Source organism: Bubalus bubalis, chromosome 8, assembly GCF_019923935.1.
Source record: "Bubalus bubalis isolate 160015118507 breed Murrah chromosome 8, NDDB_SH_1, whole genome shotgun sequence".
Taxonomy (NCBI): Eukaryota; Metazoa; Chordata; class Mammalia; order Artiodactyla; family Bovidae; genus Bubalus; species Bubalus bubalis.
The window spans coordinates 21,737,363-21,881,541 of record NC_059164.1 but is presented as its reverse complement, the minus strand read 5'-3'; the positions used below and the strand labels follow the sequence as shown (position 1 = coordinate 21,881,541).

Genomic DNA, 144,179 nt, shown 5'->3' with positions numbered 1-144,179 from the left:
AGAGTATTTCTCTTCTGATCATTCTAAATATTGCAGCCACCATAGCATGCGTTTTTTTTTTTTTTTTTTTGGAGTATAATTGCTTTACAATATCATGTTAATCTCTGGATTTTGATGAAGTGGATCAGCTATAAATACACATTTATTCCCTCCATCTTGGACCTTCCTCCCAATCCCCTCCATCCCACCTCTCTAGGGAATCACTGAGCACTGAGCTAAGCTCCCTATGCTTTGTAGCAGGTTCCCACTAGCTATCTATCTTAATTAATAAACTAGCTCTGGATAACAGATTCATTTCCTACCTACTGATAAAATCAAAACTGCTCAGGAAAATCGTACAGGTCACAAGACCAGCTTCGTATGATTTCTGAGATACTTTCCATCATGCACAATGCTGTGAATTCATGGTAATAGCTTACATTGCCTACTCTTAGCAGCAAGATTTTAAACACACTCCTGATTTAAGGACAACAGTGATGAGATTGCTACCATCCTTGTTGTTCCCAAAAACTTCTTAGGATTTGGATGCAATGCTTTGAAAATCGAACATTTCTTCAATGTGTCTAGATCAAATGGCCTGAGAGGGTATAGCTCACACAGGATATCCAAGGAGCCAATGGGATTGAAGCAGAGTGACCCAGAGGAAAATGGCAAGAGAAAAAGTCAAGTGTGTAATGGAAGAGGAGCAGTCATTTGTGGTGAGCAGCTTTCAGTCGGCTGCCAAGGGTGCTCACCTCCTGGTATTCACACTCATATTTCATTCCCAATGATGTAGTGCACGTTGGACCTAGTGGCTTGTTTCTGGTGAAGAAAATAAAACAGAAATCCTGGGATATCACTTCCAAGATTAAGTTTAAAAACACTTGGATTCCAAATTTACTTGACTTCTCTTACTTTCTTGCTGCCTTGATCTGCTGGAAGTCATGTACCATGTTATGAACCGACCTGAAGGAAAGGCCCATGGCAAGAACCAGGGGAGACCTCCAGCCAATAGTTAGCAAGGAATTGAAACCTGCCAAACAACCACATGAGTGAGACCAAAAGTGGGTTTTCCACAGTGATCCTTTCAGGAGACAACAGCCCCAGATGTCACCTTGATTGTGGCATCTAAGAGACCCTGAGCCAGAGGAACAAACTAATTTGCACTCAATTCCTAACCTACACAAACTGATTTACAAGTGTTTCTTCTGTTAAGCCTCTACATTTTGGGGTAAGTTGTTATACAGTCATAGATGATTAATGTATTGACAGCGAAGATGCTTGTTCCTTAGAAGAAAAGCTATGACAAACCTAGATAGCATATTACAAAGCACATACCTCACTTTGACAACCAAGGTCCATCTAGTCAAAGCTATGGTTTTTCCAGTAGTCACGTATGGATGTGACAGTTGGACCATTAAGAAGGCTGAGAGCCAAAGAATTGTTGCTTTTGAACTGTGGTACTGGAGAAGATTCTTGAGAGTCCCTTGGACAGCAAGGAGATCAAACCAGTCAATCCTAAAGGAAATCAGCACTGAATATTCACTGGAAGGACTGATGCTAAAACTGGAGTTCGAATCCTTTGGCCACCTGATGAAGAGCCAACTCACTGGAAAAGCCCCTGATTCTGGGAAAGATTGAGGGTAGTAGGAAAAGGGCATGACAGAGAATGAGATGGTTTGATGGCATCACTGATCCGATGGACATGAGTTTGAGCAGATCCAGAGAGATGGTGAAGGACAGGGAAGCCTGGCATGCTGCAGTCCATGGGTTGCAAAGTGTTGGACATGATTTAGCGACTGAATAACAACAAGAGAGACCCTATAGGCCATTGTGGTAACTTTTTATCACTCTGGCTGAAATGAAAAGCCCTTGAAAAGTTGTAAGCAGAACAGTGATGACTTACATTTTGAAAGGATTACTCTTGCCTCTCCATTGGGAATAATTTTAGGAGAATAAGGACATAAGCAAGAAGAAGAGTATCTTAGTGCTTTCAGCTGCATGACAAAATATCATAAATTTGATGGCCTATAAACAGCACCAATATATTGCTCACAATTCTAGAGGCTGTAAGTCTATGATAAGGGTTCCAGCATATTCAGATTCTGGTGAGAACCTCTTTTTCCAGGTTGTAGACTGTTGACTTCCTGCTGTACCTTCCCATGAGAGAAGGGTTTATGGAGTTCTGCAGGGTCTCTTTCATAAGAGCACTCATACCTTTCATAAGGGCTCCAGTCCCATATCTTAAGCAACTTTCAAAGATCCCACCTCCTAATCTCATTATATTGGGCACTAGATTTTTTCATATGATTTGAGGAGACTAAAATATGCAGTCCATAGCAAAGTGTTAAGAGGCTTTTGCTCTAGTTCAAGTGAGAAGATGGAGGCTTAATCTTGGGAGGCAGCAGTAGAGGTGTTAAGAAGTTGTTAGAATCAGATACATTTGAAGAAAGAGCCAAAAGTCTTTGCTGATGGAATAGATGAAAAGTGTGAAAAAGAAAGGAAAACGTCCAGAATGTCTTGAACATATCTGGCAAAATGGATCTGCCATCTACAAAGATGGGGGAAAGCTCTACAAAAAGGAGGTTTGGAGGTGTTGGGTAAAGTAGCTGAGTTTGAAGCCTGTCCTGTGAATACATGTGATGCATGCCCAAGTGAAGCTTTGTGTCATCAACTGAATGTCTGGGTTAGTTAATCGAGAGAAAGGGCCCATTTGCAAACATGAACTTGGGAATTTCAGAATATTTATAGGTAGTATTTAAACTCTTAAGTTTGGATAATGCCGCCCAGAACTAATGTGTCAACAGGAAAGAGAAAAGATCTAAGGACTAAAATGGGAGTCACCCCAAAATTTTGAGATTGCAGAGTTGAGGAGGGTTCATAAGAAGGTGCCTGAGAGGAAGAAAAGGAAGCCCAGGATGGTGTGGTGTCCTGGGGTCCAAGGAAAAAACATACTTCCACTCGCTGTGTCAAGTATGCTTGTCAAAGGCTGCTGACAGATCAAATACAATAAGCTTTCTTATTGTATGAAAGGGAAATGGAAAATTAGTTTTAGCAATATGGATGCCATGTTGCTTGGTGACTTTGATAAAAGTGTTCTGGCAGAGAGTTAGGGTGAATTGAAGAAAGAATACATAGAGGAAACTTTTTAAAAATATAGACAAAGCTTTGGAGTATTATTGCTGTAAAGAGAACAAGAAGAAATAAATGGTAGCTTGAAGAATAAGTGAGATTGACAGAGATTTTTCTAAACTGAAAAAAATAATAGAAACATTGCTGCTGCTGCTAAGTCGCTTCGGTCATGTCCAACTCTGTGTGACCCCATAGATGGCAGCCCACAAGGCTCCCCTGTCCCTGGGATTCTCCAAGCAAGAACACTAGAGTGGGTTAATAGAAGTATTGCCTCCTGATAATTCATTTAAGGGCTTCCCTGGTGGCTCACCAGTAAAGAATCACCTGCCATTACAGGAAACTCAGGTTTGATCTCTGGGTTGGAAAGATCCCCTGGAGGAGGAAATGGCAACCCACTCCAGTATTTTAGCCTGGGAAATCCCATGGACAGAGGAGCCTGGTGGGCTACAGTCCATGGGGTTACAAAGAGCTGGACAAGACTTAGTGACGAAACAGCAATTCATTTAAAGAATATAAATTGTTGCCAGAAAATGAGGCAAACATTGGAAATAGAAAACCATTTCATGAACAAGGAAATGCACTTTTTATTTTTGTAGGAAAAATCTAATTCAGATATTGAGTGGAATTGTGCTAAATCCTAAATTTCTACGATTCACTTGAAATGGATCAACATCTTTGGAGGAGGTGGTGGTATAGTTGCTAAGTCATGTCCGACTCTTGCGAACTCATGGACTGTAGCCTTCCAGGCTACCCTGTCCATAGGATTTTTCAAGCAAGAATACTAGTGTGGGTTGCTATTTCCTTCTTAGGGGATCATTCCGACCCAGGAATCAAACCTAGTTCTCCTGCTTTGCAGGCAGATTCTTTACCAACTGAGCTATAAGGGAGGCTTGTATCAACATCTTTTCAGTAGTGAATATTCACATCTACTGTCTTTTCATTTCTACAAATGCTATATAAAAAGGTATTAATTTTCTAGTGACTTTTCTGCCTGTTTTTCAGGTTTACTAATTGGTATTTTAGGATTTATGCTTGCTAACTGGTATTTTATCTTTTGGTAGAAGTGGGGTATACTTTTTATTCTCAATGTACGTTTTAAGTAAGAATATTTTTGATTTGGATGTATTTATTTTGTAATGCTTTTTGTATTGATACATTTACATTGGCTTTAAATAGTTTCAGTTGATTAGCTTTGGTTTTCTAATAAATAAACATATCCTAATTGCCAACATCCACTGGATCATGGAAAAAGCAAGAGAGTTCCAGAAAAACATCTATTTCTGTTTTATTGACTATGCCAAAGCCTTTGACTGTGTGGATGACAATAAACTGTGAAAAATTCTGAAAGAGATGGGAATACCAGACCACCTGACCAGCCTCTTGAGAAACCTATATGTAGGTGAGGAAGCAACAGTTAGAAGTGGACATGGAACAACAGATCATATCAGATCAGTCGCTCAGTTGTGTCCAACTCTTTGCGACCCCATGAATCGCAGCACGCCAGGCCTTCCTGTCCATCACCAACTCCCGAAGTTCACTCAGACTCACATCCATCAAGTCAGTGATGCCATCCAGCCATCTCATCCTCTGTCATCCCCTTCTCCTCCTGCCCCCAATCCCTCCCAGCATCAGAGTCTTTTCCAATGAGTCTACTCTTTGCATGTGGTGGCCAAAGTACTGGAGTTTCAGCTTTAGCATCATTCCTTCCAAAGAAATCCCAGGGCTGATCTTCTTCAGAATGGACTGGTTGGATCTCCTTGCAGTCCAAGGGACTCTCAAGAGTCTTCTCCAACACCACAGTTCAAAAGCATCAATTCTTTGGTGCTCAGACTTCTTCACAGTCCAACTCTCACATCCATACATGACCACTGGAAAAACCATACCTTTGACTAGACAGACCTTTGTTGGCAAAGTAATGTCTCTGCTTTTGAATATGCTATCTAGGTTGGTCATAACTTTCCTTCCAAGAAGTAAGCGTCTTTTAATTTCATGGCTGCAGTCATCATCTGCAGTGATTTTGGAGCCCAGAAAAATAAAGTCTGACACTGTTTCCATTATTTCCCCATCTATTTCCCATGAAGTGGTGGGACCGGATGCCATGATCTCCGTTTTCTGAATGTTGAGCTTTAAGCCAACTTTTCCCTCTCCACTTTCACTTTCATCAAGAGGCTTTTGAGTTCCTCTTCACTTTCTGCCATAAGGGTGGTGTCATCTGCATATCTTAGGTTATTGATATTTCTCCCGGCAATCTTGATTCCAGTTTGTGTTTCTTCCAGTGTTTCTCATGATGTACTCTGCATATAAGTTAAATAAACAGGGTGACAATATACAGCCTTGACGTACTCCTTTTTCTATTTGGAACCAGTCTGTTGGTCCATGTCCAGTTTTAACTGTTCCTTCCTCACCTGCATATGGTCATGGTGGAGAGATTTGACAGAATGTGGTCCACTGGAGAAGGGAATGGCCAACCACTTCAGTATTCTTGCCTAGAGAACCCCATGAACAGTATGAAAAGGCAAAATGATAGGATACTGAAAGAGGAACTCCCCAGGTCAGTAGGTGCCCATTATGCTACTGGAGATCAGTGGAGAAATAACTCCAGAAAGAATGAAGTGATGGAGCCAAAGCAAAAATAATACCCAGCTGTGGATGTGACTGGTGATAGAAGCAAGGTCTGAAGCTGTAAAGAGCAATATTGCATAGGAACCTGGAATGTCAGGTCCATGAATCAAGGCAAATTGGAAGTGGTCAAACAAGAGATGGCAAGAGTGAATGTTGACATTCTAGGAATCAGCGAACTGAAATGGACTGGAATGGGTGAATTTAACTCAGATGACCATTATATCTACTACTGTGGGCAGGAATCCCTCAGAAGAAATGGAGTGGCCATCATGGTCAACAAAAGAGTCTGAAATGCAGTACTTGGATGCAATCTCAAAAACAACAGAATGATCTCTGTTCGTTTCCAAGGCAAACCATTCACTATCACAGTAATCCAAGTCTATGCCCCAACCAGTAATGCTGAAGTAGCTGAAGTTGAACGGTTCTATGAAGATCTACAAGACCTTTTAGAACTAACACCCAAAAAAGATGTCCTTTTCATTATAGGGGACTGGAATGCAAAAGTAGGAAGTCAAGAAACACCTGGAGTAACAGGCAAATTTGGCCTTGGAATACGGAATGAAGCAGGGCAAAGACTAATAGAGTTTTGCCAAGAAAATGCACTGGTCATAACAAACACCCTCTTCCAACAACACAAGAGAAGACTCTATACATGGACATCACCAGATGGTCAACACCGAAATCAGATTGATTATATTCTTTGCAGCCAAAGATGGAGAAGCTCTATACAGTCAGCAAAAACAAGACCAGGAGCTGACTGTGGCTCAGACCATGAACTCCTTATTGCCAAATTCAGACTTAAATTGAAGAAAGTAGGGAAAACCACTAGACCATTCAGGTATGACCTAAATCAAATCCCTTATGATTATACAGTGAAAGTGAGAAATAGATTTAAGGGCCTAGATCTGATAGATAGAGTGCCTGATGAACTATGGATGGAGGTTCGTGACATTGTACAGGAGACAGGGATCAAGACCATTTCCATAGAAAAGAAATGCAAAAAAGCAAAATGGCTGTCTGGGGAGGCCTTACAAATAGCTGTGAAAAGAAGAGAAGCAAAAAGCAAAGGAGAAAAGGAAAGATATAAACATCTGAATGCAGAGTTCCAAAGAATAGCAAGAAGAGATAAGAAAGCCTTCTTCAGTGATCAGTGCAAAGAAATAGAGGAAAACAACAGAATGGGAAAGACTAGGGATCTCTTCAAGAAAATCAGAGATACCAAAGGAACATTTCATGCAAAGATGAGCTTGATAAAGGACAGAAATGGTATGGACCTAACAGAAGCAGAAGATATTAAAGAAGAGATGGCAAGAATACACAGAAGAACTGTACAAAAAAGATCTTCACAACCCAGATAATCACGATGGTGTGATCACTGACCTAGAACCAGACATCCTGGAATGTGAAGTCAAGTGGGTCTTAGAAAGCATCACTACGAACAAAGCTAGTGGAGGTGATGGAATTCCAGTTGAGCTATTCCAAATCCTGAAAGATGATGCTGTGAAAGTGCTGCACTCAATATGCCAGCAAATTTGGAACAACAGACTGGTTCCAAATAGGAAAAGGAGTACGTCAAGGCTGTATATCATCACCCTGCTTATTTAACACATATGCAGAGTACATCATGAGAAACGCTGGGCTGGAAGAAGCACAAGCTGGAATCAAGATTGCCAGAAGAAATATCAGTAACCTCAGATATGCAGATGACACCACCTTTATGGCAGAAAGTGAAGAGGAACTAAAAAGCCTCTTGATGAAAGTGAAAGAGGAGAGTGAAAAGTTTGGCTTAAAGCTCAACATTCAAACGAAGATCATGGCATCTGGTCCCATCACTTCATGGGAAATAGATGGGGAAATAGTGGAAACAGTGTCAGACTTTATTTTTTTGGGCTCCAAACTCACTACAGATGGTGTTGCAGCCATGAAATTAAAAGACGCTTACTTCTTGGAAGGAAATGACCAACCTAGATAGCATTTTCAAAAGCAGAGACATTACTTTGCCAACAAAGGTCCGTCTAGTCAAGGCTATGGTTTTTCCAGTGCTCATGTATGGATGTGAGAGTTGGACTGTGAAGAAAGCTGAGCGCCAAAGAATTGATGCTTTTGAACTGTGGTGTTGGAGAAGACTCTTGAGAGTCCCTTGGACTGCAGGAGATCCAACCAGTCCATTCTGAAGGAGATTAGCCCTGGGATTACTTTGGAAGGAATGATGCTAAAGCTGAAACTCCAGTACTTTGGCCACCTCATGTAAAAAGTTGACTCATTGGAAAAGACTCTGATGCTGGGAGGGATTGGGGTCAGGAGGAGAAGGGGACAACAGAGGATGAGATGGCTGGATGGCATCACTGACTCAATGGACATGAGTCTGAGTGGGAGTTGGTGATGGACAGGGAGGCCTGGCGTGCTGCAATTCATGGGGTCGCAAAGAGTTGGACACGACTGAGCAACTGAACTAAACTGAAGTAAATAATTTGGCATCCTGCTGTCAGTCTTCCATTTCTCAGGCTCTCTCTGCATCATCAAGCAACCCAAAAGTTTATACTGAAGTATATAGACTAGAGGACATATGCAAAATGGGATCTTGAAAGGCTATCTGATACATCTTCTGTCAGGACCAAATGTCTGGCACCTCTAATGAATGACTGCTTTAAAGATTAAAGAAATTTTGCCAGTCTCATTTGATGGATTTTTCAAATATACATACTTATTCTTATGTCAAAATTTCTGTCCATAGTACTGAGTAGACTTTTAATTTTCCCCTTATGCTTTAAGGAGTAATGAGTTCATGGAGGATAAAAGAAGATACACAGCAAGCTGGATACAAAGAGAAAAGAAAGCCAAGAAAAGAAAGCCCCCATGGTGTCCTGTGAATAATTTAGCATAGTGTCTGGAATACAGTTGGTTCTGAATGAACTTTAAATAAAAGTTACCTCTGAAAGGCCTGGAGGAGAGTCTGAGGGAGAATCAATCATGTGTATGTATGACTGAGCCACTTTGCTGTGCCCCTAGACTATACCAACATTGTTAATCAGCCATCAGTTCAGTTCAGTTGCTCAGTTGTGTCCTACTCTTTGCAACCCCATGGACTGCAGCATGCCAGGCCTCCCTGTCCATCAGCAACTCCCAGAGCCTGCTCAAACTCATGGCCATGGAGTTGGTGATGCCATCCAACCATCTCATCCTGTTTTCCCCTTCTCCTCCTGCCTTCAACCTTTCCCAGAATCAGGGTCTTTTCAAATGAGTCCATTCTTTGCATCAGGTGGCCAAAGTATTGGAGTTTCAGCTTCACCATCAATCCTTCCAAAGAATATTCAGGACTGGTATCCTTTAGGATTGACTGGTTTGATCTCCTTGCAGTCGAAGGTACTCTCAAGAGTCTTCTCCAACACCACAGTTCAAAAGCATCAATTCTTTGGCATTCAGCTTTCTTTATACTCCAACTCTCACATCCATATATGACTACTGGAAAAACCATAGCTTTGACTAGACGGACCTTTGTTGGAAAAGTTAATGTTTCTGCTTTCGAATATGCTGTCTTGGTTGATCATAGCTTTTCTTCCAAGGAGCAAGCATCTTTTAATTCATGGCTGCAGTCACCATCTGCAGTGATTCTGGGGCCCAAGAAAGTAAAGTCTGTCACTGCCTCCATTGTTTCCCCATCTATTTGACATGAAGTGATAGGACTGAATGCCATGATCTTAGTTATTTGAATCAACTATAGTCCTATATTGGAGAAGGCAATGGCACCCCACTCCAGTACTCTTGCCTGGAAAATCCCATGGATAGAGGGGCCTGGTAGACTGCAGTCCATGGGGTCACTAAGAGTCGGACACAACTGAGCGACTTCACTTTGACTTTTCACTTTCATGCACTGGAGAAGGAAATGGCAACCCACTCCAGAATTCTTGCCTAGAGAATCCCAGGGATGGGGGAGCCTGGTGGGCTGCCATCTATGGGGTCGCACAGAGTCAGACATGACTGAAGCGACTTAGCAGCAGCAGCAGCACACTCCTATATAAAATAATAAGTTTAAAGACAAGGCCCAGAAAAAAATGATGAAAACTTTATAAATGAGCCTTGATTACTTAATCTGAAATTAAAAGGAACTTTTTTTAACACTGTGCTCTACCCTTCCAGAGCAAAGGAATCACCAGAAAGAATATCACTGATAAGAACAGCAAATAAAAATTCTGTTATCAGTTTAAAGTGACAACATATTACCGCTACCTTTTCTCAGTCACCATCTTCACAAACAAATAACAATGAGCAGTTTTGGGGTTTAAAACTGGAAAATTACAACTGATGATAGATACCAGTTGCTTCTCCAACTCTGGAAATTTTTTGCATTCGTTTCTCCTTAATCTTTCAGTTCAGTTCAGTTCAGTTCAGTCGCTCAGTCGTGTCCGACTCTTTGCGACCCCATGAATCGCAGCACGCCAGGCCTCCCTGTCCATCACCAACTCCTGGAGTTCACTCAGACTCACATCCATTGAGTCAGTGATGCCATCCAGCCATCTCATCCTCTGTCATCCCCTTCTCCTCCTGCCCCCAATCCCTCCCAGCATCAGAGTCTTTTCCAATGAGTCAACTCTTCGCATGAGGTGGCCAAAGTACTGGAGTTTCAGCTTTAGTATCATTCCTTCCAAAGAACACCCAGGACCAATCTCGTTTAGAATTGACTGGTTGGATCTCCTTGCAATCCAGGGGACTCTCAAGAGTCTTCTCCAACACCACAGTTCAAAAGCATCAATTCTTCGGCGCTCAGCTTTCTTCACAGTCCAACTCTCACATCCATACATGACCACTGGAAAAACCATACCCTTAGCAAAATTATGTCTCTGCTTTTGAATATGCTATCTAGGTTGGTCATAACTTTCCTTCCAAGAGTAAGCATCTTTTAAGTTCATGGCTGCAATCACCATCTGCAGTGATTTTGGAGCCCCCAAAAATAAAGTCTGACACTTTAGGCCTGTTTCTCAGAGTGGGTTTGCAATATCTGTTCTGGTTTGGTTAGATTTTGAATAGTGGCACATAGCATATTTAACTTATTTCCTTTTCTTTATGCATTGTAAGTTACTACTGCTTTCATAATCATAAGAAATGTGGATAAATGACTGGTGCTTTAGTCTTAATAGAGGTTTGAGCCTACAGTGAAGAAGAATAAAGCTAAATCTGACATTCAGCATGTTTTATAGAGTACCATTCCTTTCAACAGTCAATGCTTCAACTTCTAGATGATGAATTTATTTTGAGCTGTCAGTTTTCAGATAGTGAGAGAAAAATGTTCAAGGCAATGATAACGTCCCACTTTAAAGTTCTCGTGTGTCTGCTTAAATAGTTACAATAACACATGCTGTAGAAATTTCCTATATTTATTTTAGAATTACTGCTATGTGCATATGTATTATTCTTGGTAGGATGGGCATCTTCATATCTAGGGCATCCCACTATGATGACTGATTATGTTCCAGCTGGTCTTTCTCTACTTGGGAGTGAAAATTTTTACTGGAGTAAATTTAATCAGACAACCTTGTTAAATGTGGCACTCGTCCCAATCAGTTGAACGTGTCGAAAAGAGAAGATACAAGAAGAAAGACAAAAGCTACAGTCTTTAATAACAGGAACTTACCCAATGTGAGTTCTAAATTTGGACAGTCTTTGACTCACATTCTGAATTCCCGGATAGCTCCGTTGGTAAAGAATCCACCTGCAATGCAGGAGACCCTGGTTCGATTCCTGGGCAGGGAAGATCCCCTGGAGAAGGGATAGGCTACCCACTCCAGTCTTCTTGGGCTTCCCTTGTGGCTCAGCTGGTAAAGAATCGCCTGCCATGTGGGAGACGTGGGTTCAATCCCTGGGTTGGGAAGATTCACTGGAGAAGGGAAAGGCTACCCACTCCAATACTCTGGTATGGAGAATTCCATGGAGTGTGTAGTCCATGGGGTTGCAAAGAGTTGGACATGACTGAGCAACTTTCACTTTGCTTCACTTCTTCTGAACTTATGAGTTAGCTATATGACTTTCAAAATGCTGTAAAATCCCTCTTATTTTCCATTTTCAGTAACTTGGAGAAATACTATTAATAGCTACATTTTAGGCTTACAAAACAGTAAAATGAGATACTGTGTGCCTGTATTTAGCCAAGTCAGCAATAAGTGTTTCCTTTTATTGTTACTATCATATTCTGAGGAGTCTCAAAAAATGATTTGCAATCACCTGCATTTTTATCAATTGAGATACTTATTAAACTGCAAATGTTGGGTTTGTCTCAGTATCAACTGTTTCAAGATCTCTAGGGCTGATGCCCAGAAATCTGTGTTTTCCATAAGAACCCCAGGTTATTTTTATGTATATTAAAACTTTTTTTCCCATTCTTAATCATTTTTTTAATTGAAATATAGTTGATTTACAATGTCATGTTAGTTTCAGGTGTAGACACTAGTGACTCAATTATACATGCATACATACATTTATGGGCTTCCCGAGTGGCTTAGAGGTAAAGAATCTGCCTGGAATTCAAGAGGTGTGAGTTCTATCCCTGAGCTGGGATGATCCCCTGGAGAAGGAAATGGCAACTCACTGCAGTATTCTTGCCTGGGAAATTCCATGGACAGAGGAGCTTGGCAGGCTACAGTCCAAGGGGTGGCAAAAGAGTCAGACACAACTTAGTGACTAAACAACAACATGCACAGACACAGATATACATATATATATATATATATATATATATATATATATATATATATTTATTTATGCATCCCCACCCTTTTCCCTTTAGGTAATTATAATTATTTTTTCTATGTTGGTTAGTCTATTTCTATTTTGTAAATAAGTTGATTTGTATCTTTTTTTTTTTTTTCCAGTTTCCACATACAAGCGGTATCATATTTGTCTTTCTCTGTCTGACTTACTTCACTTAGTATGATAATCTCTAGGTCCACTCATGTTGCTTCAAATGGCATTATTTCATTCTTTTTACGGATGATTAATATTCCATTCAGAGAAGGCAATGGCACCCCACTCCAGTACTCTTGCCTGGAAAATCCCATGGATGGAGGAGCCTGGTAGGCTGCAGTCCATGGGGTCGCTAAGAGTCGGATACGACTGAGAGACTTCACTTTCACTTTTCACTTTCATGCACTGGAGAAGGAAATGGCAACCCACTCCAGTGTTCTTGCCTGGAGAATCCCAGGGACGGGGGAGCCTGGTGGGCTGCCGTCTATGGGGTCACACAGAGTCGGACACGACCGAAGTGACTTAGTAGTAGTAGTAGTAATATTCCATTGTGTATATATACCATATCTTCTTTGTTCATTTCTCTGTCAGTGAAGATTTAGATTACTCCAGATCACTCCATATCTTTGTTGTTGTTGATCGTCTGTTGCTAAGTTGTATCCACTTCTTTGTGACCCCATGAACTGCAGCACACCAGGCTTCCCTGTCCTTTACCATCTACTGGAGTTTGCTCAAACTCACGTCCATTGAATCAGTGATGTCATCCAACCATCTCATCCTCTGTTTTCCCCTTCTCCTCTTGCCCTCAGACTTTCCCAGATGAAGGTCTTTTCCAATGAGTCAGCTGTTCATATCTGATGACCAAAGTATTGGAGCTTCAGTTTCAACATCAGTCATTCCAATGAATATTCAGAGCTGATTTCCCTTAGGATTGACTGATTTGATCTCCTTGCTATCCAAGGGACTCTCAAGAGTCTTCTCCAGTACCACAATTTGAAAATCAGTTCTTTGGCACTCAGCCTTCTTTATGATCCAACTCTCACATTTGTACATGACTACTGGAAAAACCATAGCTTTTACTATCTAGAACTTTGTCAGCAAAGAGGTGTCTCTATTTTTTAATATGCTTTCTAGGTTTGTCATAGGTTTTCTTCCAAAGAGCAAGTGTCTTTTAATTTCATGGCTTGAACTCATGTCTCTTAGGTCTCCTGAATTGGTAGGCAGGTTCTTTACCACTGTTGCCACCTGGGAAGCCCTCTCCATATCTTGGCTTTTGTAAATGGTGCTGTTTTTCTGCTATGAACATTGAAGCACATGTATCTTTTCTTATTTTTTTAGTTTTATTGGAGTGTAGTTGATTTACAAAGTTGTGTTAGATTTAGGTACACAGCAAAGTGATTCAGTTATACATATATTCATTCTTTTTCAGATTCTTTTCCTTTATAGGTTATTATAGAGTAGAGTAGAGTTCCCCGTGCTATACAGTAGGTCCTTTTTTTTACATGTTATATATAAGAAAAAGGATATATATATATATATATATATATATATATAGAGAGAGAGAGAGAGAGAGAGAGAGAGAGCAGTGTGCATATATTAATCTCAAACCCTTTTGGGAATCATACGTTTGTTTTCAAAACCTATGAGTCTGTTTCTGTTTGTAAATAAGTTCAGTTCAGTTCAGTTGCTCAGTTGTGTCCGACTCTTTGCAACCCCATGAACCGCAGCACGCCAGGCCTCCCTGTCCATCACCAACTCCCAGAGTTTACTCAAACTCATGTTCATTGAGTTGGTGATGTCATCTAACCATCTCATCCTCTGTTGTCCCCTTCTCCTCCTGCCCTCAATCTTTCCCAGCATCAGGGTCTTTTTAAATGAGTCAGCTCTTTGCATCAGGTGACCAAAGTATTGGAGTTTCAGCTTCAACATCAGTCCTTCCAGGACTGATCTCCTTAGAATGAACTGGTTGGATCTCCTTGCAGTCCAAGGGACTCTCAAGAGTCTTCTCCAACACCACAGTTCAAAGGCATCAATCCTTCGGCACTCAGCTTTCTTCACTGTCCAACTCTCACATCCATACATGACTACTGGATAAACCATAGCCTTGACTAGATGGACCATTGTTGACAAAGTAATGTCTCTGCTTTTTAATACAGAGAACAAATAGGTGGTTGCCAGGGGTGAGGGAGGCTGGGGGAGGAGGCACACATGTGAGCAAAATTAACAGGTACAAACTTTCAGTTATAAAACAAATGAGTGACAGGTATGAAATGTACAGTGTTGGAAATATAGTCATTAATTTTGTAATATCATTGTATCGTGACATATGATTACTACATTTATCATGGAGATCATTTTGCAAGTATAGAAACATCAAATCAATATAGTGTTTACCAGGAACTAACAGTGTTGTAGGTCAATTGCACTTCAAAAACAAGCACATAGAAAAAGGGATCAGATTTGTATTTACCAAAGGCTAGGGTTGTGCAAAAGGGGAATTGGAGGAAGGATGGTACCAACTCCCAGTTATAAGATAAATAAGTACTGGGGATGTAATGTACAACATAACAAAGATAATTAACACTGCTGTATGTTATATATGAAAGTTTTCAAGAGAGTAAATCCTTAGAGTTCTTATGACAAGGAAATTTTTTTATATTTATTTAATATTTTATCCACATAAAATGATGGATGTTCACTAAATTTACTGTGGTAACCATTTTGTTATAGTTAAAATGGTTTATTTATATAGTATAAATATATATATACCCCTTATATATATATAAGGGGTACACTATGCTGTATCCCTTAAACTTACACAGAGCTGTAGTCAATTATATCTCAATAAAACTGTAGGAATAAAATGAAAATGAAATGTCTGCTCTCTCCCCAACTCACCTTAGTTCAAGGGCATTGAAAACTGCTTCCAGCTCCCCCTTGAGCCTTCCTCAGCTCTTTTCTTCCTACATATAACCAGCTGGAACTTTCTAGCACTCACCATGCATCTTCAAAACTTTTGGTTGTTAGCCATCTTCTATATTATAAAGTCTAAGCTTCTGAACATAGAAATCAAAATCCTTAAAATATGGCCCCTACCTCTTTTCAGCCATGTATCTACCCTATCCCTGACCTAGTATATTCTCCTGAAGGAAAAAAAAAAAAAAAATTCACATAAATAGTTTTGCCCCATTTCAATGCCCTTCCATCAATCAACAATTGAATTTAAATTTCTTCCCATTGAAATCATCTCCTTCAAGATCCAGTTTGAATGCCACTTCCTCCCAAGAGCTTTTCCTAATCTCTTCAGCTGCAAGAGATTGCTGTCTTAAAGTCAGTAACACTCTTAAAACACTTAGATTTTTTTCTTATTTTCTATTATGTCCCCTTATTAGATTTTTCATTTCTTACAGACAAAAGAAACACATCATCTTCTCTTTCTATTCATCTCGTGTTGTACTTGGCAGAAGTTTTTGGACTCAGGATGATTGTTTCAAAGGAACTACTGAATGAATTAATGACAGCAACCTGTAAATCTAAATAATAGTTTTCTAGAGACACTCAAATTATGAAATATTTATCTTTGGCATTTTAAATTGTTCTTCGAATACAAAGGTGTTCTCGCTTTATTGACCATATATGAACTTTAAAAACTAACCCATCCAACACTAGAACTACAGTGGGGAATGCAAATAACACAATGACTTGCCCAAGTCATACTATTAAGGATGATACTGTGTCCAAAGGTGTGTTGGACTAATTCTCTCTTCAAACGTATTATATATTAATTTCATTTGAATGTAAGTACACTTATATTTTTTGCCTTTTCATACTGTTCATGAGGTTCTTAAGGCAAGAATACTGAAGTGGTTTGCCATTCCTTTCTTCAGTGGACCACGTTTTGACCACTGGAGAAAGAAAGCTTTCCTCAGTGATCAATGCAAAGAAATAGATGAAAACATTAGAATGAGAAAGACTAGAGATCTCTTAAGATAATCAGAGGTACCAAGGGAACATTTCATGCAAAGATGGGCACAATAAAGAACAGAAATGGTATGGACCTAACAGAAGCAGAATATAGTAAGAAGAGATGGCAAGCATACACAGAAGAACTGTACAAAAAAGATTTTCACAACCCAGATAACCACAATGGTGTGATCACTCACCTAGAGCCAGACATCCTGGAATGCAGTCAAGTGGGCTTTAGGAAGCATCACTATGAACAAAGCTAGTGGAGGTGATGGAATTCTAGTTGAGCTATTTGAAATCCTAAAATGTGATGCTGTGAAAGTGCTGCACTCAATACGCCAGCAAATTTGGAAAACTCAGCAGTGGCCACAGGACTGGAAAAGGTCAGTTTTTATTCCAATCCCAAAGAAGAGCAATGCCAAAGACTATTCAAACTACTGCACAATTGCACTCATCTCACACACTACCAAAGTAATGCTCAAAATTCTCCAAGCCAGGCTTCAACAGTACATGAACCATGAACTTCCAGATGTTCAATCTGGATTTAGAAAAAGTAGAGGAACCAGAGGTCAAATTGCAAACATCCACTGGATCATAGAAAAAGCAAGAGAATTCCAAAAAAAAAAAAAAGCCCATCTATTTCTCCTTTATTGATTACACCAAAACCTTTAACTGTGCAGATCACAACAAACTGTGGAAAATTCTTCAAGAGATGGGAATACCAGACCATCTTACCTGCCTCCTGAGAAATCTATATGCAGGTCAAGAAGCAACAGTTAGAACTGAACAAGGAACAGCAGATTGGTTCCAAATCGGGAAAGGAGTACGTCAAGGCTGTATAATGTCACCCTGCCAATTTAACTTATATGCAGAGTACATCATGCAAAATGCCAGGCTGGATGAAGCACAAGCTGGAATCAAGGTTGTGGGAGAAATATCAAATAACCTCAGATATGCAGATGATTCCATGCTTATGGCAGAAAGTGAAGAGGAACTAAACAGCCTCTTGATGAAAGTGAAAGAGGAGAGTGAAAAAGCTGGCTTAAAACTCAACATTCAAAAAACAAAGATCATGGCATCCGGTCCCATCATTTCATGGGAAAAAGATTGGACAACAATGGAAACAGTGACAGACTTTATTATCTTGGGCTACAGAATCACTGCAGTTGATGCATGCAGCCAGAAAATTAAAAGAATGATGTTCCTTGGAAGTAAAGCTATGACTAACCTAGAAAACATATTAAAATGCAGAGACATTACTTTGCCAACAAAGTTCCGTCTAGTCAAAGCTATGGTTTTTCCAGTAGTCATGTATGGATGTGAGAGTTGGACTATAAAGAAGCTGAGCACCGAAGAATTGATGCTTTTGAAATGTGGTGTTGGAGAAGACTCTTGAGAGTCCCTTGGACTGCAAGGAGATCAAAACAATCAATCCTAAAGGAAATCAGTCCTAAATATTCATTGGAAGGATTGATGCTGAAGCTGAAACTCCAGTACTTTGACCACTTGATGCAATGAACTGACTCTTTTGAAAAGACCCTGATGTTGGGAAAGACTGAAGGCAGGAGAAAAAGGGGATGACAGAGGATGAGATGGTTAGATGGTATCACTGACTCAATGGGCATGAGTTTGAGCAAGCTCTGGGAGTTGGTGATGGACAGGGAAACCTGGCATGCTGCAGACCATAGGGTCACAAAGAATTGGACACGACTGAGCGACTGAACTGAACTGAACACTTATATATTAGCATATTTATATTTCACATTTGTAGAAGTTTCCTGTATAAACTTATTCTCTTGCTTCAACAATCCTGTATAATCATCAGAGTTCCACTGACAAGCAAGAAGCATCGATCCTCAGGTTAAGGAGACTGACAACCAGTTTTTCAGCTGAAGTATGCTGATTTCTGGAATAAGCTACAGTTTAGCTGGGCTTAGCTACAGACTGATGACTGGGTTCAGGTTTTATTCATGTGTTTTTTTTCCTGATGTCCAAGCTAAAGGAGCAGCAGCTATCCAGGGCATACTGTTTTTTGCTTTTTTCTAAATTGTCACACTAACATTTCTGCCTACATTCCATTGGCCAAAGGGAGTAATTTTTATTATATTTACATTTATATTTAATATCTGAAATGTGAATGTATGTCAAAAAGGTTTATTTCTAAAGATACTATTATGCTCCTTGTAACAAGTTCAACTTTTAAGAAAATAAATGAAAATTAACCAATATGAAAGTTTAATTTCTCTGTCTCCATTATTAAACTGAAAATATATATATATGTATTAGGTTTTGTCTCTATACTTGACAAAATATTTAATGACTAGTCCATACTTATTATTCTTTATTTGGTAATATTTGTACTATATGAAAAACTATAGTGATTTCATTTAGATGTTAGCAATTTAAATGAGTAAAGCTATGTTTTAAAATATTACACCATTATATCTAAAATGGATAACCACCAAGGACCTACTGTATAGCACAGGGAACTCTGCTCAATGTTATGTGCAGCCTGGATGGGAGAGGAGTTTGGGGCAGAACGGATACATGTATACATATGGTTGTGTCCCTTTGCTGTCTACCTGCAATTATCAAAATATTATTAATCAGCCATACTCCAATACAAAATAAAGAGCTTAATAAGAAAACAAAATTACTCAAAAATATTGAGGGATTTGTGTTTTCTGTTTGCACCAAATAGAAAAATTAAAAGGTACAATTTTTAGTGGACAAAAATGAAATTCATGAGAAAATTGGTTAAGATCTGAATTTCCAGGATTTACTCTGGTTGATTCTGATACATGTTACCCAAAATCAGTTTCAGTCAACACTTCCTTAAAAGGGAAACATCATGGATTATGTTGATATAGATACACTGCAGAATCTTTTACACATTGAAATGGACTTACTTGTGAAAATGATATCATTAAACAAAATATTCAGCATTTATTACTTTTACTAAATCTTTGCTACCTTGAGTGATTACTAGTGATCCCCTATTGTCTAAATAATATATTATATATTATGCAATTTTATTTTAAAACTCTCACTACTTTGCCATGATACTTACTATTATCTATCACTATGCATTTAATTAAATTTTGTATTAATAATACTGAGATGGTCAGTAATACTGAAATTCTTTCAATTCCTTTATATGCTGAATGAGACAGTTTTAGACAGCTCAAAGTAATGATAATTTAGGGATTCAGTTCAGCTCAGTTCAGTCGCTCAGTCGTGTCAGACTCTTTGTGACCCCATGAACTGCAGCATGCCAGGTCTCCCTGTCCATCACCAACTCCCGGAGTTCACTCAAAGTCATGTCCATCGAGTAGGTGATGCCATCCAACCATCTCATCCTCTGTCATCCCCTTCTCTTTCTGCCCCTAATCCCTCCCAGCATCAGGGTCTTTTCCAATGAGTCAACTCTTATGAGGTGGCCAAAGTACTGGAGTTTCAGCTTTAGCATCAGTCCTTCCAAGGTAATCCCAGGGCTGATCTCCTTTAGAATGGACTGGTTGGATCTCCTTGCAGTCCAAGGGACTCTCAAGAGTCTTCTCCAACACCACAGTTAAAAAGCTTCAATTCTTCGGCACTCAGCTTTCTTCACAGTCCAACTCTCACATCCATACATGACCACTGGAAAAACCATAGCCTTGACTAGACGGACCTTTGTTGGCAAAGTAATGTCTCTGCTTTTGAATATGCTATCTAGGTTGGTTATAACTTTCCTTCCAAGGAGTAAGCATCTTATACTTTCATGGCTGCAGTCACCATCTGCAGTAATTTTGGAGCCCCCCAAAAATAAAGTCTGCCACTGTTTCCACTGTTTCCCCATCTATTTGCCATGAAGTGATGGACCAGATGCCATGATCTTCGTTTTCTGAATGTTGAGCTTTAAGCCAACCTTTTCACTCTCCTCTGTCGCTTTCATCAAGAGGCTTTTGCGTTCCTCTTCACTTTCTGCCATAAGGGTGGTGTCATCTGCATATCTGAGGTGATTGATATTTCTCCCGGCAATCTTGATTCCAGCTTGTGCTTCTTTGAGCCCAGCGTTTCTCATGATGTACTCTGCATATAAGTTAAATAAGCAAGGTGACGATATACAGCCTTGACGTACTCCTTTTCCTATTTGGAGCCAGTCTGTAGTTCCATGTCCAGTTCTAACTGTTGCTTCCTGACCTGCATACGGGTTTCTCAAGAGGCAGGTCAGGTGGTCTGGTATTCCCATCCCTTTCAGAATTTTCCACAGTTTATTGTGATCCACACAGTCAAAGGCTTTGGCACAGTCAATAAAGCAGAAGTAGATGTTTTTCTGGAACTCTCTTGCTTTTTCAATGATCCAGCGGATGTTGGCAATTTGATCTCTGGTTCCTCTGCCTTTTCCTTAGTTAACTGTTTTTTCCCCTTGGAAATTAATATGCAACTAGGAACTATTTTGTAGAAGGCAATGGCACCCTACTCCAGTACTCTTGCCTGGAAAATTCCATGAATGGAGAAGCCTGGTAGGCTGCAGTCCATGGGGTCGCTAAGAGTCGGACACGACTGAGCGACTTCACTTTCACTTTTCACTTTCATGCATTGGAGAAGGAAATGGCAACCCACTCCAGTATTCTTGCCTGGAGAATCCCAGGGACTGGGGAGCCTGGTGGGCTGCCGTCTATGGGGTCGCACAGAGTTGGACACGACTAAAGCGACTTAGCAGCAGCAGCAGCAGGAACTATTGTACAACACTCATACTGAAGACCTTGGATGTGAAAATTGAAGGTAAAAAGTTGTATAAATAATGTTACTGTAGCAAATTTAAAGATGCAATACTGAAATCTCTCTAACTCTGTTATTCTATATTTGTTTGGGTTGACTATCTAAGCCAAAACCCACTGGCCCAGTTTTATTAGAATTTCTATGTCAAAATAGGCCTGACAATTCTGAATTTTTCTCCCACAAACTGTTAAAATAATTGCTATTCTCGTTCTCATTAGGAATTCTGAAGAGGGCAACCCCTCAGGTATATTATTTGCCTCCAGTTGCCAGTTAGAGATCAGCTAAGACAGATTTCATAAGCAAGTGGGTCCCCAAACTATCATTACATCATAAATAAAAAATCATTTATTCCTGCCTAAACATTTTGATTTTCTGCTGTCTTATAAGGTGGAGTGGAGAGGCAGGAAGAATGCTTTAATCTGAAACAATTTGTAATGAAAATGAATTTTCCATTTCTATGCATTTACTGTTTTATTGATTGATTTCAACTAGGGTTTGTATCAGCCAAGACATATGTGCAAATTGCTCTGAAACTATAGTCATGTTTGACAATGTTGGTGTTTTAAGAAATTCTTTGGTTTTCATTGGAATCATTTATCCCTATTCATAAGGTAAAGTGTTTGAATTTCTCTAACACAAAGTTCCTGGATTGGGAGTTAATACTGACTTTACCAAAGTACATGATGGTAAGAATGAGGATGTCTCACTCTGGATCTTAGTTTCATTTCCTGTAAAATAAGGAATTGGTACTGTCATGAGCTTCCGGGTCCCTTCTGGTGATAGGATACTGGAGTAATAGACAGCTGTACTTAGCCATTATTTTTATTTATCAGTATTTGTAATGATCAAAATACAAAGTACATTGATGGCAGAATGTGTGATAGGATAACTTATTGAAATATCAATTTGTGTGTTTTGTTTTCATTGCTATGGATAACAAATGTTGGCAAGGATGTGAGAAAGAGAGAACCATTGTGTCTTTTTGGTGGAAATGTAAATTGGCACAGCCACTATGGAAAAACAGTGTGGAGGCTTCTAAAAAAATTAGAAATAGAACTGCTGTATGATTCAGCAGTTCCACTGCTGGCATTTATTTAAAGAAAAAAAAAACCCTACTTCAGAAGGATATATAGAGGTTCATATTCATTGAAGTATTATTTACAACAGCTCAGATATGGAAGCAACTTACATGTCTATCAATGAATGAATGAATAAAGAAGACACACACACAATGGAATATTACTAATCCATAAAATAAAATGACATCATGCTATTTGCAACAATATGGATGGAATTCAAAGGCTTTATGCTAACTGAAATAAGTCAGAGAAAGACAAATACTGTATAGGTAGATGTGTGTGTGTGTGTATATATACATTAAAAATATATCTATAAAACTAAGTTTATAGGTACAAAGAAGAGAAGTGATTACCAGGGATAAATGGAAGAACCATTTTGTTTTAGTTTAAATAAATTGAGTAAAAAATTAAATTAAAATATGATTTTTTTTTGAAAAATGTGAGCCTGGATATTAGCATATCATTAAAATCATGCTTGACTAAAGAACTGAGGCCTTCTCCCATTATCCAGTTTTTCTGTAGAACTTGTGGGTTTCTGTGTGGTCCTAGAAAGGCAGATGGATGTTGCCAAAATCATTGAATTTGGATCACTTATCAACCAAACAAGAAGAGGCTTGGAGTCAGATTCAATTAGATTTAATGACAAGAAAGATAATGTGACATTTCTTGCTTGTGAGTTTTAGAAACTCAAAATTATGACAGCAAGTATTGAGAAATAAAAATTCCTTTGAAAATTAACTATAACATAACTCCAAATAATTAAATTAGAATTACTTTCCTCTGTTACAAACATTGAAAGGCAAAGTTCAAACTATATATATCAAACAGACATATATATTCCAAGACAGTAAAAGTAGTGTTATGGTTGTTTGAATGTATTATCATAGGTAAAATGTTCTAAGACCTTTTTTTATGAAATAAAAGTGTATAATTTCAGCAATTCTACCTATGACTTACGGAGAAGGCAGTGCTTTAATATTTGTACAGCTCAACTCCAGAAAAATAAATGACCCAATCAAAAAATGGGCCAAAGAACTAAATAGACATTTCTCCAAAGAAGACATACAGATGGCTCACAAACACATGAAAAGATGCTCAACATCACTCATTATCAGAGAAATGCAAATCAAAACCACTATGAGGTACCATTTCACACCAGTCAGAATGGCTGTGATCCAAAAGTCTACAAGCAATAAATGCTGGAGAGGGTGTGGAGAAAAGGGAACCCTCTTCCACTGTTGGTGGGAATGCAAACTAGTACAGCCACTATGGAGAACAGTGTGGAGATTCCTTAAAAAACTGGAAATAGACCTGCCTTATGATCCAGCAATCCCACTGCTGGGCATACACACTGAGGAAACCAGAAGGGAAAGAGACACGAGTATCCCAATGTTCATCGCAGCACTGTTTATAATAGCCAGGACATGGAAGCAACCTAGATGTCCATCATCAGATGAATGGATAAGAAAGCTGTGGTACATATACACAATGGAGTATTATTCAGCCATTAAAAAGAATACATTTGAAGCAGTTCTAATGAGGTGGATGAAACTGGAGCCTATTATACAGAGTGAAGTAAGCCAGAAAGAAAAACACCAATACAGTATACTAACGCATATATATGGAATTTAGAAAGATGGTAACAATAACCCTGTGTACGAGACAGCAAAAGACACTGATGTATAGAATAGTCTTATGGACTCTGTGGGAGAGGGAGAGGGTGGGAAGATTTGGGAAAATGGCATTGAAACATGTAAAATATCATGTATGAAATGAGTTGCCAGTCCAGGTTCGATGCACGATACTGGATGCTTGGGGCTGGTGCACTGGGACGACCCAGAGGGATGGTATGGGGAGGGAGGAGGGAGGAGGGTTCAGGATGGGGAACACATGTATACCTGTGATGGATTCATTTCGATATATGGCAGAATCAATACAATATTGTAAAGTTTAAAAATAAAATAAAATTAAAAAAAAATTTTTTTTAAATGTTAATTTTTGTTTACTTAGAACAGCATTCTATAGTATATGTACATATAAATACCATGGCAAATTGAGACAATAGATGAAATTTAAAAACTTTATATTTTAGTACCTTTAGTACTTTTTCCTGCTTTTTACATTAAGCTTTTTATTTTGTACTGGAATATAGCCTATTAACAATATTGTGATAGTTTCAGGTGGAGAACAAAGGGTCTCAGCCATACATAAACACGTATCCATTCTTCCCCAAACTTCCCTCCTAGCCAGGCTACCACACAACATTGAGCAGAGTTCCCTGTGCTATACCATAGGTCCTTGTTGGCTATCCGTTTTAAATATGGCAGTGTGTACTTATCCACCCCAAACTCCCTAATTATCCCCTACTCACATCCTTCACCCCCGACAACCATAACTTCATTCTGTGCTCTGTGAGACTATTTCTGTTTCTAGGACTTTTCAATGCACAGAAAAATTTAAAGCTTTCAAATTTGTTTTTACAAACCCAAGGGGTGAAGCCTAACATAAAAAAAATACAGCATTCTTTAGTCCTTATCTTTGTACATTACTATGCATTCAAGAGATTTGCCTCTACAAAGCTTAGTTATTTTGAGAGACAGCCCAGTGAACTTGTCACCATTCATGAAGCAGTTGTGGGAAAAAAAACTCTCCTGTGTGTCAAGTATCCTAATTCTAGTCCTAGTTTCTAATTTGACATCTGTGTACTTGGTTAAATTGCTTAAGTCTTTTCTCAGAAGTATTGTCTCTAGGTTAAAAAGATCATAATGAGATACTCCAAAGCTTCAGCCAGCTTGAATTTGCTATTACAATGATTATTTTTTCCAAATAGTTTATTTCCCTAGCCTTTAGCCAAATATGCTAAGAACTGCCATCTTGACTGCCATTCATGTATTAATGTTGACAGTTAAAGGAGTCACTACAAAGATTCTCTCATCAGCTAATACTTCTAGAATTTTGTTTTCTTATGTGTTTAGAGTCCATCTGAGTTACACAACAAACTGAATCTCATTACTGGTATGTTAAACTCACAACAGTGTTAGAAGAAAAGCAACATTATCAACTTTGTTTTAATCACAAGATGCGCTCCAAAAGATATAAGTTGTTTCAAAGAAAATCCACACTCTAAGACTCCCCTATATTAAAAGTATTCAACAAGAATATGCTGCAGGCATTGATGCCAGCTACAAAGGATGAGATCCGAAAGTGTTTTAGGTGATGGCAGTTATCTTTGAAATAAACAATATCCTTTAGTCAATATATTTAATTCACTAAATATAAGGCCTGTATGTTTGCCTTATTTACTATTTTCTTCTAGAAATGCCCTTTTCTAGAGGCATCTGTTATGTCATGTGCCCACCACTAATAGAGAGCTGAAATATCAGGGCTCCAGCATTCTTTTGAATGGAAAGATCTAGAATGTTTGCTGGAACTCAGTTCGATAATAATACACTCAGAATGGGCATACTTTTTAATTTATTTATTTATTTTTGCACATTAGCCTTTATCAAAGGGCTGTTTGCAATACTTCAATGAGACTAAAATCAAAGGCATTCATTTGAAACTCTGAATAATCAGATAAGTACACAGGATTTGAGGGCAGGAAAGAAAAACTATTGGCTCCATTTTATAGCTAGGTTAAGCAGAGACATAATTTGAAATCCAAAAGTTATGGAGCAGGCAATGTTAAACCTAGAGCATAATGAATTTTTTTTAAAGACGTGGAGTCAGCTACAAATTGGCACTTGCCATCTACCTCTGCAAGGATTAAATCACGTGCTGCCGCAGCTGCTGACCTTTAACATTCCCTGAAGGAGTTCAGGGTGGAGAGCAGAAATGAGGCACTCTGTGCTCAGGGATGCGGGGGAGGTCTTCAGATAGTTAGATATATTCAGGAGCCGAATTAATGAGCCCAATTTTTAGATCTCCCCATATCTACAATGGCACTAAAATCTTTCATAGTAATGACTGTTCCTTGTGACTAACAGAAAGCTTCATGAGACTGGTAGAAACCTTGTAGAAAAACCTGTGCTTGATTGCATGTATTCCTCCTCCCAAAAATCACACATATATACTGACCTTCCACCCTGGCTCTTCAGAACAGTTTCTCAGAGCTATCTGAGGTGTTGTCTCCCAGGCTGCAGTCCTCATTTTGCCCCAAATAAAGTTTAACTCACAATTCTCATGATGTACATTTGTTTAAGTCAACATCAGTTTTATTCAGAAGAACCCTGCATGTATTTATCAGTTATACTACCTTAATAGGTAGCCAGCAAGTCATTTCTTTTTGAAAAATTGATAACTATCAAAGACACTTAATATAATATTGACAATGGCCTTCCTTTTCTTGTCTTTCTATTTGACTGGCAGATTGATGTCCCAAGACACCCTAAATAAAATCCATATAAGAACATTATGCTTGTGAGGCAAAAGCACTACATGTTCCACTGTCCTTCCTCTCAGTCAGAAGAGATTGTTGGCTGATTGTCATCTGAAGTCCTCCCATTAAGACATTCTGGAGCCCTCTTCATGTGTTAGAACCAAGATAGTAGTCTCGAAGAAAAAAAGAGCAATCAATGCAGACTTCAGTTAACATGTGACATCAATAGGATTGGTGAAAATTTCAATGGCAACACCCCTGAAAATGTTGTTTAGCAACTACATTGTTGTATAACAACTATATACTTAAACATTTATCTTCTGTTGGATGAAAAGAAAGTCAGATGGGTTAATTCTGTCAGTAAAACGTTCTGGCTGTCCTTTATGCCTACCAAAGTACAAGCATATTTAGCAAATAAAGTTTTTGTCTACTTCTTAAAGAAAAAGAATAAGAATAACTGACATGAAGTAGGTAATAACAGGGGGTGGGAGGAATGCAGTCTGCCTTGTGAAGCATCTATGAAATTTTTACATCTAAACAGCAAAGAAATCTTATCTTTAGTTTCTTTAACCCACAGAAGATAAGCTAAGCACTCAAATTGTAAAAACTTGTGTGATTAGAGAAACATGGCATAAATATTTTTCTTTCCCCATATTTATTTTATTTTTTAATGTTTACTTATTTACTTGCCTATGCCAGGTCTTAGTTGAGAGACATAGAATCTTAAGTTGCGTCATGTGGCATCTAGTTACCTGACCAGGGATCAAACCAGGCCTCCTGCATTAAGAGCTCAGAGTCTTAGCCACCAGGGAAGTCCCTCATCCCATATTTAAATATATATAGGAGATCAGCCCTGGGATTTCTTTGGAAGGAATGATACTAAAGCTGAAACTTCAGTACTTTGGCCACTTCATGCGAAGAGTTGACTCACTGGAAAAGACTCTGATGCTGGGAGGGATTGGGGGCAAGAGGAGAAGGGGACAACAGAGGATGAGATGGCTGGATGGCATCACTGACTCGAGGGACGTGAGTCTGAGTGAACTCCGGGAGTTGGTGATGGACAGGGAGGCCTGGCGTGCTGAGATTCATGGGGTAGCAAAGAGTTGGACATGACTGAGCGACTGATTTGATCTGATCTGATCTGATCTGATATATATGTGTGTGTGTGTGTGTGTGTGTGTGTGTGTGTGTACACTCAGGTGTGTCTGACTCTTTGTGACTCCATGGACTGTATCCTGCAAGGCTCCTCTGTTCATGGGATTTTCCAGGTAGAACTAGAATGGGTTGCCATTCTCTTCTCCAGGGGATCTTCCTGACCCAGAAATCAAACCTGTGTCTCTTATGGTTCCTGCATTGGCAGGAGGATTCTTTACCACTGAGCCACCTGGGAAGCTCCTATACACACATACTTACTCAACATTCAGAAAACGAAGATCATGGCATCTGGTCCCATCACTTCATGGCAAATAGATGGGGAAACAGTGGCAGACTTTATTTTTGGGGGGCTCCAAAATCACTGCAGATGGTGACTGCAGCCATGAAATTAAAAGACGCTTACACCTTGGAAGGAAAGTTATGACCAACCTAGATAGCATATTCAAAAGCAGAGGCATTACTTTGCCAACAAAGGTCTGTCTAGTCAAGGCTATGGTTTTTCCAGTGGTCATGTATGGATGTGAGAGTTGGACTGTGAAGAAAGCTGAGCGCCAAAGAATTGATGCCTTTGAACTGTGGTGTTGGAGAAGACTCCTGAGAGTCCCTTGGACTGCAAGGAGATCCAACCAGTCCATTCTGAAGGAGATCAGCCCCGGGATTTCTTTGGAAGGACTGATGCTAAAGCTGAAACTCCAGTACTTTGGCCACCTCATGCAAAGAGTTGACTCATTGGAAAAGACTCTGATGCTGGGAGGGATTGGGGGCAGGAGGAGAAGGGGCCGACAGAGGATGAGATGGCTGGATGGCATCACCGACTTGATGGATGTGAGTCTGAGTGAACTCCGGGAGTTGGTGATGGACAGGGAGGCCTGGCGTGCTGCAATTCATGGGGTCGCAAAGAGTTGGACACGACTGAGCGACTAAACTGAACTGAACTGAACTCTAAATTACCCGTTTTTTCAATTCCTGATTTAAAATTCTCAACTTTTTCCTTTTTAGACTTAAGAAATTATACATGTATATATGACATCTTTTTGCCTTTTTATACTGTTCATGGGGTTCTCAAGGCAAGAATACTGAAGTGGTTTGCCATTTCCTTCTCCAGTAGACCACGTTTTATCAGAACTCTCCACCATGACCCATCCGTCTTGGGTGGCCCTACATGGCATGGCTCATAGCGACATTGAGTTAGACAAGGCTGTGATCCTTGTTATCAGTTTGGTTAGTTTTATGTGATTCTAGTTTTCATTCTGTCTGCCCTCTGATGGATAAGGATAAGAGGCTTGTGGAAGCTTCCTGATATGAGGGACTGGCTTGGGGGAATCTGGGTCTTGTTCTGATGGGTGGGGGCATACTCAGTAAATCTTTATTCCAATTTTCTGTTGATGAGCAGGGCTGTGTTCCCTTCCTGTTTTTTGGCCTGAGACCAAACTATGGTAGGGATAATGGTGACCTCCTTCACAAGGGCTTATGCCAGCACTGTTATATTCAGTACCCCTGACCTTGCAGCAGGCCACTGTCAACCCACACCTCTGCCTGAGATTCCCGGACACTCACAGGCAACTCTAGCTGAGTCTCTTGTGGGGTCACTGATCCTTTCTCCTGGGTCCTGGTGTACACAAGGTTTTGTTTGTGCCCTCAAAGAGTCTGTTTCCCTAGTCCTGTGGAAGTTCTATAATCAAATCCCACTGGCCTCCAAAGTCAAATTCCCTTGGGGTTCTCAATCCCTTTGCTGGATCCCCAGGTTGGGAAATCTGTTGTAAGTCCTAGAATTTTTGTAACAGTGCAAGAACTTCTTTGGTATAATTGCTCTCTAGTTTGTGGGTCATCGGCTTGGTGGGCTCTGTGGTGGGGCTCACACACTGTGACTCCCAGCTCTGCTGCAGCCAGAGGCCCTGCCCTTGAGTCAGGCCGCTGCTGACAAGTGCCTCCCCAGGAGACACTCAAACCCTCCACAGCAGGTCTGGCTCAGTCTTTGTGGGGTCTCTGTGTCCTGGTGTGCACACAGTTTTGTTTGAGGCCTCCAAGCATCTCTGGTGCATATGGGGTTTGATTCTAAATGTGATTTCACCTGTCCTACCACCTTGTTGGGACTTCTCCTTTGTTCTTGGACATGGGGTATCTTTCCTTGGTGGGATCCAATATTCTCCTGTCGATGGTTGTTCAGGAGTGAGTTGCAATTTTGGAGTTCTTGCAGGAGAAGATGAGCACACGTCCTTCTACTCTGCCATCTTATTCTCTCTCAAATTGGGAAAGGAGTATGTCAAGACTGTCTATTGTCACTTTGCTTATTTAACTTATATGCAGAGAACATCATGCGAAATGCCAAGCTGGATGAAGCACATGCTGGAATCAATAATCTTAGATAGGCAGATGACATCACCCTTATGGCAGAAAGTGAAGATGAACTAAAAAGCTTCTTGATGAAAGTGAAAGAGCTGCCTTAAAATTCCACATTCAAAAAAAAAAGATAATGGCATCCAGTCCCTTCATTTCATGGCAAATAGTTGGGGAAACAATGGAAACAGTGACAGACTATATTTTCTTGGGCTCCACAGTAACTGCAGATGGTGATCGTAGCCATGAAATTAAAAGACACTTGCTCCTTGGAAGAAAAGCTATGACAAACCTAGATAGCATATTAAAAGTGAAAGTGAAAGTTGTTCAGTCATATATGACTCTTTGTGACCCCCTGAACTATACAGTCCATGGAATTCTCTAGGCCAAAATACTGGAGTGGGTAACCTTTCCCTTCTCAAGGGGATCTTCCCAACCCAGGGATCAAACCCAGGTCTCCCACATTGCAGGTGGATTCTTTACCAGTTGAGCCATAAGGGAAGCCCAGCATACTAAAAAGTAGAGACATTACTTTGGCTACAAAGGTCTGTCTAGTCAAAACTATGGTTTTTCCCATAGTCATGTATGGATGTGAGAGTTTGACCATAATCAAAGCTGAGCACCGAAGAATTGATGCTTTCGAACTGTGGTGTTGGAGAAGACTCTTGAGAGTCCCTTGGACTGCAAGGAGATCAAGCCAGTCGATCCTAAAGGAAATCATTCCTGAATATTCATTTTAAGGACTGATGCTGAAGTTGAATCTCCACTACTTCAGTATACTCCAATATTGATGTGAAGAACTGACTCATTAGAAAAGATCCTGATTCTGGGAAACACTGAAGGCAGCAGGAGAAGGTGATAACAGAGAATGAGATGGTTGGATGGTATCACTGACTTGATGGACATGAGTTTGAGCAAGCTCTGGGAAAGGAAGCCTGGTGTGCTGCCATCCATGGGATCACAAGGAGTCAGACATGACTGAGCAACTGAACTGAACTGAACTATGATATCAGTTGGAAAAAAAATCTTTCATATAGTTTATAAGTAACTCCTGACAATTATAGCAGTCATTTCCTAAATTCTATATATGTTATTCACTTTGGCAAAAAGGAAATGCCATTATCCTTCTTTATTATTCTTGCATTAAAGATAAGCCACTTCATTGAGTTATAGAATTACATTGAACATAAGTCAACCATTAGAATGAGATTATGAATACCAAATATACATATGTATGTTACCCTTTTCATTCTTAAAAGTTTGGGAGAATATAAGGGAAATGTATCCATGCTTAGTTGCTCAGTCATGTCTGACTCTTTGAGACCCCATAGACTGCAGCCAGCCAGGAACCTCCAGGAGAGAATACTGGAGTGGGTTGCCAAGCTCTCCTCCAGGGGATCTTCCTGATCCAGGGATTGAACCCATGACTCCCGCATTGCAGGTGGATTCTTTACCATCTGAACCACCAGGGAAACACAAATATACATATCTTTCCTACCCTTTTCATTCTTGAAAGTGTGGGAGAATGGAAGGTAATAGAAGAGACTTATAAAGCCTCCAAGTAGTCCTGTCCTAGACAAGAGGGGGCTCAGCATTTAACAAGGATCCACATACTTAAATAGACATTCACTTGTATTTTTGTCCCTAAATTTTATTTTGCCCTGAAAAGATTGACTGATTTGCATTTAAACATCACTTCAGTTGTTCTTAGTAATGATCCTTTATCAGAGATTCTTCTTTAGAACAAACAATATAGACAGCAAATGTTGTTAGAAGTTACCCTTAATACTTACCTCTCATTGCCTAGATCCCACCACTTTAGTATTTTAGTCATGGCTAAATTGATAATACAAATTAAGAAGGGATTTGTGCTTGTGGAGATTAATGAGAAAATGGGGAGAAAGAATCTTTTCAATGATGAAAATTGTATTTATACTGTAGGATTTCCTTCGTTTCATAGTTCCTTATACAGTTTGGATCAGAGGATGAAGCAGAGGCCATTATGGTTTCCCCATCTATAGCTATAGCTGCCACACCATTGGAGTTGAGGCCAACATTCTGGATTCCAAGGAAAGGTGGCAGTAGTAAGGGAGAAATAAAGTGCAAAACAGTTTGTAGAAAGTTAAATAAAAATAATCTTTGATAGTATATAGCTGTTATTATAAGAATTAAAAATTGGTCATTTAAACTATAATAACAAAAACCTTATAAACTGGATGTTACATTTCAACAATGTAGTAACAGGTCTTAGGGAGATTAAGCAACCTGCCTGGGATCACACAGCTGTTAAATGGCAGAAGCAAGGTTGGAATCAACAGGCATAGCCCGAGGAATTTATCTTTCTCAGTGTCCACCTCTTCTCCCATCTTCCCTATGTTGAATGCGACCTATTTCCCTTTTTTGTTAATATTTATATTTGTCTATACTGAAAAGCAGAGACATTACTTTGCCAACAAAGGTTTGTCTAGTCAAGGCTATGGTTTTTCCAGTGGTCATGTATGGATGTGAGAGTTGGACTGCAAAGAAAGCTGAGCACCGAAGAATTGATGCTTTTGAACTGTGGTGTTGGAGAAGACTCCTGAGAGTCCCTTGGACTGCAAGGAGATCCGACCAGTCCATTCTGAAGGAGATCAGCCCTGGGTGTTCTTTGGAGGAAATGATGCTAAAGCTGAAAGTCCAGTACTTTGGCCACCTCATGCAAAGAGTTGACTTATTGGAAAAGACTCTGATGCTGGGAGGGATTGGGGGAAGGAGGAAAATGGGACGACAGAGGATGAGATGGTTGGATGGTATCATGTACTCGATGGACATGAGTTTGAGTGAACTCTGGGAGTTGGTGATGGACAGGGAGGCCTGGCGTGCTGGAATTCATGGGATCGCAAAGAGTCGGACACGACTGAGTGACTGAACTGAACTGAACCAGGTCTTAGTTGTGGCATGTGAACTCCTAGTTGAAGCATGTGGGATCTAGTTCTCTGACCAGGGGTTGAACCCAGGTCCCCTCCATTGAGAGTGTGGAGTCTTAGCTACTGGGCCACCAGTGAAGTCCCAACATATGATTATTTGGCTTCCTAGGTAAGTAGAAGCCTATTTCTATTCAGAAGAACTTCAACTGCAATATCAGTTATTTTTAAGATGATAAAATAAATTGGTATAATCTGCTAGAAAATAAATGCGTCATGCATTGATCTAGATAAGAGATAATTCCTTTTATCCTTTTATCAACTCTATGATGGAGGTATCTAATTATCCCAATTTTTCAAAAGAACAGATAAAGGCACAGAAAAGTAAAATAACTTGCCCAAGGTCACACAGCTGCTAATTAGAGAAGCTAGGATTTGCAATAAGTCAATCTGGCTCAAGATCCTATGTTCCTGAGCAAGGCTGATTTCTCTATTAGGCACATAGACACAATGCCAAGGGCCTGCCATATTTTAGAAGACCATAAATATGCTTTAATCTGAGTTTTTTTTTTTTAAAGAAAATAAAAAATGGAGATAAAAATGAAGTTAGTAATATCAAGTGTATAGTAAGTATAATATCAAAATATAATACATATAATTAATGGTTTCCCAGGTGACTCAGTGTAAAGAATCTGCCTGTCAAGCAGGAGACACAGATTTGATCCCTGGGTCAGGAAGATCCCCTGGAAAAGGAAATGGCAACCCATTACAGTATTCTTGCCTGGGAAATCCCATGGACACGAGCCTGGTGGGCTATAGTCTATTGGGTTGAAAAGAGTCAGACATGACTTAACAACTAAACAAAAACAACCCAACAATAATGCAGTAATTCTTAATATATAATAATTATTTCTTATGCCAACACAATCTTAAAATATAACAATATAATTATATATTTTATTAATAACATTTAAAGGAGGAAGGAGCCCATGAAAGCAAAGATGATCAGGATCCACAGAAGTCAAATTTAGCCATGTTCTTAATCACTGTGCTATGATGCTTCTCATTATAAATAAAGTTCACAGTCAAACACTCTTAAGTTTATTTGTGGAAATAACTTTCCCCAATAGTTATCTGCCTATTATTTAGCATCCTTCATATTTATCAGGCAATGATATGTCATTATCTCTTCCCAACTAAAACAAATTAAGAAATGAAAATCATCCTTTTCATGCAAATATCAATTTTTACTTCTAAACTGCATACTGAAATCATTTTTAAAAAGCAAACACAGTAAAAGGTAGCTGAGGTCAATTTCACAAAGCCTAGGAGTAAAGTCAAATTATTTTACTAGGTCTCATTAATTTAACGGAGATCCAGTTTTTTGTTTGAGGGTGGACAGGTGATATAGGTTTGAAAATGTTCTGAAAACTAAAAAGTAGTTTATTATCATTTTGTAAAAACTTTTCTTGAAATATAGTTGATTTACAAAGTTGTGTTAATTTCTACTGTAAAGCAAAGTGATTCAGTTGTCCATATCTATATTGTGCTTGTATTCTGGCTCTACAGCTTAGAAAGCTAAGAAGAGGACTCAGTATCAGTTCAGTTCAGTGACTCAGTCGTGTCCGACTCTTTTCGACCCCATGGACTGCAGCACGCCAGGCCTCCATGGACTGCAGCACGCCAGGCCTCCCTGTCCTTCACCAACTCCCGGAGTTTACTCAAACTCATAGAGGATAAAAATCAGTGATCAGAATGTTGAAAGGTCAGAACTTAAGTGAAAGCATAAATGAAGGAAGTAGAATTTTAGGATAATCTTATATTATCCTTGTTATGGATAATATGAGAGAATTTATAGAAAAGCGTAATAGATCTCATCCTGCCTTGAGCGTGCCTCTAGTTAACTATTTATTCAGTGTGAATTTGGTGAATGCTCAGTGTGGGCCAAGTCCATTTCCAGGCAGGCTTGTACATAAAATAATGAACAAGAACACCAGAACCCGCCCTACTCCACGAAACAACTAAGCCCACCTACCACAACTAAGACCTGATGTAGCTAAATAAATAAATATTTTTAAAAAAATCCATACTACTTTCCTGGAGCTTATGTCTTGGAGTGGAGAAGGAGGAATCAGGAAACAAATACAACTCGGGCATATAAGTAAACAAGTGGGAACATTTTAGACAAGCTAAATGCTATGATGTGTAAAGCAGATGAATATGCGGGAGAGATGAGGTAGGGGAGACACAGGGTGAGTCGTGGAGGGCCCTTCTAAAAGGCTGTTTTACTGTGCTGTCTCTGCTTCCAGCTTATGCTTTCTGTCTGGCGGGGGTGCTATGTTATTTGGTCTTCCTCATATAATACAGCGCCTGGCACACTGTGATGATGAGTGCTGAGACCTGCTGGTAGCAGCTGCACTTCTCCATTTGCTAAACAGAGAATTTAACAAGAGGAAATAAGTTTCCACTTCAGCAGAAGGGATTTAGTTTAGTTATTACTAAGCATATCCCAATCCTGAAGTGTTAAATCCCTAAATGGTGTTGTAATTTGCAGTTCTCGATTTCCTCTGGGTCTTAGTTTGCTCAGGCTGCCACAGCAAAATACCACAGACTGGCTTAACAATGGAGACTCATTTTCTCACCGTTGCAAAGACTGGAAATACAAGATGTGGGTGCCAACTTGGCTTCTCAATGTGCGCTTGAGTGAAGTACCATAAGTCCCCTACCCACAAACAAGCTTCATTCCAAAAGTGCATTTGTAAGTCCAATTTGTTCTAAAGTCCAACAAAGTTAGCCTACATACCCAGTTAACACAGTCAGCTATATAGATGTACTGTCATAGGTTTATAATACTTTTCACGCACAAAATAAAACAGTTTTAATCTTACAGTACCTTGAGAAGTACAGTAGTACAGTACAACAGTTGACATACGGGGGCTGCCATTAACAGTCAAGAAGAGTTACTGACGAGCAGGAGAGGAGGTGGGAAATGACAAAGCTGAAGGATTGTCAGCAGTAGGACACAGGGCAAACTACACTGTCACTTTCTCCTGACATTGACGGCACAGGTTCTGGTTCCCTGGCGGAACGAGACGCACATTTCCATCTTTGAAATTTTGCAACTTAAATGTTCGAATGTAGGGCACGTATTGTAAAGAAAGTGGGAAGGGGTAAGGGAGAGACAGAATGAGAGAGAATCCCTTTTTCTTGCCCTTCTTACTCTTTATACAAGGCCACTAAACTCACCGTGAGGGCCCTACCCTCAGGAATCATCTAATCCTAATTACAGAAGGCAATGGCAACCCACTCTAGTACTCTTGCCTGGAAAATCCCATGGACAGAGGAGCCTTGTAGGTTGTGGTCCATGGGGTTGCTAAGAGTCGGACACAACTGAGCGACTTCACTTTCACTTTTCACTTTCATGCATTGGAGGAGAAAATGGCAACCCACTCCAGTGTTTTTGCCTGGAGAATCCCAGGGATGGCGGGGCCTGGTGGGCCGTCGTCTATGGGGTCGCACAGAGTTGGACACGACTGAAGCGACTTAGCAGCAGCAGCAGCAGCCATCAGATGGGGCTTCCCAGGTGGCGCTAGTGGTAAAGAATCTGCCTGCCAATGCAGGAGATTCAAGAGACGAGGGTTTGATAGCTGGAGGGGAAGATCCCCTGGAGGAGGGCATGGCAACCCACTCCAGTATTCTTGCCTGGAGAATCACCATGGACAAAGGAGCCTGATGGGCTACCGTCCATGAGGTCTCAAAGAGTTGGACACGACTGAGCAATTTAGCATGCACACATGCAGCATCAGATTAGGGGTTAGAGTTTCAACAGACACAATTTTTTTTTTTCTTTTGGAAGGGGTGAACACAGATATTCAGTCCATATGCTTTGTTTTAGCATCTTTAACAATAGGATGTGTTTAGTAATTCCCGTAAGAGTCATACCTCAGCTAGGTGACAGGAATACAACCATGAGTAAGAGGAATTCCTGTCTCCTGGAGCCTTGCATCTAATTGTGGCATAAATTTGAATGGCAAATAAATGGATTCAGTCTGTGATGGACTGGGCATTTGAAAAGAGAGAAGTACTTACAGTCACCCTCTAAGGTGGCCCCCAATGATCCCACCCTCCTGTTATTCTTCTGTTTTCTGTACCATCCCTCTCTCATGAGGTATTAGTCTGTATGACCAGTAGCCTGTGGCAGAACTGTTGGTTAGTCACTTTCAAGATTAGATTGTAGAAGACGGATTTCCACCTTGAGCTACCTCTCTTGGATTATTTGCACTGGGAAGCCATGTCATCAGCAGCTCTGTGGAGAGGAACACATGGTGAAAATCTGAGCTATGTGGCCAATAGTCACAAGGAGCTGAGATGGCCAGCTACCACATGAGTGGACTTAGATGCAAATTTCCTAGCTCCAGATGTCTGCAGCTCCAGTCTACAGCTTGAATCTCAAGAGGGACCCTGAGCCAGAAACACTCAGCAGGTTTCCTCCCAGATTCCTGACTCACAGAAACTGTGAGATAATAAATGTGGATTAACTTAAGCCACTAAATTTGGGATAGTTTGTAACTGTGTGATAGATAACTAATGCAGATCTTTCAGTGCAGATGATTTGAGAGACAATGATCTAGAGTGTTCTTGATCAATGGTCAGATATGGAAAGCTTAAGTGAGAATTGATAAGCTCTCAATAAGCTAGAAAAATAAGAAGAGTAGCAATGGCGTTGATACCAAAATTGATGCACTACTGGCGTCTGAGCTGTAAGATTGAGTTACCCAGGATCCAAGCATTGATATCTCACATTTATGTCACGAATGAGTCAAGTAACAAGAGCTATTTATAATGAATGTCATGGCCTTTTCCTCTGTTTTAACTGATAACACTTATTATTTTAAGAATTCTGAGTTAGCAGTAGGAGTGGGTGTCAGAATGTGTATATGTAGAAGAAAGAATATCATTGTCTCAACTCTAAATGCAAAATTATTTTTAGTTCTCATTCATATATATACCTGCTTCCTGAATGCCTTTCTGATAATGCCTTCCTTTATGGACTCAAATGATGTCTAGAGCATCAGATACAAATCTTTCCTAACAAAGGTAAGGCTCTCATCATAAAAAACTTATTTTTCTGGGTAGACTATGTTGCTCCAAAATACATTTGATAAACCTATGAGCATTGATATTATTTGACACCAGAGAAACAGGTAGTAATTTCAATTTAGAACATAAAAATGAACCAAGAATAAAAATCCAAGTTGTATTTAGAGTGTGTCTTACAGATACAAAGAAGATTTGCAGCTTTCTTTGATGTGCTCACATGAAATGCCTGTAGTCAAAGGGCTATTTTTAAACTTGAGAAGAAATTCGGGACAAAAGGAACATTTTAAATATAAAAGAGAACTCTCGGGAAGATCACAGAGAAGTGAAATCACTATTACAAAGTTCAAAGACACATTGTTCTTCAAATACCAAGAAGCTGACTTCAGGATCATTGGTGACCCTCATTCTGGGACGACTTTTCTAGCTTTTAAGGAAGTGATGGACATGAAGCTGTTCTTTTGCCCCTTTTCAGAAATCGCTCTGTTTTGGACCACTTTTCTGTTTTACTTTTTTGAGACTAATCCCTCTGTTGTCAGGCAACATTTTCTGTCTCCTTCAACTACTAGGCTAGAGTTTTTGAACTCAGTGAGGAGATCCAAATTGCAGGTAATTAGCATGTGGTGTCAGGCATCAAGTTTGCCGATCATAAGAGACTAGGGAAAGGAATCTGAGGTGTCAGTCCCTGGTTGGAGCAGGAAAAATATCGGAGACCAGGAATTGCTCCCACGTAGATGGGAAGCTGGGAAATTATTTTAAAACATGGGCAGGAAGCCAGGCAGACCAGTCCCATGTATTAAGGACCGTTCTGAAAGTTAGCCGGAAGGTCATAGGGATAGATCTGTGACCTCAGGCCAAGGAGGACTGACCCAGAGAGGCGGAATCTATTGTTTGATGTCAGAGAGAAGCTCTAATAAACAGGACGTGAAAGGCAACTTCTATGAGTACCAACTCTGAGAGGCAATTTAAATACATTAGCTCATTTCTTCCTCATAGCAATTTTGGAAGATAGGTTTTATATCCATTACATAGATGTGGCAACTGAGATTCAGAGAGATGAAGCAATTTGGCCTTTGTCGGAGCCACCACTCACGTCCATGGCTGTCTGATGCCAAATCCTCTTTCACTACACCACTTTTTATTGTCCTATGAGTGATTTTATTTAACACAGTCATTGACTAAAAATAATAAACTTAGGGGACTTCTTTCATAAGGGATCTCAAGAGCATCAAACTCTTCATTTAATGTGCTTCAAAATGAAAGAAAGGTCACAGTGGTACAGGTTATGATTCTGAATTATATAATTCAGATACTCTGCTGTTGGTCACATATCAGATCCTTAGAAATCACAAAGAATGTTTATCTGTGTCAAAAATAAAAGAAACCAATACATAGGAGAAATATATTTAGCTCAGTGCACCTTTTAATTTTCTTTTTGATGATAATTTTAAGAATTTTTATCTAAAAGCCATTTGTATGCAGGTAGTCAGTCCTTTGGAGAAGGCAATGGCAACCCACTCCAGTACTCTTGCCTGGAAAATCCCATGGACGGAGGAGCCTGGCGGGCTACAGTCCATGGGGTCTCTAAGAGTCGGACATGACTGAGCGACTTCACTTTCACTTTTCACTTTCATGCATTGGAGAAGGAAATGGCAACCTACTCCAGTGTTCTTGCCTGGAGAGTCCCAGGGACAGAGGAGCCTAGTGGGCTGCCGTCTATGGGGTCGCACAGAGTCGGACACGACTGAATCGATCTAGCAGCAGCAGCAGCAGTCAGTCCTTTTCAACTATCCAGTAAATTTTGGTTTGTTTTCAGAACAGTCACTGCCTACAACATTGCTTGGAATATCTGAAATGCATTTATATTTGTAGAATAAGGCAATTCAGTAGCATGGTGTCCATTCACTGGTTCATTCATCCTACAACACCTTCTATATGCCAGTAGCTGAGAACGCAATTGTAATCACAGTACTAAAAAGTTTATTGAATGAAGGATGGTAATTAACATTTACACAGTATTTAGAGCTATCAAAAAATGCCAGCTCTGAGAGGCCACAGGAAGGAATGCTCCTAATTCTACCTTGGAGTAAAAAAGCAAACTATACTTCCAGGAAGAAAGCTATACTTCCAGGAAGTACTTTGGAAAGCCCATCTTGAAAGCGTCTTCCCAATGTGTAATAACATTGATAATAAAATGATTAACTTGTTAGTCATTAGACTGTTCTAAATCAAGTTGTGTCCCAGGTTAGTCATTAGATTGTTCTAAATCAAATTGTGTCCCAGGAGAATAAAATTCCATTTCTAAAATGGATCTTGAGAATCCCTTTTTCACTAACTTGTCTTTTATATTTGAGGAAAGCACCTCCACCACACCTGCATCTCCCACCGTGGGCCAGAAAACAACTATGAGGATAGAGACTGGTGACCTCTGCTGACGCTTTACTGTTTAAAGTTATCAGTGCCATGCCTTCAAATCTAGAGGAAATGCCAGTGGTCCTCTTTCCAAAGAAAGGTAAAAGATTTATGTTTTGCTCTTTGTTCATTATTTATTCCAAAATTTACAAGTCACTCAAGTTAAGATTCATGACTATCTAGATATATTGTTATTCTATGTGAAAAGTTCTGTGGTTCTTACAAAACTAACTATAAACTGCTAATGTGTTCACCCTTAAATGGACTAAAAATGACCATGATATGTGCATGTTGTAATAAACCATTCCACTTGTTAAACGAAAAATGATCTTTTAAGTCACAACTCTAATCAGACTTCCTGTAGGTACATGTAACTAATAGTAAGAGATAGGCTGTGTATTCTTCTTTGAGATGATAAAAATCAATATTTCTGGGTAAATTCAATACTTATAGAAAGAGAAAAATATAGGTATATACACTATACATTACAGATTCGCAGTGGGGCTGATATTACCCAAGTGTTGAAAATTGGTTCTTGGAAGGATGGATGCTAGTGTTACACTAATTTGTGATCTTACAAAGGACTACAGGATATAAACAGATAAATAGTGTATCCATAATATCAAAATTTAATAGGAGGGAAGTTAGGAATAAAAAATATCCACAAAGGCTCTTTGGGGGGTAATAATAAAAAAATGTTGAGTAACACTGGTGTATAAGTATATATACACATCATGTCTCATATATGTATATATAGGCATCTTTATGCTCACTATTTTTCCTTTAGAACAAAACAATATATGATATTCTGTATCTGTCCCTTGCTTTTATTTTTTAATATGCTATGTCACATATGGCAAAGAATTGATGCTTTTGAACTGTGGTGTTGGAGAAGACTCTTGAGAGTCCTTTGGACTGCAAGGAGATCAAAGCAGTCAATCCTAAAGGAAATCAGTCCTGAATATTCATTGGAAGGACTGATGCTGAAGCTGAAGAAGCTCCAATACTTTGGCCACCTGATATGAAGAGCCAACTCCTTAGAAAAGACCCTTGCTCTGGGACAGGTTGAAGGCACGAGGAGAAGGGGACAGCACAGGATGAGATGGTTGGGTGGCATCACCAACTCAATGAACGTGAGTTTGAGCAAGCTCCAGGAGATGGTGAGGACAGGAAAGCCTGGCTTGCTGCAGTCCATGGGGTCGCAAAGAGTCGGACACTGCTGGGTGACTAAACAACAGCATGTCACATGTAAAGCAGGATTTACACAGCCCAATACTTGCAGGGATCAGGTAGGTAACATAAATAAGAAAAACAGGAATTAGGGAAGAGGTGTGGACAACAGCAAGACTGATATCCATGCTCCTGTACACAAGGGGGAAGTGGGATTCAGCTCCAGTTGAAGGCTGCTATGTGGGAATTTGGTCTCAGTGTTATCATATCCTCTGATTTGCCAAGCAATAGTGGAAATACAAACTTTACGTGTTGACATTGAATTTTCCAAGTGTGTCAACATCTTGTGGGTCAAGTGAAACATGTCCAAACTAGTAAACATCGCAGGTCTCCCTTTGGACTTCTGGTAGAGGTTCAACCTGGGGTTTCCCCAGATTGATTCAGAAGCCAACTACAACAAAATTCCTTGCACAGAATTTTCATGTAATGTGTTTGCTGGGCTTCAGTTCAGGTCTACTGAATCAGAAACTCTATGGATCCATCCAGGAACATGAATTTTTAACAAGGAGTTTCTTATGTAATCTCAAGTTTGAGAACCAAGAACACAGCATACTTTTTAACAGATATATTACCTCCATAATGGGATGCCAAAGTAAGAAATGACCATACTGTATTAAAAACCATGTCCTTATTGGTGGCTATTGAAGTTGCTTCTAAATTCCCCCCTCTATACATAATACTTCAGTAAATGTCTTTTTGCACATTGCTTTTATTTTTATAGATTTAAAAAATCAGGATTACTGGGTCTAATTAAGGTCTAATAGATATTGTATTTTATTTTAGGGTCTAGTAGATACTGCAAATTTACTTTAAAAAGGGTGCAGAAAGTTACATTCCAACCAGAAATATATACGAGTGTCCTTATCCCAACAGTAACATCACTGGACATTAGAATTGTTTTTCTTCTTGATAGAATAAAGATTTAAAAATTTTCTTTTTTTAAATGAAAAATGTTCTGACTTCCAATGCAGTTAAGAATATTTTTAGAAATCACATGTTTACATTTTCTTTATTTGAGGAGTTTGGAGATATATCCTTGTTGAGAATAGCAGGTTAGAGTGGAAGCTAACACCTTGCATACAGTGTTAATTTTATTGACACCTTTACCTGCTTCCTAGGGTCTACCCTCCTCTCAAATCGCTGCTTCTCTTCTCACAGGGAGCCCACTATAGCCACTAATTGTCTTTCACCATTCTGGTATATGTTTCTGAGTTTTATGTTCACTTGTTCATCCCTATCTCCACTTGGCTATTTAATAGTCTATCTTTTCCTTATTTATTTGAGGTAGCTCTGTGCAAACTAGGCCATTAGCAATTTACTATAAAAAGTATTTAAAGAATTATACAGGTTACTGTTTTACTTAATAATCAACCCAATTTGAACAAAATTTTACTTAATTTCAATCATATTCACCCATTGAATCAATCAGTACCCTTAGTTTCTCTTTTTGCTTTTAGAAATGTGCTCTATTTACCACCATGCATTTTCAGTATAATGCTATAATAAGTTAACTCCAGAATAATAGTGATTGTTATTTTATTAAATAACAGCAAAGGAACTATAAAGATTTAAATAGCTTTATATGCAAGTTAAAAACTTTCCAACCTCAGAAATGGATTTTTATGGGGGGAGGGGGGAGAGAAATGGGCTTTCTCTCAAGAGTTTTAATTTCAAAACCCAAATGGAATTTCAAAATAGAAGTAAATAAATGTCAAAGCCTCTTGGCCTCTGCTCTGCCATTCTATGCCTGAAATCCTGCCAAAATGAAATTTTCCATTCAAGAAGAACCGGCATTTACTAGGCTGATTTTTAAAGACTCACTTTTAAAAGTAGTGGAAACTTTGTGCAACTTTGGACGTTCCTCTGTGAATAGAACAGCTGCCTCTGTAGACATTTTCCACAATGGTAATGTTTTCTGAAAAACGAATTTTTAGCCCTTTCAATGTCTTCAGCCACTGGGTCTACTGGTTTTTCCCAGCGCCAAGCATAGAAGATAAACAGTAACCAAACTACAAGCTAGTGTCTCACTAAGTATCACGGCACAAAAAGGACAGAGAGAAAAAGGACAGAAGAGAAAGAGAGGAGGGAGAATAGTCTGATAGTCCATTTGCTATACAGAAAGATTTATCTCAAAACTGTGTACTCTTTCAACAAAACTGAGCTGTAGCCTGGCTTGAATATGTATCATCATATTCAATTGCTGTTAAGATCACACAGTTAAAAGCTGAGTTCGTTTAAAGAATCCAAAGGGGGAAATATGGAGCCCCTGCAATACGTAATCAAATCCGAGGATTAAGTCTCCGCTTCTGTTGGTCAATCCAGCCTAGGTGGGGAGAAGCGGCAGTGCTTTGGGGTGCCTATGAAAGAGTGAAGTTTTGGGAAATGGAAACTAAAACTGTCAGCCAGCGAAAGCCTGCAGTGTTCGTAAAGGAAACTTTAAAAAATTAATAAACTATGGGATGCATCTAAGGTAGAAATGAACATTACAGAATGTTGTGAAAAAACTGAAATCCATTTTACTGCTTGTCAGTCTAAAAGCAGTGACTTGCAGCAACAAGCAAAAGTTCCTAGTTTGTCTTTAACGCTTTCTCACACCTCTCCTTAAATTCTCTTCCTTTCCTCTTTTGCAGCTCTTCTCATATGCAGTGTACCCTGGAATTAACCCCTAGTCTTCCTTTGATTTCTTCCTCCCGCCGCACCCCCCCGCCCCCAACCCCCGCCCTTTATGTTCTAAGACCCAAGCCTACTTTTCCTCATCTTCTAATATTTGTTGGTTGACGGGGCTTGGAGGAGGTAGCGAGGCAGAAAAAAGTTTTGTGGTTTGGAAAACTTGGGCCTTTGTTGTGTCATTTCCCCTACCGCTCCCCGCCCCCACCACGTGACCAAGACAGGCCGGAATTTTGTGAATGGAGCTGAAAGGTGGGTGCAAGGGAAGGAGAAGCTCCGCCTCCTTCCCTAAAGCGGCCAATCTCCTAGCGGAGCGCTGCGGGGTCAGCAATAAACAACAATGGGCTGGGAACAGACGGTACGTTATTGGCTGAGGAGAGAACCTCGCGGGGGCTGAGCCCGAAGCTCCGCCCCCTCCTGTTACCCTGGTTACCCGTCCGGCTCCAGCCACAGAGAAGGTCTTTAGAAACTGTTGCCCAGATTAGAGGGGCTGGGCTATCCCGGGAGTGCTGGGCGGCGGGGCACGCTTGCCGCCTGATTGCACCCTCGGAAAGTACCCGAGAGCCTCACTGTGCCGGCCTTGAAGCCAGGCTGCGCCCAAACCTCTCCCCGGCAGGGGTAAATGTGCAGTTCCCGCTTAAAATACTTGTAGGTGCGCGCCTTAGGACCGGCTAACTCTGAGTCACTGCTTTTAAAGAACTCACGGTGTGTGCCCTTGCTGTCCACAGTTATTGGGTGTTTCCCCAGTGTTAAGGTTTTTAATATTATTATTATTATTAATTAAAAAAAATTGACCCTTGACTTCCATGGGTCCGAAATTGAGTCTTGTGCGCTCATACTGCAGTTTAATATGGCTCCATAATGTTCCATTTAAAGAAAAACTTTCAATTAGAAATTGAGAATTGCAGCACGTTTCCCAACGGGCTGAACAGCTGCCGAAAATTTCCTTTGGTCTTTAGCTCTGGTCGCCACCAGGATCACAAATGAATTTTAACACCGCTGAGTCCCCGGTGTCATTCCGAGGCCTCTCAGCCCCGGTTGGGCCGAGGCTTTCTTAAGTGACTCTTTACAGCTCTAATCCCAGTTGGAGGGTCAGGCAAGTGGTTTCAGAATTGCAGCCCTCCCTTTTTAACGTCCTAGTCATTGTCCTTGAAACCCGACCCCCCTTTTCCCCTCGCCACCAACTCCCGGCTCTAGCAGTTTAAAAACTGGAGAGGAAGTGAAAGCGTCAAGTACAGTAAGTGACACCCTCCTCCTCCGTGTATACATAACAAAAGCTCAGGAAACGTGCGAGTCCCTAGGATATCCGAGCTACCCCAACCCATCTCTGCCCCTCCCCACCTCCACCGGGTACTCGAAACACCTAGTTGCAGTGCACACGTGGGACACATTTTATTTTATACTTTTCCTCACTTAGATAGCTCTGTAGTTCTCTCAGTTCCCTCTCCCAACGCAACTCCTTCTAAAAAGCAATTCCTCTGCTTCTCCCAAGGGCTTTCCCCACAGATCTTACTGTCCCATGAAAGACTGACTTGAGGATGACGTTTTAAAAAAAATGTTTTTGATACATCATAACGGTGATGGTGGGCGTTGAAAAACGGGAAGAGAACTTGGGCCAAAAGCTTAGTAGGAACGAGGCTGTATTGCGAGGTGGGTTCCTTATCAAGTTCAAAGTGGAGGGACTGATGATCTCGAGGGAGGTGAGGTAGGAGACTAAGGACGCACGGTCTTGAAAGATCGCGCTTCAGAGTATGTATCTGACACGAACGAAAGTGCTTTAGGAAAGTGCTTCAGCCCGATAGTGGACCAAACACACCAGTTAGGAGAACTGGCGACTCGATACACACGGCTTCGGTGTCCCCAGGCGCCTTAACAATAAGCAGCGGGTTAGGACGGCAGCCGATTTGCTCCGTGGAGTTTCCAGGCTGTGGTCACAGCGCCGGCAGGCACAGCACCAGCTTGGGCAGAGGGGCGCGGGAGATTCACGAGAAGGGGCAGCGAGCCTCCTGATTGACAGCCCGAAATCTGATCTTGTGAAAGAGACGCGGAGCCAATGGGAGGCAGCGATCCATCAGTTTGGATTGGAGGCCCCTGGAGGAGAAGTAGAGGAAAAACCACCGAATTGAGCTCTGTCAGAGGCGCTTTCGGCTTCCAAGGGGGAAGTGCTGGGCAATAATTAATGTTTTTATTAAAATTGGAGGGAATTTTTTGCAGCCGTTCGCCTAGCGTGGCTTTCAGGTGGGTCTTTCCGACAACTTTTTATGTCTCTCCAGATAATTGCATGGTTGTGGGTTGCAAAAACTATCCTTACGAAAGAGGTGTCTCCGTCTCTTTAGTCCCGTTAGGTGCAAAGCAAGTCTCGCTGATCGCCATTGCTAGTTTTGCACACGTTTGCGAATCAGAGCTGCCCGGGGTACACCGACCGCGCAGGGAAACATCGAGAGTGAAAATAAATACATCGCCTCTTGTTCGAATTTTTGCTACTGAGGAAAATATGTAAATTGTGAACTCTCTTGGCTCTCTTTGGATCCAGGTGAAGGAGGCTGTGTAGGGAGGGTTATTTTTGTGAATGGGACTGTCGGAGGATAATTAGCTATGCAAATTCGAGAGCTTCATTCATGATTTTTTTTTTTTTTAAGCCTAAAAGCCATCTTGTTCCCCTCTAGGTTGATAGAAGTCCAGATCCCGAGGAAATCTCCAGCTAAATGCTTAAAATATAAAACACTGAGCTGAGATTTGCGAAGAGCAGCAGAATGGATGGATTTTATGACCAGCAAGTGCCTTACATGGTCACCAATGTGAGTGATCAGTTCGAAAGTTGCTGTTTATAAACTTGACTCCGACGGAGGGGAGAGGGGGGAGGAGGGCGAGTGAGAAGGGAGGGGGGGCAAGGGGGTTGGGACTGCAGATACTTTATCTGCTTTGTTACCACTGTAGGGCGACTCTGCTTCTAGAAGCCCAGTCTTCAAAATGAGCTTACCTTTCAGTGATTTGGATAAGGCATAGTTTTGTTTTTAAGACCCCCCCCCTTTTTTTTTTCTGTTTCAAGTGCTCAAGATGAGTGGAAGAGGAGAAGGAGGGCAGCAGCAGCTGCTGCACTCAAAGTTTTTGGCTGGGTTTGTCTGCCACATTGAAAAGAATGAAGTTGAGACAAATGCTGACACTTTTTTGTTTACATGGGTTTTGTTTCTTTCTTTTTTTTTCTTCTTTCTCATTGTCTCTCTTATATTTTTCATTTCATCACTCTCTTTTTGTTCTTTTTTTAGGGGATTATCTGAGAGAATAAACTTCAACTGTGTTTTAATCTAGCTTCGATCTAGCCTAAAAACGACTTTAAGTGTAATTGCTTAATGTTGTTTTGATGCTGAGATACCATGAATCTATGACTGATACACAGTGTATTCAGATCCGCACAGGGAAGCAACTCTCCCTGGCTGTTGAATTCTCAGCATATGCTTTCACTGTCAAATGAATGCAGAAAATGGATATTGGGATTGATACCATGGACTTTTATTTTTCTGTTTAAGGAGAGGATCCAGTAGACTTATGTATGCCTGTGTGCATGCATGCATGTGTGTGTGTGTGTGTGTGTGTGTGTGACATCTGAGGTTTACATTCTTTTAAAAGAATTTTATCTTTCCCTTTGTAGAATCAGCGTGGGAGAAATTGTAACGAGAAACCAACAAATGTCAGGAAAAGAAAATTCATTAACAGAGATCTGGCTCATGATTCAGAAGGTGAGGTTTGATTTAGAGCTGAATTCCCCCTCTTTACCTGTACTTCCCACCCTCATAAAGAAGAGAAGCATTCAGTGTTACCTTGAGAAGAATAAACTTTCACATGACTGCATTTAAGCAAGACTTGTATTTGGAGCAATTAATGTGATGTGACAGTTTGCTGTTTTATGGCCCTGTCACAAACTAATGAAAGAAGGAAATAATAAGAGTGACATCCTTCTTTTAACCATTTTGTGTTTAAATACCTTTGTCCATATGGCGTATAAGTAATCCCATACACTAAGGTAACAATTTGAAAATATCCAACACAGAGGAACAAATTAGACAGCTATGCACGCAGCTTAATTACTGTCTTCTCCTCCATTAGAAGTTGAGCAATATAAGTTCCTGTTTGGTTTCCCATCTCCTTACACTAAGCCATATACTGTTACCAAACTTTTCAGAGATGGTTTTGATGACCACATGGTGTGGTCATAATACCTTGTTTATAGGCCTTTTAAGTGGTCAATGAATCAAAATTAAGGCCTAATTAATAATTATAATACATATTTAGGAAATTAAGTTGCAGGTTCTTTCTATGAACTGTTGATAGGAGGTCAATATATTATCAATTATTCCAGCCGTATGGGGGCATTCATAATAAACTTAATAAACTTAGATTTAATTATCAAAGTTCAGTTTGCCATTTAGATTAGGTATATTGAATTCTCAAACTTCTTCAAATCTTCATATAAATAGGAATAAGTTACACATACCTCTCCCTCCCCAGTGACAGGATACACAGTTTTGCACTTAATAATAAGCAGGTGCCTGGGAATTATCTATTTACTTTTGTAAACCTATTAGTGTACAAATTTTCTTCTAAAATCTTGTATTTAATAGTTGTCCCTTTGAGTTTTGAAGCATTGAACATCAAAACATATAGTACTTTGAGAATTATACCATGTCCTATTAAATCTTTGATATAAGATTTGGAAGACAGAAATAAAATGTTATTTAGTCTTTCTGATTTTTCCCCAACACTATTTTAGCAAGACTTGAATATGTTTAAAAAAAGTTTCTGAGGATAGACACACCTTCATCTCAACCTTTTTGAGTTTACTGTAAGTGTGTTGTTTGAGGTCTCTAGGCTTATTTATTAAGCTATGTGTTAAAAGGGGGTAAAAAAGATACTGAGAAGCATTGCTTAGTAGGCATCAAAATGGGCAGGATTATTGGTATAATTAAGTTATGAATCCTCATTTCTTTATTGATGCCCCTCCCCAAATTAAATTGATCTATAGGACTAATTTCATGACAAACATTTCTATTTAATGTTGCCTAAAAGGTTTTCAAATCTTTTGTTTATGTCTTTGACTTGTTTTTTAGAACTCTTTCAAGATCTAAGTCAATTACAGGAAACATGGCTTGCAGAAGGTAAGGCAAAAAATTGCTTTCAAAGGAGGGGAAAAGCAACTCTAGAAGGGAAAGATAAAAAAAAAAAAAGTCCTGAACTTGCTGTCTTAATGTTCAGCCCAATTAATTGAGCTCTAAAAGAGCCACCTCATGTGTCATGCATACATTAGAGCCTCTGATGAGTTTGTCTTTGGGGAATCTGGGACTGCACTACCCAGTGTCATCACAAATTACCAGGAGAAATTGCTTCCAGCTCACAATCACATCTGCTTTTGGCAAGAACTAATGCACCAAGACTTCAAGTTCTAAGCCTCTGTTCAGATTTTAATTGCAATTGATCAGGTTTATATTATTGTACCTCGAGAGACCTCCTAGAGCCAGAACCCGGCTTGCTGTTTCCTTTAGAGCAGCGCATATCATTATTTGGTGTTCTGGTGGAGGACTTTTCTGATGGCAGAAATTAGTTTCAGTGGGTTCATCAGGACGGGATGCTTCAAGATTTAAGTGCAAGTGTCTTCTTTCCACCTTGCTCACAACACAGAACGTTAGGTGTGTATCCAATGCTAAGGATATCTATGGCTTTAAAATAAATCTTAGGGGGATTGGAAGATTTTTTAAATGTTTTCTGTGTGTTACTATGATGTGATGTTTGTTGAAATTGACTTTTGCTATTTTGTTGCTTGTATTAGGATTTATTTAATGTAGCAAGGAGACATGTAAAGGCATTGCTTTTAATTTTGATTGCTTTTGGATAACATTTTGTGTTGCCATCTATTGTATCTTTTATTGTGTGAAACTTTATTTTATAGAAACAAGGAGATACTGCTTCAGTACAGCTTTATGCAACTTGAGATATGTCTAATGCTGAGGGACTTTTGTTGGTGTCTATAATTTGAAATTTTTCCTTTGGATTTGTTATGCTAAATGTGAAATAATAATTTTATTATTTTATATATCTTGTGGGAAACACAAAGAGAAAAATATAGATATTTAAGCATTGAGTACAGTTGTGTTATTTCTATCTTTACATTATATGGGAAACATGCAATTTTTGGAACAGATTTTTTTAAAGATGGTTCAAAGAAGAGAGAGGGTCTTTAAAATGGAATTGAGCATTGCTGTTGCTACTTGGAGGCAGACTGATGTGGTTTTTCGGTGGTCTTGCTTGTAGTTGATCAAATTGCTGTTAGCATGTAAAATAAGTTTCTTTGTGTTGCTGATATCCTAGTTTTTCCAAAGAGCTCCTACAATCTTTATGAAGCTTTTAAGTTAAATAATAGCTTTTCCAGGAGCTCTTTGAAAGAGTGATTGTACTTGTATGTTAATGAAAATTTTAGTTATATTTAAAGGTCATTTTGCTTGTCTCTGTAAATGAAACTTACTGCAATAGATTACTTATTATTGCAACATAAACCATATATTCAAACATAACTTTCTCAGCAAAATCTGCACAGAGGCTCTTGCATGAACTTTTGTCTGTTAAGCTTTGCAGAGTTGAAGGTTGTAAGAACATTACATTTATGAGGGAATTTATTTGCTTTTCCAAAATACCTTCTAATATCTATTTTAATTGTTCTGGAAGGTTTGTTGGTTCTTAAGATGTTTAAGTCTCACTGATTCCAAGTCACTGCACTTGCTGGCAGATTTTGAATGTGCATAGCAACTCTGTTCCTGGAATTTAAAAATGTGGAACTGTGACAGACTCTTACCATTTTATAATCAGTTTCAGTGCAGTGTTTCACTTTTGACTTGTTTTGTTTCTTTCTTACTCAGATAAGTGATTTGGTAATTTATCTGAGTTTATTTTAAAACTCTGAGCTGAATATTCTTACCTGTGATAATTAACTTAACCTATAAATTGGATCTGAAGATTTAGTTTTCTATAAAATAAACCTAGAAAGTGATTGATGTATTTGAAAGAACATGGACTTTTATTTGGAAAAGAATTTATAAGCTTAAATAAGTTCAGGGATTAATCCTTGGAGTGTTTTATTGAATAACCAGGTGGGCTCCTTTTACAAACCATGAACAAGACTGTATTTTAGAATAATTTAATTCTATGATGATATAAACATTAACAGTAACTTGATTTTTTAAAAATCTAATAGTAAGAAGAAAGGTGAATTTTTCTTTTTATTGTTAATGGGCTGCACATTTATTTTTATTTTTAGCAATTTTATATGATATTTGCATTAGCATTTTAACTTATTCTACATCTTGATCAACATTAGCTGAGATCTCAAAGTTACATTAGTTTACTTGTTGGTAGCTAGATCTGTTCATTTATGTCCTTCTGGACATCCAGAAATTAAAACATTGCCAAGCTGTCAGACTGTGAACCATTTACTTATTTCTTTTCATAATGTTTTATCTCTAAGAAGGATACCATAGAATTTAAGGCATCTTGACCCTTTAAAAAAAAGATCATTAGCAATTAACCAAGTTTCTCCCCTGTGTAAGAATCCCATTGGAAAGTTAAACAGGTCTAAAAATTTATTAGACAGGAAAGTCAAGTCAGTTCTGATGTGTCATAGGAATTTTTAAAAAAATAATCAGAGTCCCTAAATACTTGGGAAACAATACATTCTCTCAGGTTTAATTTGGTTTTTTTCTATAAGACTTTTTATAAAGTAGACCCAAAGTGCACCATGAATTAGTCATAAGTAGATTATTATAGATTATGAAATGTGTTGTATGTCCAAGGAAAAATTTGGAGTAGATAAAGCAGGATTTGTTTGAGGGTGAGATTGGAACCAGTCTTTTTGGTTCACTAAAGTGTTCTCCAAAAATATATATTTCCATTCCCCCCACCCCCCCACCCCCCACCGCAATTTCTGAACAGGGATCAAAAATATGTTTTTGAAGACTATAACTTTATATTAGTACCTCTTTTGAAGTACTAACATTGCAATTTCAAGTTTTGGTTTTTTTAACATATAAGCCACACTTTAATCACATCTCATTCTGAAGAAAATTGAAAAGGTAGTGTCTTCAGTGGCCACAGTAGCAGTTAAAAAATGGAAAATGTGCTTATTTAAAATTTTGCCAAAGCCACTTACTTATGTTGTCATTTTCCATGTACAATTCTTTATTGATTCTTTGACTTTTGAATTAGATTGCCATTGACAGAAAGGCAATTCCAATTATTTGATCCATGGAATAATGAGTTCAAATGTCCATTCTAATAACATCCTGGTAGCATGCTTTTTTAGTGGTGCTTTAAGAAAATGTATCCTAGTAATTCATCGTTAAAATGGAACCTTTTATATGTGGAGGACAGAAATAGAAGGATGTAGAAGTGAGTTAAAAGAGGCTCACGTTTTTAAAAGTTACTCATTAAAGCTTACCTGCTAACACAACTTAGAGAGAAATGATATATTTCATACATAGCTAATATAAATATATAGCAACTTTTGAGCGTTATTTTTGATGTTGGTCTAGATGTCCGCGAGGTTTCCTTTCGTTAGTAGTTTTAAGGAAAAATGTCAACAATGATTCGCTCCTATCAGGGCAGAATGTTTTTCAGTTGTGATGTAAGTTAAATTTCATGCTTCCATGACACTTGAGTCAAAGTTGTATCTCTAAAAATAACTTTTCTACTCTAAAGGTTATTATTACCTCATGCCCTTGTGCAGATAAGCGTTTTCCTTTTGTTTTCTGTGACCTTCCATTAATAATCAGGCTTGCTGAAAAGCAGAGATACCATCGTATCTCCTCAACTTTAGTGGTTGATACTAAATTTATATTCAAAATCATTTATCATGAATTTCTTTAAATGATATGTTGTTACTCAATGTGCATAATGTCACCCTCAATACAAAGCTATTACAATGCATTCATTTTTATTTTTCAAAAATTACACTTTCTTTTTGAAATCAAACATAAATTGGATATGTACTCATTGATTTTTTTTTTTTCCTCCATGTGATGCAGTTAGGAGAAAAGGCTTAAAAACTTGATTATTTGTGTGTTTTTTTTTAAAAAAAAAGAGGAATTGAGAATTAGACATTAAATTACAGAAGTCCATACTATTTCTTAGTGTTGAACAAGAGTCATTGTGAGGGGGCAAAAGGGAGCTACTGCCCATATTTTTCTCGTACCACGAAATACTCTAAACTATGAAACAAAGACTTCTTGTTTGGACCTGACTAAGGGATAGCAGTTGGAATAAACATATTCTATTTTTCAGCATTTATTGACAATATATAAATGTATTTCATCTAGAATCTATTTGCAAAATAGAAATATTTGTTAAAAAAATAAAATTTGGATTTCGTATAGCCTAGATATAGTTTTTTCAGAAGGTCTTAATATATGTTAATAAAACTACTAAGCTAATTCAGTTAAGAAAATATGTACTTTGTTAAATTTCAAAGGAAAACTTTATTCCCTTTGTTGTGCAACATTGTACTTAAAATAATAATAATAACAATAATAATATAAGTCAGCTCTCAGTACCTTATAGAAAATGTTTTGCTAACAGCAACAGCTCTGAGCTAGGCGTAAGTTTTCAGACTTCTATATAAGTTAAAGTTAGGAAATTGAAGTTGATTTAAGGCTAAAAACAACTGAAAGTTACTGTTTTCTTTCTCTTTGAGCATACAGAAAGCATGACTTTATCACTATAAAAGATTTTTCTGCCATGGAAGAATAGCCCCCTTTTTGGGCTGTTTAAATATATTTATACCTCTGCATTAATTAATGCTTATACATTGGTACAATCATTTTAATGTTAAAAGAGGATGTGGTATAAAACCTGGCTTAGAGATTTCATGATTATTTCGTTCCATGGCCTGACGCTTCGTTGTAGGATTAAACAAAATACGACTGTGTGAAGGTTGATTTTCTTGTTGTTTTATTTAAAAGAAAATTTAAATTTCTTCAGAGAAACTTGTTTCTTACCCTGTGAGAGGGAAATGCTATGAAGTTAAGCAATAGGCTATTATAATCTTAAAATAAAAAGAGCATTTGAAGAATAAGCAAGAAAAATAAAAGGCATTTCTTGAATGCTTTGTCATTTTTCCCCTTCCTCTTTCCTTCCATCCTTCCTTCATCCATCCATCCATCCATCCATCTGTCTTTCCCTCTTCTTAGTTTTATACATTCAAGTTTCTGTGACAAGTTACCCTATAGAGCAGGATGGATTAAATATATGTAAATGTATATATGGATTTCATTTTGCCATTTATTTAAACATATACCTTGATGGATCTGAGCTGTATTTGAGATAGAGCAGTAAAATTGGTGTGTTTATATTGCAAGTTCAAGTTGACTTGCCTTAACTCTCTGGAAGGGTGTGACATGAAAAGATTGCGGTTGAGCCACATGGCTCATGCTGGACTGTGTTTTTGTGAATGGAGGCAGAACTCCAGTTCTGCCTGCTTGTCTGGAGGAATTGCCGAGAAGATCAGCTGTCTCATTCACGGGCAGAAAGAATGACTCATACATCTTCCGCCTTGTTTGGCTCCAGGTCATTGTTACAGTGGATAGAACTGGTTTTAATTAAATATTAACCCCTTTTCAACTTTACATTTGTTTCATTTGTAAGTTTTCCACTTTTTCCCTAGCTTTAAAAGAAAACCCGACAGGCGCCTAGTTTGTAAGAATAAGACGGTTTTTCCTTGTCTGCAGCCAAACTTGGAAAATATTTCAACATTCACCTTTTCTTAAGTAATGATTACTGCTTTATTTGAACGTTAAAAGCAAGCACAAAAGAGAGACAAACTGTTTAAAAATTGTCTGCTCTCCACCTCACCCCCTTGCCTAGGCAATGTTAGTTAAGAAAGTATATATGAAAATTCAAAATAAGGATTAATGATTCTGTGACATCAAGGTTGTGGTTAATATTTTCATGATTTTCTTTCTCATAATCTATATTGCAATGTAATAAAAAAGAGAAGGAGAGAGGGGGGAAGAAAAAAACAACTTTCGATGATAATCTAGGTAAAGCAAGTAGCTGAGAGTGCACATACTATGCTTTTAAAGCCGAAGTCCTGAGACTTGATGGCAGCTTGTCTATTAATGTGCAAGGAACTGACAGAGCGCTCCAGCTATTACCAATAAAATCCACATGCTTCATCTTCTTGAAAGCCTTTTATTGGTCTTTTGGTATATACTTTCTCTTCCCCTTTCTTACTCTTCCCCTTCCTCTTTAATTACAGAGTGTGGGAAAACATTTTCATTCCCCAAAGGTGATTATTCCAAGCATAGTTTATAATAGATAGTAGTAAAATAACTATATATATATATATATTTAGGTTGGCCTCTATTGTTAAATTTTCCTCTTTGGAGTGGGTATGGCTTGCCACAAATTTTCAGGCAGCTGTAGTTTGCTACTTCATAGAATTTTCGTGAATGGAGGCAAAAAAGGAAATGTATGATATGAGTGTGGCAATACTTTGTCATATTTTCCTTGCCCAGATCCAACTTGTGTTTTTCGTTAACTGCTTTCCTTTGACTCTAACTTGAAATTAGAGATAGACTGAAGCCTTTGTCTATTTAAGTGGCATGCTGCTTCATTTGGTCTATTCGGTTTCTTAAGATTAGCTTCTGTGAAACTGTGAGTCATATGTTTTTTGTTAAAATTCTGTAATATGTTCAGGCATAAGTGTGAAGTATTTATTCAGTATGTTAAGGAGTTAGACTAGAAATAGCAATTCTTATTCTTTTTACAAAATTGTTAGTATGTAGCTATTTTCTGTCTCTGTGAGGTATAACTTCTGATTTCTTCTCTTCCCAGAGTTTTGCCTCTGCGCCCTCCGCTCTCAACAACTTACCCCCTGACCCGCACCCCACACATATGCCAACATATACTACTTATCCATCAGTTATTTTTATACCTTTCTTGCAGTGATATATATCATGGAGTTGCAAATTTGGCTTATGATAGTAAGAAAAAAAAAAGTTTGGCCTTTAGGACATTCATACCAGCATATTCTGTTACAAATATATTTGTTACTCACTTGCTATTTTTAACTATTCTTGTAAAGAAATATTACATTTTTATTAGATTCTTGTAAATGTTGGCTTTTTAAAAGCGTAGCAATTGCTGTGGTTGATAACTTCGCATCTCAATGGTTATCTCTGTTTAGCTGTGAATTTAGAGCAAAACCCAAAATGTGTAGATATGATAGAAAAAATGTATAGAGTTTGATTCTGTCTGCCCACTGTCATTTATTAAATACATATTTAAAACATTTTTGTACTTCTTTTGGTGAAAACACTTACTTTAAAGGGCATTCCTCTACATAATTTGTGAGTCTTTGAGAAAAATGAGGCTTACTGCAATGTCAAAAAATGATTATAACTAAGAGAGTACTAATGTACAAATTTTAGCTGTGATTTTTTTTCCATATCCAATCTAATTCATTAGAAGTAAAAATATTAAACTTGCATTATAGTAATTTGAGGAGTACTTCGTGTGTGAAAGGAAAAAAATTGTGGGTGGTGGAGGCTGGGAAAGAAGAAAATATGTAACATTTTTGAGTATCTGATATTGTGACTGGCATTGTGTTTAAACTATTTCATTTAGTCTTCATGAAAAATATGTATTATCACTGTTAAACTGATGAGTAAAATGGAGTTCAAAGAGATTAAATAATGTTGCACAGTTTACACAGCAGAGCACAGAAAAATGATTTGAAAGTTGCTTGATTTGGTTAACCTTGGTATCAGATGTTAGTGGAACCTGAAGAAAATACACCTTTTCCTCCAGTACAGGCTGGTGAAACAGGCATCAGTTCTAATTTGGAAAAAAAGTTCTTAATTTGTCTCGTTTCCTTTAGTGGCAGGGGATGTAGTTTATCTGTAATAAACTTAAGTATTGGTGAACAGAAGAAAGTTGTTAGAAAATAGTTGAATGTCCTGCTGCATATATTTTGGCAATTTGCAAGATTATCATTTATTCTGCTCTTGAAATACAACAAATTTTTTTCAAAAGATATGTTTTTTTAAAATCCTATTACATAAGCTGACACACCAGACATTTGAATTGTGTGTATGTTGTATTACTTTCTTACATAGAATTTTTTAAATATCGAATTTCTCTTTATATGGATTTTTTTCTTAACTCTATTGCCAACCTAAAACTTTTTCAACAAAGACTGATTATTTTCACAGAATAGGTACTTAAAAAAAAATTACATCTGTTTTAATATGACTTGATTAGATAAGTTTCAGGATTAGGTAATATTAGTTAAATAATACTAGCTGATCAGATTATACCTAAAGTTAACTAGGATGATAACTCATTATATTTTTGCCAAATTAAAAGTGACCCCACTTTTATGTAGTTTGTATGTGTGTAATTGTGCATATTTTTGTGTGTATATGGAAACTTGTTTTTGTAATATTATGTCAATTTGGAATAGGTTATTTTGATGCCTGAATTAACTGTGATAAAAATATTCTAGAAGTAAAATATATACTTCTGTTTTGATTGCTGGATACATTAAGTTCTTGCTATATTCATTGTTTTATTCCTTTACTAAAGACAGGGAAGTCATTTGATATTAAGACTGATGAAATAGTGATATTCTTTTTGTTAGTGTTGAATGGTCACCTGGAAAATATTGTGAATAAAAATATGAGGTTTATTTTTGTTAATTGTTATTTTTATGATTGTCACCATAATCATGGAGATATAATATTTTATTCCATATGACCAAAATCAATGACGGTCTTTCATGTAAAAAACATCATCACGTATTTTGGCCAAATTTAGGGCAAATGTTAATTATGGTAGTCTAGCAGTAGGCCAAACACATCAAAAACAGACATTTCTGAAAGGCAAGAGGGGTTTGTGAAATAACTACACATCGTTTGAAAGAATTCTGTGATAAATGTAAATGGGCTGTTTAAACATCGGCAGTAGGTGAATTGAAATACTTCTTACTCCATTCTTGCAAAAAAAAAAAACACTGCAGCTAATAGAATTCCTGTAGCTGCTTTTATTTTCATGTTTCTTTTATTTCCATGTGGCGAGTAAAATGCAGAGGAACTACAACTGCCACCGTTTTATTTCTGATATATGTGTTTGCTGGTTGACATTGATCATTGCTTCTATTTCCCTTCCCGAATTTTGGTGTCAATACCATTTGAAATAGGAGCTCACTGGCAAATAATCGTAGATTTGGTCTCAACCTAAAAAAAAATCTCCCATGAGAGATTTTACTTGACATTCTTTACGCTTTGGCAGTTTCTCTCTTAATTTTTTTTTTTTTTTTTCATTTTTCCCTTCAGCTCAGGTACCTGACAATGATGAGCAGTTTGTGCCAGACTACCAGGCTGAAAGTTGTAAGTACAGTATGACTTATCTCTTGGATTTGTCTTTATTTCCTCCTTTGATTCTTTCTGTGTGCTTGGTCTCCTCTTCCAGTGTCTGTTCTTGGTACTTTTCAGCTTACAGTCATGAGGTAACTGTATTTGTCAGGGTGTACAGCAGAATTCCTCTGTGATCTGAACAGAGCTTGGGGAAACTGGCTGAACTAAAAGAGGACCCTGTTCCCTATTTGGTTAATATCCTTGGAGGAGAAACAGGGTGCCATCCATGAATGCTCAGGTGTTTACTTTCAGCTTTTCAGTGGGTCCACCAGGAAAAGTCTGAATACCGATGGCAGACAGTCAGTAGTTAAAATCCTGACGAGATTTGTTGTATGACGTAAAAATCTTGGAACAAGCATTCTTTGGCTTATTGTATTATTTTACATTAATGAGCATTCACTTGCTCGGATTTCATTTTTATCTTCATTATTTGCTTCCTGGATGGACACAGTGACACAAATGAAAGTTGCCATTGGCTTCCCTTAGAGTCCCTTCATGTTTCTTTCCCTGAGCCTCACTCCAGGGCCTTTCAGAGGATGCAAGAGAACTGATTCAGGGGTTCTACCCTCTAATCGCCCAATGAGCATTTTGCCTGTATAAGCATGGTTGCCTCAGAGTTTACTTCTCATATTTATGGTTTGCCTCTATTAGCAAACTGCAGCTATTGGCCTGAGAATAGGAATAGTAAAGAAAAAGGTGTAAATGCCATCCTGATTTTAAAACTGATCTAATACATTTTGTTCTCTTATTTATTTTTTATTTTTAAAAATTTTAAAATGAACATGGCGTACCATGCCTTCATTTTATTTATTTTACTTTTTATTTTTTTATCATTTTTGGCTGTGCTGTGCCTTATGTGGGATTTTAGCTCCCTGACCAGGGATTGAACCCATATCCTTTGCATTGGAAACATGAAGTCTTAACCACTGGACTGCCACAGAAGTGGCATTTTTGTTCTTTTAGCACCATTTAAAGCTCTAACTTGTTTCATTTTTCCAGACCATTGACAGTTTCACAGGAGGCAGTAGCAAGAGCAACAACAGATGCTTAATACCTTATAACTTATCAAACTCGTATTTTCACACCTAATATCATAAATCTAATACAAATACCTACGTTTCTTTGAGTAACAGATGTTTGTGTGCAATGTTTTCAACTTTTATGTTTGAAATCTTCTATTCCCAGGTGTCAAGGGTTTTAAGTGATTTCTTCCAGGTTCTCTCCCATTTTACATAGTTTAGTTCAGCATCATTAAAGTTCTTTTTCATTTGTGGTAAAATATATGCATTCCAGAAAATTGGTCTTTTGAACCATTTTTAAGTGTGCAGTGTGGGGCTTCCCTGGTGACTCAGATGGCAAAGAATCTGCCTGCATTGTGGGAGATGTGGGTTAAGTCCCTGGGTCAGGAAGATCCCCTGGAGAAGGGCATGGCAACCCACTCCAGTACTCTTGCCTGGAGAATTCCATGGACAGAGGAGCCTGGTGGGCTGCAGTCCATGGGATTGCAAAGAAGTGAACACTACTGAGCAAGTAACACTTAGGGGTAGTCACACTGTTGTGCAAACATGAACACTATTTATCTGAACTTTCTCATGATCTCTACTGAAACTCTCTACTGTACTTACTAAAAATTCACTCCCTACTTACCCTGCCTCCAGCCCCTGATAACTGCTATTCTATCAATTTAACTTTTAATCTGAGAAAATAATGTTCTGTGCTGTTTGTTGTCTGAATATTGTTATTAGACATAGGATTTCCAGAAACCTATTCAGCTAAGATACAGACCTTCATTAGAGACTCTCAGAAATTCCCAGAAAGATGATGGCTAAGGATAACAGCTTGGCAAGGCTTCCCCTTCTTTGATAAAGTGTAGGAAGAGAATAGTCACATTTCTGCATGTCCTTTCCTGTTAGGAACTAGATAGAGTTCTTTCTAAATACTCTACCTGTCATCTGAGTGGGAGAGTTAGTCTCATGGAGTCACTTTACATCTGAAAAAAATTGGTAATTTTAATACTCTGCTCCCTGGTGGCTCAAACTGTAAAGAATCTGCCTGTAATACAGGAGACCCAGGTTCAATCCCTGGGTCAGGAAGATCCCCTAGAGAAGGGAATGGCAACCCACTCCAGTATTCTTGCCTGGAAAATTCCATGGACAGAGGAGTCTGGTGGGCTACAGTCCATGGGGGTCGCAAAGAGTCAGATAGAGCTGAGCGACTAACCCTTTCACCTTTCACAAATGCCTAAAGATAACTGTTTACACCTTATTTGCCCTCTCTTAGTTTTTCATATCGGAGAAAGCAATGGCACCCCACTCCAGTACTCTTGCCTGGAAACTCCATGGACGGAGGAGCCTGGTAGGCTGCAGTCCATGGGGTCGCTTAAAGTCGGACTGAGCGACTTCACTTTCACTTTTCACTTTCATGCATTGGAGAAGGAAATGGCAGCCCACTCCAGTGTTCTTGCCTGGAGAATCCCAGGGACGGGGGAGCCTGCTGGGCTGCCATCTATGGGGTCACACAGAGTCGGACACAACTGAAGCGACTTAGCAGCAGCAGCAGTTTTTCATATTCTTGGTTAATTCATCTTCTTTAACTCAGTTCTCTTGGTTCACAGCATATGATTATTTTTCTTTCTCTTTTTACTCCTCTGATTACTCCTCACATCACTTATCTACCTTCTCTCTCTTGCCCAGGGTTTTGTCTGCAAACCTTTCCTCTTCTGTTTCTTATGCCGTGCCTGCACAGTTCCATAGACCAACAGTCTATATCTGTACCGTTCAGTATAGTAACCACCAACCACATTTGTTACTGAGCACTTGAAATGTGGCTAATGGGTCTAAAGAAATTAATATTTAATTTTGTGATTTTAAATTTATGTGAACATGTGGCTATCGCTACTGTAGTGGTCAGCACGGTTCTGTTGAAATAGGTCTCCTACACAGCTTATTGTAGTGTTGGTCTCCAGTCTGCTCCTGTCTATTGAATATCTGCCCCTGATCCACCATTGGGGTCCTTGTGCAAATTATAACTACACAGCACCTCTGGACTCATCCCCTCCACCCTCAGCTGAGCATCAGCATAAAACACCATTTATGCAACACCCCCTGTTTTCATTGTGAGGCTTCACTGCGAGTTCACATTCAATAAGGCCAACAGTGAAATCTTTCATTTTTTTCTGCCCAGCATCTTTCTTCAACTTCTGTTGCCTAAGTTGATGATATCACCAGTCCAAGCTGAAAACCTTTATCTTCAATCCCTCCCAGTTCTTTATCATCTCTCCCTTTGGTTACCAAGTTGTTAATTCTACCTCTCCTCTCAGGAGTATCTTAATTTCATGGTCTCATTTCCATTTCTCTTTCACTACCTTAATTCACACCCATATTCTGCCTCCACTGAACTTGCGAATCAGCCTTTCTATGGGGGCTCTTGCCTTCAGATTTCCTTCCATTCTGCTCTCTGCAGTGATACTGATGTACAGCCATCTGACTTTGTTAATTTTCTTTGAACTTCTTTCAACACAAAATTCTAATTTAGCTGTACAGAACATAGTTCCATGTCCTGGGCCTTGGCTACCTTTTCAGTTTTAACTGTTGCTTTCCCAGTACCCTGTCCCTCCCCATTCTCTAAACTTGAAGCGTTCTAATTTTTCAGTTCCCCCAAAGAGTGAGCTCTTTTATGCCTCTTTACCTTTGCACATGTTCATTTTGCTTTAACATTTTTAAGATCATTCTTTGCAGTCTGGGGCATCTCCAGCTTCAGATTCAGCTGAGACTTCATCATACTGAGATCTTTCTTGACCTTTCTTTTCATCCTTAGCCTGCAGAGTTAAGACTCATGGCATCTTGTATGTTTCATTTATTATTATATCTTAGATACATGTCAGTAAGACTGTGAACTTCTTGAGGACTAGGAGCATGTCATATTCAGTATGCCTGGCCTATTTTAGAAGCACAATAATTAAAATTGTCATAACCACAATCCACGTCTTAGTGCTTATTTTCATTCAAGTATTTTCAAAGTCCCAATTCCCTTCTTAAGGTATAAACATATGATCATGCCTTAAAGAATATATATAGCTTTCATCTGGAAAACATGCTGAAACCATGAATGTTTAGCCAGGCATTTTCAGAATGCTGAAATTTTCCTTCAATTAGTGAATATTTACAGTTTAACAAATATGGCTCTGGGACTTCTGAATAAAGAACGTCATTATAAAGGAAAACCTATAAACACAAGTAAAAATAAATCTGAAAGAGTCTACTAAAAAAGAAAGTAGAAGTGCAATTTATTCAAGTTTCATTGAAATAAAGGACTATTGTTCTGATGATGGTGACCAGCTAATTTCAGTCTTTGCTGAGGATGGAACAAGAGGGATATAATTTTAAAAGAGGAATAGGGCATATGGATTAGATTCTAAAGAAGATTTCTGGGTGGAGAAGTTTATCAAATATTGGAACTGAAAGGCTATATTGTCTCCTAAATGCCCTTTATAAATGTTTGATACTTGTCTGTCTGGAGAAGATTAGTGGGGCAGAGGGACCCCATCTCTAGGAGCAGAAAGAAGCTACATCCTCTCTGTGTGGCCCATCTATTAATTCTATGGGGCTATTTTTTTCCATTGTGAATAATCAGATTTCCTTACATACCTCAATCAAATAAAATGCTTCTGTTTTTGCTTTTATTGCTTTAGCTGTTTGGTAAATGTAGGCTAGATGAATGAATGGCAAATTCCTTCCCAACTTTGTATTCTAGAACATATGTTTTGACTGTAACACATATAAACATATATAGAAGAGTAGTGACCAGAGCATTCAAAAAATCTGAAAAATGAAATTAAACTGTAACACTTGGGTGTTTTTCTAAAAATTTCCTGAGCGTTCCTTATTTTGTTTATAAAGTGTTTCACTCAGAAACCTGGAATTTTAATGATGTCATGCTATAGTCTGGTAACCTTTCAAGGATGCTGACTTTCTAAGCATGTATAGACATTAAAAACAAGTGAAAACAAACAAAAAACCGCCTACAAGCCCATCCTAGGAAATGAATGGAGGCTAAGGAAAACAATTATGTGGCTTGAACAAATTGTTTCTTAGAAATGAGTCCAGAATTCAGACATTGCTGACTAAAAACAGAATAACTATAGGATACACTTTCGTCCAGATGAAGTAGAATTATACTCTTAAGAAAAGAGAATTGAAAGAGTGTTTAGAATATAGATCAACCTTATGTTTCCAAAGTAGATACAAATTTGTGTACACCTTGAATTTTTGAAAATCATGTGTTTTAAATACAATACATTGATAACCTTATATTTTAAATAAAATATTTTTATATAGCTAACCCTTTAAAATCTACCACCCCTCGTTTTCTTCCTTTACAAAGTTGTGTTATTATTTTTCTAACTAGCTTGTTTCCGTTTGATGACATTAGTTCTTTTTGTGCTTGCTCTACGCTGATTCACACAGTAGATGATGTTCACATTTACATTTTACGTTCTTCCAGAACATTCCCACGGGTATAGCCAGGATTAGGCACAATTCCCAGTAGCACAATTCCTTGTAACTATACTTCTTTCTTTTATACCTAAGAAAAAACACTGGAATGCAAGTCAATTAGAAGGATGTCATTAAAGGAATAATATTGCCTAGATTCTTCTCTGGTTTATTTATGAAAGTAAATATAGAAAGGTTGCAATTTACTTTAACTGAAATTTGTAACACAATAATAGTAGTGACCCATTCAGAAAATAAAGACAAACCAGGGTGTGGGGACTTAACTGTTTGAAGTCATTATTATATGGGTGATACTTTGTGTATGTAAATTAAATTCATAGCTGCACTTCATTGTCTTATAATTTTTTTTTTTTTTTTTTTTTAAGAATAGCACTTTGGATCCCTTTTGCAGTGAAGTAGAGATAAAAATACCTTAACAGATTCTTGTATAAATCTGCTTCTGAAAAAAGCTGAAGTTAGACAGGTCTATGCAGACCCTAACTGAATAATTCCTTTTATATTAACATGTATTTCCTAGATTGGAAAGTTCCATTTATGGTTTGTGTTTCTTAATTTTCTTTTCTACTAAGCTACCTTCCTGCATTCTGTTCCTTTCTACGTGGACAATGAGTACTTTATAAAGTTTACTTTTTTGTGACTACTTTTGAAACCTTTCTTACCCAATTCATTTTTTGGATGTGACTTGACAGGAAGGTTTTGTCTTTCATTTTTCTTTTACCAGAGGTGCGTACACATTCAGGCTTCCCTGGTGGCTCAGTGGTAAGAACCCGCCTGCCACTGTAGGAGACAAGGGTTTTATCCCTGGGTTGGGAAGATCCCCTGGAGGAGGAAATGGCAGCCCACTCCAGTATTCTTGCCTGGAGAATCCCATGGGCAGAGGAGAGGAGTCTGGCAGGCTACATCCATGGGGTCCCAAAGAGTTGAACACGACTGAGCCACTGAACAACAAGAACACACGTTCACAGAGGAATTCCATTTCTGGGATTGGAGTGTATGATTTTGCAACTGTGTCCTGTCTTCTTTTTAAACATTTTCTGAGGAAAATTTGAGTATGTTGCTATCATCAGACTCAGACTGTCCATTTGAAGGATGAAGTGTCTCCTGCTTTTTCATCTGAGATCATCTGTGTGCCTAAGATCTCAGCCGTCTCCAGCCCTTGAAGGGTGTTTGCTTTGTGCTGCTTTTTGTTGCGGTTTTGGCTGTTCTTGGTCTGTTTGTTGCTTTGTTTTTTGTCTTTTGCTTTTTTTTTTAACAGTTTAAATATTTTATCAAAGCAATATATTGATAGAGGAGGAGAAAAAGCGCAAGTCAGATCATTCCCCATTTTCACAGTCCTCTTCTGTAGAGGCATAGAGGCAACCATTTTTTTTTTCCTTTGTAGTTAGCTCACATACTAAGTGATGTAATTGTACTGCAACTTATTGATTTATCAACTTTATATTTTTTTCTTTTGCCTTGTTCAGATAGATAATTATTTGGGGTAAATTTTAGATTATTTTCCTGAAAATCATCAGTTATATAATTTTATATGAGTACAGTAATCTTATTCTCATTTGAGTATGAACATGAATTACTTGGGAAGCTTGTTCAAATACAGCATCATGGTCCCAATCCTGTGAGAGTTTGACCTTTTAAGTCTGGAACTGAGCCCTGGAATTTCTAACGAGCTGTTAGGTGATTCTGATACAGGCCTTCCATGAAAATAAGGTTAGACATTTTTTTATCCTGTCATTTACTTATTTGTAAAATAAAGGCAGCAACATCATTTCTTTTTTTTGCAATTAAATTGTAAGGTGGACTCAATTCATTATGTAATAGATACAGTTTCTGAAAATGTTAACAAGTAATATTTTACCATATTATTACTGAAAATACTAGGGAATTAAGTCTATATAAAAATGATATTATTGAAGTGGTTTCTTCATTTTCATTTTTGCTTGAGTTATTTGTGTTTCCCATTTCCAAAGACTATTTTCTACTTATTTTCTCTAACCTTTAGCTGTAAGAAAGTCATTGCTGATTGTTCATCCCTGTCATCCTAGAATCAATTCTACATTAGAAGCTACCTAATAAACTTTGAATCTTCCCAATCTGGTTAGAAAAAAACAAACACTGTGCCCTGTCCTGTTGCAAGTACCTCTGTTAAGGTTTCTTGTTATCGGAGAGTTCACTCTGACATTGGTAGTGCACATCTGCCCTTTATATGTCATTTTGGAGTCCAGCAGCCACATTTTCAGCAAAATCAATTTTTAGTTTGGTGCTTGGTTGTTTCATGCACTCAGTGTGTTTAGTCACTCAGTTATGTCCAACTCTTTGCAACCCCATGGACTGTAGCCCATCAGACTCCTCTGTCCTTGGAATTCTCCAGGCAAGAATACTGGAGTGGGTTGCCATTTCCTTCTCTATGATTGTTTCATAAGGAACATATTTTTCAAATCAAAATAGAAACCCATTGGAAAAGAAGCTGCATCTTGCAATAGTTTTCATTTTAGATAACCCACCAGGAATCCACTGAATTCAAGAGAAGAAATAAAATCTAAATTATATCTAAATTATACACCTTGGCCCTGGTTTTTTTTTTTTAAAACCTTTATTTACTTAAACATAAAATGCAAAGAAATAATCTCTCAGACTCATGCAACATTATGATTCTGTGACATTTTTTTCTACACTCAAGGGAGAAAAAGGAAAAGTAACTTCTAAATATGGTAAATGCTTGCTTGCATTTAAAAATGAACTTTAGAAAAAGCATAATTAATGGGGAAATGTATAAATAGAAATTATAGTAGATGACTATGGATTTACAAGTAAAAAGTTGCATCAGTTTTATTAAAATATACTCTAGTAGATAGATATTTTTAACAGTTTTTGGTTTTACCAGTTTATTCTTCGTAAGATAGATAGTTGAGACTCAATGCCAAAATGAAAACCAAAAGACAAAGCAAAACAAACCCCCTCCAAAAAAAATAGGGGTTTTTATAGCTGACAGCTAAAATTATATATCACAACACAAGATTTTTGCTTTTTTTTACAATTTTATTTATTCTTTAATTTGGCCTTCAGCATAACAAATTATCCTAGAACTTAACTTCAGAAACACACTCAAAGGGAATATGTCAACAAATACTTTCCAGTCACCCTGCCTATAATTAGTAACAAATTATTTTGAGAAAAGTGATCTGTGCCTTCTTTGGTTGAACTTTACTCAATATTAAATAAGTATACTGTTATGCAGTAACTGGACTTATTAGTCTAACAGCCAAACCATATCTATTGGAAAATTTAGGTAAGGGATGAAGGTGGAAAATTATTTGCAGAACTAAAATTATGTTCTTTTTTTCAGTATTTTTAATATATGCAAGACACTTATGTATAGTGATGAATAAAAAAGCAAAAACAACATTGATTAGTATTTACAAATAAAGCCAAAGCAATGATGAAAGTAAGTACATTTTTGAGCCACCAAATTTTGTATGTAAATTTCATGTAATCAGACGTAAAGGAGACACGAAGAGAGAATCTGAGCTAAACTAGTCCATGTGAATCTTTCTGTCATAATTGTATGTTTAGTGTTTTTATGGAGTTTTATTTATATCATTCTTTTTCCATTTTTTTCCCTTTTATAACGTTAAATGTCTGCTTAATATGCATAGTGCATATTTGCTTCTGTCTGTTATTGAATTTTCTCCTAATGAGAGTTTGTGCTGTGTTTCACTAAGTAAAAGTGGTTGATTTAATGTAGTTGCTTTTTTAAATCTAATGAGTTGTGCCCTAACAAGTATTACTGTGATTTGGCATTAGCTGAGGCTGTTGTTAACTCAAGAATGTATTTATTGAAAATTTGTCAGGAATGGCTAAATTAAAAATCCTACTTATATAATGTCTGATTAAACTTTAAGAAAAACTACTTGTGGAATGGTTTTGTATGCCATCTTTAAAGCTTATTTAAATCTAAGTTTTAGCCAAAAGTTCATTTTACTGTAGATGCTACATTGTTAAACCACTTAGGTTTGTTTCAGTTACTCCTATTTGTTGGATTTACAGTCATGTTAAGAGTAATTATTAGATCCCGTGGAATAGGTTTTGAACTGTGATTGTTCCTTGATGTGTATAGGAAAATATTATATTCATATTTCTGTTTGCAAAATTGGAGTGCTTGTATATGCTTACAAATGTGAGCCATATCCATTATATTCATTTTTATGATTTGAAATATGAATAATAGATCTTAGTGGTAAACATTTTAATTTTTCTTATGAGATTTTAATTTAGTTACTGGTACACATGTCTATATGGTTTTATATTAAGGATGCTTGATGGGTTTTGTGCTTGTGCTCAGTTGCGTCCACACTTTTTGTGACCCTGTGGACTGTAGCCCGCCAGGTTCCTCTGTCCATGGGGTTTTTCAGGAAAGAATACTGGAGTGGGTTGCCATTTCCTTCTCCAGGAGATCTTCCCAACCCAGGAACTGAATATGCGTCTCCTGCCTTGGCAGGTGGAATCTTTACCGCTGAGCCACCTGGGAAGCCCATTAAGTAAGTTTGTAAGGCACCGAAGATTTATTCATTCAACAAATGTGTTTTAAGCCTATTATATGCCATGCTTTGACCCAGGCATTGGTGATAACAGTGGTGGGAAAACCAGAAAAAATTACCTCTACTCTCATGAAGCTTTTGTTCTTACCAAGTGTAACTAATACAAAGTCTCACTCATCTCATGTTGAGGGGTGTGAAGTTGTATCAGGGGTCAGTGTGCATGCATAATCATGGTGTGTTCAGACTCTGATCTATTATGTTCTGAAGAAAATATACTTGGGTATTTTTTCAAACTTTGTTTATTTCCACAAAAAGCACTCTGCTTAAAGTGGTAGCCACTGGATTTCCCAGGGGATGTCTCTGTGGTCACACCTCTTTATTCCTAAATCTAAATTCCTGTGATGGTTGACTAAAAGAAGATATTTTTATCACTTTTTAAAGTTTATGTACTCTCATGTTAATAGCATACATTGTATATTACCATATACAATGTATTAACCTTTACTTTTTGAGATCATACTCAAGGATTCAGTTCATTTGTCCTTTATTCCTTAATTATCCTAGAATTGATGACTTCTGTGTGCCCATAGATGCTTTGTATACATCTCAATTTAAACACGATTTCAATTGACTTGTAGAGAATGGATCATGTCCTACTCATCCTTGTATAATCCACATGTGGTAGGTATTCACTGAATATTGAACTGAATGACTAGCTTCTTGGGTGCTTAGACTCTTTTTAAAAACATTCATTCAGAGGTAGCTTGCATTGTTTAAAATCTTGTACAAATATCTGCTTTTATTTTCTTGTGTTTTATTTTCCTTTGAGGGATAATGGAAAGCTGTTTCCACTTAACATTAGAACTAAGTCTCAGTTATCAGATAAGGGCTCTCTGATAAATATTACTTAAGACTCATATCTCACAATACATTTCTCAGTAATCTTTATTTAGCACAAATAATCTTAAGTAACTTAGTATTGTTCCCATTTTATACAGAGAGAAATCTAGGATGTGAAATAATCTGGTAACAAGGCACAGGGTTGAGATTCGAGAGGTCAGACACCTTCATTCTGGCTCTCTCTGTGGAGATCTCCCTTCCCTGAGGGCCCAAATTTTGCCCACTGGTAGATTTCAAAACTGTTATTAATCTTGAAAAAAACATCCATCGCAAAGAATGTTCTTCATAGGGAACATCAATATTGTTTGCAAATTCTCCTTATTAAGGTGTGATAAGCTGAGGGAGACCAAGAGCACCTTTTTTATAGGGATTTGCAATTGGCAACCCAATCCCATGGATGGAGGAGCCTGGTAGGCTGCATCCATGGGGTCACTAAGAGTCGGACACGACTGAGCGACTGAGCGACTTCACTTTCCACTTTCATGCATTGGAGAAGGAAATGGCAACCCATTCCAGTGTTCTTGCCTGGAGAATCCCATGGACAGAGAAGCCTGGTAGGCTGCAGTCCATGGGGTCGCACAGAGTCGGACACGACTGAAGCGACTTAGCAGCAGCCCCAAGAAAGATGTTCTATGAGCTGATGTGAGGTAATAGCTGGAAAGCATGGTGGGAGGGCTTGGTATTTGGGAACTATACCAATTCTCATCTAGGTTACAGTGATTTTTTTTTTTTTTTTTCCTCTTCCTCAAATATTTTATCTTACTTATCAAGCATTGGAGAGATTTATGACAATATATTTTCATGTTTATATGCAGGTTTTGACTTCAGAAATGTTTGAGACCTGGCATATTTTCCTTATTGGGGGAGGGTGGATGGGGAAGAATGGCTTGGGTAATTAAGACGGTAGCTGTAGTTAGCAGCTGCAGAGTTAGTAGAAGTAGTACTAGTCACAGTAGTAGTATTGATGGAATTGCCAAAATAGTAGTAAATATTCATGAAGATCCCAAAGCGGCAGCTTGTGGATTAGTGATATTAGCAGTCTTATTTTAAAGAGGAAAAACTGAAAAAAAAATATTATTGGGCTGTCTCTGGCTTTAAAAAAAAAGTGTATGCTCATACTTGTGCCAAAGTGGAAAAACAGCAAGTAAAAATTATACAAAACCAGGCACTTTCACTTATTGGAGAATTTTTCTTTATCGAATTCTCTGTAACATTGGAGTAGAAAATATTTTTTTCTCAACCGTTTTTATTAAAGAAGGTACTTTTAAGTTCTGCAGACTTATTAGCACAAATATTTATTTGTTGGATGAAAGAATGAATTTAAGTACAATATCTTTGTACCAGTCTTTGTGTATCTGCACTACTAATTTTAGTGTGTCTGTGGTGGTGGTGGTTTAGTCGCTCAGTCGTGTCTGACTCTTTGCAACCCCATGGACTGCAGCCCACCAGGCTCCTCTGTCTATGGGATTCTCCAGGCAAGAACACTGGAGTGCGGTGCCGTTTCCGTCTCCTCTTAGTTTACTATTACTTAGGCTTTTCACATTAAATAAGTTTAATCAAGAATCTATAAACCACTATAAAATTCTGGATATATTTTGATCAAAAAGAAATAGAGGCCCCCCCTCTTTGTCCACTTTTCCCTCTGAACTTTTTAACACTGACATTTAATCCTAAAGCATGATATACTCTTCTTAGATTGTCTTCCAGCCACAGAGTTGCCAGCAGAAGTTCTGTCAAATCCTCCAAAGGCCACTGGACTCGGTGAAAAGTGGCTCTTTGCTAACGAGATGTATTGATAACATTGAAGTAAAGCCTTCAGTAGTGTGAGCTTTTTCCTTTGAAATAGTGGTCATGCGAAGAAGTTTGAGCTTTTTTGAGCTTTTTCTGCTGTTTGAGCTTGTTTTTCTCCGACTTTATGGACACAACAGCCTATTATGTTGATTTGATTTGATTGTCTCGTCCTTGGCACTGGGGCTATAGCGTCAGGTGATGACTCAGTTATCTCTCCTCACAGGACTGCAGGGAAAGCCAAGTAACGGGATGTTATTGCTCCGTCTTTCAGGATGTTTTTGCCTTCTTGAGTAGCCCCACATTCTTGTTTCCTTCTTGGGCAACCAAACCTTGTTTTCCTTTCTGAAAGCTCTACTTTCATTCACAGTTTTATGTCAGATTAAAGGCTGGTGCATTAGGTTATCAGCTAATCAATAAACTTCAGTCATCCCATCTAGTGATAAAGCTGTTTCATTGATCAAAGTGGAAATTTAGGCCCTCAGCTTTTAAATGGCAGTTTTGGAAGGTTTGAAGAATGTGCTTGTGGAAAGTATAGCCCTGTGTTCTTATGTGTATTGAGAGGCGGTCATTAGAGTTTATGAACTGTGTCTGATGTACACATAAGCAGATCCACATATAAAAATGTCTATCTGGATTTTATCTAAAATATTTTTCTGATTTTCCTTACTTTTTTTTCAAATTCTAATCAGTAACTCTTTCTCTCTCTCTCTCTAAATGTATAAAACCTGTATTTGTCAGAACTGGTATTATGATGTCTTCTAAACCTCTAAGGTGAATTTTCAATAAATGCACACATAGGAAAAAAAAAAAAAGGTTCAAATGCTATAATTGTGATATCAGGAAGAAAACCTCTTATTTTCCTATTAATTAAGTTATTAAATGGATAATAGTTTAACAATCTTAAGATTTGGCATCTTTAGCCTTTTCTCTTGGTTGAGTTCCTACCATTGCTTTTTTTTCTCCATAATGAAAAATAAGTGTAGCCAACAAATATTCATACTGTCAGGCATTATGCTAGATGCTATAGAATGAAATTTAAAAGCAATATTAGTGATAATACTAATCTCTCTTTGTTTAGCAATTTAGAATTTATAGATTATTTTCACACCCACATCTCATTTGTGCCTTGCAAAAGCCCTGGGATTTAGGCAGAGCAGACAACTTCATGCAGGTTTAATGAGATTCCCAGTCTCTTAGATAGTGAATGGCAGAACCAAAACTTATCTTGTAGTGTTTTCTCTTATACCCATCAGACAAATTGCAATAACCCATCATTCATTGAAATGATACCGCTGGGCAAGTGAATTAAAAACATATAAGTATTTTGGTAATATTAATATATATATATATATACATAAATTTGTTTATATAATAAGTTAAAGGAAATATGGAAAGCATCCAAAAGTTTCTTATTGTGTATGGATGACTTCTAATTTATAACTTAATATCCAAAATAAATCATATATGGAAAACAAAGGTGGAATAGACAGCCCTTTAAGTTCCCTATTACCCTATGAAAATCTCCTTCATACTTTGAATTGTAGAACTGTGGTTAAGTCCTGTGTCTACATAAGCCTGCAGCTTCCGGAATCCTGGATGTTTGATTAACAAAATAATGAAGCGCTCCAAGGAGAATTTTTAAATTTTGATTTGGAACACTATTTCTCTTTGGACATTGTGTAATTTGGCCAGAAAAATGTTCCAATATTGTCCTGAAATTAATTGAACACTACATGTGGCATTTTGTCTGGTACAACTTTTTTTTATATTTATTCAGCTATTTTATAGTATTAATGCTGAAGACACTGAATACATATACATATACATGGTATATGTATTACACCATGTAATATAGATATAGAATCCTTTCAACGAATCAAGTGCAGTATACTACATGAGAGCAAGGCGTTGGACCTAGGATGCTTGGTTTCAGATCTCTGTTTACTTGGTGTGTGGTTTGTAAGCAACGCAAGATAAGACCTGGATAATAATGTTCTCATCCCCTAGGGTAACTTGAGTTTTAGGATAACTTGTGTATTTTTACATAAAATATGTAAGTAATAATCAGTGAGTGATAAACTACTGTGCCGTTTTATAGAAGGGACTTGAGTATCAGGATTTTGGTATTCACAAGTGGGAGGAGATCCTAGATCTAATACCCTGAGGATACCTACAGAATGATTATAATATGACTGACACAGAGAAAGCCCTAGGTATGGCTTTATTCTATATACACACAAATATATATGAAATATACGAAACACACAATTCATATTATTGTTCATTTGCTAAGTGGTATCCGATTCTTTGCGAATCCAGACACTGCGGCACACTGGGCTTCCCTGTCCTTCACTATCTCCCAAAATTTGCTCAAAATCATTGCAGTGTTTCACAAATGTACTCATTTTGAATAACTTACCTTTATGTATTGTGTGTTTTGTTTTTGCCATATTCAGAAATTATATCTACACCTCCTTACTTAAAAGGTTTATTTAAACATACTGTAAATTTGTACAAGAGCGATTTGGTCTTTCAGTATGGGTTGTACTAGCAGTTCAGTGCGTATCCACAGTGATGCTGTCAGGAGACACTTGGAAGTGTTTGTACAAACCTGTTGTCATTTTGACCATAAGGATTCATAAACAGAAGGTTGACCGGGAAACATTTGACACTTGAAAAAAAGGCCTGGTTATAGGATCTGTTAACATCTTATGTTTAAGATTATGGGTTATGCATTCTGGTTGATCAAGGACACCCTAATTTGTGGGTCTAGCAAAATTGCCTGCATTTCAATGTTTTTGTTGGTTTTGAAGTTGATGTATTCATTGAAAGGGAAAAAAGTGTTCATTTTTCAATTAAGATGCAACCTTTACAATGCAAAGCAATAATAATTATAGTGTTCACTCAGCCTGAAGAAAATATTTCACCAGTTAAATAGCAATAATCAAGATGAGAACTATATTAGAAGGGTGCTAATTTTATGATCATCTCTTATTTAAATAATAAAAATTAACCCCCAGGACCTTTGCTGTAACACACTGCTTGCATTGAAAGCCATATCAGCTTTAGATAAGGCCTGGGGAAGCACATTTAAAAGTTAATTGGTTGCTTAAGTTGTGAATAACCTAAGGGTCCTCCTTATAAAATAGAATGTATGAATTAGCTAGGGAGTGACTGAACTTCTACCAGTCCAGTTGTATTTGACCCAGCAATTGGGCTCTGTGTGCTAAATTTAAGAAAAGTAGATTCTAGCTGTATTAAAAAAAAAACCTGAAATTATTAACATTAAATGATTGTCAAGCACTAAGTAAAGTAAACATCTTAAACAGTAGCTGTAATTTCACAAGGTGACACAATGACTTTGAAGCCCAAATGTCTAGGTTCAAATCTTAAGTTGCACAGTTCAGTGCTCAGTCGTGTCCGACTTTTTGCGACCCCATGAAACGCAGCACGCCAGGCCTCCCTGTCCATCACCAACTCCTGGAGTTTACACGAACTCATGTCCATCGAATTGGTGATGCCATCTCATCCTCTGTCGTCCCCTTCTCCTCCTGCCCCCAATCCCTCCCAGCATCAAGTCTTTTCCAATGAGTCAACTCTTCTCATGAGGTGGCCAAAGTACTGGACTTTCAGCTTTCGCATCATTCCCTCCAAAGAAATCCTAGGGCTAATCTCCTTCAGAATGGACTGGTTGGATCTCCTTGCAGTCCAAGGGACTCTCAAGAGTCTTCTCCAACACCACAGTTCAAAAGGATCAATTCTTCGGCGCTCAGCTTTCTTCACAGTCCAACTCTCACATCCATACATGACCACAGGAAAAACCACAGCCTTGACTAGACAGACCTTTGTTGGCAAAGTAATGTCTCTGCCTTTGAATATGCTATCTAGGTTGGACATAACTTTCCTTCCAAGGAGTGAGCGTCTTTTAATTTCATGGCTGCAGTCACCATCTGCAGTGATTTTGGAGTCCAAAAAAGTAAAGTCTGACACTGTTTCCACTGTTTCCCCATCTATTTCCCATGAAGTGATGGGACCCGATACCATGATCTTCGTTTTCTGAATGTTGAGCTTTAAGCCAACTTTTTCACTCTCCACTTTGACTTTCATCAAGAGGATTTTTAGTTCCTCTTCACTTTCTGCCAAAAGGGTGGTGTCATCTGCATATCTGAGGTTATTGATACTTCTCCCGGCAATCTTGTATCCAGCTTGTGTTTCTTCCATTCCAGCGTTTCTTATGATGTACTCTGCATATAAGTTAAATAACCAGGGTGATAATATACAGCCTTGACGTACTCCTTTTCCTATTTGGAACCAGTCTGTTCCATGTCCAGTTCTAACTGTTGCTTCCTGACCTGCATACAGATTTCTCAAGAGGCAGGTCAGGTGGTCTGGTATTCCCATCTCTTTCAGAATTTTCCACAGTTTATTGTGATCCACACAGTCAAAGGCTGTGTGACTACTGGCATAGTCAATAAAGCAGAAATAGATTTTTTTCTGGAACTGTCTTGCTTTTTCCATGATCCAGCGGATGTTGGCAATTTGATCTCTGGTTCCTCTGCCTTTTCGAAAACCAGCTTGAACATCTGGAAGTTCACGGTTCACGTATTGCTGAGGCCTGGCTTGGAGAATTTTGAGCATTACTTTACTAGCATGTGAGATGAGTGCAATTGTGCGGTAGTTGGAGCATCTTTGGCATTGCCTTTCTTTGGAATTGAAATGAAAACTGACCTTTTCCAGTCCTGTGGCCACTGCTGAGTTTTCCAAATTTGCTGGCATATTGAGTGCAGCACTTTACAGCATCATCTTTCAGGATTTGAAATAGTTCAACTGGAATCCCTTAACCTCCACTAGCTTTGTTTGTAGTGATGCTTTCTAAGGCCCACTTGACTTCACATTCCAGGGTGTCTGGCTCTAGGTTAGGGATCACACCATTGTGATTATCTTGGTCGTGAAGATCTTTTTTGTACAGTTCTTATGTGTATTCTTGCCACCTCTTCTTAGTATCTTCTGCTTCTGTTAGGTCCATACCATTTCTGTCCTTTATCGTGCCCATCTTTGCATGAAATGTTTCCTTGGTATCTCTAATTTTCTTGAAGAGATCTCTAGTCTTTCCCATTCTATTGTTTTCCTCTATTTATTTGCACTGATCACTGAGGAAGTTGTACAGTTTACCATATTTGGGATCTTGGGCCAGTTACCTTTTTTAGGCCTTGTATGTAAAGGGGAAAGTAAATGGATTGATGTAATGATTAAATGAGGTATCTTATGTCAAGATTTTGGTATACGGGTTAGTATTTGATAACTCACACTCTGTGTAGAAGGAAGACATTATCTGTGTCTATATTCTTTTGAGGCCAGAGGATTTCTTAAGCTACCAGTGACAGTTTCAGAATCATAGGGCTAATAATACAGTTAAAAAGAATTGAAAATGACTGCATTTGGTTGACATAGAGGTGAAGAAATTTGGTTTGTTTCGTCATTCCTGCTGCCTACCACCTGCTGATAATATACTTATCCTAGATAGAGATCATGACTATATTATTCTTTAAAAAGTAAAGATCTCACTTTACCAACCCAAAAGGAAGGAGCACTACAGATGTAGCAGTGTTATCTTACAAAATTGTGAAAGATCCTGCGCTTTCTCTTGTTTGTGTGGTAGGTTGTCTATGCCCAGTGCTTGAAGTATTTCCAGTAAGAAAGACAGTGTATTTATGACTCATATTTGGAAAAAAAGGTGGTGTGACAGATGAAACCATTTTTTTCTTAATATATTATTTTACTGAGGTGTAGTTGACTTATAATGTTTCAGGGACACAGCAAGGTGATTCAGTTATACATATACACATATTATTTTTGAAATTATTTTCCATCATAGGTTATTACAAGATACTGACTATAGTTCCCTGTGCTATACGTAGATGGAACCATTTTTAAACCATGGTTAAGAGTCATCCTATTTTAGAAATTGTGTGAATTATTTGTACAGATATGATGCCAAGATAAAGATAGACAAATATTTAAGTCTTTATTCATATGGAATACAGTTTTTGTGCATAAAGGTATGTTAAAAAAACAAAACCAAACCGTGATCCTTGAATTCAAAATCATACTAGGAAATTTGGAAGAAGAGGGTGAAATATGTCTGGGATGGTTAAGATACAGTAGAGTGAGAAGTTAATGTAGCAACTAAGAGTGTACTGTAGGTTCTGGGATCCTAACTAGTTAGGCTCAGTATCTCAATTTACTACTTCTAGCTGAGTGACCTTGGCAAGTCACTTAATCTCCCAATACTTCCATTCCAGTCCTTCCTGGAGCTTACAAAAAGGCTCTCAGTGGTAAGGATGCTATAGATGTGTAACAAGAATAAAACTAAACAGGGTATTCATAATTAACATCATTATTATTATAAGATTAAGAAAAGTCCTGCATGACTAACAATTAAAAGAATGCTGCATAAATTCTATAGCGTTTTTAAAAGTAAGAGATTATTGTAAATTGGAATAGTCAAGAATGCCTGCACAAAGAAAATGGAACATGACCTGGAACTAGAAATCAGATCCTTAGAATAAAATGACCCATGAAATGCAGTGAACCTGGAGATTATCCACCCTTCACAGGTAGTAGTAGTGAATACTTGATCAGTGTTCCTTGTGTGCTGGGTACTTTTCTAAGCACTTTATATGAATATTCATGCATTATTCTATGTTTACAACAACCTTTTGTTCTGGGAGCTATTATCTCCTTTTATTCAGGTGGGAAAATTGAGGCACAGAGTAGTTAAGTGGCTTGTTTATCATCATAGAGTGACCAGGTTGCAGATCTGGCTCTCAAGTTTACACCCGTAACCACTCTCCTACACTGTTCCAGATAGAGTTTTGTGCCCAGACTAAGGTTACTGGGGCAAGAGAATTTGCCAAGGTGACTAGTAGCTGATGCCCAAGTCATTAGGTGCTTAATCCTCCTTAGTGCCTAATTTTCAAAATTTCTGTGCATCTAGCACCCCGGTTGGCTCTTCATGATGTGTATGATTTCCCCAATCATGATGGGAGGACCCATTAGGTTAGACGAAAGCCAGGTGTTAATTTCTCTGCAGGAAATCTGAACATTCTCTGTCCCTTGGGAAGAAAGGCAGTTGTATTTGGAGATTAGGTGTCATTGGATAGCAGGAGAGATGGAGTTTGAAGGTCAGTGTAAGTCAACATTTGTGAGGCAACAAAAATCAATCAGGTATATTTGGGGTTTATTCCTAAGGACAAACAGGCCAACTTGGAAATTTCTAAGCATGCAATTAGATGTCACATTATTGAGGAAGAGAAAGTAGAAAGAAAAAGGCAAAGGGGCATACATAATATATATATTTTGTACATATTTTTCAGCAGATAGGCACACTGTCATTAACCATATTTTAAAAACATACATACTAAGTAATGCACCTCTGTCAGAATTGTTTTAATTCTATCAGTGGAACCTAACGTGGTAAGTCTAAGAAATGTGCAGTGGCTGAGCATTTAAATGCAAGCATTTTAACAGGAGAGGGGAATCAAGCTTTATCTGACTTAATATTTATCCTCTGCACACCCTCAGTTTACAAAGCTCCTGTTAACTTCAAAGGGGTGAGGTGGAGAATGCAAACCAGGCCTGTTGTGTTGGTGATCATACAGTTTTTTTGCAGGTGGTGTCCATGTGTTTCTCCAAAGCTCATCTTTTCTATTTGCACACATGGAAAGAGTACCGAGTCCTCTTTCATCTTCATATTTTTGTAGTTTCTTGGAGTTATCCATTACAAAAAAGGGCTAGATAAATTCTTTGTGTGTTTCGGTGCTAATGTAAGCTGCCGAATGTGTTAGCTGGTGACAGTATTTGACACACCGTATAGTCACTTTACACCTGCAGTTATAACAGATGCATTGACAGAGTGCTGTGTACTAAAGAATGAGGTGATATTTCAGAATACAACATAAAATGGAAATCTAAAAAAGAAGTCCATTCTGCTTGTGAGTTTCTTACATTGTATTATGTTGGTAAATACAGGGGCTTGAAAAGAAATGCTGTTTGTTGTCGATGTTTGTCATCCTCTTTGATCACTAAGTGGTAGAAAAATGATCATTCCTGTATAATTTGTGATCAGCAGCAGGCATTATAATATTCGTTTATATTCACATGGGCTTGCTGTTAACATCTAAGTGTCTCAAAAGGCAAATTTTAAAGAGATGGTTCAGGTTGACATAGCAGCAGATGTAGTTTTGACAGTTTTCAAAGAAAGCAGTTAAATATTAGAATATGTTGATTGTTTGGCTATACCACCTCATTTAAGCAGGGAGATCCATTTATATAGACCTTACATCTTTAATTTTTAAAATCCACAAGGATTCAATCAGTTCAGTCGCTCATTTGTGTCAAACTCTTTGCGACCCCATGAATTGCAGCACGCCAGGCCTCCCTGTCCATCACCAACTCCCGGAGTTCACTCAGACTCATGTCCATGGAGTCGGTGATGCCATGCAGCCATCTCATCCTCTGTCGTCCCCTTCTCCTCCTGCCCCCAGTCCCTCCCAGCTTCAGGGTCTTTTCCAATGAGTCAACTCTTCGCATGAGGTAGCCAAAGTACTGGAGTTTCAGCTTCAGCATCATTCCTTCCAAAGAAATCCCAGGGCTGATCTCCTTCAGAATGGACTGATTGGATCTCCTTGCAGTCCAAGGGACTCTCAAGAGTCTTCTCCAACACCACAGTTCAAAAGCATCAATTCTTCGGCGCTCAGCCTTCCTCACAGTCCAACTCTCACATCCATACATGACCACTGGAAAAACCATAGCCTTGACTAGACGGACCTTTGTTGGCAAAGTAATGTCTCTGCTTTTGAATATGCTATCTAGGTTGGTCATAACTTTCCTTCCAAGGAGTAAGCGTCTTTTAATTTCATGGCTGCAGTCACCATCTGTAGTGATTTTGGAGCCCAGAAAAATAAAGTCTGACACTGTTTCCACTGTTTCCCCATCTATTTCCCATGAAGTGATGGGACCAAATGCCATGATCTTAGTTTTCTGAATGTTGAGCTTAGTAGCTAATATTTAAATGAAATTTATGGGAAAATTCAATCTAGTGGATAATTTATTAACTGGTTAGTGCATCTATATATTGTAACATAAAGACTTGCATTATGCGAGGATTAGTATGATTTGATATGTATTTTAATGATGTGCTTCCCTGGTGCCTCTGATGGTAAAGAATCTGCCTGCAGTGCAGAAGACCCAGGTTCAATCCTTGAGTTGGAGAGATCCCTTGGAAAAGGGAGTGACTACCCACTGCAGTATTACTGCCTGGAGAATTCCATGGACAAAGGAACCTGGGGGGCTACAGTCCATGGGGTTGCAAAGAGTCAGACATGACTGAGCAACTAACACTTTTATTTTTCTTTGATGTTACCACAGAATGCTTTGCCCAAAATAGATGTAAAAAGATTTTTAATATTGAAATATTATTGCTTCCATGCTATGATTTTCTATTTCCAATAATACCTGTACAATACTGCTATCCAGTTATGCTCAACGTGTTATGTTTAATATAGTAATCAAATTTCCCCTTATTTGCGGTTAGCAAGTCAAAGTAAAAAATATACATTGGAAAGTTGCCATGACATTATTGGCTCTGGAGCCAAATTTAGTAACTGATGAGAAATCTTGGTTCTGTCAGACAGGGTGGTTTCCTGAAGGACCAGAACAATCTTATTACATGGCTTTTCCCCTGTAATGTGGCCTCCAGAATGCCCTTGTTGGGACCCTGCAGTAGAAAGGCTCTAGAGTAGGAAATAAAGGTATAGACATTCTTCGAGCTAGCAGCTGGGAAGTTAATATCAACAACTCGATGAAGTGTAATAAAAATTGGGGGATAATTTTCAACACATTTAAGAAGCCCTTCTGGAATACTGTGAAGAAGATGAAAATTAAGAAAATGTCTTAGGTGTTCAGTGTGTGTAATTAATGAATAGTTGTGTAATACTTGATTTCATAATTTTAGCTATTCTAACAATTATATATCCCTGTATGTGTTAGTTGCTCAGTCGTGTCCACCTCTCTGTGACCCCATGGCCTCTGTCCATGGATTTCTCTAGGCAAGAATACTGGATAGGGTTGCTATTTCCTTTTCCAGGGTATCTTCCCAACCCAGGGATCAAACCCAAGTCTCCTGCATTGCAAGCAGACTCTTTACTGCCTGAGCCACCAGGGAAGCTTCTTATGTATCTCTAGATCATATCAACTAAGTCATATTTAATTGTAAATTTATATAAATACATCTTAAATTGGGTTGTGGGGTATAAAAATCAGATTTAAGAAATTGTATATCAATGGATAAAGTCATTCTCAGTAACTGTTCATTGTGAAGACTGTGAAAGTGTACAAGAGTAACCTCTTAAACTCCTTATGTAATATTGTGTACTGACTTGGTTCATTTGTGATTCATAACTACCAACTGTTACACTGATTAAAAATTAAAGATGTGTTCCTGTAGAAAAAAATTATAATCTATCATGTAATACATTTTTGTAAGAAAAACATATTCAAAGGAAGTTATCTATAAAAAATGAGTATGTTGAAAAAATTACAGAAATCACTTATATAATGCTAATATAATTCTAAAACTCTATTCCAATAACTCTTTTCTTGGGATTATATTCTTTATTTGTGGAAATGAGATATGTGTATATACTGATCCTTTACATTTGCTTCCTGCAACATTTGAAAGTAAAATCAGCTCCTTATATACAGTATTTTATGTGGTATCTCTTGATTATTTATTTCATGACCTTGGTTAAGCCTATCCAAGGCTTTCTTGGTTGGTCTTTTTTACTAGCCTTTGACTTGTTTGCTTATTATATTGATGAAGGCCTGGCCTGTGTCAGTAGAGACTTTTATAGTTATTGTTTTGATATCACTCTTATGGTGCACACTTTTAAAATTATTTATTTTTTATTTCTGCTCTGCTGAGTCTTCGTTGCCGGGTGGGCTTTTCCCTGGTTGTAGCAGGTGGGGGCTACTCTTCATTGGTGTGCAGGCTTCTCATCGCAGTGGCCTCTCCTGTTGTGGAGCACAGGCTCCAGGGCACGTGGGTTCAGTAGTTGTGGCCCATGGGCTCTAGTTGCTCCAAGGTATATGGAATTTTCCCACACCAGGGATCTGACCTGTGTCCCCTGCGTTGACAGGTGGCTTCTTATCTGCTGCACCCCCAGGGAAGTCTCTGTGCTATAGGTTTTTAAGTTGATATTTATTGTTAAGAAATGGAAAAAAGGGCTTGATCGGCATCTGGAGATGCTGGTGATCTTGTCACAGTTTTGAAAGCAGACACTGATACTTAGCTATGCTTCTTATTTTTTAAGAAAATCTTGATGGATTTCCATAAGGAAATTTGATCAACAATATTATCTGCTGTATGAAAAATAATATGTAGTTTTCTAAAGGTTTCTACATAATAATTAAACAATTTTTCCTCCTAAAGATTATTTTGAGGTTAAAAAATGTGACTCCCAAATCCTAGTATTTACTTTTATCTCTCATGCATCTCCCTTTCTTGGGGAGCATTCTTAATCTGGTGCAGTTACATAAATCTTTTTCACGGTAGGCAAGATAGTTTGAGTGCAAGCTTTTCTGTAAAAATGGTCATTTCTTATGGAAAATGCTCTAGAATACATTGAATTAAATATTACAGAGCATGTTTATAGAAAATCTCCAAATTTATTTTGGGGGAGAAGTTATAAAAATTTTGAGCTACATAGTGGTTGGTTTAAGTAAAATGTGTCTGTGGGATTTACCCACTTTAGAATTAACAGCTGTAACCATTGAGGTCAACTGACAGATGATTTCTTCTTAAGAAGGTGTTTATTGTCAGGAAAATTGCAAAGTTTCCTTTGTAATTACTCTATCTTTGTTATTTTGGCAGCCTGTAAGTTTTATTGGCATTTACTGAAAGGTAATTTTTTTTTTTTTGGCTCTTGCCAGCTGCCTTTCTTTTTTTGGGCAAACTTTGCTAGCTCTGGTATTCAGACCATATTTTCAACTTTTTCTGCCGATGGGGTCGTTTTGAACAAGGAGCCAAGTGGCAAATAATGTCTGAATTGTTCTCAATCATGTTTTCAGGAGAGTGACATCAGAATACTGCAGGTGTACTTCAGTCTTGCCTCTTGCTTATCTGGTGTATCATTTTGGTACTGCTGCTACTGCTAAGTCGCTTCAGTCGTGTCCGACTCTGTGCGACCCCATAGATGGCCGCCTACCAGGCTCCCCTGTCCCTGGGATTCTCCAGGCAAGAACACTGGAGTGGGTTGCCATTTCCTTCTCCAATGCATGAAAGTGAAAAGTAAAAGTAAAGTCGCTCAGTCATGTTGGACTCATAGCGACCCCATGGACTGCAGCCCCCCAAGCTCCTCCATCCATGGGATTTTCCAGGCAAGAGTACTGGAGTGGGGTGCCATTGCCTTCTCCGATTTTGGTACTAAACTGGTCAATTTAAGACCATGCAAATTACAGAATCTCACTATTTTCACATGCAGCCTGGAGGAAAAATATGTTGAAATTATGAATCAAAAGTGAGGATTCGCTAACTTGAAACAAAATCGAATCTTTCAAGCAGCACGGGGTCATCAAATCCAAATGGAAAGATTCTTTTCAGGAGGTTAGTATTAAAAGAAGTAAGGCCCAAACATTTGAAGAAATAGAGCTATGATATAATTTTTTAGACTTGTGGGTATAAAATATAGGTTTGGAATTTCAGTTGTCTTCTTGGGGATATTCACTTTTTAGGTTGTGTACCATTTTTCATACCTCTGGGCTTATTTAAAGACTTTTCTAGTTCATACTATTACATGTGAGATGAATTCTAAATTTAGAATTATACTGCTCTAGTTTTGAAGACCATGATAATAAATTCATTTAAGCAAGTCTTTGCATCACTATTTATTTCATTGCTTAAAAAAGAATACTGGAGAAAAGTGGTTATATCTATACCTAATTGCATAAAAGCTTATTTATTTGACTACATGTTCTTAGTAAAACTTACAAATTATAGAAAACTGCTGTTCTTCTTAGTAATTATTATTCTAAATTGATGACAGGCATATTAGTAATTGGCAGTCTTCTTTGGCAATGAAGTACTATCTTACTTTCTTTCTTTTTTATGTTACTATGGTCTATAGAGTAATTAATGTAAGTCGCTCAGTTGTGTCTGACTCTTTGCAACCCCATGGACTGTAGCCCACCAGGCTCCTCCATCCATGGGATTTTCCAGGCAAGAATACTGAGGTGGGTTGCCATTTCCTTCATTCTTTTCTATTGTGTATTGTCTGCTTCCTTTTTTAAATCAATAGATTTCAAAGAATATATTAACACCATTTTGAACCATTTGTTAGAGATCTAGTCCGCAGGGCCTGGCACTCTGGGGGTTGTTCTGGAGAGATGGAGGAGGCAGCAGTGTAGGATGGAAAAAGCCCACCTTTTTCTGTCCTTCCTATGAGAAGGACCTGTCTTCATGATCACACTGTAGTGAGGACAGAGCACCCTTGGTGTCTGGATATTCTGGCCATCTGTCATGGCCACCCTCAGGACTTCTTCATGCTAGACTGAGAAACACCAGGTAGTGTGGGTATCTTCCAACTCAGCTAGGAATAATAATAGATCCTGCTCAGCCTTTTCCAAAAAAGTGTTGTCCATTATTTGAAAGAAATCACAGAATTACAAGGTAGGGAAGTACTATTTATTTTTGTGATTTTATAGGGCTTAATGAGTAACCGTATCAAAGCATAGTGGAACAATTTCTGCAGAAGAGGTGTCTTCCATATTTATAAAGGTTTTAATTTGGTAATTGATGAAGGAGGGTGGTTTTTGAGGGGTGCAGGTTTGGGTGGGTATCTTGATTCAGAATGCCATTTCAATTTATTAGATCTGTTTCTCAAATAGCTGCAGCTTGTTCAGGTTTGATTCCTGCCAGCTGGATATGAAGTATTCTCTGTTTGGGCTCACTATATGGAATCTGTTTCCAAAAAAATAGTGTCATGCTGCTTTCCATCTACTGGACCAGTAGGGGTAGGAAGATCTGATTTGAAGCCAATGCAGAATGCAAAACTGATTAGATTTGGATTGTTCTAACAGGAGGCCTTCTTTTCCCTGTTCTTACCCTTTTCCAGATGGAAGAACCAGTTTCCTTCCAGGGCACTTTCTCCTGGCAATTAGACTGTGAAGATGAGGTTCATTTAGCGCTACTACAAGTACTATTAACGTAGGGTTAGGCTTTAAAATTTAGAGGAATGAATCAACGCTGTTTGTCCGAGCGTTGTTTGTCTTTAATTTTCAATTAATGGTGCTTGTAATGCTTTTAAATTAGGAATATAACTTTTTATCTTTTGATCCTGCTTTTTGTTTTATCAATATATTAATAATAGCATTACTTTCCATCATCAAGTGGAAAGTAGGTGGTCCATGAAATGCCTTTTAAAGCATCAGGCATTTTAAAATGTTAACCATATGTTCACCTTTCTAATGTGCATTATGTACCCTCCCTTGAATATAGTGGATTACACCCAATTTTGCTTTTTCATAGTGATTAAGGCCCATTATGAATTCCAGTGACCACCGTTTGCTAAAATGCAGTAATGCCCTCAGTTATTATTGAGGTACTTAGAGCTGTGTGGCCTCAGAATGTTATGCCCTCTGAATGTCTTATGTCAAATCTTTAGATTTTTCTTAGATATTAGTGAACAGTTACTTACATCCAGAGTTACATTTTAGAACTACAAGGTTGCTTAGTGTGATGCTTTCATTTGGAGATTAGGAACTGAAGCTCAGAGAAGTTGCACAGTATGCCTGGAGTCGCACAGCTAGCTAGCAGTGGGGTGGGAACTAGGTCCAGATTACTTGATTCCTCATTCAGTGCTCATTCTACCAGGCCATGCTGTTTGCTTTTTCCTTCTCTCAAGGTACCTTCCTTACAGATTCTTCTCCATGTACACGTTTTTTGCTCTTGGTGAGTAGTTGACTTAATGTGAAATTGAAAATAAGATGAAATAGAAAAAGTAGTGCAAGTAACACTCTGATGGCTGAAGTCCTGCTCCTGTCATTAGTCACTTTACTTCCTTGAGTTTCAGTTTATCCTCTGTGAAAGGAAGTGGTTGGAGTCATAATGGTAATAACTAACATTTCCTGAGTGCCTACCATTGCCAGGTACTGTTTGAAATTCTCCTGTGCATTACTTCATTGAACTCTCACACAAACTCCATGTGGAAGGTCTATGATAAGCCTCATATTATATAGGGAGAATCCAAATCTTGTAGTAGCTACCTGGTTGACCAGAAGTCCTTAAACCAGTAAGTAGCAAAGCCAAGTTTCCTCTCCATGCTCTTAGCCACAGCTGCTATGTCTCTGGATGATCTACATGCTCTCTTAGCTGTCGTGCCTAAATATTCTGGGTTTGAATAATAACTGTACCAATAGCGGATGTTACTGAGTACCTACACACTGCACATAGAGTGTCCTATTTATTTAATCCTATCAGCAACTCGACGAGTCAGTTGCTGTTATCATGCCCATTTTTTATAGGAGAGTAAAGTGAAGCACAGAGGCTTGCTCAGTTTTACTACTGGTAAGTCAAAGTGGTGGCGAACTTTGAAACCTGACAGATTGAAGTACCTGCTACCTTTGTGGCCATGCCTTATGCCTGAGAAGGGTACTTGAGTACCTAAGCCTGAACATGATATGAGTTTTGTATTTATTTTTGCTGATTAGAGGTAATGTGTATGTGTCTGAGCACGTGCACATCCACATGTAGAAACACACTCACTAATGATTTCCTAGCTACGTGTTTGGTGAGGTGTAGAAAACACTCATGCCCAGTGTAGAAATGGGGGAAGTGAATTTAGTGCAGGAGATAATGGAGTGTGGAGTGGGAGCTATAGTTAGGACTGTGGCAGAGAGGAAAACACAGGCTCTGGACGAAGAGGAAGCTGATAATGAGCTCAGTCAACTTTTGAGGCTGGAAAGTAGAATCATTGTTGCTGGATATTGTGTATTTTTTTTTCCTGGAGAAGCCAGAGTTTTGGATTTTTAAACCAGAAAGAGATTTTGAAGCTTATTTTTAAATGATCTCAACTAACTGAAATTAATTGAAGCTCCTATGTGAATCAAATAGAAACCCTCTGGTTTAGACCATTAGTACTGCTAGGTAGATGAGTGATCTTCAGGTGAGAGAGAGTTGACTACATCATGGTATCACCACTAATTTTAGAAGAGAGGATGGGTCCCATATCCAGAATACTTGTCCATCCTCTTCTGTCTGTTAAAATGGCATGATGGTACACTGTGATGTAGAGAGTTGAATTATGAAGTGTACTTCTAAGAAATAACTGTCTTGTGAGGCTGTGGAACCTTGTCAGAAGGCTTTACTCTGCAGACCCCGGGGATTCCTGGCTTCTGATTTTGGCTCTGTCCTCAGCACTGGTTTTCACGTCTGTAGATATCACACCTGATTCTGGATGGGGCCTTGAGGTGTGGAATGACTTCCGGGACCATTATACACTCTGTCCTCTCTTTTGTTCAGGTATGTACAGCCCCCTGGCAGGACCATTTAGGAATCCCTGCAGTGGAGTGTGTAGTCCCTATAACTACTTGGAGTTTGGTACTAGTTAAAAAAAATCTGATTGTCCCCTTCTGAGAAATGTGTGGCTTCTCTGAGATTCAGTTCTGGTTTCCAAACTGCCCAGGAAGTTCCTTGCAGGTACTGAGTATTTACTTTCGGTAGCAATGTAGGGATGGGTTAATGACTGTTTGTCTTCCTCCAATGTGCTCCTCTTAGCACAGCAAGGCTTCTAGGTGATTTGCTCACTTCTTGTCTCTGTGTTACATTTTGGTAATTTTCACAATATTTCTAATGGTTTTATTATTACTATATTTGTTATGGTGATCTGTGATCAGTGATCTTTGATGTTACTATTGTAATTGCTTTGGCTTTTTTATTTTTTAGCAAAAAAAAAATTTTTTTTGTAATCGAAAAAGTAGCTCCTTTTTTTATCTTTTTACCAATTTTTGTTATTTAGTCACTAAGTTGTGTCCAACTCTTTGTGACTCCATGGTCTGCAGCAAGCCAGGCTTCCCTGTCCTGTACTGTTCCCCAGAGTTTGCTCAGATTCATATCCATTGAGTCGATGATACTGTCTAACCATCTCATCTTCTGCCACCCTCTTCTCCTTTTGCCTTCAATCTTTTCCCAGCATCCAATGAATTGGCTGTTTGGAAAAGAGTCATACCCATAGGGCATTCACTTATGATTCCTTTAGCACAGAGGTTTCTGGTAGAAATATCAGCTCAGTCCCTAAAACTTGATCACATATAATGTTTTCAATTCAAGAATGCTGGGATCCATATCAAGGGGTGAAAATCTCCCTTAGTTCACCTTTGTGATTGTTACTGCCCAGAGTTCTGTGTGCTGCCAATACCATCAAAGGACCAACTAGATATGATGTCTAACCCCACTGATAATATTCCTTTTAAAACACAGAAAAAATACACATCAACTTGCTGTGCTATGGTCTAAATTTTTGTCTCGGAAGTATTATAGGTGAATCTATTTCCAGATGCTGCAAATAACGGAAAATAATGGAAAACGGGAATCAGGGTCTCTGTCCTTAAAATGTGTTTCAGTTTGCATTTTGATAGCGGTTTAGAAATGTTATCGCTTGTTTAGTCACAGACATAATTCACATCTTTCTTCGGGTACTGTAAACAAGAGAAATGGTTTAATGGCCCCATAAAGGCACTCTGCTGATAGCTGAGATTAGGCCCTTTAGTAATGGATGTCAGTGTGTGTATGTGTGAGTGGTATGTGTCCGCGGTGGGGGCAGGGCGAGCTTGAAAGAGGTAAATGTACTGGAAAAGAATCTATGAGAGGCTTAGATGCGGCCAAAGTGCCTGCCGATTTTCTGTAAGTCTTGGAAGATGGATTTATTAAGCATGTAACACTATTGTCTTTATTTGTACACAAACGTTTGCCTTTGCTTCTGGAATTTAACCCTGTACTAATTGAGGTCATTGCCACCCATTTATCACTTGGAATTGAAGTGATATTAACTTAAAGTGAATGCTTTTCATCTGGTGAGTGTATTTCCAACTACATATATTTATATAAAAGGCTACATGCATTTTTCATGCCATACTTGTATCTGGCCTTAAATAACCTAATTTATGTATACCATTTACTTTTTCCCCTTTTTACAGAGGCTTTTTTAAAATTCACTGCCATAACCAAGTGAAATTTTTTTTACAAGTGCTTTAGTGTCCACAGAGTGATTTTGTTTTGACTTTCTCAGTTATATTTTGTAAACAAGTATAGAAAACTCTCCGCATTATACATAACCATGGTCTAAATAAATGCTTTGAAATTCCTCAAAGCACATAAATTTCTAGTGTTTTAGAGCCTCAATAATATGTCATTTTTTTCACCATCATGTTTGTGTATATCCCTGTAAATCGGCCACACAGGGCTGTTTATCTGATTTGGGGAGTCAGAGTAAACACAGGGTTAATAAAGCAAACTCGAATGTCCCTTGTTAACTAACTTAGCATACCCTAACACTAGGAGGTGTCACTATGCCATCCGTCCACTTTTATATTTTCTTTTTTCTTTTTCTTTGCAGACCATAATCTAGAATAGGGATCAGAAAACTTTTTTTTTTTTTCCCCCGTAAAGGATCAGATGGTAAATATTTTAGATTTGGTGGGTCAAAGGGTTTCTGTCACATTGTTACTCAATGTAGTCCTAGACTACGTAAATGAATGGGTGGAAAAGTGTTCCAATAAAACTTTATTTACCAGAACAGGTGGGAAACTAGATTGACCCATGGGCTGTGTGATTTGCCAACTCTTGTTCTAGAATACTGTTTTTTTGTTGTTGTTCAGTCGCCAAGTTGTGTCCAACTCTGCCACTTAAGCACACCGGGCCTCCCTGTCCTTCACCATCTCCTGGAGTTTGCCCAAGTTCAAGTCCATTGAATTGATGATGCCATCCAACCATCTCATCCTTTGTCACCCTCTTCTTCTAATGCCTTCACTCTTTCCCAGCATCAGTGTCTTTTCCAATGAGTTGGCTCTTCGCATCAGGTGCCCAAAGTATTGGAGCTTCAGCCTCAGCGTCAGTCCTTCCAGTGAATACTTAGGGTTGATTTCCTTTAAGATTGACTGGTTTGATCTCCTTGCTGTCTGAGGGACTCTCAAGAAATTTGTTCAGTAGATTATTCTAAAATAGATTTTTTTGAGCAGCCCAGAAATCTCACCATCAAAATCAAGAGATTCTCATCAAGGCTCTAAACTCCCAGCTAATATTGATTCAAAAACTACAGATGTGATTCAAAGATGTAGTTTTATTTAGATAAGTAGTTAAAAATGTGATGTGTTTCTCTTCCCAGGGTAATTGTTTTGTACTCACAGAAATTACTGCTGTATTTCACTTGCATATATGATAAGACTTGGGAGGAAAGCAAAGTGAAAGGTCACAGCTGAGACAACTTATCATTGTATTTATGCTCACTGTCCACATAGAGAAGGGGACCCATCATTTGTGACATTTTGGTTATCAGAGTCACAGGGAAGCTTTAGTTGTTAGATAGCAATATTTTTCCTTCAGTGGAATATGAGTAGTGTGAATTTTTAAATGCCTTTGGTCCCAGCAATAAATTGAAAGAAGGCAGAATGCCTAAAAGCAAGCATGAATGCTCTGAGAATTGTTTTCATTTAGATGCAAATGCAAAGAATATATTATTAAGGTTATGTATATAGAAATATGCATTGCATACACATGAATTAATCAAACTTGAAGACTGGCTAATATACTTATTAGAACTTTTCTTAAAAAGAAAAGCAACATTATGAAGCTCTAATTGGAGTTCTGTGAGCTCTTGATGGTAGGACTTACTGTTCAACTTCTTCTGTAACTCCACATGTCCTGTCCCTTAGCAAATGGCATAACGTCTAGGCCAGTAAATGGATGAATTAATGAAGAAATATATGGATAAAGAAACATCTGATATAATGTTACAGTGGTTCTCATGCATGATGTAAATCTTAAGTGTGCCTACACAAAGTAAATTTGAATTGTTATGGTCAAGGGTTCAAGAGTTGCTGCCCAAAGCCCAAGACTTTAATTCCTACCTATAATAAATTAGTCCTAGGCTTTTAGTTAGGCATGAAGCTTAGCTTCTTTATGCCTCTTTAATTTTTTTTTTTTTTTCAAAATTGGAATACTAATGTCCTTCTTGTCTTGAATGATGAGAATCCAGAGTTGTTGAAGATTCTTTGGAAACTTTATAATACTGTGTAAATTTGAGTTTTTTGAGGCTTTGTAGGAGTGTTTTCTATCACTATTCCAAACTCAATGAGAGTTCAATATATTAATATTAACACCAAAGTTAAGCATATTATCTTTCTTAAATTTACTTCATGTTCACTATTGAAATATAAACAAAAACTGAATTCATAAGTTTCATTGTTTATTGTTTGAACTAACATGAACCAATCAATCATAACATAGTCTGTTTTCAGTTTAGTAGTAACCAAAAAAATACTTCAGGGTCATGATTGTTTAGGAAATTATTCTTCTATGAGCAAATTGTTAAATTCATTTTCTACATCAATATTGTAGATGTTCACATATGACTTATCATATATCTACCCTGAACCAAGGGACTTGCCTGATGGCTTAGTGGTAAAGAATCCTCCCGCCAATTCAGGAGACTCAGGTTCAGTCCCTGAGTCAGGCAGAGCCCCTGGAGAAGGAAATAGCTACCCACTCCAGTATTCTTGTCTGGGAAATCCTATGGACAGAGAAGCCTGATGGGCTTCACAGTCCACGGGGTCACAAAAGAGTCGGACACAACTTTGTGATTAAACACCACCCTGAACCAAAGACTTGGTTGTATGCCAGCGTTGTTGCATTTGGAGAGCCACGGGCCCTACACTCTGTGCTCCCGGAGAATGATGACAGGAGTGTGCCTCTGGTCTAAAACGTGGGCAGGAAAAAAAATGGAAGCCAAGATGATGCCTCCGAGTTCATTGTTCCAAAATGAAAACAATTGCTAATCTAGCAAATACTTTACGATGAATACCATAACCCCAAGTAAACTTTGTGAATTAAGAAGTGGTTAAGTTTATTTTGGAAGTGCATTTTTTAATGTCTTGGTATTTTGGAGCTCTTAAATTTAACCATTAGAGGAACTCAGTCATTGCAAGTCAGCCTTAAGATGTGGTTTTAAAGGTCAAGCCTCCATCAAAGCAAAAATGCAAGATGCATCTCTTGAGAGTTCTCTTGGCTTCTCCTCCTAAAAATCTGATTGTCCGGAGGAGTTGCGGGTCATAAAAGTTTGCATGGAAATGTGGTTGAGGAAGTCGGCAGATGAATGATATGAATTGTCTGAAGTCAGGGATAGAATGTAATATACATTGGAAGCCATCACTTGTTTGTAAATGAAGTGAAGGAGTTAACTCTTATGATTTGATACACTTGAGGAAGGAAAGATTCACTGTAATTAAAACTACAAACAATGCTGATGCCTGTAGCCCTCTGTTGCCGACACAGGCAGGACAGTACAGTAAGCGAGATGAAATGTACCTAGCAGCCTCGGCAGCAGGCTGGAGCCATGTTCAGTGAAAGTAATTTAATTAGTGTTGATCATGACTCCAGATGATGGTGATTTGATAAGGAATAATTTAGTACTTAACAGCCTTTTACATGCACCAACTCCATGTGGGAAGGTAAAGCAAATTGCACGAAATGAATGTGCTGCTTCCACTTGTACCCGTGCCAGTGAGCTGGAAAACTGCCTGTTCGCAGACGCTCCGACTCTCAGCCCTGTGATGAAATACCCAAACCCGGTCTCCCCTCTGGAAGGAGTCTCTATACTACCCTTACCAAAGAATAGAGAAGTCATTTTTGAGATCTGAGATCTCCAGGAAGCAGAAGACTGAAAATGAGGAAAATACCGTTGCTTTGGTTCTTGTGCAAAAGATTGAAGATCTCAGGTTGGCTTCTTTTTTCCTCCTCAACGCAGCAATTAAAAAAAAAACCAACAACAACCTAGTATTTGGCTTATGATTAGAAAAAAAAGTCATGGTTCCAAGAGCCCACAGTGATTAAGAGGCCCACACACGGAGAGAGTACAGGAGCCCTAAACCTCTTGGAGAACCTGTGAGAATCCTTGAGTGTTGGCATCTAACAAAAAGGGAGACATTGTTCAACTTCATTTTTTTTTTAAAGTCTTTTCAAGTCTTGGACCTGTTTCAGGGCAGTATACACTGGATCCACGTGTTGCTAAGATCATTGTGGATCTGAAATTTGTCTGGTTATGAGAATCACCTAGAAAATTTTCAAAGATAATGCTGATCTATACAGCAGCTGTAGTGAAGCAGAGTTCCTGGGAAGGGTGTATGAGTTTGCTAGAGTAACCATTTTTGTTGTTGTTTAATCACTAAGTCATGTCTGATTCTTTTGTGACCCCATGGACTGTAGCCCACCAGGCTCCTCTGTCCATTGGATTTCCCGGGTAAGAATATTGGAGTGGGTTGCCATTTCCTATTCCTGGGGATCTTCCCCACCTAGGAATCCAACCCGCACCTCCTGCCCAGCAGATTCATTACCAGATTCATTACCACTGAGCACCCAATGAAGCCCAGGGCTGCCATTACAAAGTATCATAAACTAGGTGGCTTAAAAAGTGGAAATTTGTTGTCTCACAACTCTGGAAGCTAGGAGTCTGAGATGAAAGTGTTGGCAGGGTTCTGATGGCTATGAGAGAGAGAGTGTTCTTTGCCTCTTCCCTAGATTATGGCAGTTTGCAGGCAATTTTGGCAATTCTTGGCTTGAAGAAGCATCACTCTAATCTCTGCCTTCATTTCACACGGTATTCTCACTGTGTTTCTCTGTCCTAATGCCCTGTTGTACAAGGACACCAGTAATACTAGATTAGATTCCACTCTAATGACCCTGTCTTTTTTTTTTTTTTTTTTGTCAAATTAACTACTCTCCCCAAAAGAAAACCAACTCAAAGAAATATATCACAAATTATTTGCTAAAGTGACATCAACTAGTTTTCCAAATAAAGTCATGTCTGAGGTAGGACTTCAAGTTAAAATTTGGAGGGGACACAGTTGAACTAATGACATATGGAATAGTAGAATCCCTGTTTGTTTGTTTGTTTTCAAAATTTCCCTGAGTACTTTGATGATTGGGCAACTTTGGGGATCCTCTGTTTAGGGATCAGCTTCCCTCTGAGTACACGTTTTTCCTTATGTTCTTTCTTCTATGGTTACTCCAAGAAGTTCTTGGGGCCAGTCTGAAAGCTCCAGATGATGTATCTACAGGGATGAGTTATGCTTTTTTGCTTCTAGGCTGATATTAATGGACATTTTGATAGAAGGCTACTGTCCTGCTAGGAATCTTTCCTGATGGTACCCCAGAGTTGTCCTCCCTCCCCTGATTCATCTGGAATTATTTATCCTGTGAGGTTGAAGCACATTATCAGATGTCTCTACTGGAACAGGAGGCCAGGCATTTTCAAACATCTCAATTTTTTAGAGCGTTGCTTGACGTTTCTCATATTTTTAAACCTTTTACTGGAGCAAAACATTTATCTCAATGTAAAAATCTTAACTGTATAACTTGGTGAATTTTACATATGTATATACTTGTAACCACTGCATAGAGCAAATATAAAATATTTATAGCTCTGTAGAAAATCCACCTGCCAGTGCAGGAGATGCAGATTTGATTCCCAGGTTGGGAGGGTCCCCTGGAAAAGGAAATGGCAACCCACTCTAGTATTCTTACCAGGAAAACTCCATGGACAAAGGAGCCAGGCAGGCTACATTCCATGGGGTTACGAAGCAATTGGACATGACTTAGTGGCTAAACATCAGCATTAGATTACTAGATTCCCTCTCTGTCATTAATACTCCCATCCACCACCGGAAGATTCTTTCACTATCAGGGTGGTCTGTTCTTCAAATTCCTTTACTACATACTCTATTGTGCTTGTCTTCTTTTATCAGCTTGCCATCTGAGAGACGTTCTGTGTGTAACCAGTGTGTTCCTTGTTATTCTTGTAGAGTATTTCATTGTATGAATAAGCCACACATTATTTATCCATTTTTCTGCTAGTGAACACTGGAATTTTTCCAGTTTTGGTATTATGAATAAAGCTGCTATGAATATGTCCTTTTGGTGAACATATTCAGTCCTTTCTCTTTGATATTCACCTAAGAGAGTCATTACTAGATCATAGGGGAGGTTTATATAAAGACTTGGTTGATACTGCCAAAAAGTTTTCCAGAGTGTGTGTTTGTGTGTATGTGTGAGTTTATACTCTCGGTAGCATATATTTAAAAGTTCTTATTGCTTTAGGTCTTCTTCATGTCAATGTCAATGCCAATTTTTAGCCATCCTAGTCGGTATATAGTATAACCTGATGTGACTTTATTTGCAATTTCTTGATGAGTAAAGATGAATACCTTTTCATATATGTTCATTTTGTTGCTCATTTATTTTGCTATTTGGATATCTTCTTTTATGAACTGCCTGTTTGAATCTTTTGCCCAATTTTAATTGGGTTGTTTCTTTTCTCTCTTTGTAACAATTTTTATTAGGTTGAGTATGATATCTTTGATCTTTCTATAGCAAGTAACTTCTTGGTGTGTGTAGCTTAGTGTCTTGGGGAAGAGAAGTTCTTAATTGCAGTGAAGCCTAATTCATAGATTATTTTCTTCTATGGTTAATGCGTTTGCATCCTGTTCACTAATCCTTTCCTACTTCGTGGTCCCAAACACTTTTAAAACAGTAATGTTGAATATAGTAGTCTCTGTAATGTCTGATATTTTGATAAATATGATCAACTTTGCATCGTACTGCCAATTTATTAGCTTTTGAGATCTTATCCATTTTTATTCATACAAATTAGTTCTGATCTCTCAGGTATAATTTGAGTTCCTTTGATGTTGGTACTGCTTTTTCTTAGGAAAATATAAAACCCAATACTTAATCTAAAGTGCTGAACTTAAGGTATGCACATTTTGTTGTATATGTTCAAGTAAGTCATAAAGAGTTGAAAACTATTTGTTAAGAAAGCAGCAAATACATGATTAACATATTACAAGATTTCATTGTGCAATATCTGTCATTCTAAGAAGTAGCATACACACACACACATACACATGCAGAGGGAAAAAATTTTCTTAAAGGATGCTACTTTAAATCCTTTGTGTTTTTGTTTCATAATTTAAAAGCATTTTATCTTGTGAATTTAGAATTTAGATAAAAGTAAAGAGAATAATGTAATGAACTCTCACTGACCTATCAGTCTGCTTTTAACATCTATCAACATTTTTCTATTTGATTCTTCCCCTACACATCTTTTTCTAGATTATTTTAACGAAATTCTAGGACTTATTTTTTTATCCGTAAATATTTTATGAAGCTTTAGCTTTAAACTTTTTTGGGGAACAACTGCCATGTCATTATGACATTCAACAAAATTAACAATAATTTCTTACCTAGTCCCCATTGAAATGTCTTACTCATTGGAAAGTTGTCTCTTTTAGTTGTTATGTTCAAATCAGAATCCAAGCAAGTCCTCATGTTATGAAGTGAATCCTGAGGTTGTTAAGCCTCTTTCATCTTAGCATTTTATAAATTATAACTTTCTGACTTGGTAAAGTTAAGGAACATATGTACCATTTGCATATGAAAACATACATAATTTTCCCTTTGTTTCTGTTCCTCTGACTCTCTACTCTGAGTAGGTATATTAAACACACATTAAATTAGAAAAAATACTTTGAAATAGATCACTCAGTGAAATAATTGTATTATTATTTATTAAGTTTTCCTTAGACAACTAATTTAGGTGACAAATTTGTTTTCCACAGTGTTTCAGATGTTTCTTGAATATCACTGAACATTTCAGTCAAAATTATGTGCTTATATAAACAAATTTATTTTCTTGGAGCTTGATAGTTCTTGATATCAATTTCTTATACTAAAATTATATATGACATTCAAGCTAGTACAAGTTTATAATGCTGTAACGTTATGATCAAGATTGAATGGCATCATAAACCACAAAGTTTCTCTTCTCTTCTCTTCATTTATAGTGTATGTACTTAATATTTTGTATTTTAATCTCAGGTTTTACAGAGTTGGGATAACTATCCACAGTGCGTCCTTTTTGGGCTTATCCTTGATTATTCATACCTGTGCATATTGTATGAAACTAAAATTCATTCTCATGTCTGTTTTTCCTCTTATCTTTTTATTTATTTTTCCATTTTTACTAAAACTTCAGTTATTTTGAGGATCTCTAGTATATATTTTTTTTCAGCTTCATTTAAAATAACAAAAATATATAACCTTATTTTATTTTTTGGTTTGAGAGATATGATTCCAACCTAAAGATACATATTTCTTCATATTTTGTGATATTATCTTTATATTATATTGAACAGTAATGACATGACAATGTCATATGAAAAAGCAGAAACTAACATTTCATATAGAATAATTGCTTTATGGTCATAATATACAAAAAATAACTTTAATGTATTTCTCACAATGTATCTTCACACTTCTCTTAAGTAGTTAGACAAGTACTTTTATCTGTAGTTTAATATATAAGCACTGGCCACAAAGACATTGAGTTTTTATCCTTTTGTCCAAAGTATCATTAGTTACTCTAAGAACGGCAGCTGGGGTTTCTTCGTCATAGTTCAGTTTTTATTCCATTAAACCATTACTATTGATGCACTTGAAATATTTTCCTTTCAGTTAACTCTTAAAATTATGCTCCTATTTTCAGTTAATTCTTGAATAGTCAGTTGTGTTTTTTTTTTTCCCCTGCTTGAGTTATTGGAAAACTTGCTGAAATATTTTCAAGCATATTTTCTGAAAACTGAACTTCTCATTTTGTTAGTGTCAGCTAAGCCAGTTACAAGTAGTTGATTTCACTTTCAGTAATGAGAAAGTTCAAGCATGCATTTTGTTATACAATAAAAGCAAACAATGAGTATATGGAGAGTATATAGGATTCTCCAGAATCTTTTCTTGCATGAAATTTTTCCAGTGTGATTTTTCTTATGTATGAGAGTTAATAGGAAATGTTAGTGACATTTTAACCAAGAGGGATAGAACAGGTTAGTGTACTTAATTCCTAACAGGATTTCATTTTTGTGGGTATTTTTGTTTTGTTTTCTAGTGGCTTTTCATGGCCTCCCACTGAAAATCAAGAAAGAACCCCACAGTCCATGTTCAGAACTCGGCTCTGCCTGCAGTCAAGAACAGCCCTTTAAATTCAGCTATGGAGAAAAGTGCCTGTACAATGTCAGGTAAAGTAATTGAGTGTATAGTGAGCACCTGATGGTTCTTACAGAAACACAAATTTACCATAATATAAAATCTCAAGTCGTATTTTATAAGAGTTACATCTTCAACATGTAACAAGCTAATTAGGTCATGTGTTGAGCAGAACTCAAAAGGACCGTTTACTGTCTGATCATATACTTCTAGAATCATTTTAAAGCAGTAATTTTTATCCAGATCATGAGCTGCTTTTCCACAACCGTTAGGGGATGATGCATCCTGAGATTGTAAAAAGGGTCTTAGGTGGCATGAGCAGGTACGGAAAGTTCAGTTCTCATTAGAAAGAATGCATTATGCACTTTAGAGTTTGTAGGGGGAAAACAATGAAGCATTTGGCAGGTCTGAACAGTACATTAGTTATCTGACAGGCTTTGCAGATGATCTATAAGATGCATTCATGGTCAGTTGCAGTAAAGTTAGAATTTTATAAGGCTTAGCAGAGGCTATTATCTGTTAAAAACCCAGTTGTTCCTTCTGATGATAATAAAGGGTGGAGCAGTAGAAGTACATTGTTCCTTTGTTGGAAAATTTGATAACATGTATGTTCATTAAAAACCCTTCACAGTAAATTGCATTCTGCTACTTTTCATATTGGCCCCTAATTGCATAAGGAAAAAGTTGGCTCTGTATATTGTATGTTATTACTCTCAATTACAGTAGAGACATAGTCCTTTAAAGGAGTTAGTTTAGAAACTTATAAAAATGATTACAGATATTTGCGGTCTTATAAATTATGTTGATTCAAGTTCAAGTTCATAATGCATTATGATTCAGAGGAGTCTTCTGTTTCCTCAGATTTTTTTTTTTTTACCTATACTCTGTTTCCTTCTGCAGAATAATGTTATTTTTTTTCCCATTCTTCAAATCAAAGAATAGCTGAAGGTTAGAGGTGTACAATGATTCACAATATTTAAAGTTATGCTCCATTTATAGTTATTATAAAATATTGGCTACACTGCCAGTGTTGTACAATATGTTCTTATAGATTATTTTACTCCTAGTAATTTGTACCTCTTAATCTCCTACCCCTATATTGCTCTTCCTGCTTCCCTCTACCCACTGAAAAGCATTCACTTGTTCTTTGCATCTGTGAGTCTACTTCCTTTTTGTTACATTCACTAGTTCGTTTTTTAAGATATTTAAGATTCAAAAAACTTTGATTTGCATAGTTTCATGGTACCTGACCAGTGCTTGGATATTTCATTACTATTTGTTCTTGCAAACTTGTCTTCTACATCTTCTTTCCTAGACAGTTCAGCAGAGTCTGAAATGATGAAGGTGGTTCAGTTGAACTGCAAAGTTTTTAAAAATTATCTCTCTTATAGAAGCCTACTATTAAAGCATACTGAGTTCAGATAAAACAGTATTGATCAATCTGAGTTTTATTTTATCACATTTTTAATTTTTGCATTTTCTCCTTATGAGTACTATGTATTCACAGAATAATTATTTAACATATTGGAGAATTTTTAATTAATAAACCAAATAGGTATAGAATTGTCATTGCATTTTAGCATTGATCAGAAGTGTGATTATGGAAGAACTACTGCTTTATAGACATATTTTAAAAAAATGACATCTGACTTTCATAAATTAATGGTAGAATTACCTGTATATTTTGAGATTCTTCTCGAAGACCAATAATTCCCACAGTGATTTATTGGGTTAATACTGCTTTTTCCATTTCTATATGAACAGTGTAATGCAGTATAGCATTTTATGAGAAAAAAGTAATATCTTAGGACAGAAGTTGTATCATTATTTTTCACATGGGAATGAGACAGGTGAACCATTTTATAAAAGAAGTACATTCTCATTCAGAAATACTGGTAAAGGAAACAGGTGGAACCAAATAGTATGAGTTTGTGGACTTTGCTGTAAAGGAAGAAAGACTTATGCAGCCCATACTCCTCTACTTCTGTAGTTTCATGAGTGGATGTAATTCTTTTGTATGGATGGAGCAACAGGATAAATTATTACATAAGTCATTTTTTTTAAGTTTCTTTTTTAAAGAAAAAATATACTGGCAAATGCTTTTTTATCTTAAAAGGAAACAGAGTATTTTAACCTAGATATTTTTTGTTCAGAAACTTAAATATAATGTTTTCAATAAAGTATTTTTAGATTAGAAGAATTAGTTAAATCATATCCCTGAGAACTATGCTAAAGACTGCAACTTAAATTCATAATGTGTATAAAAACAAGCTTACTCATTTTATTCTTTTGTAATTATGTTTAGAAGTTAGACTGTGATAACAGGATTTTATTCTTAAGAACATTATTTTGTGCCTATTCTTATGCTCCAAGAAGGTTTAAATATATCAGAGACGTTTTAATTTGCCTCATAAATCTTTATTATCTCGTGTGAGGAAGTTAATGCCAGGCATCATTTATTTTACACTAAAAGAATGAAAATAAGGCAAAAGCATCGGCTTCTTAGAATTCTACAGCAAATAAAGGCGAGTCAGGTATGATCTGCATCTCGTTAAACTGATACGACTTCTTATTCTAAAGTCTTCTGTAATATAGAAGGATTATAATATCAGAAATATTTAATGATCTAGAAAAGATCTATGAAACTTGCTTAAGGAGACATATCAAGAACAGATGGTAATGGGGACTTCCTTGGTAGTTCAGTGGTTAAAACTCCACACTTGCAATGCAGGGAGCATAAGTTCGATCCCTCCTAGGATCCTGCATGTCTCACAGTGTGGCCAAAAAAAACAACAACGAAGAATAGATGGAAATAATGTCACTGCTTTTGCTGACAGAGATTTTCCTTATGTTATGTTGTTTGTATATGTATTAAAAATAGATGGTTTATATTTATGCTGTTTCCAAGTGATACATTATCCTATTTTCTGTTTTAAGTGTGTGGCTGTTTTGATGATTACATGTTTTGGAATTGCAAAAACCAAAAGCCATACCATTCTAAGCTTCCTTAGGACTTTAGCCTGAAATATTGTTTTCTTTCCTTGACCTGTTTTGGTGGGGGGGACGGAGTATTAATTTTTCCCAAGAAGCATACATTCTCTCTTCTCTTGTCTCTTGGGTAGTGCCTATGATCAGAAGCCACAAGTGGGAATGAGGCCCTCCAACCCCCCAACACCATCCAGCACTCCAGTGTCCCCCCTGCACCATGCATCTCCCAACTCAGCTCACACTTCAAAGCCTGACCGCGCCTTCCCAGCTCACCTCCCTCCATCGCAGCCCATCCAAGACAGCAGCTACCCCATGGATCACAGGTAAAGTGCAAGTACCTTAAAAAAAAAGGTTATTGGAATATAGTTGATTTACAATGTGTGTGTTAGTTTCTGCTATACAGCAAAGTGAATCAGTTATACATATATCTACTCTTTTTTTGATTCTTTTCCCATATAGGTCACTACAGAGTATTGAGTAGAGTTTCCAGTGCTATGAAATATATCCTTATTAGTTATCTATTTTATCAATGGTAATGTGCATATGTCAATCCCAATCTCCCAATTTATTCCTCCCTACCCCTTATCCCTTGGTAACTGCAAGTACCATTTAAAAAAAAAAAAAAAACAACAAAGCAAAACTGTTTTTAGCATTCTTGGAAGAAATTCCTTTTACCACTTCCTAGGACCTATAGTAAATTCAAGGCGAGTACATTAATTTTGCACATCTGTGCAAAATATTTTTAGAGTTTGCTCTGTCTTTAGCTATAAATAATTTGTGGAGAAGGTCATTTGTAAACATTCCTTTATAAACATTTAAATTGGTTGCTAAAATGGAAAATTAATCTATATACTGACATTTGAACATTTCCCTTTCTCTTTGCTTGAATTAAATTGCTTCACTTAAACTTTAAATCAGATCATCCCATTTTTATGAGCATATGTGTGTACTTGAAAAATAAAGTTAGGAGACTAATTTTAGTAGATGGCTTATGGAATTAGGTTCTTTACCTTAGACTGACTGGTTTAGCTGTACATAGTTTTCCAGAAGAGAACTTATATGACAGAACTCTCTTTCCTCCTTTGCAAGTGATGGATATTTAATGTCAGTAGATGCATGACCCTGAACACTGAGAATATAACATTAAAGTGATAGAGACTGAATTAGTATTACTTAAAAAGGAACAAGGCAAGACACAACATAGAGAATATCCTATGTCAGGTAATTCTCAACTCTTAGAGATTTAAAAATTTGTGTTTAAATAAAATATTGAAGGACCCTTAAAGGCCTTAATAATACAACTTAAAAACACAGTTCAGTTGTATACAGCATTTCTTTTTTTCCCCTTCTACCCTGTACTTATGTAGAACAAGTGGTGTGTTGGTAAATGGTTAACAATAGGATCTATGGAAGAAAACCCAAAAGACATTGATCTTTAGCATTTGATGAGTCTGTGATGTAAATATTGCCCCCATGGCAGATTCCAAGCTATCAGTATGACAACCCTGAATGTGGAATTGGAAAGAGATGTATAGTAACATGCCATGAAATAGTAGTATTTCTATCAAACAGATACAACAGGCATAATCTCGAGAGCATGATTAGCATGATGTTGTTGTTCAGTTGCTCAGTTCTGTCTGACTGTTTGCGACCCCATAGACTGCAGCACGCCAGGCTCCTCTGTCCATGGAATTCTCCAGGCAAGAATACTGGAGTGGGTTGCCATTCACTTTCCCAGGGGATCTTCCCAACCGAGGGATCGAACCCAGGTCTCCTGCATTGCAGGCAGATTCTTTACCTTCTGAGACACCAGAGAACCCCAAATTTAACAATAAGCCTGTGCAAAGGGGTTCTGACACAGCATTATAAAAATAGCTCAGCCAAAGGAATCCTCCAGATCAGCAAAGGAAACCCAAAGATGGGCTGAAAATAAGGGAATACTCAGCTCTGCTTTTTATAGATTATTTAATGGGACTCAATCTCAATTTCAGTCACTCTTCTGATATGAAAGGATAAGATGAAAGCATTCTTGCCAGCATGAAACCAAGTAATAATGTTTCTACCTTGGTTTCCATCCCTGTGTCCTCTGGTGCTTTGGTTATGAAACGCTGTCCATTATCTTTTTCTTCTCACCCTGTGGACCTGAGACTTTCTCAGAGTGTAATGGTATGAGCATCTGTGTAAACAGTTTTGTAAATACAGATGAAAGAAATCTTATTGCCAGGTGGGCCATTAAACAGATGCACATTGTGTAGGACTGATGGGGGGATAGAGAGGACGATGCAGAAAAAAGCAAGTTTTGTTTTGTCTACTTCTGGGCACTTCCCAGAGTTCTTGGTACCAAGCCTCTCACCCCTCAGACGAGGGTCAGAATTAGAGGTGGAACGGTTGGCGCTCTCTGAAGTTCTCTCTTACGGAAGGTGACTGCTAAACAAGCAGTGTGGCTGTTTTTAGGTGACCTAACTAGAGCTGCCATAGCCAAATCCATTTGAGCGTCTCTACTTGAAGTCAAATATTTGAGACTGCGAACAGCCGGCCCGGAACTAAGAGAGGGAAGCTCAGGTCTTTTCCCAGTGTCCCCTGCGGAGCGTGGAGGCCAGTACCAGCTGGCCCATCCCAGGAAAATCTCTGAAGCCGTATGTTTCTGAGGAGGATTTCTTGGAGAGCTCTCGCCAACAAATGACAGTCCCTCAGTTATAAATGGCAAATTTGCTCTGGGAACAGATCCTGTCCCCAAATAGCCCCCTCCAGCCCAGCACCCAACCTCTCTCAGGGAACACTTCATGGCCAACTGGGCTGCACCCCACTTCCTCTCCTCTGCCTCTCTCTGCTCCTCGGTCCAGCCCTTTGCCACTTTTCCCTGAACCCACTGTGCAGGAGTCCTGTCTCTTTTTCTCTGTTTCCCACCACTTAGATGCTGTTTTTCTATACCCAAAAGTTCATCAGCGTGCTCTCCTTACCCATGCACTCTCTTCCAGAAGCTTCTGAGTCCATTTCTCTTTACCATCAGTCATAAGAACGTCCCCACAAACTTGTAGTTTCTTAGGAAGCATATGTGTGTTGATATATGCATGGTCCTCAGTGAGTACCAACTGGAATCACGTTGACTCCTGCAAACAAATGGCTTGACTTTTTTTTTTTTTAAAAAAACAAAGCTTTTAGCAGAAGTATTATTAACTTCCTTGTGTGGCTTCCCAAGTGAGCAAGAGTTCTTATTTTAACTTCAAGTTACAATTTTCCGATTCACTCCTTGACAGTTCTTAATGATAATTTCTGTTTCTTTTTTTGGCTAATGAAATAAGCAAGAGAAGGGAAATGAATGCAGTGCCAGTCAGCCTAACTGTTTGGCAATATCTGAGTTTCTAAGTTGGTTTTCTGCAGGTGTAGTTGGAATTTCAGTGCTTTTCATGGCAGCTGGTGAGGCTAGAGTTAAATCACAGGGTGGAGTGTTCTGAGAAACGCTAAAGCAATCGCTCTGCCATTCTTTTGCTTTTCCCTTGTTTTCATTTAACATTACCAAAATTAAATGTTAACTCTCCAAATTAAAGTCACAGGAATGCTTTTAGAAGGGTGCAGGGGAATTAATAGGCATACATTTGCTCATAGGAATGTCGGATAGGTTATTTTTAAGCACTCCTGGGCATTTTAGAGCACTTTTAAATCTTTAATTAATCCACATCTTTGTGGTGGGTCAATGGTATTAGGATGAGACGCGCAGAACTGAATGATGATGTGATGAGCCAGTTAGTACAGTAGATAACCAAGAAGGAAGGAGTGTAGAAACTCACCGGCAGCCTTCTGCCAAGGCCTCGGAGCTTCCACATGACCTAACATCATGACGTGTTGCAACGCTATGTGATGCATGCATGTTCTTTCCATCTTCAGAGGGCTGCTGTAATATTTTATGCTTATTTTTATCGACCTTATATTTTGTCTGAAGCTCTCGGAAGCCAGTGTGTTCTGTGTTGCTGTTTTGACAGTAAAGAAGTGGTCTTTAAAAACTAGCTTGGATTTCATTCTCTATAATATTGCCCAGTTTAATTTCTCATTAGAATACAGTGTTCTTTAGGACATTGTTGAAGATGTAAGAGTCCCACCCATTTGAAAAGAAAGCCATTCCTTTCTTCTTTCCTCAGTAATTGATGATAAGAAATGGAAAACCATTAAGGAGGTTTTTATTTGGTTGATTTTTTGTTTGTTGATTAGCTTGATAACAATTAAAAGATAGAGGATGCAATTTGAGATCAGATTCTTTCCAGAGTCTCTGTTTTGCTTTTTTTTCCTTGTCTATAATTATTTTAACTCACTTCATAAGGAAATTTGGTGAGCTACCAAGTTGATTTCTCACTGGGCATTTTAACTGTCAGGGTATGTATTTCTTGCAAATGCTACATTGCTCTCCTTAGCCTTACTTGAGGCACACCTTTAACTTCTGGTAATACACTGAAATGGTGCTGAATGGAACTAATTAGAAGAGGAACACAAGGTGTATTATGATTAGTAAGCATATTGCTACTGACCCAGGAAGGAGAAATCTCATCTTCATTGAAGATTTACACTTTGGGTCAGTCAGCTGGTGTCATGTTCACTAACTAAGCAGTTAAAAATTGTGCCAGTATTTTTAAAGGCTATTTCTCGTTACCTTTTTATTTGAAATATGCTCTCTTATTTCCCAGATTTCGCCGCCAACTTTCTGAACCCTGTAATTCCTTTCCTCCTTTGCCAACAATGCCAAGGGAAGGACGTCCCATGTACCAACGGCAGATGTCTGAGCCAAACATCCCCTTCCCACCTCAAGGCTTTAAGCAGGAGTACCACGACCCAGTGTATGAACACAACACCATGGTTGGTGGTGCAGCCAGCCAAAGCTTCCCCCCTCCTCTGATGATTAAACAGGAGCCCAGAGATTTTGCATACGATTCAGGTAGGCCTGTGCTTTAAGTTACATTTATGATATCTTTTCACTTGCTTGTTGCTTTCATTAGTGTTGGCTGCAGGTTAGGTGGCTCCTGACCATTTTTTGGTTGAAACTTTCTGATTTATTCCTTCTTTGAATCTTTCTCTTTATGTGAAGAGTTGGACTATCAAACCATTTTGGCATGAGTCGATGGCTGAAATAGTGTCTAGGAATGAAACCTATTTGAGGAAAAGTACAATTTGTAAAATTAAGCTCTCCTATCTCAGGCCAGGAGAGTAACAGGATTGTTCTTTTCTAAATTCTGGGCTTTTTTTTTCCCATTTGCTCCTGTGGCATTATTTAATGACAATATTTACAGAAAGTAATATTCTGTACTAACTTATTGCTTATTAACTATTTTTTTCTTTGTTGGTATGGCAAGATTCCAAGGCAAGAATAAGAATTCTTCTATATTGGACAAAGAATAGCAAAAATAGCAATAATAAAGCTTAGCTGTTGTCTCACTGAGCCAGAAAGGCCCTGCTAAGTATGTCAAAGTGGAGAATTGGGTTACCTGGAAATAAAGACCATTTTTGTCTATTGTTAATGTTGCCAAAAACTTTGCCAATATTCAACCTTGAGAACTCAGAAAAATTACATAATCTGTATTCATTTTATTTTACAAAATGAATTGAATACATTCAAAATGAATCACATTCAAAATACATTTACGAAATGAATTGTCTTACATTCAAACAAAATGAATTTGTTTTACAAAATGAATACATTTTTCAAAATCAAGACACCTGCCTTTCAGAAATCTTGGGAATTTTGAAAAATAGTATGAAATAAAAGCTAATGCTTCTAAGAAGGGCACCAGGCAAAAAAATTGCTAACATTATTGTAAGCATGATCAATAGATGGTTGTAGACTTAAAAATATTTGAAAGCAAAGTGACTTCCTTTCATGTGGAAAAAAGTTATGGATATTCTTTATGAAGGAACAATTGCTTCTCTAGGCATAACTCTGCTGAGTTTTTCTATCAGTTCCACTTGATGAAGGAAAACTGTCTCCTGGTCTTGCTTCCTTGTCTTGAGTTAACTTGGATAAAGTTACCTATTTTATTATAAACTGATCTTAAAGCTCAGCAAGAAGGAGCCCTACTGAGAGCCTCCTTCCGGCCATCCTTTTCTCATTGGACAACAAGTTCAAAGAACTTAGAGGAATTTCTGCTGAGAGACTCGGACTCTACTTCTAGAAGGTACACTAGCTACCCAGGACCCATGCCTTCCCTGCCCAGTCAGCCCTGAATCTACTTCCAGGACCGGAGCAAGTTCATCCCAGGCCTGGTTTTCCAGGCAGAACACATTGCTCCTGTGTATACCTCTTAAGTCCAAGGAGGTGGCCAACGGGCAGCTGTTTGTGAGAGGATGAGGATGGAGCTTGGTTGTACCCATAGGTTTGGTGTGTGAGGCTCCTGTGGTATGGAGCAGTGTGGGCTTGAGGGATATAGGAAGTAAGGCAGGAAATGGGGTGGGCTGGGGTCTGAAAACTGAAAACTGGCTCCATACCATTTTCTCTTTCAGTTCTCATTCTAGAAATTTCCCCAAAGTCTAGGTTTGACCTGGCCTTCCTAGTTGCTATGTTATCACATTTTCAAATAGGAGGAGAGAACATATTTATTTATAAGTTTGTTTGATTCATAGTTTTAAAAGCTTTTTTTAAAGATGTTTTTGGTATGGACCATTTTAAAAATCTCTATTGAATTTGTTACAAGATTGCTTTTGTTTCATGTTTTGGTTTCTTGGCTGCCAGGCATCTGGGATCTTAGTTTCCCAACCAGGGATCAAACCTGCACCCCTTGCACTGAAAGGCAAAGTCTTAACCATTGGACCACCAGGGAAATCCCCATATAGTTCTAAACATTTAAACATATGACATGAGGGACTTTCTTTGAATGCTTGTCCCAGACCCTGTAATTTCAAGACCAACCTACAATGTACCATAGTGGTTATAGTTTAGAACCTTTTATATTTGTCCATGCTTTATGTGCATAATTAAGAACCCTGTACTACCATCGGCTTTATTATAGATAAGGTTCATTTTTTTCTGTAAATTTCTAATCCTGTTAACTGATGTTATCCTGATTCTCCAAACCTCATTTTAATTTGCTACACAGTTTTTTGAATTCATTGTGATTTCAAGAAACTTTGCAGGTAAATCATTTAAACTAGCCCAAATAATTGGTTCAGAAGGAACTGCAGGGCATAGCATTTTTAGAAATTTGTTCATGTTTTCTAGAAATGATTTTATATCTCAGAAAGATTATAATTGGAATCATTTTCTTGATTCTTTGGTTTTCCATCTATTTATATTATTATATGTAAATATGCATATATTTATATTAATACAACATTCTTCTTATATTTATATCATATATAAAATCATATATAACATGGTATTGAGAATGTGTAACTTTTCTTAAAAAGATGTGAACCAAATAAAAAGATTTAAGTAATCCAATGAGGGGAAAAAAAAAAAAAAAGAAGAACTGATACTGTGAGGTTTAATTGCTTTAGTTTTGGGCCATATGTAATATAGAGTTCTAAGTCAGTTGCTGTCTGGCCCTCAGAGGCACAGATTCAGTTACTTATAACCAAAAAAGGATAGTCCATGCTTTAGCTCAGCCTGCTATCATCAGATACCATCAATTGGAAAGCTTAAACAGCAGACATTTAACTCTCACAGTTCTATAGGCTGGAAAGTCCAAGATCAAAACTGCCAGCAGATTCATTTCCTGATGAGTCTTCTCTTCCTGGCTTGCAGATTGCTACTTACTCACGGTGTCATCATGTAACAGAGAAAGACAGAGCTCTCCTCTCTCTTTCTCTTCCTTTAAAGATACTAATTCCACCATGAGGGCCCCACCCTCATGGCCTGGTCTTATTCTAATTACCTCTCCAAGCTCTCCTCTCCAAATACCGTCATGTTAAGCATTAAGGCTTCACAATAAATTTTAGGGAACTTGATCATTCAGTCCATAAAGAGTGCGTATCCTGTTTTAAAGGTACGTAGGGCATCTTTTTTTGTAAGTTACCATATACCTTGCAAATGACTTCTGGAATATTTGTTTAATATTTAAGAAGTTGTTAATGTATGTTACTTTCTCCCCTCTAAATTATATTTCAAGTTGTTAAAGTTGGACAGTACCTTTGAATTCTAATTTCAATATTGCCAATAAGATACAGTTCAGTTTTGCTTGAATAAATAGTAAAATAAATAGTTCAATAGTAAAGTTACATCTTCTGAACGGATGTGGTCTGAAGGACTGTAGTAACTGTAACCAGGGCTGATGAAAAATTAACCTGTGCCTTTCCGAGTGTGCTATACTGACCACCCACTTGCTGCAATTAGGTTGACACATCTGCATATGTCCTTCATTGCTGTCACGAGTATGATCTCCAGATATTTTGTTTTATTGTCTTTAGTTCTTTCATCCTCGCTGGCAATTTATTAATCTTTTTTTAGAAAATATAATGTATTTATCCCTGAATTATTGAGTGCTTAGTTCACTTACTGATGTGGAACAAATAGCACATTAGAAAATACTCTATGTAATCTAAAGACAATGCGAGAAACATTTCATAATCCTTTTATTCAGCATCTATGATCCACAGATTGTCCTTTAAGAAGGCCTCTAGAACTCTTCATTGCTTAATTCAATATAACATAAATGTTGTGAAAATAAAAGAAGCTTTGTAAGTGAAAAGGCAACATGATTATGCTCTAATAAAGCCTGACATTAATTATGACATGGGAAATGGAAGGTCTATTAGTCTTAATTATAATTACAGGAATGCAATTTCAACTGCTGAGTATTTAAGCTAAAAATTACAAAATATTATGTTAGTAGAGTAGAACTTTTTATGAAGAGAAAGGGAAAAAAACTTACATCAGAGGACTCTGAAAAGATAGAAAACAATTGCTATTTAGGGCCAATTTGATGAACCAGTACAATATGATCATGATTATAATATTAAGTTCTCAACAGTCCAGTACAATAATAGATGTAATTATCTATTATTGTTGTTTTCCTTCTCTGTTTCTCTAGCCTGATATCACTGCACAAAGCAGGGACACAGGCTTTTTGTTGGTTGGTTGGGTTTTACTGAATCCAATCTGATTTCTTCTTTTTTTGCCCCTGTGGCTGAGTTCAAAAGAATTGAGTAAGCACTGTGCTTCATATGGATACAGTGCTCTATTTAAATAAAATTGTGGCTGTTTTCCCGTTTTCATACTCGCAGATGAGGTTTTGCAGATTCTGAATGCCCAATGAGGTAAATATTTTAGATATTTGCAACAACATATTTTGTTAGAATTTATGTGTTCATTGACTGGTCTTTTGTTTTGGTTTTGGATAGCTAAGGGTAGTATTTTTAGGAGGGTGGTGAACACATGAAACTAAAGTTTAACTCAAGAAAATATCAGCACAAAATGTTCATACACTTTGATCAGCTATTTTCACTGTCAGAAAATTATCTTATGGAAGGGGAGACACATGATGAATATTTAGTGGTGGAGGTATATCATAGAGTAATTGGTAATGTAAGTTATGGCTCTCAATAGCAAATATTATGCAGTCATTAGAAGCCAGACTTTTAATAATATTTAATGAAATGAGACTATTACATAAAAAAATTATACACGTCAAGTGTGGCTCAGGCAAAAATAAGACCCAGTATAGAAACACTGTAGCGCTATATAGGCAGTGATATTATAGTCAGTATCTACTTTGTCTATAAAGTGCTTTGTCTTTTAATTATGCTTAGTACAGCTTTTCTAATCAGACAGAGTATTAAATTGTCAAGTATCAACCAATTTAGAGTTGAAAAAGAGAAGTGTCCAAGTTAATCATATCAGTCCTATAAGTAAAAAGAACACTAAATAAAGAAGGACATAGTCTCATTTGTTGCAAACCTGGCTTTGTATTCCTTTGTTTCCAGGGCGGCCTTAGAGAGGGAGGAGAATGAGTATGATACCTGGTAGGTTTCAGGTTCATCCCTGCGCTGTGCTTGAAGCCCCATTATTTAATGCTGCTATGTTACTTGCATTTGGGCGTGGTGACTAAAAATCTTAACCCAGTAGTTGATTGAAGAGGTGATACATTAATAAAGTGTTTTTAACACTCCGGGCCTATTCTGTTACTTTAATTAATTTGAAAAGCTGCCTCCCCACCATGTGCTGGAGCAGTTTTAGCCAGAAGCTGGGAATGAAGAAGGGAAAGAACTTTCAGAGACAGGAAGAAGTGTTTCTGAAATAAGAAAATGGGGGAAAGTACATGCTTGTAGCTTTAGGAGGGAAGGAAGTAGTTGTAGAGGGTAGGGGAGAAAGCTGGAATCATGTTTTCTAAAGAAAAGGTTTCTGTATTTTGTAATTGTTTTTTAAGGTCATTGTGTTTTTTAGGGTCATTCCTTCTGGTACTGATGAGTCCTTCTTTCAGTTTGGAGGCATGTCATATGTATGTGTTGGCAAATGCGACATTATTTTCAATTGGGAAATTGACACAAATAGTTGTTTCATAGAATCATAAGTCTTTAAGCTCATGAAAGCTCTTGGGGATCACCTCATTGAAATTCCTTCTTTACACTCCACTGTAGAGATAAAATGTCCAAGTCTCATTCACGTTAACTACCATCACTTTCACAGTTCTCCTGTGAAGCAGCCAAAACTAGAACTTATTCTTAGTGTACAGTTTACAGTCTTTCTATATAATTGTCCAAAGTAAAGCTTTTTAATTCATAATTTGTTAGATGTATTATTTATTCTTTTCTCTAATTTTAGCCTGAATATTTGCATATGATTTTGAAAAGCTCTACATGATGCAGGGCAATGAAAACATTTGCATTAAAACCTAAGGTATGCTTTTTCTAATTTGAAGGTATTCATTTCATGTTAGATAGTACTCAAATTTTATTCTGATTGTTAGGTACTCACTGTTGTAAGACAGGAAAATATAAAACCTCAAATGATATTTTGGATTAAAATGTGTTCTGTCTCCTTTTTAAAAATGCACCATGCTGCTAAGTCGCTTCAGCGTGTCCGACTCTGTGCGACCCCATAGACAGCAGCCCACCAGGCTCCCCCGTCCCTAGGATTCTCCAGGCAAGAACACTGGAGTGGGTTGCCATTATGCACCATAAACATTATCAAAATTTGAGATTGTCAGATAAGTGACTTTTCCTAATAGTTCTGAAAAAGGATGAATGATAATTAGAAGGAAAAGTAACAAATCAGTGTCATCAGTTCAGTCGCTCAGTCATGTCCGACTCTGCGACCCGATGAATTGCAGCACACCAGGCCTCCCTGTCCATCACCAACTCCCGGAGTTCACCCAAACTCAGGTCCATCGAGTCGGTGATGCCATCCAGCCATCTCAGCCTCTGTCGTCCCCTTCTCCTCCTGCCCCCAATCCCTCCCAGCATCAGTCTTTTCCAATGAGTCAACTCTTCGCAGGAGGTGGCCAAGTATTGGAGTTTCAGCTTTAGCATCATTTCTTCCAAAGAACACATCATAGCCAGCTCTAAAATTCTTTGATTATGTAAACTTTGAATTTGTCTGAGTGTTCTTTCTTATTGCACTTCACTCTGTTAAAAACACTTGATCACTTGATGGCTTAAAATACAAGCATCATTTTCAAACTGGTGTCAGCTCAATCTATTTTTTAGTAGAAAACTTATGAAGAACTGAAATATGTAAAGAAAGCTTACATTTGGAAAAATAAGATAGGCCTTTTCTCACTTCCAATTTTAAATCCAAGCAACCCTTTCTACGTTCTCCATATACTTCTTCATCATCTAAGGACTTTATTGAAGGCCAGTAGACAAACCTTCAAATTTAGAGAATAATTATCTGTTCTTAGCATGTATAAAAATTATATGTAGGCAGAGAAATGATCAAATAAATGCAAAATATTTAGCTCATGTTAAATATGTTAAAAACTAGAAATGTGTTTAACTTTCAACTGTTAGAACTGACAAATATATCTGGTAGTCACATAGGCCCAAGCTGGTACTGCAGTCATCAGAGTTAAATAGTCTTGGGTTTCTGAAATGGTGAGAGAAAATTTTTATGTTGTAAATGTTATTCTATGTTTTGCTGTGTTGATGGGTACTCATCTTAAATAGCAAAGAAAATAGTGAAGTAATTCCTAACACTGCTCTTAGTGAGCATTCTTGGAATTTTTCTTGTAAAATTTAGAATATGATTTTAAATTTATGGGATGAAATCAATAGCTAGTAGAGCAAGAAAAAGATAATTATTTTCTGCAGCCACATAGAAATATGAGTAAATAGTGCTTTATTTTGGGTTGAAGATGATTTGTCAGGGCCTCATCAACTGGTTCAACTTGCTCAAAATTAAAAATAGACAATTCAGAAGGCTAAATTTACTCAGTAGTTGATTTCTAAATTATTACTATTATGATTGTTACTACTACTATACTACTACTACTGTAGTAATATCTCAGGAATTCTGTCATCAGGATATCTTTTTTTATTTTAATGATTCCTGATTATTTACTTTATAAGAGGAGATATGTATTTTAGGGAAATTGGCCTCATTTATGTTTTATGACAAATATTCTTACATGCTTAATGAACAGTTGATCCATACGTAAGTAAACAACCAAAAATATTATTCAAGAAATAACAAGGAGTGGAGTGAAGGCAAAAGAAAACTGTTGAAAATGCTAATTAGATTTAGATGGAACAGTGAGAATAGAAGTAAGGGCTCCTGATACTCGGAGAAGGCAATGGCACCCCACTCCAGTAGTCTTGCCTGGAAAATCCCATGGATGGAGGAGCCTGGTAGGCTGCAGTCCATGGGGTCGCTAAGAGTCGGACACGACTGAGCGACTTCACTTTCACTTTTCACTTTCATGCATTGGAGAAGGAAATGGCAACCCACTCCAGTGTTCTTGCCTGGAGAATCCCAGGGACGGGGGAGCCTGGTGGGCTGCCGTCTATGGGGTCGCACAGACACGACTGAAGCGACTTAGCAGCAGCTCCTGATACTTATTTTACACTTTCAGGTCTGCCATAAAGCTTTGTCATTTCCAAAATGGAAGGCCTCAAGACAGATAATTATAATTCTAATTTTTAAAAATACGAAATATGACGTTTGTAAATATTCAGCTTTACTTCATCATTTTTACTTACCTATCTTTGAACCACCATGGAAACTAGTTCTAGATACTGAAGTTTTTTTTAAGCCTTGAAAAAAGAATATTATTCAGGAATTAGTAATTGAATATATATTGACTCTTCAGCAGTCTTGTTCTGTTCTGTATTTTCTGTGGATGACATGTTGTAGGTTTCCTTATCATCTCTCCTGGCTATGTCAAGTATTCTAATTTTAGTTCAAAGTTAAATATGCTGGTAACTTTATTTATTTACTATCATTTTATTTGGCAGATATTAGAAATTAGGAGATAAATATTAAATTATTATAACATCATATTAGCAAATCTTGCACACATTTAAAACCAAAGACCATGCATTTTTCGTGTTTCTTCTCATTCCTTCTTCTGTAAGCATAGTGAAGATTCCTTGAGAAATCAGTTAAAGATCTATCCAGGGATTGTTGACTGCAACCAGTTCGCAAAATGGCTTCAGGTCACTGGAAGAAAGAAGTATTTTCTTCCCTTCAGGGTCAAGGACCAAGTTACAGATGGCTGATAAAACCCATGATATGTTTTGACAGTATTTGGTAGAGGACTGAGTCTTTACAAATTGTTCCCATAATTGCTCATAAATAGCTTTTTTCCCTCCTAAAAACTCTAGATATTTTTAAGTATTACCATCTTTAGTAATTTCCAGTGTAGTGATGATTATGGTTCCATGAACTTTGGCTTTTTGTACCTGATATTTAACACTCCCAAAGGCCAAGCGTTGGCCCTACTCCATGACAGAGCATCATTTGCTTATGGTCACATTTTCTCCTGAAACAAGGCAACTGATTTTTTTTCCCTCTTAACATTAAAACTGTCACTCGAAGAATTGGAAAATCACTTGGGAATTTAAAGGAATGAGTTATTGGATTGTTCAGAAAATGGTAACATCTTACCTGTTTCCCTGACATCCAAAGATAATTTTCTTTTATTCAGCCAGTAATTTGTGGATTAGTAGGTCACATAATCTCTGATTTTTAGGTGCTTCAAATGTGAAAAGTGATGGTGATGTCTTCCTAATTGATCTTGTTATTATAAGAGAGGTCATGGATTGGCCTCACAACTTGACATTGCCTTTTTTTGCTTATCAGATCTCACATGAGTTTTCCTATTTCAGTTCTGAGTGAAAATAGCAAATCTCTCCAAGATTTGGTCCACTCTGTGAGTTTTTCTAAGAAATACTTCAATATGCTCTAAATCTACAGTTACAGTAAGTGGCATTGGCTAGTGATTTGATTTGAGAATTGAGACCATGGTCTGGATTTACTCTTTATGCATTAACACAGGTCAAATGGACAGGGACTGCATTTTAAGTCAGTAATGGAAGGCTGAAGGCTGTTTTAAACCAATCATATCAGTTTTACCCATGACTGATTGATCCCTCGAGGCAGAGCCCTGTAAGCATTTCTCCGACATGAATGGACTCTATAGAGCCTGGAGTTTCATTCATAAAATGGAGACTGAAAGGAAAAACATACAGACACACACACACATACGCACTCTGACTCTCTGGAATGTCCATTTATACAGAGCTGAAGGGTGTAGTGTTCCATCAGCTGCTGCTTTTGCCAGTTGACTGGAAGTAATGATTAATGCTCATTGGTCCTGCCTGCATGTAACCTGACACTATTTATGGCCGTGCAGTGTTCATAATGTATAGTGAACGGAGAAGACAACATTCTCAAATCAGAAACATAAACAGGAACTGGTGGGTCTGAATTCCATTCAAATATGTCATTTCAGCCACACAGTGTTTGTCTAACTTGGATTTTACAGGCAGGAAAGGGGGAAGGGAGGGATAGTTGGCTTGTGAGCTGTACTAGCATGAAAAAGGGGAATTAGAATGGGGAGGGGAGTGTACTTTTTTAGGGTGGGATTTTTAGTTTCTTTTTAAAGAAAATGACCACGATGCTTAGGCCCAGAAATGCTTATTCCAAGTGGGTGAAATGAATATACAAAGTTTTCATGTGTGCAACTTTAAGATTTGCAATTAAATGAGACAGTTTAAGGATGTACATTTGAATCTCTCCCTGTGTGTGTGCTTCATAAAAGTGAATAAGAGAGGGAAATAAATATTTTTTTTACGAGTGTATATATCTGAGTATATATTTTTAGGTTTAGAATATTGTTATAGAATTTTTTATACTCTATCCTTTAGGGACTTAACTATTTAATAGTTTAGAGAAAAAGGAGACTTTATATTTCATAAAACATTTTTACCTAACGTGTATAACTTAATGGAAATCTTCTCAAGGAATTTTTGTCAAATTAAATAGCTGATTGTTTTTGTTATCCTGTATGTGCATTTTCTATTGAATTGCTTCTAATACAGTCTTGGAAATTTTACAAAGACAGCTATTCAAAGGCACATGTGAAAAACAGAGCAAGGCAAGACTAAAAGAACGACATGCATGTGTCATTGTGATGTATTTACTGTTCTCTGAAGTTTAGAAAAGTATCCTTAAATGTTCCGTTCTGCTAACCCTTCCACTCAGTGTGGGCGCTCACAGTCCACTGTTTTCATTCACTTGTTTTTATTATTCTTAGTGTTAAAAAATAAAACCACCCACTTTGTATGACACTGGAAACATTATACTAAACCCTGGACCTGTTAGCTATTTACTAACTGGTGTCATTTTGAGCAGGCATCGTTACCTCTTTTGTCCTCAGTTGCGTCATTCATAGAAAGGGACAAATGATCCCTATACCTTTTGTGTTTTTGTGCAGCAGTCCATGGGGCTGCGAAGAGTTGGACACGACTGAGCGACTGAACTGAACTGACTGAAGGATTCAATATGACCATGCTTGTAAATGTTAAAGTATTAAGGGTCCAGGCAATTAGAATAAGGATTTCTGTTGGTATGATTTTTATCGTCTAGAGATTTCCTCCAAGACTGTTGCTAGTTCTTGAATGAAATGCCACCGTTACATCTAACATTTACAAATACACTTTGGTGCTAAAGGACAAGACAGAATAGGGAAGTTCTTATGTTAAAGCAATCATGTTGTGTATGACCAATAAGATACTATAGTATTAGGATGTTTCTAATGTAGTGAAACAATTCTACTCAACTTATTACTAGGACTACCTGTGTTCAAAGCAAGTAGATGAAATCATCTGAATATTGTGGTGATCCAGGGAGAAATGAAAGTGAGAAGACAATTCCTGGTGTATTTGTTTTAGATCACGTGGATTCCAGAAAGGGAACAATTCAGTATTGAAGCTCATCGTAAAAAATTCCCCCACCTCAGAAAGTTTGGGGGGGCTTGTTTGGGCAACTAATGGTATCTTTTCTTTTAAACTTCTACTGGTTGTTAGAGTACAGTAATATCTAATATTAATAAATAGTCAAAGTTAAAATTGTACTTATTTTATGTAACTGTATTTCCTATCATTTCAGCTTTATTTTCAACTCTTAACAACAAAACCTCGACACACTTATAAAACGTGTACAACAGTGAGCCAAGTAGATCACAATAAGCCAATCCTGTTTGAAGGTGGTTGTTATTTGTGTAGGATATTGTCCTCACCCTAAAAAGAGATGCTTCCAAGAGAAGTTTGTGGTAAAAGTCTATCCTGTTATTTTAGATTATGTTGTTGTTGTTCAGTCAGTCAGTCATGTCCTACTCTTTGCCACCCCATGGACTGCAGCACTCCAGGCTTCCCTGGCCTTTAGTTCTTTTAAATTATGTAGCCTTTAAGTTTTAAAAGCATCTGACTGCAGATAACTGTTTAAGCTCTTTTTTTTTTTTTTTCTTTTTTAAAGCTTTGCAAGCACTATTCTGGGCATACAAAGACTGACATAGTTCTCTTTCTGTCCTCAAAGTATGTTAGCAGTAGATTCAATACATCTGAACTGTGACAAAAGAAATCTCTCTGCAGATTTTACATTATTCATTTTTACAGTTTACTAAAAATCCTAATGACAAATTTCCCATCTGAGTGTGAATGAAGTAAAACTCCAGCTTTTCTGCCTTCTTCACATGAGTTTCAATGACTAAGTTATTACATTCACATACAGATTTTGTGAGTGACAACAGATACCTCTTATAAAACTCGACGGTTTAGCCATCACACTTGATTTCGCCACACTTTAATTCAAACATACTGATACTGGGCCTTATTTTTAGAACTAATTATTTTCAGGTTTGTTCCATAATAGATTGTATGGGTGTAAAAAAAAAAATTTCTCACATTAGCATCTTTTTCAGGGAACTTCATAAAATATGTTTTCTTGATCACCTATAAAAACTATTCACGTAGCAAGTGGATATGCAGAGTCAAAGGATGACACACTAGTATGTATGTGAATAGTTCTGCTTTTAAATACATCCTTACGAAGTTTATGTTATTTACATACCCTGGAAACCTTTGGATTTTAAATGTTAAACTGTGAGTTTGCCAGGAAATGAGGAGAAACAAAAAAATTAAATTTAAGACAGACAAAACTTAGGCAAGATCTGTCATTATACTCATGTTTCTTGAATGAAATTGATGCCATTAGTTCTTGGTACAGCTCAATTTTTTTTTGGTAAATGTTTTTGCAAAACTTATTTAAACTCCTATGTTTACATTGAAATACACAAACACAGAAACATATTTCTCACCAAGTACCTGTTAATTTCTGATTTATGTCAATACACTAATTTTGGCCCTTCGCTTTTTTTTTTTTTTTTAAATTTTATTTTATTTTTAAACTTTACATAACTGTATTAGTTTTGGTTCAGGATGGGGAACACATGTATACCTGTGGCCCTTCGCTTTTAATGTGCTAAATTTTCCACCATCATCTTTATGCATTAAACAAATTTAGGTGGACCTGATTTTCTCACATCACCTCCTCAAGGAGTTAGTTAAGTGTGTAATCAATCCATCCCTGCATTGCACACTGATATGAAAGTAAAAATCACATTAAAATACAACATCCAATGTATTCCTATTTTACTGGGGTTTCTCATTTACTTTTTTGAGATTTGTATGCTTAATTAAGTTATCACAGTAATTATTTTTTTCAGAAATTTAACTACAAGCATCAAATGAAAGCAAGGTGCTTTCTCCTCTTAAATAGAATTTGCAATCTGGAGTGTTTTCAGGTTTGTACACTATTTGATGACGAACAGTTTCAACACATTGTAGGGATGTCTCATACAAATGTGGCAGATAGTTCCTCTCTGATCTGGCCTGTTCAGCTCCTAGAAATTTTAGGCAAACCATGCCCTGGAGAGGAACCTTCATTCTGTACTACAGGGTAGCACTTAGGCAAACCAGAAAAGTGCCTGGCAAATGCACAACTGCACTTCGTGAGCAGATCTTTGGTAAAGCTTCCCAAATCAGTATTATATTTCCCAATACAGCTGTAAAATGCAGGTCAAGAAACAGAAACTGAGTTTTTAGTTTCATACCTTCACATCTGTATTTAAAGGAAATTTTAACAGTATTACTAAAGGTGAAGATTAATCAAATCAGGTAGTTTAGGGTGTTAGTTTACTCTTAACTTCCCCCCACAGTGTTTAGGGCATTAAAATAACAACAGTGTTTTGCTGCTTTGAGTTTTTGCAGCATATTAGATCAGCTTTCATCACCATGAACTCATCTGTGACAAATTATAAGCAGTTCAGTTTCTGCAAGCTGATTTGGCTGTGTCTTTATGACATGCTCTTTGATCCATAAGTTTCAAAATTAAAAAAAATTATTTATCCTAAATTAAATATACATGATTCAATTTACAGACTGAATTTAAAATTTTTTAAATGAAAGTCTAAATATAGCAACAAAATTGGGGGATAATACTGTAAAAAGGAAGCTTAAAAGAAGTACCTCCAAATATTTTGAAAATATAATGGAGCATCTCACTTAAACCTTATACATCATAAATTTATAATGAATTTAAAATCAATATTTTAAATATCACAGGTTAATATATTTATGAAGAATATTATGAGTAAGCATATGAATAAGCAATGTCAGCCATCTCAGTAGATACCTTATATAAGAATAGAAAATTAAGATACAAAAATAATTTTGATACATAATTACTTTTTGTTGTAAGTACTGTGGTTCACACACTTTAAATACTTATGCGATTCACTTAAAAATAGATTCTGTTAATAATAAGTGCCTTGTATTAAATTCTTAGTGTTCTCAGAAACTGGGCATAATGTTACCCATGGCTTGTTCCATATGGTCTTATCTTTGAAGGAAATCACTGTGATTCCCATTTTACAGATGTGGAGGTTGAGAGAGATGTTAAATAAATAACAAAATGTTTTACTCCCACAAAATATCAGAACTGAGATTTCAAAACCAGGTCTCTTAGATGACAAGGTATATGTTTGTAATCACTGCCATACTAATGGTCCTAAGATTGTAATTATAGATGCATAGTAAGACAGTGTAAATATGCAGTCGCCTTAACATTTGTGCATAGGCTAAACTGCAGCTTATGATTGTCACTGAATTATGGAAGTTTTATTTCATGAATAAACATAAATGAATACGTATGAAATGCCTCTATTCCCTGCTACAAAACATTTGCCTTTGAAGTCACCACTTGGCTAGTTTGGATCTGAGTTGAACATTTAGCAAAAGTTAAAATATAATGCCAAACTTCATTGGTTGGATTTTTTATTAGATAAGGTAGAAATGAAAGCAGCAGGCAATTTAATTAGCAGTAATTTTTCTGGGCAAGTCATTACTTTGATGAACTTCAGAGCAATGTTTATGGCTCCTAATTAACCATGTTAGTCATTTGATTGAATAATCACTTTGGAAATGTTTCTACAATTTGATTAGAGTCTGACCCACTCTGATGGTCATAAATTAACTGATATCACTTTAGGATAACATGACTTTAGTTACTTTAGGGAAATAAACTCCTCTTAACCATATTTTTTTCAGGCTTCTCTTTTCTGTATGAAGGATGCTGAATTTAAAGACAGACTGAATTTAGACAATGCAACCAAGTGTCTCAATTTCAAGAGCTAGATGTTAATTTTATTTACCCTGAGGTGTAATAAATAGTATAAGAGCTGGCATAAACACAAATATATTCTCATATATGCATTTTTTTCTAAATTGCTGTTTGATGCTTTTTTTTTTAGAACTTAGATCATAAGTTGAACCTTTGGAAATGTAATGGAAGCCTGGCATCAGGTGTATTTTATGTTATTAATTTATGGTGAATTTTAAATTAGTATACTTTATACATCATAGATTAATAAGGAGAATTTATGAAGAATATTAAAGCACAGCAGAAAACAGTAAATCGTCCAGTTCGGTAAATACCTGAGTGTTCGTGAAATTACCCATCGAATCCTATCTTTGATGTCCAATGTCTAGTTTTCCAGAATATGCTTATTTTGTGTGATGTTGGAGTACTTTTATAAACTGGCCCTTCAACTTTCTCAGAAATGCTTGAACTTCTTTTCTCCCCCTCTGGGGAGGAAGGGCTACATTTAGTCCCTCTTATATATAATAGAGTTTAACCTGTACGTTTTCTAGCTGCCTCCAGAGCCAGCCAGCTGTTTTTACAGCCACACTCCAGCTGTGCAGCAGTCAGTAAAAGTATTTTGTGGCAGGGTGTCAACATCAGTTCAACAAAATGCTTGCCTCTAAGCAGCTGCTGAGCTGATGGCAGAGTCATTAACAGAGTCCCTTCCAGGCCCAGCTGCATGAGGGACCTTATGCCTTGGCAATAAATCAAAATAACATTAAACATTAATTTGAAGTACCATTGGTTAAGAAGTTGGGATAAAATGGATTGCTAATTATTTGGTGACCCAGAAGATCAGCTCCATTGCAACCCTATTATAAGCACTGACATCAGAAAACAAGGTTTAACCCTGCCTTTTATAGGGTTAGAACTATAAACTGCATAATACTTTAAAGAAGGCACAGCACAATAAAATGTTTGAAAATGAGTTTGACACTATTTTCAGCTTGTAAACTATTGATTGCTAGATGCTTTTTGACGTTATTGCTATTAGGGATCGCCATTAAGATGTTTTTGACTAAGATCTTATAATGTATGCTTTTTTTTCTGTGAAATGATATCTCATATTGTGGTTGACATTTATCACCAGGCAAATTTTTAGAAAATCAGATATATTTTAAAAATGGAACATTCCAGACCTAAAAAGAATGACATCTGGACTAAATAATGGTCATTATCTATTATAGCATGAAAGTTTATAGACTGATAAGAGCCTTTAGATTCCAATTCACTTAAATGCTATTACTTGTTCAGAATTACTACAAGGGGTGGAAAGGAGGTTGTATTCTTATATTAAATAGCATCCTGTAATATATATTTTAAACATCTAATTTTGTATGTGCTTAGTTGCTCTGTTATGTCTGACTCTTTGTGACCCCATGGACTGTAGCCTGCCAGGCTCCTCTGTCCATGGGGATTTTCCAAGTAGGAATCCTGGAGTGGGTTGCCATGCCCTCCTCCAGGGGGTCTTCCCAACCCAGGGATAGAACTCAGGTCTCCTGCATTGCAGGCAGAGCCACCAGGGAAGCCCTTTTTTTTTTTTTTTTTGTATATGTTTATTTTTGTAGATGTTGGTTTAAAATCTTTAGTAATACATACAGAAGATAGAATCGACGTAATCATGTTTATGCATTTCTGTGGAAACTGTATATGTTATATTCAGATTTTGACCCAGGTTTTAGGTACCTAAAACTTGTAAAATGTGGAACCTGGAAGAAAAAGTAAATGAAATGGCATATATAAAATTAGGCTTAAGGTCTCAGCAGCACTTTTGGAAGTGGAGGGTCTTGAGGTTGAAACTTCAGTATTCACCCTGAATTGACCTCTGTTTATGTGAGTGAACTTCCGAATTCAGAGTCAAAGAAGAGCAGACTCAGATAACATGTGACTGCGTCCTCTATTTTATATAAACATAGAAAATGACTTATTTAAAGTCATATAGCTTTATTAGTAGTAAATGAAGGACCTGAATTTTTATCTTTTGTCTCTTAAATCTGTATTTCTTTCCCCTTCCCCATATCTAGGCTGCTAAACACATTACATACATAGCCATCATGATGACTCAAGTTTAACCATTAACCAAGTTTTATTTTCTCAGGAATGAATTAAGTTGGTCATACAAGTAAGGCCTTGCTCTTAGGGTAGCAATGGTGTTTGCTATTGGATTTCTGCTGTTGGATTTGTTGCTGTTGAATTTGTTGCTGTTGGATTTCTCTTTTATAGCCTCACTGGCTTTGAATATGGCCTGTGGGCTTAACAAAATGAAAAGTCAGTCTTGTTTTTGTCTGAAGAAAAAAAAATAGCAGTCATCTTACTAGGCTGAAGTAATTATAAGAGACATAACAATTTTGTCTTTTCATCATGATTTCTAGCCAATGTTCATGAAATAAACTATGAACGAGTCTTATATTGACCTTTGCTTTGGTTGCCACTGGGTAAACAAATTTATCCCATACATGTCCTGAAATGTCTTTTATCTCATGATGCTATTTGTTTTGAGGACTCCATCACATTTACGTGCTGTTGCTTAGCCAACCTTTAGTTTAGTCAGGTTGGTGTGGGTAAAACTTCGAATTCACACACCTGTTCAGGAGAATCACTGTTCACCATGGTATGGTTCTCAACCTTACGTCTCTTGTGCAGGCCCCACCTGCAATGTTAACTATGTATTGACAAGTTCCCCTCAGAAGACTCGTGTCTGTTTCTGTTACTTTCCTATCTGCACCCCGTCCACTGATAACAACATGTTTTCAGCTCCAGACTTCTCTTTGACCGATGTTGTTTCCTCTTTCAGAAGTGCCTAGCTGCCACTCCATTTATATGAGGCAAGAAGGCTTCCTGACTCATCCCAGCAGAACAGAAGTTAAGTTTTCCATTATTGAAATTCTTGTAAATACTTGTCAACATAATCAGCCATCCTCAGGATGCTGTCACATTATCATGATATATGGGAAAAATCACTTAGGTCCACTAAACCATTGTTTTAAAACTTTTTGAAGTAAAAGGAAGATTTTTGGGGTCATGATCTCTTATATTTTGTTAACATGAGTCATGTGCATATAAACAGCTGATAAGTGAATTTCTCTGTTCTTTTTTGCCAACAACCATATCCTTTTAAAATAGAACATGTGCTTTATAGATCACCCACCTTACCGCTGTCTGCTGAAATGTATCTTCAAGGAATTTTCAGTTTTGCTTGAGAGAGCTAAGTCATTGTGTTGACATAAAATGCAGTTGATTTAAATACATTCACATTTAAATATCCTGGATTTTACATTTTGGGACAAGTAATTGTTAAGCCTCACATAAGAGGCTTAGAAAAGGTGTTTTTCTCATGGGTGTGTTATAGTAACTGAGGTGAGAAAGTTTTGTTCTAATGGGCATGGTATTTGCAAGGTCAGGTATGAAAGTTCTTTTATCGGGATAGACTAACCTTTAAAGTATTTCCTGAATTATGTGCACGGTCCTTGATGTCAACAGTCTGTGTCTTCAGTGAAATGACTTGGATCCATCCTTCTAGGTTGAGTCTAACATTGGTTGTTTTGCATAAATGATATCAGTAGAAGTTAACCCCTGTGTTTAAAGGAGAGTAAAATGAGATGGTAAATCCAGAATATACGAGACCAAAATTTTGCACAAATGCAATTTAATTGTTGTTGTTGTTAATATTATGTACCTACCACAGAGACCAATACTTATGAGAAATAAAACTGTGACTAAATTATGTGAAATTTCTTCCTAGTAATTGAAGATAATAGCAATTAAATGAAAGTCCCACAGTCAAGGATATTTGGGGGAGAAAATGATTGTAGAAAGCCATCAATTTATTTTGCATTTTTTCTAAGGATTTAGCAATAAAGGAAAATTCTTTTTTTTTTTTTTTTAATCTGACTTGTCTATGAAGATGAAATCATGAGAAGGTTAATGCAGCTAAATATTTCTGTAAAGGAGTGAGGGGATAAACTGTATTTGTTTCAGTTCATCAGGGTCATAATGCAAGATAAATGTCAGTAATTCTCATCTGTTTGAATAATGAAACTTGGAAGAAAACAAAAAAGAAGATAATCTGTTTTACATCGCAGGTTTGCCAGTGTTTACATGAACATTATTGGGTTAGTAATAATATCTATAGCTAACTTTCATATATTACCATGTGCCAGTCACTGTTCTAAAGTTGCATATATTGAACCATTCAGTCCTCACAACAGCCCTATAAGATAGGTGGTTTATTATCATTCCCATTTTATAGATGAGGAAACTGAGGCACAGAGGTTAAATAATCTGTCCAAGGTCACAGAGTAGAAAAGCGGAGAAGTCCTTTTCTGCCTCCATTTTTGCATTCATGGTTATATTTTGAATTGTTTGTGAGTTTTATTTCTGTCATGAATAAATGTATCCCATTTCCCCTCCACAGGCTGCATGTTTGAAAAGGGCCCCAGGCAGTTTTATGATGATACCTGTGTCGTCCCAGAGAAATTCGATGGTAGGTTTTTCATTGTGTATCAAGTGTTGATTTCTGTAAGAGGCTGTGGAGAGATCACCCTCGCCTCTCCTGAAAGCAGTCAACATCGCTACTTGAAGATTTTCATGCTCATCACTTACAGTGCACTCAAGTCTCGCTAAACTTTGCCTCTTATAAATTCCCTTTCCTTTTCCCATTAAGAAGCTTTTCTCTTTTGTCCTATGAGAGATCGCATTTTTAAAGACAGACAGAGTATCATTCTTGCTGAGCTTTATGTAGAATAAGAGAGGGCCCTTTCCATTGCCCGGCTGAGTACATACAGCTTGTTGTTTGAGATGTATTGAAAGCTGATCCCGTAATTAACAAAGCGGAGCAGAAAGCTTGCTACTGTGGACGCACAGATGACTAATGTAGCCTCTTGCCTTTTATTGTTCATGAAAAGATGCATTATGGAACACAGGAGCAACATAGCTGCCCATTTAGTTAGTGATTGTGCATCCTCTTTTTTTTTTTTCCTTTGGAAGATGTTCATTACTAATGCGACATTAGTTTGTAATTGCTCCAAATGGATTTAGGAAAGCATTACCTTTTTAATATCACTTGCTGTGGCAATGAAAATGAAAACATCACCCCCACATGTTAGAAAGGGGTAAGGGGTGTCAAGTTAGAGAGACTCTTCTTCTCTTGACAAAGATCGCAACAGTCAGCATCTAGAAGGAGGCTTGGGTAAAAAGCGAACAGTTGATTGACTTAGTGGTTCTTCAGAGTGGTCTCCATATTTCCTGCTTTGATTGTTTAACAGGAAATGAGCAGGGGCCTTCTGATTAGCTGATTGCACAAACCTTCAGGATCATGGCTGTAATGACTTGGTAGCTCTTGGGAGTTTTAATTGTCATTATTTAAACAGCAAAGGATATGCGCAGATTGCTCCTCTATCTCTAATTAGTTGCTTGAAGACTACTCTGTTCTCGATGCTTTTGCTACTCTTAGACTTATCAGACAGGATGACCAGTTTTGGGAATATCTGTTTCCTTAGCCTCCCTTTAAACTTGCTAAATTCATCCCAAGGTCATGGGTTAAACTCTAACACGGACCACCTTTTCAGTCTTATTCTATAATAAATGTTAGTTTTAACCTTTGAGTTTCAGAGGTGTGATGTGTGTTATTGTATTTAGCACCATTAGCAGAGTATCAAAATGCTTAAAATCTAGTATTTTTTCTCTTGAAATAAAGCAGAAAGTCTACTTTTTGGAATGACCATCATCAGTTCCTTTCATAGTTAGTGAGTTAACTTTTTAAGAAATGACGATAATTAGTATGGGCATGTAAGGAAGAAAAACAGTTCAAAATATAGACAAGATCAGGGTATAATCTAACAGGGCAAAGACAGAGTCACACTTGTCTTTGGGGAAGCTAATTGTCTTGATTATTTTTTCCCTTTGATTTTTAAATACTTCTCAGCTTCATACTAAGAAAATATTTTGGGCAAAATAGTATTGGGCTTACATTTTATAAGGAACAGAGAACAAGAAGAAAGAAAATCAAAGAATTTTTTTTTTCCTTGTGCAAGGCGAATATGATCCGTCAGTTTTATAGGCAGAAGCAATCTAAAGGTTAGACCATTTCACAGTGTTTCATTCCATCTGCAAAATTATTCTTTCACCCCCATGAAAATTTCTAAATCTTAGAAGGAAAAACTAAGATAAATAAAACTATCACTGAACAATATGACAAGACACTTCCATATTCTATAGCTTAGACCAAAACAGCATAATGATTTTTAGCAGCTATTGAGTGAAAAATTTTACTTGATTTTTTAAAAGTATTTTTTCTATCATTATTTCAAGAGGTGTATTTCTGTCTTCTGACCAAAGGAAAGTTTTAAAAAGCTTGTGATTTGGGCTGTTTTATAATTCACTCTTCATGTTAGTATATCTCCTTAAGTATATTCTGTCTAAATTGTTTCTAAACAATTTCCGAAGGAGAGAAATTCATGCATTAATAGTGATCTGCTTATAGGGCCTTAGACATTCAATTCCCAATGTGACTGGTTCCACATATTTTTGAGACAGTTTGCTGGAGCTGGAAATGTATAATCAGTAGTCATGAAACTGAGTTGTATGTGTGTTTTCTTTTGTTCGTTTGTTTGCTTTTGGTAAAACCAAAACATCTGACCAGATTTAGATCAAAGAATTGTAAACTGACACCTTTATTGCTGTAATCTATTTAATAGACTTTTACAGTTTGTATGTAGCACAAACAATCCTTTCTTGTTTAAAAATACAGATTTACAGAAAACTCTGGTGTGTTCATTTTTATGTGTATATGCATTTTTGAATTGGACTTTCAGAAAAAGAATAACAAGCTAAACTCAAATAAGTGCAATATAAACAAGAGATGAGGAAAAATGAGAGAATTTTCATTTGCTGCCAGCTGAGAAAAGCATGGTGGCAATATGAAGGTGTGGTAGAAAGATAGCATGATGGTAATCCAGTATGCCTTGCATTACCCTTGATATTTTCCTGATTTTTACTTAGCTCACAGAGTTTAAGCTGCTATTAAATTTGCTTTGAAACATTTGCATTTAAATTTTCAATAGTTTGTCACATGCAAATCAATGAGGTACTTATAAATTGTAGTTTGCAAATTTTAATTTGTATAAATAAAATGCCTGCAGCTTAAAAGTGATTACTCCCTCTCCACTGTTGCTTAGAGTAGTGTGTGTGTGTGTGTGTGTGTGTGTGTGAGTGCACATGTGTGTGTGTGAGTCACTCAGTCATGTCCGATTCTGCGACTCCATGGACTGTATAGCCTGCCAGGCTTCTCTGTCTATGGACTACCCAAGAGTGGGTAGCCTTTCCCTTCTCCAGGGGATCTTCCTGTCTCAGGAACTGAATCTGGAACTCCCACATTGCAGGCAGTTTCTTTACCATCTGAGCCACCAGGAAAGCCCTGCTTAGAGCAGTAAGAGATGGCATTAACAATGAAGTAAAGAAGTAGGATTAGATACTATAGTTTTTAAAATGTATCTGAAGAAAAAAAAAGATACAGCGTTTTTATAAGTCAATGACATCTGCGCATTTATTTTGCCCTGTGTGCATTTATATTGACCTATGCGTAGTTATCTGTAAGTTTGTAGATTCCTGGTTTATATTCAACCATTTAACTGTGTTAAATCCCTATTTAATGAAAAAGATATTTTTCATAGAAACTCTTAAATTAGTTGTGGTTTAACCATTTTTAGTGATTATTTTAATATAAATTTTATATAAATGTCATAATAATGCTAATCATAGAAACTTAAAATGTTTTTAATTTAGGAGACATAAAACAAGAGCCAGGGATGTATCGGGAAGGACCCACATACCAGCGGCGGGGATCACTTCAGCTCTGGCAGTTTTTGGTAGCTCTTCTAGACGACCCTTCAAATTCCCATTTTATTGCCTGGACTGGGAGAGGCATGGAATTTAAACTGATTGAGCCGGAAGAGGTGAGTTTCATAGATTCTATTTAGGGAAATCAGCTATGTCATAATAGAAAGACACATACTTGATTAATATGCCAAAAATTCACTTTTTAATGTTAAAATTTTAGGGGAACGTTGTGAGTGAAAAGGTAGTCCAAAGGAAAAAAAAAAAAAAGCAGGCATACATGTAAAATAAGAAATGAACGTGTTACAGGCTTGTTCCAGTTGAATACCATCCCATAGAACTGATGCTGAAGAAAATCAGCGGGAAGTTTACTGTGCGTGCGCGCTAAGTCACTCAGTTGTATCTGACTCTGTAGGGCAGGGCCTGGGCCTTCTCTAAAGATGCTTCTAAGTTGGGCATGTTGGATGGTCTTTGAGAAAGAGAGGAACGTGCATCAGGTTCAACTCATTTTAGGGAGAGAGGAATCGTTCTTGAGAATTAGAAGTTATTAACTGGACAATCTTGATTTTTGGCAGGAGGGTCGGAGAGAAACATTTAGAGGACTAAGTCATGTGTAAGAGGGCTGTCGGGGAGACACAGTTGTGGGAATACAGGCACTCAAAGGCCGCAGTGGGAAACTCTCACTCCTTAGGTGTCTCTTAGGAGACACAGACCCATAGGAATATTGTTTCCCTTTGATTAATGGTGATACCTGTTTCGGATCAGCTGGGCGGTATACACTCCATTGGAAGGTAAGAATAAAGTTTAAAATGTCACCATGATACCTAAGAAATTGCCAGAATGAGAGGACTCTGGATAGAGATACAATGGGTAAATGGAGCTCCTTTCACTCTGTTCAGTTGTCTTACCCACTTCTAACCTGCCCTTGTGTACATACAAGTGGAGTATTTTCCTATAAAACTTCCCAGTTCAATGTTTATTCTTCTCGGGAGTAGCTTTAGATTTAAGCCCACTGTTATTATATACAGTGTAACCTACCAAATAGCATTTGGACCTCAAGGGAAAGGTGACGTTTTATATTTATTTACACTTTTGGAAGAATTTTCTCTGTGCTGGGTCTTGGTGGCAGTGTGCAGTCTTCTCATGTGGTAGCTTGTCTTGTTATGGAGCAGGGTCTCTAAAGCACAGGATCAGTGGTTGTGACATACCAGCTTTAGCTGTCCCTCAACAGGTAGAATCTTCCTGGACCAGGAATCGAACCCAGGTGCCCCACATTGGCAGGCAGACTCTCAACCACTATACCAGCAGGAAAGTTTGAAGGGCCAACTTTCATTAAAGTTTGTGTCTTTTCATGAAAGATGCTTTCTCTCTTTACATTAGCTGAGAAAGCATTGGGAGACTTTTAGCTAACATGGCTATGACTAAACACCCCAGAAAAGTAAAAAAAAAAAAATTCAGAGATATCTATTTTTTTTAACTTAAATTAATTTGTTTCATGTAGATTTGACATCTACAACCTAGGCTAATGGACCTATATACATCTTATATTATCTGCTCTGTGAGTCCATGTATTCAGTCATAATCAGATAATATGTCCTAATTTGATATCCAGAAGATAAGATGATAGTACTTGTAAAGATTTAAGGGATTTGTCTGATTCGAGTATGGATTGAATAAAGTATGAAATGAGAAGAACTAATGAGCACAATTAAGTCTACTCCAGGTTATATCAATGAGAGGGTATGTTTCCATCTTCTTTAGCCCCACACCAAGTATACACAGATACATGCATAATACCTACCCACACACAGAGGGCTCAGGATCAAAACTGTAAGTATCCATTATCAAGTATGGGCTAAATGTTTGGGTAGTTGAATTTTGTATTGTGTCTAAAACTTAATTTGGCTTGATTTGGCTGTCAAAGGAAACTCATTTTTATGTAGATGTACTTAAATAATTTAAGTGAAAGAACCACAAAAATGTGAAGCACTAAAGATTGAGGCTAGAATCACTTAACATAAAGTAATTTGAAAGCCTGTTAAGTAATGATGAGAATGTGAGCTCTTCATCTCATGAAAGATGTTAATAATCACTGCAAGAGTTGGTTCATGCCAGACCTTAAGGACATCCAGCAGGGATTTATATCAGTTACTTCTGTCCATCTGTGATTAAAGTGAGCAGAAACAGAATTTTTTTATTGTTGCCACGGGCTTCCCTGATAGCTCAGCTGGTAAAGAATCTGCTTTAAATGCAGGAGACCACAGTTCGATTCCTGGGTCAGGAAGATCCCCTGGAGAAGGGAAAGGCTACTCACTCCAATATTCTGGCCTGGAGAATTCCATGGACTGTATTGTCCATGGGGTCGCAAAGAGTAGGACGGCCTTCACTTTCACTTTCATTTGTTAAGATGGGGGTATTACTGAATTACATCAGTGATTATTGATCCACTTAGAAGTGTAAAAATTCTTAGGCAAGTGATTAAGTTCTTTATGTGTTGACTTTTAAGCTGATCCTGTTGAAACAACTAGAATAGGAGACTTGACCAGGAGACCATTATGTTACATCGGATTGTGAATCTCTGTGACTTTTTAATTTTTTTAGTCTAGAAGGAATACAATTATATCTGTTCTTATGACAAACTAGCATTTAGATACCTTTTCTGTGGCAGACTCTTAAAGTAAAAAAAGAGCTGAGGAATTCAGCGAGTCCGCAGACCATTTCCAAAGAGTAACTAACTCCCTGGCAATAACGAAGTAAGCACTGAACGTCTCCGAAGGCCTTTTGTTCAAAATGAAACATTCCATTTCTGATTGCTGCATTGCTCACTGCTGCAATTGCTTCCATCAGGCAATGACTCTGCTGTTTATGTTTAAATTTCTTCTTTGGGAAGTGTTTGTGAAATTCCTTTAGTCTCCGTGGCCCCTGGTCACCCTCTTCTTTCAATCACACAGCAGTTCTTTGAGGGTCTGTGACAGCGCAGCTCATGAAAGGTGGCTGTGAAACCATCCTTGTTGGAATTACTTTAAGTTCCACTTGTTTATATTCCATCTTGCAGTTTAAAATGATACGGAGTGAGATTTCAGTCTTGCACTGATCATCTGCTCCGTGTGTTTAGGATAACTTCAGCAAGCGCATAATCTTTACTTTCTCTTCTTTGAGATACTTAAAATTATGGTATCTTATTTTTGAATTAATCATGGGTTCAGGGAACAGTTAATGACATAGCAAAGCATCTACAGGACACGGCATGCTAAGTCACTGCAGTTGTGTCCAACTCTTTGCAACCCCATGCACTATAGCCTACCAGGCTTACCTTGTCCATGGGGATTCTGCAGGCAAGAATACTGGAGTGGGTTGCCATTTCCTCCTCTGGGGGACCTTCCTGACCCAGAGATCAAACCCACATCTCTTACATCTCCTTTATTCACAGGTGGGTTTTTACTACTAATGCCACCTAAGTGGAAGTCTTTTGGTAATATTCAAGATTGTTGAGCTGGAAGAGTTATCGAGAAGTCTGATAGCCAGGCCCAGGTTGCGGTTTCTAGGTTTACTGTTGCATATTCAAGCATGATTTTTAAAAATAAATTGAATAATATTAATAATTGAACAATTACATTGTCCTATTTAATTCATTTGACGATAAGGGTAACTGCTATAGTGCTACAGAGATCTTTCCACTCTCCTCACTGACAGCCAGCATTTTCATTGGAAAGAACGTTATAAGGAAGTTACCTCAAGTATTGTCACTGTTGTACACGCTAATGTTGAAAATGGTCCTTTGGCTGGATTAGTGGTGATTGTGATGGGCCATTGGTGAGGGCTGGATGGACTTTCTTAGTTGTTGGATGGTCTAACCTGTCCTGGAAGTTTTTATGTTATCTGTTCATTTTAAGTTTCAGTCTTTTAAAACAATTTTACTATGATAGGAACACAACATGGGATGTATCTTCTTATCCAGTTTTTAAGTGCTTGGTCCAATATTGTAAACTAGAGGCACAGTGTTAAAGCAGATTTCTAGATCTCATTCCTTTATCTTCCATAACGTGTCTGTATCTCCTAGGCATATGGGTATGTCTCATTTTCCTCAACTTTATGATAAATGTGATATTGAAATAGCTCTAAAAATAAATTTGATTGTTTTAATATGTCTGCTGATACCCACAGTGCTGTGAATTAGCTGGCATCAGAAAAGTCAAACTCTGCTTACAATATTTAAAAAAAAGGCATCTTTTTCTCCCTAAAGACCTCCTTTGGGGAGAGAGAAAGTTGTTAAGTTTGTCGCAGGTTATTTTGCTTTCTAGGTATATCCTGGTGAGCTAGAAAAAAATTATTAAGAAATGCCAAAGTATTCAGAAATTGTTGTTCAGTTTAAGGAGATACTGATAATTTATTTTCACATCCCCTCCAGGTTTGTAGGCTCTTCAGTTGTCCTGTCTGTTAAAGATTCACTGATGTCCATTGTTAGCTGTTTAAAAGATGTTTTATTTAGAAAGTATTGCTTTCACTTATTATTGTCACTTGCCCATCACACTATTGCTCCCAACATTTACATTAAAATTAAGTTTATCTTAATTAATGAAATTAATTAATGGGTTGATTAATATTAATGGAATCCATTAGTTAACCCATTAATTAATGGAATATTAATGTGTGTCTGTCACTTTGAGTTTCTATTTGGAGATACATAGTCACAGGGATGTGACATCTCATATTTTGCTTTTAAAAAGTATACTGATGGTATGTGACTAAATTACATTGTATCTTCATTCAGGAAATAGAAATTAGTGAGAGGGAAAATAGGAAAGATCAGTGTTTTTTAAAGAAAAAAAACAAACAAACCACAGAGAAAGGTTATTGCTAATAAAATAGAGTATTTCTGCAAAGCATTCTATAAGATTTTGGTATATGACACACAACAGCTTGGAATTCTGAGAACTTGAAGGAGAACGCTAACCCAATTAGAAAATGCTCTCTCCGGGTTGCCTAGGTATACACGGGTGCTGCAATTTCTGCTCAGATGAAGCAAAAGTGGAAATTAATGAGGATGTGACTTTGACTGGGGTCACAAAAGCAGGCTACCCTGTTCTGGATCATCTACAGCTAGCCCAGGATCGTGGGGACGGAGGGGATACAGATTCATTGAGGAAGGAGGTTTTGCTAAAGCTCTATTGAAGAACTTTGTCTTTGCCAGAAAAGTTGCACTTCCAAAGCCATATTATAAAAAGCTCAGAGATTGTTCATGAAACCACAAAATGGATATTCTTCTTTAGAGATTTTTGTTGGTGGACTCATATACATGGTGACCTTTTTTGCTTCCTTCTTATTTTTAGCATCTAATTACTCTTCTTTAAATGAATGCTTAATTCTACCAGTTTAGTATTGACTGCACTTTTTTTATTTTCTGATGCTGCTTCAGGCAATAAAAATTATGTACAGTTCATCTTACTAATTTGTGCACACTATGCCACTTGTCTTTAGCCAGTGTGTTTTAGCCACTGTCAAGCAGGGTATCTTTTTTCCTTTGATTTATCATAACCTCAAAAACACCTTTACCAAGAGATCTTTATTTATAGATAAAGTTGCTCTTGATCTTTAGTTTTTAATCTGAAAAAGAAATAAGAAGGAAAAAGCAGAAAGGAGACCTCAGAAGGGGAAATATGCCTCATTTTGGTGAATTGCAGCCTGTTCATTCCCGTTGTCAACACATTCCCTTATTTCCATTTAACTTTGTATCCAAAACAATAGTGACAATGAATTCTATTGTGATGTTTCAGAATGATCACTTAGTGCCTGGTTGCAAAAGCAAACCAGGACCCAGGAAATGCAGATCATGATAGCTTTTGCCTCTTATACATATGCCATCGATTTGGATATGTTTTAGATGGTTTGGAAGTAATTAATGAATTAACTTAATTGTTATGAAATATGTTGATAAGATAATACTTAACACAACAATGTGATTCTGTCTCAATGGCAGGTGGCCAGGCGTTGGGGGATTCAGAAAAACAGGCCAGCTATGAACTATGATAAACTTAGCCGTTCACTCCGCTATTATTATGAGAAAGGAATCATGCAAAAGGTGAGCAGCTAACACAGCATTAAAATTTATTGAAATGTTTCACATTCATCCGCATGTCATACTTCAAAGCCACATATCATTGCATTGCTGAAGCAAGGTTTTCACTCACTTTAACGTATGCTTAGCTGTTGGTTTTCCTATTACAAGACCTTCTGTTTATAAATTTATGAGCATTATAGGCAAATGTGTAATACAAAATAGGAGATTTTCTGTAAGTCCCCACTTAGCTGTGTTTGGTTAAAAAAATCCTGCTTTAGTACTAATATGGCAATATATGTCCCCAAAAGTTGTTGACATTTTGCTCATTCTCCACAATTATACAGTTTTGAATATTAGCTGAATGTTTCCTTTCCTCCTCTTTTTCTGATTCTTAAAACAGAGCATTTCTTGTTCTCATTCTGAAAAACATCTTTTCTTGGCTGATTTCATTACTTGACAGCTTAACATCTTAAACAGTTGATTTGAAATAAGTATTTAATCTTGTCTTGTTGGCATAATGACATTAAATATGCTTTATTTCAAATGAGTGTGTCTTAATATTTCAAGGTAGCTTGTTTAAAAAGTGTGAGACAAAACAAATAAATTACACTTGGGACAAAATCTAAAATTTTTGAAGAAGGTAATGAATAAATAAAGATAAAACATTTGGGTATTTGTTATTATTAATATCCTTCAGCCTTGCATTGTGCTCAATCTATTAGTCTTGACTGTGAACGGCGTTTTAGGATTTATCCATTGTGAACGTTACATTATAGTTTCATTATGTGTCCTTTGTTCATTTGTGGAAACATGAACATAGTTACATATTACAGATCATGGCATAGTTTTATGTCACCATGCTGCTGCTACTGCTAAGTCGCTTCAGTCGTATCCGACTCTCTGCGACCCCATACACAGCAGCCCAACAGGCTCCTCCGCCCCTGGGATTCTCCAGGCAAGAACACTGGAGTGGATTGCCATTTCCTTCTCCAGTGCATGAAAGTGAAAAGTGAAAGTGAAGTCGCTCAGTCATATCCGACTCTTTGTGACCCCATGGACTGCAGCCCACCAGGCTCCTCCATCCATGATTTTCTAGGCAAGAGTACTGGAGTGGGGTGCCAGTGCCTTCTCCGTAGCTATTCTCTCCATAGCTATTGTCACCATAGCTATGCCAAGAAAAACTATACCAGTTGGTCCATGACAATGGTAAAAGAAGAGGGGGAAATAGCATCATTTGGGCTTTCTGGACCAAAGGCAATCTGGTGTCTGGTTAGCCAGCCAATAAGTTAGAACTTCAAAGAGCCTTAAAAGATAAAGCTGAATTGGATTCTTAATTGCTTCCTGTTTCCCTGAATCTCACCCTCAAATTGTAAAACCAGTTACTATCTGCTCCATCTTCTCCATCTCAGTCCTGGTGTCTTTTTTTTTAGTTCTTCCCTTTCTTTCACCAACCACTCCCGTTCACAGCCAACCTTTTGCAGATACATACCATCCTTTCAGTTTTCATCACCGTCTTCATAATCGGGCATAGCAAGTAAACGGGCACAGTAGGTCCTCTGCGGGTCCCCTGCGCAGTGGTACACAGCAGTAACAAATGCAGTCATGACTTTGGTTTGCATGTTAGCGTCGTGTTAGATGACTGGTTTTGAACAGATTCTTCTGCTAGTAAGCAGCAATATTCTTTCCAAATGAAGCTGCTGTGATCGTTAAATGAAATAATATGCTAGAGACACTTGCCTTGTACCTGGTGCAGTGAAAGTCTCCAGCAGATGGTATCTGTGAATAAATCTTGCACCTTGAAGCCAAGACATATTTAGCTTGTATATCTTGACTAGTAAGCCCTTTATTAAAGGGAGCAGTCACAGAGGCTAAAAAGTATCTCAAAATATCTAATCATACTTCAACTTTTACACAGTGTTTAAAGGGGTATCTGCAGGATGTTATGTCTGTTCTTAGATATTCTCAAAGGTATTCAAACTTATGCTTATTATTGATATCATTATTTCCATATCCCCATTTATTTATCCAGTTATCACACATCCCATTTACCTCTTATTTTAAGAAAATAATAAGGCAAGATGCTTTCAAATGATCAAATGATAGCATAGATGTTGGAATACAGAGAAAAATGTTGTGGCTCCTCATATTTTCCCTATTAGGCTGTAATTGCCAAGGTAAACTCTTAGTAACTATTTATCAGCCAACATAGGATAGCAAAATGTGTACTTAACAGGCCTTTTGGGTATCACATATGATATAAGGAAGAATAGACCGTTTAAAGGTGAAAATGCAAAAGTTGAAGTGTACTTATAACTAGTACAACAATCAAGACTTTCGACAGTTTTTGCAGACATGCATATTTACTCATTACACATGTTGAGCCAGCCTACTTGCTGCTCTCTGATACACCTGTGGCTTTCTCATTGCTTCATTTTCTCCCTGATAACATAATGGATAAGTAAGTCCTAAGATAGTCATTCAGAGGAAAATTGTGCAGTCCTTTAAAAAAAATATGAGGCAGAATTACATATTTTAATGTGTAGGGGAAAATATTTATCTGATGATGCTTGTATATGAACTTAAAATTCTCTGTATATGTAGTGTATGTCAAAGAATATTAAGTGAAAAATTAAAAAATACAACCAAAGTGTATCAAAACATGAAAGAAAGCCTGATTATTTCAGTAGCTATGAAGGAAGAAATGGTGAAGTAATGATTATTATACATTATAATAGACCATACATGTATATGTTTTTACTTCAAAATTTAGAAGTGCCTAAATAAAAGTATATATAGACATTTAAGTATTGGTTATTTCTGAATGATATAATCAAATTATTATTTCTTTTGGCTTAATCTGTAATTTCAAGTTTTCCTCCAATATTACTGTACTATTCTTGAAATTTTAAGAGTTAACACATAATTTAAATAGCTAGCCTTTCAAAGCTCAGTTCAAAAGATAACCTCCTGGTTTAATTCTGATTCATCTCTCTTGCAAAATTAATGTTTTACCTAAGCATTACTATTTATATATACTCAATGTATAACATTGTCCATATTGTAATTGTATTACTAATAAGAGGATTCATTATGTTCCTTAATTGTTTATCAAACCTTGTTCTAAACTCTGTGGCATTTAACATAATCCGATAAATAGAGTAGTAGCTCTAAATATGTTTACTGAAAGAAAAAGTAAAACAGTGTATCAAGGCAGGGTCCTTAAGAGATTTTATAATGCTGATTGCATATCATACATTTTAATTCCCCACAATGACTTATAAAATAATTTCTAATTATAACCACTAGCAACAGGTTGTACAAAAACATTCCAGTAGTCTAAAGCAAAGCAAATGGCTCCTTCTCAGTGGCCACAAGCAAAACAAAGCCAGTTATTAAATGCTCTGAGATATGCTGGCCAATTACTTCATTTTTTTTCTCAAAATACTTTGAACAAAGGAATAACATGAAAACTGGGATTTAGTATTGTTGAGCTTTGTTTCTGATAGGGCCTATTTTTACTTTTGTGGCAGTTTCACCATTTCACCTTTATGAACTTAATTTCCTTTTTATAAAGGGCTAAAGTGAATAAACTTATGCCAGACTCCTCTGTTTGCATGCCCTGTGCTCGAAACTTCCATCTCAGTCTTGGAACAGGCTTTCCAAGAAGCCATCGCTGCCTCCATTTCATCAAAAAAAAGGGGAACCGAGGGTGGTTTAAGAAACTTGTAAGTGTTGGCTGTTTTCAAGCCTAAGGATATTCACAGTATTTGAATTCTCTTGAAGTCTCGAAATTGATTTCTCTTATAGGGTAAAAAAAAAAAAAAAAATCCAGGGCAAAAAACATTCTAAGTCTGAGTCTAGAACAACAGTGCTCTTTGGTAGTTTTTTCCCTACAAACAAGCACAGACAGTTTATAAACCATGAATTCACCATTCCCCCACGTTACAAAGCAACTAGCAGAGGTGTTGAGTAATTTTCACCTTTCTAAAATTACTGAACTCAACATACACACACACAGTCAGTATCGAACTTAATACAAAGAACTGTATTCATCCACTCCCACCCCCTACCCCAAACCCTCTGGGCTTTTGAGAAGCTCAGCATTGTCTATTAATGGCAGCGGGGGAGGGCTGTATTTGTTTCACTCAATTGTTTATAATTTCCTAGAGAAGCATTACTCTTCAAAATTTAAGTTTGGGACGTGTCATTTCCTACAAATTACGCTCCTTCTCCTTTATTTCAGGCAGCTGTCACATTTCTTTTTCTCATTTCCTCCCTACGTATTGTATATTTTAAATTCCTTTCACTTTTTTTACACCTCTTAATTCAATTTGACACTATATACACATCCTTAACGTCTGTCTAAGGCATCTTGCTTTCATTTTTAAAAGTGATGTACCCAGGATAATACTGCCCTGTTGATCCATCTTTCATTTAAATAAGGCTATGCGTCTTTCTTTTTTCAGATGAGAATATACAGCGCAAAAGAAAAAAATTAAAGGAAAGAGAAAGAATAGTTCATCCTGCGAATCAGTGAAGCACTAGTCTAGTCTTATTAGGAACACAATCCATTTTTTTCTTTTAAGGTTTGAAAGTTTAGCTTTTCTATAATTTCGGAATGTTAAGAGGGAAACACTACACTTTAAATGTCTTGTTATTTTATAAGTACAAAAGCTATTACCTTTTCAAACAGAGGGGAAAAAAATTTAATGTGAGATGCCTGCATGAAATCATTGATTTTTTTCCCCCCAAATAACAATGTAAGTTTACATTTATATTAAAACAACAAACTGCTAAGTTTCCAGTTTTATCTAAAATGAATGTAATTATCACTCAAGGTCAGCATTTTGCATTTCCCTCGCTTGAACTGTAATTTATCCCACAAAGTGAGGAATTTTTTTTTTCCCCATCTGTATCTGTTAATACTTGATTGCCTTTTCTTTTGTTATCCATCCTTTCTGGAGCATTAAACCATGTTTTTGTTCATTTCTCTCCCTGCATTCCCCATTTGGGAATGGTGAAGATGAGGTTGTGTTTTTATGTGTGTGTGTTTTAATTGAGGTGTAATTGACGTAATGACCTTGCTTCCAATGTAAAATATAATGATTGGATATCTGTATCTCTTGCAAAACGCTCACTATTCTAAGTTTAGGTACCATCCCGACATCCCACATAAGGATGGGCTTTTTCTTCCATGTTTCCCTCAGGTGGCTGGAGAGAGATATGTCTACAAATTTGTGTGTGATCCAGAAGCCCTCTTCTCCATGGCCTTTCCAGATAATCAGCGCCCACTGCTGAAGACAGACATGGAGCGCCACATCAACGAAGAGGACACGGTGCCTCTGTCCCACTTTGACGAGAGCATGGCCTACATGCCAGAAGGGGGCTGCTGCAACCCCCACCCCTATAACGAAGGCTACGTGTATTAACACAGTGACAGTCAAGGGCCTCCTCGCGCTTCTGCTCTTTTGCAAGATGAAGAGAACCTCTGAATTCTCTTCAACATTTGATTTTTGTCATTTGTATTTTATTTTTAAATAATAATACACAAAAAGGGGCTTTCCTGTTGCATTGTTCTATGGTCTGCAATGGACTGCGCACTTTATTTGAGGGTGGGTGGGGGTAACCTAAACATTTATTCTGTGTAACAGGAAGATAATGGGTGAATGGGAGGGGGGATTGGGGTATTACTTTTTACTTAGGCTTGGGATGGGGTCCTACAAGTTTTAAGTATGATGAAGCTACATCATGTTGATTTGATTTCATAACAACCTAGAAAATGTTCATTTCCTCTGGGTATCTATGGTACAGTTAATTCACATTGTGTAAATATCCACTTGGAGACTATCTGCCTTGGGCATTTTCCCCTAGCATTTCTGTGTCTCCGCAAGGTGTACAAAAAAAAAAAACAACAAAAAAAAACTACTGTAAAAGGCAGTTTAATTGTTAGAAATGACTGTTTTTGCACCTCTTGTAAAAAGTTATTTAGAGATTGCATTTACTGTTTTTTTGTTTTGTTTTGCTTTATATATGACTCCCAGAGGAAAACCATACAATGGGTATTCTCTCTGAAGCTGAGTAATCACCATGACTGTAAATGAGGGGCACAATTTTGGACTCTGGCTCCAAACTGAGTCACAGGCCAGTAGCAGTACACGTATCTGGTGCCACCTTGCTATTTAGATACAGATAATACTGTCCTTTAAATATTTTGAAACCCATTTCAGTTGCATAATGATATTTTTCATGGTCCTTTGAGATCTTCATTTAAATGTTAAATCTGGGATCGCAATGAAGCAAAAAATATCTGTCTCCATTCACTTCCTTCAGTACATAAAAACATTATTTAATCAATAAGAATTAACTGTACTAAATCACATATTATGCTGTTCTAGATACAGCAAGCACTTCTTAAGAAAAATATCCAATACACTAAATAGGTACTATAGTAATTTTTAGACATGGTACCCATTGATATGCATTTAAACCTTTTACTGCTGTGTTATGTTGATAACATATATAAATATTAGATAATGCTAATGCTTCTGCTGCTGTCTTTTCTGTAATATTCTCTTTCATGCTGAATTTACTATGACCATTTATAAGCAATGCAGTTAACTACAGATAGCATTTCAGGACAAAATAGATGACTCAAACCATTTATTGCTTAAAAAATAGCTTCTGCCATGCTATGCTATAAGCAGCTTTTATGCACACTGACAAAATGAAGAGTAAGCTTCAGCTTGCTAAGGGAAATTGTGGAAACTTTTGGTGAAATGGAAAATTATTTACAAACTGTTAAAGAATATGAGGAAGTTGCTGTATGACATAGTGCTGGCACTGATATTATCCATCATCTTGTTTTGGACGCTTGTGTAAATGTGATTGGATTGTTTGAAAGAAGATTTAAAGATTTAAAGTTTCAAAGGTTTTTGTTTTGGTTTTGTTTTGCATTTGGAGGAAATAGTGAAAGCAGGGTATGTTGTTCTGTTTACCTTGACAAAACCATAAGTAAATGGTGTTATAGTATCTCTGATTAGCTTGCTAAAATGATTCAAGCAAAAAACATAAATTTTGTTCACTATCTCAGAGGAAAAAAAATTTAGAGAGTCAATAACAAAATGTTTTTTTTTTTAATCCTAAACACAAAGCCAAAATCAACTTACAAAAGATTTTCATGATGAACACAGGAAAAATTGTTGAAAGATGATCTCCTGGCTACCCATTTTCCAGCATGACATTGATCACAGTTCATGTCTCTAAACTCAACAGTTATTGGGAAACCCACATAACATAACCTATACTACTCACATTTATTCCTACCAAAATAATTCTAATTTCAACATATTTACATAACTTGTGATTTCAATGGTTGTTCTACATTTACATTATATATCATTAGGCCCATTATGGGTTAACAAATATGCCTTAAAAATCAGAATCCCACCCCCCCCCACCCACCCACTATGCTCATGTGGCCATTTACAGTACTTAGAATAAAAATGGATTTTAAAATATTCAGCTAAAATTTTATTGGAAAGAGAATTGACACATTTGGAGAAATTGAAAGTAGGTCTTTAAAATATGATCCAAGTGAAAATTATATTGAGAATACTTTTTCTTTTTTCTCTCATTTTCTTTTATTCTTTTAAAAATTCTAGTTTGATAGTGAAAAAGAATCGGACTATGAGCTATTTTAAAGAATCAAGGAAGAATTGGTATTGATTATATAGTATTTAAGGACAAATTATATATTTTGCTGTTTATGGTAGTAACTCACTGAATAAAAAAAGTAATTGGCCAACATTAAGTATATTTCCAACACAGAAGGGTTCAAAACATTGCATTATAAACTCTTTTGGGAAATGTATCTAAAGGGTTTTTTTTTTTAAGTTCTGTTTCTTATTCTACTTTTTGTTTGGTTGTATTTTTATTTTCAGATAGATTAATAAATCTGGCAGCTGATTTCTGCAAGATTCTTGTGTTTTGAATTTCTAATTGAATTGGCTATTCAAACATAGAAATCAATAATGTAACATTTTCCTTCAACTTGGTAAAAGAAACTAAAGAAGTATTTCCCCTCATGTTTGCTGCCTCTCGATGCCAATACCCAAGGCATTAATTACAATAAAGAGTGGTACCTCTCAAATAAGTAATGAAAAATGACTTTCCTTA

General features: G+C 37.4%; 1 protein-coding gene across 3 annotated transcripts; it reads left to right on the top strand.

Annotated features, from left to right (window-relative positions):
- The first annotated feature begins 45,909 nt into the window (after positions 1–45,909).
- On the top strand, positions 45,910–143,978 carry ETV1 (ETS variant transcription factor 1). Of its 3 annotated transcripts, XM_006061771.4 has the most exons (14): positions 45,913–46,694; positions 46,793–46,989; positions 47,123–47,254; positions 48,106–48,193; positions 49,562–49,609; positions 58,829–58,882; positions 98,912–99,041; positions 102,132–102,320; positions 106,674–106,921; positions 124,908–124,976; positions 126,528–126,596; positions 129,896–130,065; positions 135,924–136,025; positions 141,212–143,978. In XM_006061771.4, exons 3-14 carry the CDS (start codon positions 47,210–47,212, stop codon positions 141,431–141,433), a joined length of 1,434 nt encoding a protein of 477 aa, XP_006061833.2. In that variant the 5' UTR covers positions 45,913–46,694; positions 46,793–46,989; positions 47,123–47,209; the 3' UTR covers positions 141,434–143,978. The 3 variants fall into 3 exon arrangements, with proteins under 3 accessions (XP_006061834.2, XP_006061833.2, XP_006061837.2); XM_006061772.4 differs by lacking the exon at positions 46,793–46,989 and having other exon boundaries at positions 45,910–46,694; XM_006061775.4 differs by lacking the exons at positions 45,913–46,694; positions 46,793–46,989; positions 47,123–47,254; positions 48,106–48,193; positions 49,562–49,609 and adding an exon at positions 49,721–50,137.
- Positions 143,979–144,179: the final 201 nt, after the last annotated feature.

Bases quoted from the DNA above. Each gene is read 5' to 3' on its own strand.
- ETV1 (XM_006061772.4), top strand. From the start codon at position 47,210: ATGGATGGATTTTATGACCAGCAAGTGCCTTACATGGTCACCAAT. The intron at 49,610-58,828 runs GTAAGGCAAAAA...TTTTCCCTTCAG, and splicing joins GGAAACATGGCTTGCAGAAG to CTCAGGTACCTGACAATGAT. The intron at 58,883-98,911 runs GTAAGTACAGTA...TTTGTTTTCTAG, and splicing joins AGACTACCAGGCTGAAAGTT to TGGCTTTTCATGGCCTCCCA.